This window comes from Haliotis cracherodii, unplaced genomic scaffold (assembly GCF_022045235.1).
Source record: "Haliotis cracherodii isolate W230 unplaced genomic scaffold, xgHalCrac1.p SCAF_26, whole genome shotgun sequence".
NCBI classification, from domain to species: Eukaryota; Metazoa; Mollusca; class Gastropoda; order Lepetellida; family Haliotidae; genus Haliotis; species Haliotis cracherodii.
In genome coordinates, this window is record NW_027266282.1 from 5985429 (window position 1) to 6105592 (window position 120164).

At 40.4% G+C, this 120164-nt stretch overlaps 5 protein-coding genes and 1 long non-coding RNA gene across 6 annotated transcripts in view; 4 read left to right on the forward strand and 2 right to left on the reverse strand.

Moving 5' to 3' along the window:
- The window catches only part of LOC139473036 (uncharacterized), a 12579-nt gene extending 11561 nt beyond the window's left edge, over positions 1-1018 (forward strand). The window contains exon 4 of the mRNA XM_071255551.1: positions 801-1018. Coding sequence (XP_071111652.1) covers positions 801-1018 — 218 coding nt within the window. The remainder of the gene's footprint in view (positions 1-800) is intronic.
- Positions 1019-6341: 5323 nt separating this feature from the next.
- On the reverse strand, positions 6342-16472 carry LOC139472961 (C-type lectin domain family 10 member A-like). Its single transcript, XM_071255442.1, has 4 exons — positions 16170-16472; positions 9013-9094; positions 8678-8851; positions 6342-6683 (listed from the first exon to the last, which is right to left on the reverse strand). Exons 1-4 carry the CDS (start codon positions 16470-16472, stop codon positions 6463-6465), a joined length of 780 nt encoding a protein of 259 aa, XP_071111543.1. The 3' UTR covers positions 6342-6462.
- LOC139473086 (uncharacterized) lies at positions 11481-12455 on the forward strand. Its single transcript, XR_011653919.1, has 3 exons — positions 11481-11581; positions 11882-12205; positions 12369-12455. It is a non-coding gene; the product is annotated as an uncharacterized lncRNA (long non-coding RNA).
- A 4507-nt stretch (positions 16473-20979) lies between the features above and the next one.
- On the reverse strand, positions 20980-64877 carry LOC139473078 (neurogenic locus notch homolog protein 1-like). Its single transcript, XM_071255591.1, has 45 exons — positions 64800-64877; positions 57339-57559; positions 56305-56394; positions 55169-55316; positions 54840-54951; positions 53531-53624; positions 52170-52235; positions 51369-51517; positions 50475-50524; positions 49598-49715; positions 47854-48027; positions 45408-45555; positions 44603-44716; positions 42139-42190; positions 40804-40944; positions 39945-40037; positions 39533-39631; positions 39138-39236; positions 38777-38875; positions 37712-37810; positions 37228-37326; positions 36874-36972; positions 35812-35910; positions 35329-35427; positions 34974-35072; positions 33908-34006; positions 33425-33523; positions 33071-33169; positions 32008-32106; positions 31525-31623; positions 31172-31270; positions 30622-30720; positions 30287-30385; positions 29835-29933; positions 29274-29372; positions 28713-28811; positions 28151-28249; positions 27445-27543; positions 26872-26970; positions 26114-26212; positions 24950-25048; positions 24485-24583; positions 23929-24000; positions 21535-21645; positions 20980-21080 (listed from the first exon to the last, which is right to left on the reverse strand). Exons 1-45 carry the CDS (start codon positions 64870-64872, stop codon positions 21037-21039), a joined length of 4644 nt encoding a protein of 1547 aa, XP_071111692.1. The 5' UTR covers positions 64873-64877; the 3' UTR covers positions 20980-21036.
- A 12336-nt stretch (positions 64878-77213) lies between these two features.
- On the forward strand, positions 77214-78279 carry LOC139472953 (GTP-binding protein Di-Ras1-like). The gene is made up of 2 exons (XM_071255425.1): positions 77214-77834; positions 78142-78279. Exons 1-2 carry the CDS (start codon positions 77214-77216, stop codon positions 78277-78279), a joined length of 759 nt encoding a protein of 252 aa, XP_071111526.1.
- A 244-nt stretch (positions 78280-78523) lies between these two features.
- On the forward strand, positions 78524-79207 carry LOC139472954 (uncharacterized). Its single transcript, XM_071255426.1, has one exon. It carries the CDS (start codon positions 78524-78526, stop codon positions 79205-79207), a length of 684 nt encoding a protein of 227 aa, XP_071111527.1.
- Positions 79208-120164: the final 40957 nt, after the last annotated feature.

Genomic DNA, 120164 nt, shown 5'->3' on the forward strand with positions numbered 1-120164 from the left:
GTGAAATTAGTTCCAACAAGTGGTCGGCAGTTCTCTGCATTTGATGTTTTGTATGTTACTAAAAACATCGTGACCACAGATATAGTGAAACTGTGGTTAAACAATTTGTCAGCATTTATCTGAAAACAATATTTGCTGGACGTTCCCATAGATAACAGCTGTATGAAATGTGGAGATAGGACATTAATGTAGTCAGCCCTAAGGGCACCAGTTAAGGGCTCGGTAACTTGGTTGATTGTATTCCATCGTATCCGACCCGTGAAGATTCCGGGATAGAATAGGTCTTCAGCAACCCATGCTTGTCGTAAAAGGCGACTAACGGGATCGGGTGGTCAGGCTCGCTGACTTGGTTGATGCATGTCCATGTCATCGATCTCAATTGCGTGGATCGATGCTCATGATATCATTCACTGGATTGTCTGGTCCAGACTCCATTATTTACAGACCGCCGTCATATAGCTGGAATATTGCTGAGTGCGGCGTTAAACAACAAACCAAACCAAAACCAACCCTAATTGCGTGGATCGATGCTCATGATGTCAATCACTGGATTGTCTGGTCCAGACTCGATTATCTGCAGACCGTCGTCATATGGCTGGAATATTGCTGAGTGTGGCGTAAAACAAACAAACAAACAAACAAACAAACAAACACTGGTTTGTCTCGTCCAGACCACATTGTTTGCAGGTTGACTTGACATTGATGGTATATTTTTGCAAGCAACAGACAAACACTTACGTTTTCTCCAGAGTATGCGTTTGTTTTATATTGTTACTTTTTTAGTTTCTGTTATTGAGCAGGGCAAAATAAAACGGAAATATTCCTTGGCGGATCGGAGGAGGACTTCACAGGGGATTGGAGATGGGTCGATGGAACGTCGTTCAATTCTTCTTTCTTGCAAGAAGGGCAACCCGAAGATGAGAAGGAGAAAAACTGTCTCTCTGTCTGCTTTTCAACAGGGTGGGGCGGCCCGAGCTGTTTGACAAAGAAGGCATTCATGTGCGAGAGAAAACTGTAAAGCGTATGGGCAAGTAGAACAGTTGAACCTGTTGAGTGACTTTCGGAGGTGTTAAGTCATGTCATCGATCCCAGTTGAGTGGATTGATGCTCATGATATCAATCACTGGATTGTCTGGTCCAGACCCGATTATTTACAGACCGTCGTCATATATCTGGAATATTGCTGAGCGCAGCGTAAAGCAACAAACCAACCAAGCATGTACTCCTACAAAATTGATTATTATATACGAATTTGCAATAGACACATATACGGCAATTCCCATGTTATGTAAATTAAAACTATAAACGTGTACACCCAAGCACGATTTACACGTTGGTTGGTTTGGTTGGAGTCGATGTTAAGACACATACACATGCATAAAAGGGTATTGAAAAAATGGTGGAAACAAATTGAAATAGATTTTTATACCAAACAAAATATTTAAGTGGTTTTACGCCGCTTTTAGCAATATTCAAGCAATATCATGGCGGGGACACCAGAAATGGGCCTCACACATTTTACCCCTGTCGAGAATCGAACCCGGGTCTTCAGCGTGACGAGCGAACGCTTTAACAACAAGGCGACCCGACCGCTCCTTATGTCTTTAGTAACTCTATGCATTACTATAGAATGCAAAGCGATTTTGATGCGTGTGACTATTTTCTTTGGATTAGTAAAGTGTTTTTAAATGCATCTCCCTTTCTTGAGATTCCTTCAGTTCAGACTTGTAGGGTAGTTGCAAAAGTAAATGACGTCTCGTGATTTTTTCGTGAATAAAAAAGTAGTTCCGGTATACTAGAGGTCACGGATATCCAATCAAAACGAATAAAACGACGTCAACCTTGTACGACAAACGTGTGACGTACGGATTAAGTATCTTACCACCTATATTTTCATCACGTGGGTAATAATACAGGTTTTCACGCGAGTGTGTTTGGGGATGGCATATATCCTGTATTAATATATATAACGTTCAGCGGGTAAGTGATGTGTCAGTCGGACAGTGACAGTAGCCAATATAGTTCCAACAGAAACCTGTTTCTTATACAGTGGCGTAACTAAATATATGCAAAACAATTGCCTACACAAATTGTTTTTACTTGCCGTAGTCCATCGGGATGTCCGATAGAGTAACTGCCCTTTATCAAAGGGAAGCTACTTTAACCCTACACTATGAAACGTCACGGTCCTGCTTGGCTAGTGCCCTCGCTAAATTGTTTCCCAAAGGTTGCCCAAACCTGTAAAATACCTTAGCTACGTCACAGTTAGACACTGGTTTTCAGTATATTAGACTGTTTTTTGATAATGATAGCAATTATCCCTGTAGTTTATCCAGATTCCGGATGGTTAATTCTGACTCGATCGCCGAATGACAAGGGCGACGCCAGTGAAAGTAGTCCTACTTGACCTTTGGTATTTGCATCTCTATCCGCATATGACCCCAACAGATATCGTTTTTATCCGTTGGCTTTACCCTGTCGAGAAACACCAACCATTATATGATTAATAAATATATTAACTCACCATCGGTCATTATTGCTGCAGTAGTCGTTGAAATATTTATGATACTGAAGAGGGTGATTATTGCTGCAGTTGGACACCAGTTGTCTGGAGCCGCCGATATATTGCTGAATATTATCGTGCACGGCGTTAAACGAGAAACAAACAGTCGTCTGTTATACATTTAAAACTACATTGTCCCATTATTTCTGCAGTGGGCCATCAGTTGTCTGGAATTGATTTGAAATAAAGTGTCATTACTGCTGCAGTTGGACATCAGTGATTCTGTCGGTGTCGGATCCAAGGAAGGAGCAAGTAAATGAAGACACTCTGACAAATGTGAATATAACTATTCAATATTTACTTAAATAGGAAACCAAATGGCCTAAGAGAGAATGAGATGATGTGGTGATCTTCATGTAAAATAAGCGCCAACACAATGTCATTATTATTTACAAATCTCTACCAAAAGAACATGCGATTGTACAATTGTAGGATTGTAAAACATGCGGTGGTGATCGTCATATAAAACTTGCAGTTGTGGCCAATAACGGAGCATGTTGTAAAAGGCGGCTATGCTTGTCGTAAAAGGCGACTAACGGGATCGGGTGGTCAGGCTCGCTGACTTGGTGGATACAAGTCATCGATCTCAATTGTGTGGATCGATGCTTGTGATATTAATCACTGGATTGTCTGGTCCAGACTCGATTATGTACAGACCGCCGTCATATAGCTGGGATATTGCTGAGTGCATGTGACATTCAAAACCATTTGGGAATATTTTTCATGAAACTTTCCAGGTCTGTCAGATACATTTGACGCATTTGGGCATCAGCTCTCTGAAATAATGTGAAGCTAGATAGTGATATTTTAAAGCTGCAGTTGGTCATCGGTTGTCTGTCATCAATTTTTAAGTAAGGGTCTTATTACTGCCGTACTGGGAAATAAATCACTTATACCGATGAAATTATAAAGGCAGCAAAAAAACTTGAACGGAAAATAACAGCATGTCTAGATAATGTAGAAAACGACTATAAAATTGACAGTGTCGATTTATTATCCCCTTTATATACTGAATTCTTTCATCTGGTATTCGGCTCTGGTATTATCCCTGAAGCATGGTTAACAGGAATAAATAAAACCAATTTACAAACATAAAAGTGATCATACGACTAGTACCTATACACGGAAGTAACAACACACAAATGAAACATAATTAGACACTACAAGTCCAGTACCAAACTGTTCACTTTAGACGATGTTTAGAAAGGTTAGACGTAGAAATTGGACACGGGGAAATAAGGAATGTAGGGGGCAATTTGACGAACAAAAAGTAGCATTTGTTTTAAATATGTGTTTCAAACGGTTCCATCAGTGTCGCCTGACCAGAACAAAACTGAACGTGTCAAAAACTTAATTTTACCGATACCAGTGGAATTGAAACAGAAAGGTGTTCAATAACCTGATCAACTGTGAACAATGAACATGTCTACATGTCCACATGTATCTTGATACGATTATATCTGTTGATATCGGGTATGTGGCATATGTAGGTACATGCACCAGTGGATATTCGTGTAGGTGTACAAATGCACATGTATATATCTATTAAGCAATGCATTTAACAGTTTATGAGTTTATGAGTGAGTGAGTTGGGTTTAACGCCGCTTTTAACAGTATTCCAGTTATATCACGGCGTGTCAGCTTAATGTGGGAGGAAAGCCCAAAGTGATGCAGGTCTCAGACGTTTACCACTTCGGTAAAACCCACGAGCACGGGTATGGTACTAACAAACCTAGAAACATAATCGGGGCGAACCGGGATTCGAACCCACAATCATAGGTTTGTGGCGTGCCCAAGGGACACAACTCTGAACAGCGAATCGCAGCGCCTTATACGACTGGGCCACCGTGCCCCCTATGAGTTTATGAGTCAAATTGATGTTGTGTATGTATGTATCAGTGTATCTATTTGGTGTTGTGTTTATAAGTGTACATGTACAAATGAATGTATCAGTGTATGTGCGTGGTGTGTGCATATATCCTGTTTAATGTATGTCTGTATATGATACAATATGTGTTTTATTATCTTGGTTGTATGTATGTGTTTATCTTGTTCTAGGGTATGCCTAATTTATTAAATATTCTTAACTTTTTGTGACCGTCTCCGTGGTCTAGTGGTGGGGTGTCCGCCCGGAGAGCGGCAGGTCGGGTGTTCGATAACCGGTAAACGTTTTTAAAAACATCCTTAATATTCTAAATTGTCCTAGTTGCAATGACAGACCAATAACAATATTATGTTGTTGTTATTATTATTGCATATTAATATGTTATATCGCTCCCCGCTGCTGTCGTTTTCTGAAAATAAATCCGTTACGGTTTCGGTTTACGGATATCGAGGCTCAAACTTCGCAGCCCTTGGAGAACGTGGTCGCTACTCCATGTATATTTACACCTCTAACGGGTGATATAGTATATAGTATAGTAAGATGATTATGGACAATGGGACATTCAGGATCAGTCACAGTTCTACTTATTGTAACACCAAGTCCATAACATAAAAAAATCTGCATTTTGTATTTTGGCAACGTTTAGAACTGTTACAATGCTAAAACGATAGAGACCCCATAAGGTAAAAAATACAGTTGATGCATTTTATGAACAATGTTGTGAATGTCTTGAAGATGAATATCATATTCTGTCCAAACTATGTCCATTTCAGGTTAAAATATAAACAAAGCCATAATAATGTTTTTTTGCCAAATTAAACTAACATCTGTCAACCGCTGTACCACAAACGAGGAACATATATTGTTCAATTTATCTCTGTATTTTGATAAAGTTTTGAAACTTAAGAACAAATAGCGCTCACTGAAATTGTACGCTTTATTTTAGACCTCATATGTATGTTATACGAACAAGGTCTGACTACCAACGAGGTATGTATATATGTAACACATGCTAAGACGATGTGTCCCAACATATTCCATATAGTAACTTCAACTTGATTAATAAAGAGACTTTCCTCGAATTACGGACAATAAATAGTTTTGGTTTTTTTCAAAAGTTTTTTTTTATTTCCAGCAAGCGCACAGGTACATGGGATATATATATAGGAGTTTAGTAGATTCACAAGCCAAAATTGTCATTAATATATTGGAGCTTCATTTGACTGAGGCAATTAGGTGATTGATTATCATTTTAAAGTTTTATAAGTGTTCGGGCAACTAGGCCCATTTACACCTTGCCAACAATAACGGTTTGGTGGCAATTTGGCAATTAGGACACGAGATAAATTGACAGAGCCACTTCCATTCAAAAGTCTCAGTCTTTTTGTGTCTGTTTGTTTCTCAGCGTGGTAAGTATCAGTTCTTTAATCATCTTCAGAACAGCGTTTAATGACCCTTAATGATAGAAATGTAAATATATATAGCTCGTGTTAAAAGCACTGTGTGGATAAGTATCCCATAGTGTCATGCATATCCAAAATATAATAATTGTGACACCTAAGATATTATTATCTAAGTTATTAATAAAACAGACACTAGTATCGAGAAACCTTTTTAGACTTGACAAACAACTTTTGTACAATCACAGTAGCGACATACATGAAAACGGATTACACTGTCAACATTATAGAAAGAACAATTTTCATTTTTTACCGATTTCATCAGTTTCAATTGTTTCCTAATGTATATATTAATTGTAATGGTTGACATTACGATAACCTGCAAAATGTAAATTGAAATCCTAACAACTTTACATCAGTCGTACAATATCTGCATAAATATTTCTTTCCAATATGGTAGTATCCCTATACTTCAGTGTGTTATCTGTGATAATATAAACATAAAATAATCGAGAACCTTTACTGGGTTTAAGTGTGTGTGTGTGTGTGTGTGTGTGTGTGTGTGTGTGTGTGTGTGTGTGTGTGTGTGTGTGTGTGATATGACCACAAGCGGATTAAGTAAACGAATTAAACTGGCATATGAACAAACGTTCATCAGTGCATAATCTGTCTTTCCACTGAGGGCCATATCTCAAAAGCATACAGCGTCCTTCATTATAATCCGGTTCTCCCGGAGCCCACAAGCTTATGTCGAGAACCTTTGTTCCGTCGACCCACTCATACCAGTCTCCAGTGTTGTTGTAGAAACCACCAAGGTAGTGTTTGAGAGGATGACCTGAAATTAAAATTGCATTCTTCATTATCATCATTTAGACGCACAACTACATGTACAGAATTGTTTATTTGAAAATACTCATTTGTGTTTAAAAATCCATAATTTGAATAACCATTTAGGTATGCATGTATTTTTAGGAGCTGAATGTATCAAGCTTCTCGATCACTACATACAGTAATAATTATATTGAGTGTATCGTTGTGGGAATGGTTTGGGTTTAAATCCAGATATAAATTGTTTGTGATTCACGGTTTGTCGGCACATTCACAATCTCGAGCATTTCACACAAGTGCTAAACGTCTATGAAAAGCACCATGTTTAGCTTTAAATTGACACATTGTGAAATTAAAAATGTTAAGGACAAGTAGTATACAAGAACATTATTTTTATTTCTGATACGTCCCTTTGGAATACCAGAAACCTCCGAATGTGGGTTCGAATCCCGGTTCTCCTCAATTGTTTCTAGGTTTGTTGGTGGTAACCGTCTGAGACCCGTAAGACTTCGAGCTTTTCTCCTACATTTAAGCTGTCACGCAGTGTTCTAACCAGAGTACTGTTGAAAGGGAGGATCTTGCTTCAGTGCAAGCTCATGATAATGCTACATAGGCTGATGATATTCATTATCAACTCCTCAAGCATTTACCCGTATCATGACTAGAAACATAAAAAAATAGTTTTAACAATATTTGAACGTCTGTAAATTTCCCATAGTCAAGGCTTAATGTTGTCGTAACTGTGGAAGGGGGGGGGGGACACCGATACTTCTGATTACAGGCCGATATCACGAGCTCGTTGTGTGTGTATTATGAAAAGTTTATCGTATATCAAGCGAAGGAATAGCTTGGTACTTGGAAACCAATAATCTCATTATGTGGGTTCTGCTTGAATCGAAGAACTATCGATCATTTCATCGACTTTTTATAATATTTCATTATGCCGTGCCTGTCTTACCGCGAGGGCTTAGAAATCTCCGGTTCATAGATTGTATGTCGAGGCGGGTGGGCATTCTCTTAGATAACGCCTAATTAAAGGTTCAGTACAGAATATTAGGACTGGGTCCAAAATTGTATCACAGACAATAGCTCCATTGATTACAGCCTTGAACACATTCAATACTTTCCATCTGATTAAACTGAGGGACAGAAGAAAGTTCAGCGAGTTTTATGTAATTGAAAATGAAAGAAATTTTGTTAAATTTGATTATGCTTTATCACATGTGTATATTGACCATGTTTATCACTATATCATATACTATATTATTTACATTTTGTAAAGAGTAATCTGTGACTGAGAAACATTGTGTAAAAGATAAGTTGGTTCATTAAAGACGGGTAAGAAATGAATGTGCAACCACATGACCCCTCCCATGTTTGAAATTCCCATTTGTGCCCCAAAATTTATGTATTATACCAAAACATTGTTTTTAAGTTTTACAAGTTTAAAACCAATTTATATTTTAAAAAAAGGAGTAAAACCATGTAAAAGTATTCTTTTGAATGCTGTTGAATAATTTGCAGCAGAAGAACAAAGATGACCTTTCATAATTGCATCCTAGTCTGCCTATGACCCCAAGGGATATCGTAACATCCTCCAAAGTATTTTTACGCCTGCCAAATGTTTAATTGTGGAATAGTTTAAATGTCTCTCTGTACACACTCGCCAGCGACTAAAAGGACGGGTCCTGAGGATCTATAGCCCGATGTTTACATTATATCGTTGTTCATCGTCCTGAACATGTTGATTTTACACTAGTTTAAATACAAATCAGTGTTATGTTAAAACAACCTTGTTATTTTAGTATGCTTCCGGTTATTTTAATGTCCTTTGTTGACAACATAATGTAATCAGTTCACTGGTGGATATAATGATCAACGATGCACAGGGTAGGTTGCTGGGATTGATTTGGCCTGACCCGGAATTCCAACGGGTCGTACCACCTGGCACAATCCTAAAATGTGTATCACGTTTCACATAACACATATTTGTTTTCTTACCAAGAACACCAATGATGTCTTGAAGGAAGTTGTTCTGAATGACATTCTTGATTATGGCTAGATGGCCACCCTTCTCTTGGCAGTAGCGCTGAGCGTCTGCCCACTGCTTATGCATGTGTGGAAAAGTATAGCTTGTTCTGATGTCGTGCTCAACATCAATAACCGCGAGAGGGTCTGAAACGGTAAAGTGTTTTAATCTAAATCCATACGTCCCATCAGAGTAATTCGTTTGCAGAAGACAGTTGCTTCGTGAATCTGAAATGTATTTCCCTCAAGTGTATGATATGGCAAAATATTGAAATTGATTAACGGAACAATAGCCACGGAATACTCACGACACGCTGTGCTGCTGTTTCTGTAGGTAGCACAGTGTTCTGACAATCCACAAGATGTCTTTGAGCATAATCCGGATATAGTCTGTGAAGTGTAAATAGGCATATTTGATGTCCAATCTTTGCACCGGGATAAAGGATTGCAACAGGGCCTATAGATACAATTCTGAGCAATAGTTTAGAATAAATGTCATGTCCTATTCTAAGTTATTAATATCACACTACAATGAAAATAAAAAGTGGTTCTGCGCAAGAATTACGGTGCCATATATTTCGCTGGATCACTCAATATATGCCTTATTTATCAACAGCAAAATGCCAATAAATTATACCAATACAATCCGGTAGCGATTGTTTGTTATTTAAACGTGTAAGTATCATCTCAAAACAATACTTGTTAAACATATTGTATTACATAACACACTACGGATATAAAGGGGGGCAGTGGTTGGAGCGTTCACGCCAAACGCCCGGGTTCGACACTATGTAAAGCCCATTTCAGGGTTTCCCCCTTGATATTGCTGGAATAATGCTGAAAGCTAATGCTAAAATGCTAAAAACTATACTCACTCACCAACTCAGCCAGTCACCCACTCTACCACACTATCACCAAGCCACCGACCAACACATTCACTCACCCACTCACTTTATGGTAACTTCAAATGACGAAGTATTATTGACAGAAATAAATACGACGCAACACTGAAGACCTCGTTACGTGAAATGAATATTTCACCTCACACAAAGGGCATTCGTCGGGCCGACATTAACATTGGAAGGAACAACGGGAACTGATTCACATATTGTCAAAATTCGTCGCATCAAAAACATAATTCACTTTTTTTATATATGAGGCATTGTTCTAATCGTGTACATACATACACTGCCGTAGCAAATAATACTGTACATACCTCTTTTTATAAACATCCATATTTATTTTCTTCCGGATGTGTTCAGAAACTAAGACATTTGATTACGTATATACTGATCTATTGATCTTTTAACATTATCGAGAAAGATGGCTTAACAATTTACACATCATTATCAAGGAACACCTGATGACGCCCTGGTGATACCGGGCGAGAATATAGGTCCCCAGCAGGCTATGGTTGTTGCCAATGGCGACCAAATGCACCGAATGGTGGGGCTCGGTGACTTAGTTGATTCCGTGTCATCGGATTCTCGATGAATAGATATAAATGTCACTCTTTGGATTGTCTGTCCCAGACAACATCTTCTTTACCCTTCTTCACATACATCAATATTTATATTCTTCAGGATGTGTTTATTACCCTCATGATCTATTTACATTATCAAGAAAGGTGGCCAGGACCCGGTTGTATCAAACTTTAATGATGCATTAACGTGTCATTAAACCTTCATTAACTAATGTATCATTAAATCCAGTGGTACTAACGTTTTAATGACGTCGTGGTGTCATTAGCGCGTCATTAACTTAATGAAGGTTCTGGGGCATCATTAGTGTGTCATTAACAACAAACATGGCCGCGAACATATTGTTTGAACGCTTAGGACGCACAAGGAAAGACCGTGTTTTCAGAAAACGAACTCAACACCTCGAATCCATGAGCGATGAAGAAGTAAGGGCACGCTACCGTTTTGGGAAGGCAAGCATCAGATATGTCTGCGATCTTGTGAGAGATGAATTACAGCCCAAATCTGCAAGATCGCACGCACTAAGTGTTGAACTACAGGTAAATGTCGTCAATAGAAACTCAGCTAGTTTGAAAAAAACATATTATTATAGCGCCAAATTTATAGCGGCAATCTTTACAATGAATGAAAAGCACTTCTATGTGGGTCAGCTCACTGGTCTGTGTTGGTAAAGTCTTATGTGCAGCCTAATGATACCAACCTTGTAAATATATTTCACAATAGAAAGTAATGTAAATTCATGGATCCCTTTCACTTCACTCCAGAAAGATACGTTTTCAACTTGGCGTTGTCAGCCATGATCAATTTCATAAGGGGGAGTTACTCTAATGACTTAAACTAAATGTGTCGTGCACACTGAAGAGAACAGTTTTGCGTGTTCGATTCCGGCCAAAAGAACCTTTTGATTAATTAAAGCATGCACATCTTATATCAATAATTAACACTTTACTTAGTGAGACATAATGAAAACGCAGCCAAATAAATAACAAAGTGGATATAAGTATTATGGAAATATTTGAAAATTTGTCAAACCTATCATTAGCCTCTGTATAATCATTTTATCAGGTTCTGGTAGCCCTACGTTTCTTTGCAAGTGGAAGTTTCCTACAAATCACTGGCCACACAATAGGGATAGACAAATCAACAGCCTCACGAGTTGTGAGGAAAGTTTCCCTTGCCATTGCGTCTCTTGTGCCCAAGTTTATTACCTGGCCGTCCGAGAGGGATATAGGCGACATTAGAAAGGAATTCTACAATATATCTCGATTTCCTGGAGTAATCGGATGTATCGATGGGACACATGTACGGATACAGGGACCATCAGACAGCGAACCTGCCTTTGTCAATAGGAAAGGCTACCATTCGATCAACGTTCAAGCAGTGTGTGACAGCCAAGGTGTGTTAAATAATTTTTTTATAATAACAAATCAAATGTCACTGTTAAACCTGTGCATGGAGCATAAACGTCCTCCCTTCAAAGTCACAAGGACAATATGTTTACGACCCTGACACCATTCACGTTGTTAAACGAAATAGCTATCAGACAAATCTTTATAGAATGATATGATTTCAGCATTTGTTGTTTAACGCCGCGATCAGCAATGTTTCAGCTATATTGCAGTGGCTGCATTATGAACCAAGTTCGATGGTAATATTGACTTATATTAACATTGACCACATTTGTCTCGTTCTGTAGGTAAATTTACTAACTTAGTGGCGAGATGGCCAGGCAGTACGCATGACAGCCACGTGTTCAAGATGAGTAACGTGCGGCAACACCTGGTAACACACCATACGACTCTACAAGACGGCGTTATTCTCGGTGACAGTGGATACGCATGTCGTCCGTATTTGATGACTCCGTATCTAAAGCCATCTAGCCCCGAGCAAGAGCGATTCAACTCTTCCCATAAAAGAACAAGGTCAACCATAGAAAGAGCATTTGGGTGGCTCAAACGGCGTTTCCATGTTCTGCACGGTGAAATCAGGATGAGCCCAGAGAGAGTTTGCACCATCATTGGTTAGTTTACTAAGATAATAATATACACTGTAACTATGAAATACATTTGAAGATAACCGATTTATAAGTGCTAACACCAGTGGGAAACACTCATTCATATAACATAAAAATCGAATGATAACAATTCTGTAGACCCTTTAAACAATCATACTATATTTCACAGGTGCTTGTGCTGTGTTGCATAATCTGGCGATAATTCTTCGTGAACCCATGCTGGATGTTGATGGAGAGGACGACAGTAACATTGAAGGGCAATATACAGGTTCCGAAGATGGACGGGGCATCCGTGATTATATCACAAGGCACTATTTCACTAACTGAAATGATCAAACTGTCTCTGCTTTAATACAACTATACAGAAGAATGCAAAGATACCATCTGTTGTCACTGAAGAAAATAGTTGACAGTGTTCGCAGTATGTATTTGCCAATGCGTGCAAATATAATTTTTACAAATATTTAACCAAAATCTTTTGCGTGCACTTTTGTCTTTTCGTGTTGAATCAAAGGGATATAGTTTCCGAGCTTTGTTTAACTAAAATTTAGATTCCTGCGTAAATATTGTCCAGTGTACACAGTGCACATTTCCCTTCAGAAAAAATACACCTAAACGCTACACGGATACAATGAGTTTGAATTTGTTGCACAACGCCAAGACTTCACGGTGAGCATGTAAGGTTCTTCTGACCTGACCGAAGAGGTTTCAATCTAAGGGATGGGCGAGTAGAGAAAGGACTTGGCACTACATGTTTGTTAGCATTGCTGCAAGAAGTAAGATTCCAGTATTAATTAATACGACATACTCTTCGATGGACACGATTTGATTTTCCCCCAGTCTGGACCAAAGGCCTGAAAAAATACATTGTTTTTGGATCATGCGAGTCTCCGTGTGTATATACAGTGAATGTTACGCTATATACGCGTGTGTTAAAGGCCAAAATTAGTATGAGTGTTTCAATCTAAGGGATGGGCGAGTAGAGAAAAGGACTTGGCACTACATGTTTGTTAGCATTGCTGCAAGAAGTAAGATTCCAGTATTAATTAACAGGACATACTCTTCGATGGTACTAATGTCGTCATGTAATGCAGATGCGTCGACAGACACTTCTCCTTCTGGGTAGATCTGTGTGCTGGAACAACTGGGCACAGACGCTTCCTGAGTAGGGACATCGCAAACATTTTCTTCTAAAGCCCGTGCTAACAGGTGTAATGTCGAAGGAGAGCCAATTACATCGGCGACTTCCGTACCTGCACACACATACAGTTTTTTGCGCACTTATTGAACATCAGTTAATAATATAATTAATATTTTTACACTGTTAAAACGGGAGAGGTACGGCACCAGGGTTATTATCATTTGTTTTATTACCAAAGGAAATGATATATTAGAATTGTATGATATATTTGTGTGATGACACGGCCTATTTTATGTCTGCAGCCACCTTCAGAAAAATGACTGCTATAATGTGAAATATTTTTTCAACCAATTTTCGTTGTCATAAGAAAATTCTCTCATGAAAAGTATAAATGCTTCACATAAAATTTGCATTTAGAGACGAACAATGTCAAGATTTGAACTTAACATCGAAAGACACAACATGAACTTCTTGGTTTGGAATAGGGGTAATGAGAGTTGCCCCCCCTTCTCTTTCCACAATGGCTGCCTGTCGGAGAACAGATGAGAAATACCATTACAAATGTAAATATGCACTGTGTATTTTATCACACGCTCCAATTTAATTGAAAGTGTTGTCAAAAAGGTTGGTTAAATGTTCTTTTTTCATTTCCTTTTGATTAAGGATCATCAAATCATGTGCAATACCCGATTCCCCATAACCTTGTTCAACGTGTATGAACAGCTGATTAGGCTACTAGTTCGTTGTATCATGTAAAGTACTTTTTTAACACTTACAACAGTTTGTGTATCGATATTTTATTGAATGCACGCGACATACCCATTTGCATCACTAGATCGTCCGATTCGATGCCCGTGAGTCCAGTGAAACTGGGACATTCCTTGTAAATGTCGACTATCTTTTCACTCGTCGTGGAAAGTGGGGCAATACAGGGCCCTCCCCCGGTCTTCCTCATGTCCAGCTGTCTGTTACTGAATTCCCTTTTGGCCGTCTGGTGCATGTTCGTCCATTTTGTTTTTATTTCTTTTGTTGTACGCTGACAAACACCGAGAGCGTTAACTTTGGAAGTAATGTCTGCCCAAATAGCCTTCTTTCTTTCGTGGGTGACGGTGCTACACAACTTACTGTTAAGTATGGAGATGTGTTTCTCCACCAACTCGGCAATAAGCTGAATTTCGGAGCTGTCGAAATTCTTGTTTCTATTCCTAGGTTTAGGTTGATACGATGCCATTTTGACAGACGACCGGAAGTAACGCGTACGTGTTTACATCAAGGAATTGTGGGAAATATTTAGGGGAAACACCGAATTTAATGACAGGTTAATGAAGACACTTACATTAAGGCATCATTAGATAATGATATGCTAATAAACGTTTGATACAACCGATTTTAATGATGCCATTAACTAATGGTGCATTAAGCATTTAATGTATCATTAGGGTTTAATGTAGCCATTAGTTAATGAGGCTTTGATACAACCGGGTCCTGATCATTTTCATAGAACACGTGGCGACCCCATGCTGTCACTGGGTGTCGATATAGATCCCAAACAGCCCATGGAGACCTGATAAAATGGGTGGTTGTGGTCGATGACTCAGTTGATTGCATGTCATCGTGTCCTAAAAGCATGGATCAACGCTTAATATGTCAATCATTTCATTGTCTGGCCCAGACTCGATATATTTTACAGACCACCGTCATCAATGTGGAATATGGCTGAGTGCTGCGTTAACCAACAACCAAACAGAACATAAAGATGTTATGATGAAGATCATGTTCACAGCATTTTACCATACAATTTCACTTTTTCATCTGTTGGGAAAAGGTGCTGGGAAAAGCTGTTGTGAAAAACTCTTGGGGAAAAACTATTGGGAAAAGCCGTTGGGAAAAGTCATTGGGAAACACTTTAGGGAAAAGCTGTTTGGAAATGCCGTTGTGAAAAGCCGTTGTGAAAAACTGTTGGGAAAAGCCGTTAGGAAAGCTGTTGGGAAAAGCCGTTAGGAAAAGCCGTTGTGAAAAGCTGTTGTGAAAAGCTGTTGGGAAACACTGTTGTAAAAAGGGGAAAACACTTTCGGGATAAGCTGTAGGGAAAAGCTGTTGGGAAAAGCTGTTGGGGAAAAGCTGTTGAAAAAAGCCGTTGGGAAAAGTCATTGGGGCAAACTGTAGGGATAAGCTGTAGGGAAAAGCTGTTGGGAAAAGCTGTTCGAAAAAGCCGTTGTGAAAAGCCGTTAGGAAAAGCCGTTGTGAAAAGCTTTTGGGAAAAGCTGTTGGAAAAAGCTGTTAGGAAAAGCCGTTGTGAAAAGCTGTTGTGAAAAGCTGTTGGGGAAAAAACTGTTGGGAAAAGCTGTTGGGAAAAGCCGTTGTGAAAAACTGTTGTGAAAAGCTGTTGGGAAAAGCTGTTGGAAAAAAGCCGTTAGGAAAAGCCGTTGTGAAAAGCTGTTGGGAAAAGCTGTTGGGAAAAGCCGTTGTGAAAAGCTGTTGGGGAAAAAACTGTTGCGAAAAGTTGTGTGAAAAGCTGTTGGGGAAAAAAACTGTTGGGAAAAGCTGTTTGGAAAAGCCGTTGTGAAAAACTGTTGGGAAAAGCTGTTAGGAAAAGCTGTAGGGAAAAGCTGTTGTGAAGAACACCACCGCTCTGAAGAGACTGGTCAGAGAATAACCAGTCTCTATTACCTGCGTCCCATTTGACGTAAAGGCAAAATGGAGATGACAATAAAATGAATGAGCACTGAAACTAAATTATGACACCAGGTGCTCGCGAAGTAATGGACACAGTAAAGGTGCATAGATTCTCAGACTGAAAACAACCAAAATGCCATAGCAATACCGTACCTTCGGCCAGTCACTGATGTCACTGTGCAGAAATCCAGGATCAGGCGCACGGGATGCCAATGACGAGTCATTGAAATTAAGGAAACACGTGTTTCTCCTTTCGTCAAAGTCAAATGAAGCACAAATAGATGTCGCCACACAGGAAGCAGCACAACTGAAGATACTGGATTTAACTGCAAAGTTATAACTGACGTTTTTCAATCTGTAACCTTTCTCTATCAAACTTCTGACATTGCAACTGTCAGGATTTCCGGACACAATTGCCCATCCGGAAACTGCTAGCCAGGCGACGAAAGCGTACATGGCCAATTCCAGACAAGAAACTACCTGCAACAGCCGTATTTCAAAAACACGCTTTCAGATTATATATTACGTCAGATCTCAAGGGTCATATGCAACAATATGAATCGAACATCAGTGCATGCATACATGTACTTAAACATGTCATGATCAATATCTCAAAAACAAATGAATGTCAGCCTATGCGTGAGTATGTAGTTTAACTGGTGGGCGTTAGTTGCTGAGGAGCTGTATGAACACAAGGTTTCTTTCAAATGTGTCTGCTAATGAATAATCACTTTGTTCTTGTCATAAACTCTTTTGGATTCTGACTGGGATAGTGGTGTGTAGTGTGGAAATGTAAAATGTTTTGACATAATTGAACATGGTTCTTGTCTGAGATTGCAAACATTCACGCAAATCCAAATGGTATTCAGTCAATTTGTCGCCAATATTTCTGTGCATAGAAAGACATTTCCAAGCTCAATTATGTCAAAACATTTTACCTGTCAACGCGAACAACGCCACATTAACTATTACTGTAATACTTCACTTAACTGCGTTCCAAACAATCAACCCTTTGTATGAATATCAGAATTCAACCACACATCACTGCAACTAAAATAGATTTAAATATGACATCACCTTACGGACTTCTCTCTTCTCCTCCAAGGCAGGTGGTAAAACCAGAGGTAGACATAACTTGCACCCAGTTAAAGAAATCCGAATCAAATCCTTTGGTATATCAAGAATACAACCAATTACGAACAAAACATAATTTCATAGATCCAATTTTACAGATGAGTCCAAGAATGGTGGCAAAGTTGCAAGTGTCACCATCATTGGATCCAAGACTCTCTTCAAGAATCCTATATAATAGTTCAATCTTTAGAGCGGTAGGCAGAGCTTTCTTGACAGCACTGACCTGTATAACCAACAAAATCAATGTGAAGAGTCTCCTCAAATCATCCTATAATCCTTGACATTTTAGCCACGAAAGGACTGGAATATTGCTCAAAGCGGCGTAACATCATACTCACTCATAATGGAGACCTAGTTATGTGAAATGAATGTTTCAACTCATACAAAGGGCATTCGTCGGACCGACCTTAACAATGAAAGGAACAACCGAACTGCTCCATATATTCACAAAATTCGTCCCATCTAAAACAAAATTCACTTCTTTATATGTGTGGCAGTGTACTTATCGTTTATATACAATACATTCGCGAATAATATGTCGTCTCCTTTGGGATATATCTCTCTCTTTTAAACCATCCATATCTATTTTCGTCAGAATGTGTTCAGAAACTAACACTGATGATTATGTAAATACTGATCTCATGATCTATTCACATAATCGATAAGGTTGGCAAACAATTTACATATCATTATCATGGAACATGTGATATCGGGTGAGAATATAGATCCCCAGCAACCTATGATTGCAACTACTTTTCTAAATTGCAATTAAATTAGTCAAATCCAGTATACAATTGTGTTTTCAATCCTTTGAATGAAATTTGTTAAACCTGGTTTCACCACTTGGAATCAGAATTCACTGCAGCTAAAACAGATATAAATATTCTAACACCTTACCGACTTCTGTCTTCTTCGATTGTTGGTTGTAAATGGTAAAGCCAGAGGTAGACCTTACTCGCACCCAGGTAAAGAAATTCGAAACAAATCCTTCGGTGTATCAAGAATACAACCAATTACGAACAAAACATTATTCTCATAGATCTATTTTTACAGACGAATCCAGGAATGGTGGCAAAGTTGCAAGTGTCACCATCATCGGATCCAAGACAGTCTCTTCAAGAATCCCAGATAATGGTTCAATCTTTACTGCGGAGGTCAAAGCTTTCTTAACAACATTGACCTGTATAAACAACAAAATCAATGTGAAAACTTCTTCATCTTCTGCGATTCATTGTCTTGCCTTCAGGCACTAGACAGAGTCTCCTCAAATCATCCTATAACTAGACATTTTAGAACGTTTCAATGATCTCTTTACTTCCCAATTTTACATCGTCTTTTGTTGGTTACCAAGTCATGTAGGCATAACACGTAACTCAAAAGTGAATGCTCCAGCTAAAGCAGCTCTTGACAAACTGTTATCTCCACTCCTTATCCCGTACAGCAATTTCAAATCAATTATCACAAGTTATACTCGGGATCTAATGTGAAAAAGGTGGGTCACTCAGGTAGGAATCAATAATCTTTATAAATTTAAACAACCAATCGGTCGCACTTACTTGGGTCGTCAGGTCAAGAAATGATGAGGTCGTTTTGCGACTATGTCGTATTGTTCACAGTCGGTTTCTGCTAAAAAGAGATGATCTCATGAAGAGATTGGAGATTGGAGATTGGAGATTATAGTTTGATGATGAGGAATGGTTTGCCAAAGTGTCACGAAGTTTGTTGGCAGTTTCAGATCTCGTCGCGGTAGCGTTGTCCAATGAGATTTCCCTCTACCACTATCCAACGGGTCCTCTGTCTTGCTGTAATCCACCCCATACCGTAACGCTGCCAACCCCGAACCGATCTTCTTCCATGGCACAATGATTGACGTAACGTTCACCTCGACGTCAGTACACTCGAATCCGTCCATCGCTATGGCTGAGACTCGTCAGTGAATAGAACTTGACCCACTGCATGGCCGTCCAGCGTAGACGCTGTCTGCACCACTGTAGACGTGCTTGGTGGTGGTTTCCTGTCAAAATGGGGGTGGGGGGGGGGGGGGGGGTGGGGGGGTGTTTCTGGCGACAATCCCTGTACATCTGAGGCGGCGACGTACGGTTTGTAAAGATATTCGCCGAAGGCCAGGGATGCTTCTTGCAGTCACTGTTGCTGGCTGGAATCGATTTCGCAGGTGTGTTGTTCGAATCCAGTTGTCTTGTCGATTATTGGTTACGCGTGGCCTGTTGCCAACGTTGCCATAAACACCAAATGGTGTTTCTGTTGACGTTAAACTGTCTTGCAATATCACATTGTCTCGATCCTGCTTCAAGCATACCAATGGCACGCAGACGCTCATTTTCGGACAGGCGTGGCATTTCGTAATTTTGTTGTTTTCTGAATGGTTTTTGTCAGCACGATGCTAAACAATGCATATGGAATCCCGTTAACGCACATGTTTTTATACCCATGGGCCTTGCATAAGTCACCTTTTGCATGGAATGCATGCTTTTCTGTAGCAGTTACGTTTTTGTGACTTGATTCCATACATGTACTACAATATTGAAAACCAAACTTTACTTGTTTGAAAAATACTTAAAATATTCGTGTCACGGGAACTTTTGTTGTTGAGTATATATATATATATATATATATATATATATATATATATATATATATACACACGACACAACATCGGCCTGTTTACCATTAGTATAACGGGATCGAGTGGTCAGGCTCGCTGACTTGGTTGCATGTCCCAATTGCGTGGATCGATGTTCATGATGTCAATCACTGGACTGTCTGGTCCAGACTCCATCATTTACAGACAGCCGTCATATAGCTGGAATATTGCTGAGTGCGGCTAAAAACAACAAGCCAAAACCAAAAACCATTAGTACCATTTCGTTGAGACAGTTTTTTGAAAACCATAATTGTAAATTTATAACACTGTCAGCAAACATCACCACGTCGTCAGCAAACAATAGCAAAAAAATAATCAATGTCCGCGTTAGAATTGGTGAGAGCTGGTCTGTGGAGTCAACCTGAAAGTGTCAGCGTACCCCGACGGCGTCCATCGTAGCTCCCATCATCAATCACTGGATTGTCTGGTCCAGACTTGATTATTCACAGGCCGCCGACTTGAACTAGAACATTGGGGTGTTAAAGAAGCGTACACGAATGGATCAGTGTCCCCTGGTGTCTACTTCGGGGTGAGACGTATTGACTTTTATGGGTCATAAGTACATTTTATTTATTTCAACCAAAATTCGATCATTTATACTTGGTTAAATAGACGGGAAATACATGAAAAATATGAAGGACAACAAGAAAACAAGAACATTAATTTCAATTCTCATTCGTCCCTTGGTCAAGCAGAAACTATGTTTGTTGGTTCGAATCCCGGTTCGCTCCGATTAAGTCTCTAGGTTTTTCAGCAACAAAGCCGAGCTCGTGGGTTTCACCAAAGCGGTAAACATCTGAAACCTGCATCGCTTAGGGCTTTCCTCCCACATTAAGCTGGCACATCGTGATATAACTGTACTGTTTAAAAAGAGGCGTTGAACCCAACTCACTCAATCACCTAATTCTGATAATGGTGAGGATCACAATGAAGTCTCCTTCAGTGAAAGCTCATGATAAAGCTATATAGGCTGATAACATTAATTATCTACTCCTAAAAACTGTACCTGTGTCATGAATAGAAACATCAATAAATGTATTTAACGTTAAACCACACTCACTTTTAATATGTACCACTCCACCATGGAGATACACAAGCAACTAATCACTAGGGACGTCTGGCAATATTACAGTTGGATAAAAACTGAAATAATGTGTGTTTGAATAATTTATTTCTGATAAACCGGTTCTCAGAAAGGCGTCTGTTGACCATTAAGTCTTGCTTCTATTCATAACCACTGCTTGTAAGTGGATCCGGGGCTTGTATCTCTGCAGAACAAATATAAATGTGTAGAAACACACATCATGGTGATATAAATGTAGACTTTCACGATTGATCGTGCTAATATCTCATAGTTAAATATGAACAATATGCTGTAAATAATGCGTCACCAAATTAAAGAGAGGGTCGACACAAGGTTTGGAATGCATCCTGAAATTAATGCATTGCCTTTAACCATAAAATCCAGTCCTCCAATGATATATAGTTGTAAATTGAAGGCACCTGGTTTTTTTGGTTACTGAAGGTCACGTGACGTATACCAACAATATTTAATACAGGAATCAGTCAAATGATGACATAAATCTGTCTTTGACAATCACAAAGATATAAAACAACAGTTACTTTTTCTACTTACATATAAACGACATTGTGTTTCAGGACATAACAATGTTAGTATTGACCGACGATTTGTATAGTTTTATGTACAACTGCATCCCTTACCACATGTGCGACAATTTTGAGGGCATTGGCGCATGAACTCAAGTGACTTCACACAATTGCCGGACACCTTCAGAATTGTGCAGAGCCAAGTGTCGGTTCCATCACATTTCACTGAAATAAAACGAAACGTAAACGTTGATCGACTGACTAAAGTATCAAGTATGTTGTAGAACAGTGCCCACGGATGGCCCAGTCGTTTCGAACGCCGTAATACTTGCGTCCATGAGGATCACTGGTCATTGTCTTTAGAAGTGGGGCTCAACGTATATTGTCGTTTTGGACAGATTTCAACTTTTCCTCTCAAAGGCCTATTGTCTCTGTGTTGGTTTTCTCCTTTGAAATTGACAGATTGGGGAAGATGAACTTTGGAAAGTTTCGTCAATCACATTTTTGTCCAATCATCATACTGTTAATGTTTAGTCATCATTTATTAATTATGCTGAAATTATTGAAATAACAATACTGCCAGTAATGTCTTCGTTGATATTTGAAACTGTTTACTACAAATGCAGGTGAGCTGCAGTGTCACCATTTTCCCGAGGCAAGGGAGTTACCCGACTTAAAAGTTCACTTTCCACCTTTGCCGAAATAGGCTGGTATTATGGAGTTACATTTTGGCTGGACTAACGAGTCTATGCATAGTCCTATCAAAATCGCGCAACGAAATCGAAATCCGGTTCGTAAACTGTCGTCGGATTTCGGTCGATTGCAGGATTTCCAAAGCTTGTGCACAGCCAACTCGTTGTCAACAGATATTTTCCAGATCCTTTCATGTTTTTGATCAAGGTGCTCGCGTGACTTGATGCACTTCGCGATGTAAGACCCGTTTTATCCCAATATAGCAGATTATCGATCAGAACGTCTGGACGGGGCGCCACCATTTTGTTTGAAACAAATGCAAGTATTACAAGAGGTGGAATCTGATTGGACCATAGGAGAGGCTCAGAAGGGACATAACTCGTAATAACCACTGGTGACTCTACGATTGAGCCCGGGAATTCCAACCTAGTTCGGCAAGGTAGGAAATCTGACCTTTAAAGTCATTTAACTCTCTTGCCTCGGGAAGATGCAGTGTCACAAGTCTACCATAAAACATGTTCAAAGCTTTAGTAAGGCTTTAATGTTGTAATTCTTTGTCCATCTGAATACCACCAGGGAGCATAGGGTAAATGGCAAAGTAGGCATGTCAGATATTCTTTTTGTCACTGATGCGTCAAATGTGGAAATGTCGTCCACATGCCTATCATACAACTTTTTGAAAACACCACTAAGGCATTGAATGTGGCCACCCCGATCAAACAACGCTGCTGGAATACTGCAGCCTTATGGAAAGTTTTTTATCACCCTGCATCCTTCTGCTTGCAGATAAATAGGAGGCGGTTTCACTCCTCTATTCAGTCCTAGTTTAGTTTGGTAAATCAGTCGAAGGGAATTAGCTATTCGACCATTTCCGAACGTTATCAGATCATCGATATACCGGAATGTGAGTGAGTGAGGTCTCAGACGTTTATCATTTGGTGTAACCGACGAAAATGAATATGGTGTGGACAAAACTGGAAATATAATTGAGGCGAACCGGGATTCGAACCCACGATCATAGGTTTCTGGAGTGCCAAAGGGTCGCAACTCTTCGGTGCCTTAGACGGCTCGCCAACCTGTGCCCCTTCGATATACCTGTACCCTTAAGTTCAATGTTCAAGTATATCAGATACAGCTTGAACGCGACTTGGGGCGCTCGGGTAGCCTAGTAGTTAAAGCATTCGCTCGTCACGCCGAAGACCCGGGTTCGATTCCCGTCAAGGGTGCAAAGTGTGAAGCCCATTTCTGGTGTCCCCCGCCGTGATATTGCTGTAATATTGCTAAAAGCGTCGTAAAACCATACTCACTCATTGAACGCGACTTTAAACCCCATTCCACCTCAACACCTCTTAATCATCATACACTTACGGTAATATGTTGGAAGCATTTAACAAAGCGATAGTCTCTTTTTCTTAAAATATTTCAAATGTTGTGTTTGTATATAAATAAACAAATTCGAATTCTTCCTGGCAACTTGTTAAAGAGTGTAAAGAAAGGCCCGTATATTTTCATTCAATATTACACATATACATGACCCCTATTGCATTGAGAGTGGCTTATGATGTCAACCACTGGATTGTCGCGACTCGATTATTTACAGACCGCCGTCTTGTAGCTTGAATATTGGTGAGAGCGTTGTTAAACAACAACAACAACAACATTTACATGAACCACAGTCTAAAATGGAAAAAGTGGGACTTTCTTTTTTAACATCAATAAACAAGCTGCACAGGTCGGTCTTGACAAGTTGACTGTACACATATACAGGATCCGGATCCTCTGAAACGCCATATAGTCTAATCATCATAATCATACCTCCTGTCGGGATACAAACACAGTTAGCTCCGTGCAGTTCCTGACCTGCAGGACACGAAGTTCCACAGGTTTCTGAAATCAAAAGGAACAAATGTAAACATTTCCATTTCTTAGATTAACTCACTAACGATAAACAACAGTAAGAATATAATCTCAACATGATGTTTAAACTAAGATTTTTATACATCAATACAAACTGAAGAATTTTTTTTTGAAACCACTGTTTGTTTCCCTTAAAATGTCTTTCAAGTTTAGGGGGCACGGGTGGCCCAGTCGTCTGAGGCGCCGCAATTCGCTGTGCAGAGTTGCGTCCCTTGGACACGCCAGAAACCTATGATTGTGGGTTCGAATCCCGGTTCGCCCCGATTATGGTTCTAGGTTTGTCAGCACCATACCCGTGCTCGTGGGTTTCACCGAAGTGGTAAACGTCTGAGATATGCATCACTTTGGGCTTTCCTCCCACATTAAGCTGACACGCCGTGATATAACTGGAATACTGTTAAAAGCGGCGTAAAACCCAACTCACTCACTCACTCACTTTCAAGTTTAATCTTACCACATGAGTTTCCGATATAATTGCCAGTACAGGTACATTTGCAGGCAGCAGTGTCCAGAGTGCCTCCATTTTGACAGGTCCTTGAACAACCACTGGGCGCTGACAAAACACAACCATTATCAGATCGTCGTCGATTTACGATTTAAGGGCGTTTATAAACTTTAACAACATACTACTTCTGTTTGGTGTTAGAATATCTTAGACTATTTTGCTTTGAAGGGGAACTGTGAAATAAAACACATAGCATGTGTTCCTGCAGGAACATACAATGTTTCCGTTTAGATGTAAACGTTGAAGGAATATTCACTTGAATTTGAATTTGGTTTCAGAAGACAAGTAGAGGGTTAAATTTGCTATACTTAACTTAATTAGTAAAAGTCATATTTCCATTTTTTAAACACCATTTTAACCAATAGTAAACATATTTTTATTCCCTGTTGATATTGAACTCAATTCAGTACATACGTGTTCCACAGTAGGTTCCTGTGTAGCCGTCCCTGCAGGAACAAGAACACGTGGCCGACTGTTGTGTTCCACCATTCAAACACCCTCTAGAACATTGTGCTGAAACGAATAACATTGAAACGAAATGATAAATTAGAACGTTGTTTGTTCTGTTTGCAGTTTTCCAACAATTCAGAAACATTCTTGTAATTTTGTCATGTTTTCATAATTTATTTTAGTCAGACATTGCTGTAGTTCTTTATGTGGAATGCTGATAGACGTAAATACTTTATGGATAGTTTTCATATATGTTGTCATTTTGATTGATTGCTTTTGAATAGTTGGTTCATATGTAAATGTTACGTCAATATTGTGGTTATAGTCTTTCGCAACATCTATTTCGAACCGACGACGTTTCCCGGAGGTTCCAAATGTTAAATTTCCGAACAGCATATATCCCAAAACACCCGCAAATGTCGACACACTCAAAGGGGCAGACCATTTAACACACCAACAGAGGGATCGGAGAGTTTTGTTTGAAACAATACATTTTACTCCACAATTGCTTCAAATCACACATTAGTTTTCTGTGTGTTTCCACACACACACACACACACACACACACACACACACACACACACACACGAACACACACACACACGAACACACACACACACGAACACACACACACACACACACGAACACACACACACACTCACTCACGAACACACACACACGAACACACGAACACACACACACACACACACACACACACACACACACACACACACACACACACACACACACACACACTGTTTTTCCGGAGACTCAGCATGTGTTTTTGGTATAACCTGAGGAAAATGATCAATTTTGCTTCATTCAACAAGACCTCCTATGTTTACAGTGAATGCAAATATCTCTTGAAATTTATGGGTGTAAAGTAAATATATAGTGTGGGTGTAAAATAAATCCACAGTGAAATGTCTTGGAACTCTAGGATTCAGTTCCGCTCTACAACGTTTCTCAACCAATCGGATTGCCGCACACACTCCCAATTAGTTTCCAAATTGCATCATGTACGTTTCAAGGTCAATCTGAGAATATCAGTAACTGATTCTAAGCAACTGAATTGGTGGAACGTTCATCAATGAACACTTTGATGATGTAATGTTTAGCTATATTTACCACATGTGCTACCAGTCCACAACGGATCGCAGGAACAGGTACACGTATCTCGGTTCAGAGTACCGCCATTACTGCAGGTTCTAGTGCAGGTATTTGTTTCTGAAAAAAATCAATACATCCAAATACAATACCTCAAAATACATACCTCAAGGGGTGTGATTCAATTGGTTTCTGTAACAGATTCATGCCCAGAAGAATGTTATGTCGGTTCCAAGTAGTTCCCTTTTGATGGCAGTGCATGTGTTTACAGACATAGCAAGGTCTTATCAGAGATTGGCAGATTTCGCTGCAAAATGGCTCAAGTGCCGTTGAGCAATATTCAATCACTCAGTGTGTTAAATATGCTAAACAAAGTCAGGTTTTCGATTATTTTCAGTAAGAGTTTCACACAATAATTATGTGTGGTTATGCATATTTTAGGCAATATGATATCAATTGTGTATGATGGCGTCGATAAGAAACAGGAAAATGGAAATGAACCAGTGTTCCTCCGTTGAGACACGACCGAGTGCACGTGTTCGTTTCTATAGTAGACAACAAGAAAATATCAACAACACTCAGGAAAAGGAAGAAATCACTGGTAAGCCAATTATAAGGTATTTTTACTAGATTTTGTCCCATAGATAAATGTTAAGAAAGGTTTCGAAACGTTTTACTTACAGTAGTGTTTCAATTAATTTATTAATTAATAAATCCATCCAAGAATGTTCGACGCCAGCTGCTTTGTTTTTAAATTAGATTTGCCATTCAGAACTTACGACACGTGGCTCCGGTGTAGAATTCTCTACAGGCACAGGTGCAGGTATCTGTGTTCAGTGTTCCTCCATTAAGACACGACTTAGTGCATGTGTTCGTCTCTGAAATAGAAAGCAACAAAACGTCATTAACATCATGGGGAGAAGAGTAATATTCAGTCTTTATTCAATCAATTAGGTTTGTACATGAACTGTACATGGATACACCTCATTCAGAAGTGTTCTACACCAGGTTAGACGGATCATTATATTTAGAAATTCACAATTGACGTACCTTCCTATGGGCTATAACAGATGAGAATTTCTTGAAATTCATAAATTACGACAGGTGGCTCCAGAGTAGAATTCTCTACAGAAGCACGAGAAGGTAACTGTTGACAGATAGATATTAGCACTTCCTCCCAAAACACTGTGTCTTTGTTTATTTCAAAGTAATAACAGTATCAATACAATTTGAAAAAATATCACCTTTACAGCACAACAATAATATACCGTGCATTCATATGCACACATGTAATAAAAAAGTGTACTATAACAGATTGGCATCTAAAGAATGTTTTGACGTTCAAAACTTACGACACGTGGCTCCAGTGTAGAAATCTCTACAGGCACAGGTGCAGGTATCCCTGTTCAGCGTTCCGCCATTGAGACACGACTTCGTGCATGTGTTTGTTTCTGAAAACAACACAAACTATCAACAACAGCACGAGAAGAAGGGTTTCTATTGATAGATAAAAATAGAAAATATACCCAGTAAACCTAGCATGACAAAAGCACCAATGAACTTTTAGTTCTGTAATTAATGGCATCATAGTCTTTCATAGTCTTAGGTTCTGTAATGCAAAATTAAATGAAAAAACAACCACAAAAAAAATTCAAAGCTTATTATTTTTTTATTTTTTTATCACAGCTATGACTCTGCCAGATTGGTGTTATTTAATAGTGGACCGATAGATTCGTGCCAGGAACAGAACAATTAGAACATAACTCGAATTATTCATCGATACATGCCGTTTTTATCACATCTATCAATCTGTCAGATTTGTGTTATTTTATAGCGGCACGATAGAACAGGAACATAACAATTAGAACATAACTCGAATTATTCATCGATACATGCCGTTTTTATCACATCTATCACTCTGTCAGATTTGTGTTATTTTATAGCGGCACGATAGAACAGGAACATAACAATTAGAACATAACTCGAATTATTCATCGATACATGCCGTCCAGGAATATTTGACACCATCTGGGATTCTAATAAAAATTCATAACTTACGACACGTGGCTCCGGTGTAGAATTCTCTACAGGCACAGGTGCAGGTATCTGTGTTCAGTGTTCCTCCATTGAGACACGTCTTAGTGCATGTGATTGTTTCTGTAAAGCGATTAAGAAAATATACCCAGTAAAGCTAGCATGACAAAAGCACCAATGAAAGCTTGTTATTCTACTTTTAGTTCTGTAATTTATGGCATCATAGTCTTTCAAAGGCATAGTTTCTGTGATGCAAAATGTAATGAAAAAACAACCACACCAAAAATTCAAAGCTTATCATTTTATATTGTTTTTATGACAGCTATCACTCTGCCAGATTGGTGTTATTTAATAGCGGCACGATAGATTCGTGCCAGGAACATAACAATTAGAAAAAAAACTTGATATATTCATCGATACATGCCGTTTTTATCACATCTATCACTCTGTCAGATTTGTGTTATTTTATAGCGGCACGATAGAACAGGAACAGAACAATTAGAACATAACTCGAATTATTCATCGATACATGCCGTCCAGGAATATTTGACACCATCTGGGATTCTAATAAAAATTCATAACTTACGACACGTGGCTCCGGTGTAGAATTCTCTACAGGCACAGGTGCAGGTATCTGTGTTCAGTGTTCCTCCATTGAGACACGTCTTAGTGCATGTGTTTGTTTCTGTAAAGCGATTAAGAAAATATACCCAGTAAAGCTAGCATGACAAAAGCACCAATGAAAGCTTGTTATTCTACTTTTAGTTCTGTAATTTATGGCATCATAGTCTTTCAAAGGCATAGTTTCTGTGATGCAAAATGTAATGAAAAAACAACCACACCAAAATTTCAAAGCTTATCATTTTATAATGTTTTTATGACAGCTATCACTCTGCCAGATTGGTGTTATTTAATAGCGGCACGATAGATTCGTGCCAGGAACATAACAATTAGAACATAACTCGAATTATTCATCGATACATGCCGTTTTTATCACATCTATCACTCTGTCAGATTTGTGTTATTTTATAGCGGCACGATAGAACAGGAACATAACAATTAGAACATAACTCGAATTATTCATCGATACATGCCGTCCAGGAATATTTGACACCATCTGGGATTCTAATAAAAATTCATAACTTACGACACGTGGCTCCGGTGTAGAATTCTCTACAGGCACAGGTGCAGGTATCTGTGTTCAGTGTTCCTCCATTGAGACACGTCTTAGTGCATGTGTTTGTTTCTGTAAAGCGATTAAGAAAATATACCCAGTAAAGCTAGCATGACAAAAGCACCAATGAAAGCTTGTTATTCTACTTTTAGTTCTGTAATTTATGGCATCATAGTCTTTCAAAGGCATAGTTTCTGTGATGCAAAATGTAATGAAAAAACAACCACACCAAAATTTCAAAGCTTATCATTTTATAATGTTTTTATGACAGCTATCACTCTGCCAGATTGGTGTTATTTAATAGCGGCACGATAGATTCGTGCCAGGAACATAACAATTAGAACATAACTCGAATTATTCATCGATACATGCCGTTTTTATCACATCTATCACTCTGTCAGATTTGTGTTATTTTATAGCGGCACGATAGAACAGGAACATAACAATTAGAACATAACTCGAATTATTCATCGATACATGCCGTCCAGGAATATTTGACACCATCTGGGATTCTAATAAAAATTCATAACTTACGACACGTGGCTCCGGTGTAGAATTCTCTACAGGCACAGGTGCAGGTATCTGTGTTCAGTGTTCCTCCATTGAGACACGTCTTAGTGCATGTGTTTGTTTCTGTAAAGCGATTAAGAAAATATACCCAGTAAAGCTAGCATGACAAAAGCACCAATGAAAGCTTGTCATTCTACTTTTAGTTCTGTAATTTATGGCATCATAGTCTTTCAAAGGCATAGTTTCTGTGATGCAAAATGTAATGAAAAAACTACCACACCAAAATTTCAAAGTTTATTATTTTATATTGTTTTTATGACAGCTATCAATCTGCCAGATTCGTGTTATTTGATAGCGGCACGATGGATTCCTGCCAGGAACATAACAATTAGAAAAAAACTTGATATATTCATCGATACATGCCGTCCAGGAATATTTGACATCATCTGGGATTCTAATAAAATTTCATAACTTACGACACGTGGCTCCGGTGTAGAATTCTCTACAGGCACAGGTGCAGGTATCTGTGTTCAGTGTTCCTCCATTGAGACACGACCTCGTGCATGTGTTCGATTCTGAAAAGGTCGGGAATAAATATCACCAAAATCACGGGGAGAAAGGAAAAACTGACAACCAATTTTTTTATCTTTGTTTTGTCAGGTTTAATATCTGGATTTCATTTCCAGTTTTATGATAGTATCGGAAAAAGGTCAAGAGTGAAACTTAATTTCAGCAATGCATGCTTATACATAGTTCAGAAAGTACAGTGCGAGCTAGGATTCTGAAGTATGTTTGGACAATAATAACTTACGACACACGGTTCCCAAAAAGGGAGCGACGCATGCGCAGGTGCAAGTATCTGTATCCAGTGTTCCTCCGTTGAGACACGACCGTGAGCACGTGTTCGTTTCTGAAGTAGATGACAAAAATATGTCATTAAAAGCATGAAAAGAAAGGACAAGTTGTTACACAGTTCTGTTTTATCAGATTTGGCGTGGTTTTAATGTAATAAAAGTTTCGAAAAGTATTGTTCACAATAGTGTTATCATTAAAACATGTCTTTAATTGTGCATGAATATAACACATCCAAGAAGTTGGTCTGCAGCTAGCATGACAAAGGATATTATTGAAATGCTTGTTACTTTATGACATCATAGTCTTTCAAAGTCATATGTTCTGTAATGCAAAATTTTATGAAAAAAAATAATAACCAGAAAAAAAAATCATAGCTTATTATTTCCTCAGTTTTTGTCACATCTACCACTCTGACAGATTGTGTTATTTAATTCTGGATTCTTGCCAGGAACATAATAATTAATGTTTGACATCATCTGGGATTCTACTTGAAATTCAGAACTTACGACACGTGGCTCCAGTGTAGAATTCCCTACAGGCACAGGTGCAGGTATCACTGTTCAGTGTTCCGCCATTGAGACACGTCTTAGTGCATGTGTTCGTCTCTGAAAACAACACAAACTATCAACAACAGCACGAGAAGAAGGGTTTCTATTGATAGATAAATATTAGCATGTTGGCTTCCTAATCAACGTGACTTTGTATATTTCAAACTTATAACAGTATCAATAACAGTTTGAAAAAATATCTAGTTTACAGCACAACATTAATATACCGTGCATTCATATGCACACATATAATAAAGAAATGGGCAATATCACATAGGAATTTAAAGAATGTTTTGAAATTTAGAACTTACGACACGTGGTTCCAGTGTAGAACTCTCTACAGGCACACGTGCAGGTATCAGTGGTCAGTGTTCCTCCGTTTTGACACGACTTTGTGCATGTGTTTGTCTCTGTGATTGGAATGAGATCCAGTTACTATTAGTTTTTGTAATTTATGCTGCCATAGTTATTTTATTTATGACATAGGATACTATTGAAAGCTTATTTGACTTTTAGTTTTCTAATTTATGGCATCATAGTCTTTCAAAGACATAGTTTCTGTAATGCAAAATTTAATGAAAACAATAGCCTGAAAAAAAACACATTTCAAAACTTATTATTTTTTGAGTTTTTGTTACATCTATCACTCTGCCAGATTGGTGTTATTTTATAGTGGAACAATGGATTCGTGCCAGGAACATAACAATTAGAACATAACTCGTATTATGCATCGATACATGCCGTCCAGGAATATTTGACATCATCTGGGATTCTAATTGAAATTCATAACTTACGACACGTGGCTCCGGTGTAGAATTCCCTACAGGCACACGTGCAGGTATCTGTGTTCAGTGTTCCTCCGTTCAGACACGTCTTAGTGCATGTGTTCGTCTCTGAAAAAAGAAAGCAACAAAACATCATCGTGAAAAATGATAATACTGACAGTCAATGTTCAGTAATTGAATTCTGTCAGGTTTTTTTGTGGTTTCTTTATGTAATATAATGACAGCCATGGATTCTTCCACGCCACTGAAACATTTACTGTAACATAACATGAACTATAAATGGATATACCTCAAGTGTTTTCACGAGCTCAGATAAATCATTGTATTTGGAAATTCGGAATTTACGAACGTTCCTATGTACAAGTAACGGATGGGATTCTAAAGAATGTCTTGAAATTCATAAACTTACGACACGTGGTTCCAGTGTAGAACTCTTCACAGACACACACACGTGCAGGTATCACTTTTTCTGTTATTGTTTTACATTTGGGGGTCTGAGGTAATGACTTCAACTGATACTTTCACGGTAGTAAAACAATTCTAACACAACTCGAACTATTCAAGCTATTAGGTCGTCGAGAAATGTTCGACATCAGCTAATATAAGTTGAAGCAGGATCACTCGGGGTACATGGGGTTGTATGCGTCACGCGTTAGGTTTTATGCCACAAGCCGGAGGCGAGTGGTATGAAACCTAACGGGGGACGAATAAAACCTGATGTACCCCGAGTGATCCTGCTACAACGAATGTATCTTACCGACATGTTTTAATATGAAATAGTAAATGAATTAAAACAAACTCTGAATAGATAGAAAACAGCTGTTCTGTTGAGCAGAGGATAGCTTCACGTGACCTTCATTGACGTGGGAAAAGTGTGCAGCTTTTTGTTTGGAAGCAGGGTATAAGGAGTTTATTCTGCCTCTCAGAAATCCACGTGCAGCCTGTATTGCTCATGGAGGGGTATAAGATTCCTTCCCCTCCAAGGCGGAATACACAGTATCTAAGATCACGTGGACCAATCGGATCTCATCATTCTGACATGGAGATAGGATTTTTTAAATTCAGAACTTACGACACGTGGCTCCAGTGTAGAATTCCCTACAGGCACAGGTGCAGGTATCACTGTTCAGTGTTCCGCCATTGAGACACGTCTTAGTGCATGTGTTCGTCTCTGAAAACAACACAAACTATCAACAACAGCACGAGAAGAAGGGTTTCTATTGATAGATAAATATTAGCATGTTGGCTTCCTAAATCAACGTGACTTTGTATATTTCAAACTTATAACAGTATCAATAACATTTTGAAAAAAAATCTAGTTTACAGCACAACATTAATATACCGTGCATTCATATGCACACATATAATAAAGAAATGGGCAATATCACATAGGAATTTAAAGAATGTTTTGAAATTTCGAACTTACGACACGTGGTTCCAGTGTAGAACTCTCTACAGGCACACGTGCAGGTATCAGTGGTCAGTGTTCCTCCGTTTTGACACGACTTTGTGCATGTGTTTGTCTCTGTGATTGGAATGAGATCCAGTTACTATTAGTTTTTGTAATTTATGCTGCCATAGTTATTTTATTTATGACATAGGATACTATTGAAAGCTTATTTGACTTTTAGTTTTCTAATTTATGGCATCATAGTCTTTCAAAGACATAGTTTCTGTAATGCAAAATTTAATGAAAACAATAGCCTGAAAAAAAACACATTTCAAAACTTATTATTTTTTGAGTTTTTGTTACATCTATCACTCTGCCAGATTGGTGTTATTTAATAGCGGAACAATGGATTCGTGCCAGGAACATAACAATTAGAACATAACTCGAATTATTCATCGATACATGCCGTCCAGGAATATTTGACATCATCTGGGATTCTAATTGAAATTCATAACTTACGACACGTGGCTCCGGTGTAGAATTCCCTACAGGCACACGTGCAGGTATCTGTGTTCAGTGTTCCTCCGTTCAGACACGTCTTAGTGCATGTGTTCGTCTCTGAAAAAAGAAAGCAACAAAACATCATCGTGAAAAATGATAATACTGACAGTCAATGTTCAGTAATTGAATTCTGTCAGGTTTTTTTTGTGGTTTCTTTATGTAATATAATGACAGCCATGGATTCTTCCACGCCACTGAAACATTTACTGTAACATAACATGAACTATAAATGGATATACCAAAAGTGTTTTCACGAGCTCAGATAAATCATTGTATTTGGAAATTCGGAATTTACGAACGTTCCTATGTACAGGTAACGGATGGGATTCTAAAGAATGTCTTGAAATTCATAAACTTACGACACGTGGTTCCAGTGTAGAACTCTTCACAGACACACACACGTGCAGGTATCACTTTTTCTGTTATTGTTTTACATTTGGGGGTCTGAGGTAATGACTTCAACTGATACTTTCACGGTAGTAAAACAATTCTAACACAACTCGAACTATTCAAGCTATTAGGTCGTCGAGAAATGTTCGACATCAGCTAATATAAGTTGAAGCAGGATCACTCGGGGTACATGGGGTTGTATGCGTCACGCGTTAGGTTTTATGCCACAAGCCGGAGGCGAGTGGTATGAAACCTAACGGGGGACGAATAAAACCTGATGTACCCCGAGTGATCCTGCTACAACGAATGTATCTTACCGACATGTTTTAATATGAAATAGTAAATGAATTAAAACAAACTCTGAATAGATAGAAAACAGCTGTTCTGTTGAGCAGAGGATAGCTTCACGTGACCTTCATTGACGTGGGAAAAGTGTGCAGCTTTTTGTTTGGAAGCAGGGTATAAGGAGTTTATTCTGCCTCTCAGAAATCCACGTGCAGCCTGTATTGCTCATGGAGGGGTATAAGAGATTCCTTCCCCTCCAAGGCGGAATACACAGTATCTAAGATCACGTGGACCAATCGGATCTCATCATTCTGACATGGAGATAGGATTTTTTAAATTCAGAACTTACGACACGTGGCTCCAGTGTAGAATTCCCTACAGGCACAGGTGCAGGTATCACTGTTCAGTGTTCCGCCATTGAGACACGTCTTAGTGCATGTGTTCGTCTCTGAAAACAACACAAACTATCAACAACAGCACGAGAAGAAGGGTTTCTATTGATAGATAAATATTAGCATGTTGGCTTCCTAAATCAACGTGACTTTGTATATTTCAAACTTATAACAGTATCAATAACATTTTGAAAAAAATATCTAGTTTACAGCACAACATTAATATACCGTGCATTCATATGTACACATATAATACAGAAATGGGCAATATCACATAGGAATTTAAAGAATGTTTTGAAATTTCGAACTTACGACACGTGGTTCCAGTGTAGAACTCTCTACAGGCACACGTGCAGGTATCAGTGGTCAGTGTTCCTCCGTTTTGACACGACTTTGTGCATGTGTTTGTCTCTGTGATTCGAATGAGAGCCAGTTACTATTAGTTTTTGTAATTTATGCTGCCATAGTTATTTTATTTATGACATAGGATACTATTGAAAGCTTATTTGACTTTTAGTTTTCTAATTTATGGCATCATAGTCTTTCAAAGACATAGTTTCTGTAATGCAAAATTTAATGAAAACAATAGCCTGAAAAAAAACACATTTCAAAACTTATTATTTTTTAAGTTTTTGTTAAATCTATCACTCTGCCAGATTGGTGTTATTTTATAGTGGAACGATGGATTCCTGCCAGGAACATAACAATTAGAAAATAACTCGTATTATGCATCGATACATGCCGTCCAGGAATATTTGACATCATCTGGGATTCTAATTGAAATTCATAACTTACGACACGTGGCTCCGGTGTAGAATTCCCTACAGGCACACGTGCAGGTATCTGTGTTCAGTGTTCCTCCGTTCAGACACGTCTTAGTGCATGTGTTCGTCTCTGAAAAAAGAAAGCAACAAAACATCATCGTGAAAAATGATAATACTGACAGTCAATGTTCAGTAATTGAATTTTGTCATTTTTTTGTGGTTTTTCTATGTAATATAATGACAGTCATGGATTCTTCCACGCCACTGAAACATTTACTGTAACATAACATGAACTATAAATGGATATACCTCAAGTGTTTTGCACGAGCTCAGATAAATCATTGTATTTGGAAATTCGGAATTTACGAACGTTCCTATGTACAGGTAACGGATGTGAATCTAAAGAATGTCTTGAAATTCATAAACTTACGACACGTGGTTCCAGTGTAGAACTCTTCACAGACACACACACGAGCAGGTATCACTTTTTCTGTTATTGTTTTACATTTGGGGGTCTGAGGTAATGACTTCAGCTGATACTTTCACGGCAGTAAAACAATTCTAACACAACTCGAACTATTCAAGCTATTAGGTCGTCGAGAAATGTTCGACATCAACTAAGATAAGTTGAAGCAGGATCACGAGAGGTACATGGGGTTGTATGCGTCACGCGTTAGGTTTTATACCACACGCCGGAGGGGAGTGGTATGAAACCTAATGGGAGACGCATTAAACCTGATGTATCCCGAGTGATCATGCTACAACGAATTTATCCTACCGACATGTTTTAATATGAAATAGTAAATGAATTAAAACAAACTCTGAATAGATAGAAAACAGCTGTTCGGTTGAGCAGAGGATAGCTTCACGTGACCTTCATTAGCGTTGGAAAAGTGTGCAGCTTTTTGTTTGGAAGCAGGGTATAAGGAGTTTATTCTGCCTCTCAGAAATCCACGTGCAGCCTGTATTGCTCATGGAGGGGTATAAGATTCCTTCCCCTCCAAGGCGGAATACACAGTATCTAAGATCACGTGGACCAATCGGATCTCATCATTCTGACATGGAGATAGGATTTTTTAAATTCAGAACTTACGACACGTGGCTCCAGTGTAGAATTCCCTACAGGCACAGGTGCAGGTATCACTGTTCAGTGTTCCGCCATTGAGACACGTCTTAGTGCATGTGTTCGTCTCTGAAAACAACACAAACTATCAACAACAGCACGAGAAGAAGGGTTTCTATTGATAGATAAATATTAGCATGTTGGCTTCCTAAATCAACGTGACTTTGAATATTTCAAACTTATAACAGTATCAATAACAGTTTGAAAAAATATCTAGTTTACAGCACAACATTAATATACCGTGCATTCATATGCACACATATAATAAAGAAATGGGCAATATCACATAGGAATTTAAAGAATGTTTTGAAATTTCGAACTTACGACACGTGGTTCCAGTGTAGAACTCTCTACAGGCACACGTGCAGGTATCAGTGGTCAGTGTTCCTCCGTTTTGACACGACTTTGTGCATGTGTTTGTCTCTGTGATTCGAATGAGAGCCAGTTACTATTAGTTTTTGTAATTTATTCTGCCATAGTTATTTTATTTATGACATAGGATACTATTGAAAGCTTATTTGACTTTTAGTTTTCTAATTTATGGCATCATAGTCTTTCAAAGACATAGTTTCTGTAATGCAAAATTTAATGAAAACAATAGCCTGAAAAAAAAACACATTTCAAAACTTATTATTTTTTAAGTTTTTGTTACATCTATCACTCTGCCAGATTGGTGTTATTTTATAGTGGAACAATGGATTCGTGCCAGGAACATAACAATTAGAACATAACTCGTATTATGCATCGATACATGCCGTCCAGGAATATTTGACATCATCTGGGATTCTAATAAAAATTCAGAACTTACGACACGTGGCTCCGGTGTAGAATTCCCTACAGGCACACGTGCAGGTATCTGTGTTCAGTGTTCCTCCGTTCAGACACGTCTTAGTGCATGTGTTCGTCTCTGAAAAAAAGAAAGCAACAAAACATCATCGTGAAAAATGATAATACTGACAGTCAATGTTCAGTAATTGAATTTTGTCATTTTTGTGTGGTTTCTCTATGTAATATAATGACAGCCACGGATTCTTCCACGCCACTGAAACATTTACTGTAACATAACATGAACTATAAATGGATATACCTCAAGTGTTTTGCACGAGCTCAGATAAATCATTGTATTTGGAAATTCGGAATTTACGAACGTTCCTATGTACAGGTAACGGATGGGATTCTAAAGAATGTCTTGAAATTCATAAACTTACGACACGTGGTTCCAGTGTAGAACTCTTCACAGACACACACACGAGCAGGTATCACTTTTTCTGTTATTGTTTTACATTTGGGGGTCTGAGGTAATGACTTCAACTGATACTTTCACGGTAGTAAAACAATTCTAACACAACTCGAACTATTCAAGCTATTAGGTCGTCGAGAAATGTTCGACATCAGCTAAGATAAGTTGAAGCAGGATCACTCGGGGTACATGGGGTTGTATGCGTCACGCGTTAGGTTTTATACCACAAGCCGGAGGGGAGTGGTATGAAACCTAACGGGAGACGCATAAAACCTGATGTACCCCGAGTGATCCTGCTACAACGAATTTATCCTACCGACATGTTTTAATATGAAATAGTAAATGAATTAAAACAAACTCTGAATAGATAGAAAACAGCTGTTCGGTTGAGCAGAGGATAGCTTCACGTGACCTTCATTGGCGTGGGAAAAGTGTGCAGCTTTTTGTTTGGAAGCAGGGTATAAGGAGTTTATTCTGCCTCTCAGAAATCCACGTGCAGCCTGTATTGCTCATGGAGGGGTATAAGAGATTCCTTCCCCTCCAAGGCGGAATACACAGTATCTTAGATCACGTGGACCAATCGGATCTCATCATTCTGACATGGAGATAGGATTTTTTAAATTCAGAACTTACGACACGTGGTTCCAGTGTAGAATTCCCTACAGGCACAGGTGCAGGTATCACTGTTCAGTGTTCCGCCATTGAGACACGTCTTAGTGCATGTGTTCGTCTCTGAAAACAACACAAACTATCAACAACAGCACGAGAAGAAGGGTTTCTATTGATAGATAAAAATTAGTACGATGGCTTCCTAAATCAACGTGACTTTGTATATTTCAAACTTATAACAGTATTAATACCAGTTGGAAAAAATATCTAGTTTACAGCACAACGTTAACATTAATATACCGTGCATTCACGTGCACACATATAATACAGAAATGGGCAATATCACATAGGAATTTAAATAATTTTTTTGAAATTTCGAACTTACGACACGTGGTTCCAGTGTAGAACTCTCTACAGGCACACGTGCAGGTATCAGTGGTCAGTGTTCCTCCGTTTTGACACGACTTTGTGCATGTGTTTGTCTCTGTGATGCGATTGAGAGCCAGTTACTATTAGTTTTTGTAATTTATGCTGCCATAGTTATTTTATTTATGACATAGGATACTATTGAAAGCTTATTTGACTTTTAGTTTTCTAATTTATGGCATCATAGTCTTTCAAATGTAATGAAAACAATAGCCTGAAAAAAAAAAAAATTTCAAAACTTATTATTTCCTAAGTCTTTGTCACATCTATAACTCTGCCAGATTGGCGTTATTTAATAGCGGAACGATGGATTCCTGCCAGGATCTTGGTTTCTATTTGAAATTAAGAACTTACGACACGTGGCTCCAGTGTAGAATTCCCTACAGGCACAGGTGCAGGTATCAGTGTTCAGTGTTCCTCCATTGAGACACGTCTGAGTGCATGTGTTCGTCTCTGAAATGCGAATAGGAATCATTACCCAGATATCGGTTTTGTATGACAAGGCTACCACATTATTAACATGCACTGGGTCAACAGTCCTGACCAAGAGGAAGTATGTCAGTTCTTTATATCCGCACATTGCAGCGAAATACAAGTAAATAGTTTTAACTATTATAACATATATGCATGTGTTGTGTTCAATCTCCCGTGTGCCTTAAATACATCATGCAGCGCTGACTTCAGGGAAGTAACATTGATTGTACGCATATTTCTAGTTTCGATTGTAATTGTGTTTCAATGTCTTTATTAAGGGCAATGTCCATACCACATAAATCTCCAGACGAACCCGTCGGACAAACACAGAGACAAGAGGTGCTGTTCAAAAAACCGTTGTTCAGGCACTCCTTGTTGCAAGTACCTGCAATAGAGAAAAAGGAATATATTCGGAAAACGTAATCATGATTCATGTACATATGTTATAAAGGGCTGGCATTCTAGGGTATCAACCGGTTGCATCATGTGGCATGGTATGCTGTTATTCAATGATCTCAGTTCCTCGTCTCGACATAGGATACACATTTGTAAACACATTTCCACTTAGAGTGAGAGAGTAAGTGAGTATCGTCTTTTAAACCCTGCTTTTAGCAATATTCCAGTATATCACGGCGGGGGACACCGGAAAATTGGCTTCACATATTGTACTCATGTGGGTTATCGAACCCGGGTCGACGGCGTGACGAGCCAGTGTTTAACCCCACCGCGCCTTCCACACTGACATAACTGACAATTTCAAAATTTGCTTGAGGTGAGGTAAAAATTGACGATTCCTTTTTCAAAATCTACGGAGTGCCTTAAAATTGCCCCGACGTTGCATCCCCCCCCCCCCCCCCCCCAAAAAAAAAAAAAAAAAAAAAATTAGCAAGAAAAAAAAAGAAAGAAGTGAAAACATACAGCACATGAATAAATAGATTGTAATGATAAACTGCCGGGCAAAGGAAGGTCTACAGAAACAGAAACAAGAAACGGATATTCGATGGTGACGTATTTGATGTAGGTATCATTGTGATTGAACTACTTTGAAGAATGTTTTCAGCCTGGTACTAAGTGTTCATAAAGTTTGTTGATGATGTGTCAAATCCAATGTGTACACGTTCTTTTGCCCGGCAGTGTATTTTCATACTTACGTTTTGTACACGTTTCACAACAAAGTCGTCTGTTATTTTCAGAATCACACCTGCTGACGAGATTGGCCGGGATGAATTCAGGGCAGGTTTGATTGAGGGGAGAGTAGACGATACCTGGCCTGTCTCCATACAAACAGTCCTCTACAGGGAGGATAACAGAACACAAAGGCATCCTAAATAAAAGTTTCCATGACATTTTCAAATGGACATAACACTGCTATTGACATGAAAATAGAACCTACAACAACCTACAAGAATGACTTGAAAGGAAACATATACATTTATTATACCAGTGGGTTAAAGTTCCTACTTCGAGAATGTATAAAAAGAGGGAGCTGTTTAAAACTACCGATAACCTTTTTTTGTATTACAATGTCGATAAATCATGCAAGGTGTCATGCTTATGGGTGTAACTAAAAACTCCTAAACCTTTTTTTATTGTATGAAACACCCGATTAACGCCGGAGCATGTAATACTTCATGTCCATCTGACAATTATGTATGTATCCCAAGTGGGCATGGGATGAGACATTATTTCACGCTTATACTTAATGTTCACAAAATAGACTTTGGAAGTAGAAATTTTGCCAGGTGAAAATTCAACAAAACATTCACCTGAAATCCAGTCTCAATTTTGAAAGTATATGATCTTAATAGATATACAGCAAGAACAAATTATTGCGATAACATCCTCAACATACGGATTTCTAAAACAAAAATATATTTATAAAGATTTTTATTTCGATAGATATGGACAAAATATATTGATCACGCTTCTAAATGTGTGCATATTTCTGGGTTGGCTGGTTGGTTTGTTGTTGAACGCCGCACTCAGCAATATTCCAGCTATATGACGGCGGTCTGTAAATAATCGAGTCTGGACCAGACAGTCCAGTGATTGATATGATGAGCATCGATCCTCGCAATGGGGATCGATGACCGTGCATCAACCAAGTCAGCGAGCCTGGCCACCTGATCCCGTTAGTCGCCTTTTACGACAAGCATAGTCGCCTTTTACGGCAAGCATGGGTTGCTGAAGACCTATTCTACGCCGGATCTTCACGGGTCGCATATTTCTGGGTAGTGAAACTAACTACACGTATTACCCCATAGAACACAAGTATTGCTTGGCAGAATCTAGACTGGGGGGATTGAATTTGTATTAATTATTATTTCAAAGTATCTTTTAACAAAATGTCTAAGGTGTCCATCCTCAGCTCAAAGAAACATTACAGTTCAAACCTACAAAGAATAACTACATGGTTTCTAAAAACTTATAGAATTATACATAAGAACAAGAACAGTGTTATTTCAGCCATTGAGTATAGAAAGTACCGTTTGCGACAGGAGCGTCTTCCGAGTAGACACACACTCCTTCCTGACACCACTGAAAGGATACGAGAAGGATATATTACAACTAGATTATAGATGTAGATGAAGGGATACGAAAAGGATGTATTACAACTAGATCATAGATGTAGATGAAGGGATACGAGAAGGATGTATTACAACTAGATCATAGATGTAGATGAAGGGATACGATAAGGATGTATTACAACTAGATTATAGATGTAGATGAAGGGATACGAGAAGGATATATTACAACTAGATTATAGATGTAGATGAAGGGATACGAGAAGGATATATTACAACTAGATCATAGATGTAGATGAAGGGATACGAGAAGGATGTATTACATCTAGATTATAGATGTAGATGAAGGGATACGAGAAGGATGTATTACATCTAGATTATAGATGTAGATGAAGGGATACGATAAGGATGTATTACAACTAGATTATAGATGTAGATGAAGGGATACGAGAAGGATATATTACAACTAGATTATAGATGTAGATGAAGGGATACGAAAAGGATATATTACAACTAGATTATAGATGTAGATGAAGGGATACGAGAAGGATATATTACATCTAGATTATAGATGTAGATGAAGGGATACGAGAAGGATGTATTACATCTAGACAGTAGATGTAGATTGGGGGATACGAGAATGATATATTACGTCTAGACAATAGATGTAGATTGGGGGATACGAGAAGGATATATTACATCTAGACAATAGATGTAGATTGAGGGATACGAGAATGATATATATTACATCTAGATATAGATGTAGATGAAGGGATACGAGAATGATATATTACATTAAGACAATAGATGTAGATGGAGGGATACGAGAATGATATATTACGTCCAGACAATAGATGTAGATGAAGGGATACGAGCATGATATATATTACATCCAGGCAATAGATGTAGATTGAGGGATACGAGAATGATATATTACATCTGGACAATAGATGTAGATGGAGGGATACGAGAATGATATATTACATCTGGACAATATATGTAGATGGAGGGATACGAGAAGGATATATTACGTCCAGACAATAGATGTAGATGGAGGGATACGAGAATGATATATATTACATCTAGACAATAGATGTAGATGGAGGGATACGAGAATGATATATTACGTCCAGACAATATATGTAGATGGAGGGATACGAGTATGATATATCACGTCCAGACAATAGATGTAGATTGAGGAATACGAGAATGATATATTACATCTAGACAATAGACGTAGATTGAGGGATACGAGAATGATATATTACATCTAGACAATAGATGTAGATGGAGGGATACGAGAATGATATATTACATCTAGACATTAGATGTAGATTGAGAGATACGACAATGATATATTACGTCTAGACAATAGATGTAGATGAAGGGATACGAGAATGATATATTACGTCCAGACACTAGATGTGACCTAAAGGATACGAGAATGATTTTTATCAATTAACTAAAGCATTTATCCATGACATAAGCTTATGACATAAAAACATGTATGTCATACCCCAATGACATAAGTATGCAAATTAGATATGCAAATAAGATAACCGGAAGTGGGACTTTTTTCGCCGGTGCACGGGATTATTTGGTTGCACATTTCTTTCTTACTCCAGTCTTCTTTGAACCAATTCACTTTTACACAACGTTAACGAGACACATATTACTTGTACAAACTGTTGCTGGACTGAGTGATGGATAAATGCACAAAATCAAATTTAACAAGAGTTTCAAACTCAAATGTATAAAAAGCAAGCCCCGTATGCTTGACCTTGCCCCTCAGTTTATATACATCTCCAAAGAAACATTTGCTCTTATAACATTAGAAACCAACTTCCTGGAAACCTCTGACATTAGCCTTTATGGCGCATTTTGTCACCCGTGCATCTAGTGTTGGCATCGTTCGAAATACGCAAATGTTGAAATGAGGTTTAACATCATTCATATCAACCCTTTCATAATCTTTCATAATGTTTTGTAAATGTTTTCTTCAGTTCTTAATATATGCAAATCCAGTGGAACAAAACGATACATAATCATACATTGCACTTTCAAGATCAACGAACCTTAAGTATAACCCACTGACCAGGTTGGGATGCTGGAGTAACTTTTTTTCTTCTTGTTGTTGTCACACTCAGCAATGTCCAAGCTACATGTTTATGACAGCGATCTGTAAATAATCGAGTCTGGACCAGACAATCCAATGACTGACACTAAGAGCATCGATCAATGGGATACGATGCGATGCAGTGGTGCTGACCACCCTATCCTGTTAGTCACCTTCTACGACAAGTATGGTTTGCTGAAAACCAATTCTAATCCGGATCCTCACATGACTGCTGGGTTTAACTGCATTAATTGTCCAGAATTGTCTAATATAAATTATGAACGGTTTGGTTTCTTGGAATTATCTTACCTTTTTATTGCCACACGTGGTTCCTCTTGCAGCATAATGCCACCAACATTTGCCATTTTCTGGATTAAGGCAGGACATCTTCTGGCACACTGTGATGCCCGTCAAGTCCACACCCTGTGATTGTCAACAGCCAACATTATTATACAATAATAACACATGCACTGACCTCTTACTGTCTCATATACATGTAATTGTCACTATTCTTTTGTTTTGTGAGCCCAAATGAATCTGTTTCTGATAATGGTTATATAGCTTTGACGATTTATACTTTTAGTGCGTTAGTTTCGCGACAGTACCGCGGTAGGATCGCGAATGTACTGTTGTACAATACCACAATTACCGCTATATGTTCGCGAAAATACCGCAAAAACGTTTTACCTACCACAGTTGTAGAATTTCCAAGCCAAAACTGGTTACGGACATGTTTGGGTAACATTCGTGAAATTAAAACTTGAATATCTTTTGTATTCAAATGTTTATCCGTGCCTATCCCAATGCTGCATTTTCAAAACTTACGAAGCCCAATGAGATCTGCATCATAGTATGAGTGAGATAGTGAGTGTGGTGACGTACTCGCTTACCCCACCACCGCACGTCTTAGTGAGTAATACGTTACACCGCTTTTAGCAATATTCCAGCGGCAGGAGACACCAGAAATAGGCCTCACACATCGTACCTATTGAACTCGGTGTGATATTGCCCTAACTTCAGCGTGACGAGCGAACGCCTAAACCACTAGGCTACCCCTTCGCCCCTTCGCCCCGCCCCGCCCCGCCCCGCCCCGACCTACGTCGGAAGAACTCACCGTACACAAACGAGCGCCTGTGCCATATATGAGTTGACACTGCTCATGCACATCATACTGTTGTCCGTAGAATTCCCCTGTTACATCAGGGACTGATACCTGTGGCACAGACTCCAGGAGACACGCCTTGGAGAAATCACTGCTGACACTAGGCGATAAGAAGTGAAATTTAACATGGCAATTACAATTACAAACACAGTGTTATCCCATGTGCCACATCTGTTACATTTGACCACTTTCTAAATTGCATTGTGTGTTCCTAGCTTTCAGCCATGGGAGCCGTGCCAATTTTCTGTCAGAGGGAGTACACAAAGTATGTAGAACCCTCGGTAGCTGAGTGGGTTAGATCGCTGACTTCGTGTACTGGTAATAAGGTGCCTTGGTAGTATGGGTTCGAATCCCGACGGGACTCAAACCAAAAAAGAACAAGAATCTGTTTTTTCACAAAGAAAGTATTATCCCAAATATAACATGTGTTACATTTGACCACTTTCTACATGGTATTGTGTGTTAATATATGTCATGACTACATACGTTCCTTAAAAGCCTCAACAACACTTAGCGGAAGGGTCGTTGTTCGGATTGGTACTACAGGGGAGTACCCCGGGGGCGGTAATCTACAAACAGAATGTACCCAGCAATTACTAGAAGGCCCCTGCGTTTCCAGCCGATTTCTCAGATATGCGTAGCAGTGCGAAATACGAGATTAAGTTTGAGTTAGTGTGAAACTATCAAACACGGGTATCAATCGACTAGGTTCATCATGATCAACTCGAAAAAGGAGTATTACTATTACAGATCTTTATTTTGTAAATATAATTTTAATTTCGATATAGTTGTGATATAGTGATAGTACCGCGATAGTACCGCGAGAGGGCCGCGATAGTGGCGCGATAGGGCCGTGAAAGTGGCGCGATAGTGGCGCAAAAGTAGGTAATAGTGCCACGAAAGTGGCGCCATATTGGTACACTGCATGTACACTTCAGAAATGCTGTCGTGCGTTACTTCCCCATGTATATCTGATGGATGTCGTTGTTTTGCCTGGGAACTGTACCTTTCGCTTGATAAAAGTCACGGACTGATTTCCGTGATTTCGATGGGCTGTCTACACGTACTTTTTCTGTTATCTTTGTTTTTTAATGCTGCAATGAATACCCCTCTGTAATGCCTTACAACGACCCTTTCCTCAAGCGTCAAGTCTTGCACACCTCTGTTTTGCTTATCCTCTTACGTCAGTGTTACCTAGTACAATGTAAGCTTTTAGTCAGGGCCTCGTTATTCCGAGCACCGTTAGACCGGAACCCCGTTATCCCAGACCCCGTTAGACCGGAACCCTTTAGTACGGACGCCGTTAATCTTGATCGAGTTAGTAGTCCCGCTATTCCGACCTACTTATTCCAGACCCCGTTAATCAGAATCCCGTTAGTTCTGAAGCTGAACTGCATTCATCTAAATCCCATAAATACGGACCACTTTAACCCTATTGCTTAGGATTTGGTTAATCTGCGACTCCCTTAATGCGAAATCAATATTTCTTCATTAACACAGATGCAATGACTACAAAGGCACTTGACTAAAGCCATGAAGAATAGTCCAATTCCAGTGTCACCAGAAACACGTAGTTGCTTTATTTTCATTTTTGTATCAAATAAGTCAACCAACGACCCAGTAAAGCTGATCAAACCTAATCAAAATATCACAACGGCAACGAACAATGTTGAAAAAATAATATACGATGGGCTGGTTAGTCAAGCTGGTTAGGCTCATCATCAGCTCAGGGCCCTTGCCCCCTTCTGCACGCCGCCCAGACAGCGAATGGGACTTGTTCAAGCAAGCCTGCCTGGTCGAACCCACCCAGAACCTTTCGGACAATGTGAAGACTCCCTAACACTGTAGCCTTCTGCATTACCCAGATTGTCAGAAAGGCCGTATTCCTAGGTACTCTACCAAGGTCAGTCAACAGATTGGGAGGTACCAAACCTTAGACACCGAGAACAATGGGGAGCTGGACAACTTGGTACTTGGGATGCAAGCGTTGCATTTCGTAAGCGATGTCCGCATATTTTTCATGTCTTTTCTGAATCTTGTCAATCACATTAGTGTCAAAAGGGACAGAGACTTCAATGATCAAAATGATTTAATTGGATTTATCGAAAAAGGACAAGATCATGTTTGTTGGCCCTGATAGGTACGATGATGTATTCGGGGATATTCCAAAGAATGCTTCATAATTATCATTTTTCATGACGCTCTCTACATATACTGGGTCGTACCATGGATGGATCTCTGAGTCAAACCTACATCAGTAGTAGTAGTAATGGTAGTAGCAGCAGCAGCGGCAGCAGTAGTAGTAGTTGTAGTAGACTGACAAGTTCAGTCTAACAAGGGCCTACAGTATTTGTTGCAAATAAGAAATAGAACATACGAAATAACAAAAGGGAATTACCTGCCCGTGAGGTAATTATTAACGTGGTTGTCCAAATAGTCCGCGGAGCAGCTGGAGAAGACGTAGGGGTTGTTGTTGGTGGTGTCGTATGTCCTAGGCGTGCTTGTCATGATGTAGTTGTCAGCGCTGTCACAGTCGTTCCCGAAAGCAGCACCATCGTGTCTAAAGCTGAGACTATACGAGGGAGGGGAAGAGAGTCACAGAGTGATACACTACTTCAATACATACAACACAAACGAGACGAACATTCTCACAGAATAGTGGGAGTCATACAATCATTCACTCTTTATTGTATGAAAGGCCATTGGCCCATATATACATACAGATACACAATATCATTTACAGCTGTACAGCGCATTATATACTTATTGGATAACTAATATGATGCTTGACATGTAATAGAGGTATTGTAATAACAGTGGTATTAACCACAGTGGCAGTAGTAGTATAAAATACAAAAGGAATACAAAAGGAATGGAATGGAAATATGAAGTTTTACGACGTAAAGGCTTTCAGCCATAGCGCGACGTTCAATATAAAAGGATCTATCAGTAATATACTCATCATGTCAAGCCAGTTTGACAATTTAAATGTATATGCATTTCTTGTAGAAACAAACAAACAAAATGAAATGTAGATACTCCTGATCTAGATGCGAAGGTTTCAAAACAACTTATTATTTCTGGACATATCGGATTTACTAAGTAATTTACTACAAACTCGTACACTTTGATAGATGTTTTGTAATATTTTAGTTAATTTTTGACTAGGGATACCATTAAAGGATAATATTTTGTTCATGGAATAGTGGTTCTTAGTGATATCAGGCATATATTTCAATCGTAGGTTGTCGTAAATTGGACATATAAACAAAAAGTGTAATACAAAAATAAGTCATACAATGGACTCGCAGTCTGTCATACCAGAGATCATATACGGTATATACTGTATTCTGGTCATACAGACCCTGAAACACATATAGCCAATATATCCAATGCAGTTCTATCATATTTGGCCAGTCTAAATTACTGCAGTTTCTGAAGATGAAGTCTCTTGTCTCCCTTTTAATAAATTTTATAACTTGTTTTTCTGTAAAATATGTTCATTTCAGAGACTAGATGTCAGTCTATAGTCTTTCGTCGATTTCTTATGAATATGGAAAGGGTTTTGTAGCTTTAATTGTCACAACATATGGCATTTATTATGTTAAATAATTCACTAGTAGATAATTCACTGGTAAACTATTATGAGTGAGTGAGTTTAGCTTTAACAGTATTTCAGCTATACTACGGCATGTAAGCTTGTTGTGACTGACTGAGTATGGTTTTACGCCGCTTTTAGCAATATCCCAGCAATATCACGGCGGGGGACACCAGAAAATGGGCTTCACACATTGTACCCATGTCGGGAATCGAACCCGGGTCTTCGGCGTGACGAGCGAACGCTTTAACCACTAGGCTACCCGACATCCCCGTAAGCTTGTTGTGAGAAGTGATTCAGATCTTTGGCGTTTACTACATGAGGAAATTGCAACACATTGTTGCGTGGTGATATGTTCTGAAACACCATATGGCAAGGTAGTTGTAGACAACGTTGCTGTCGTTTACAACGATGTTACGCAATTTAATACCGATACTTCATCGTACAGACAGGCTCGAAAAGATGCACATAACCATATATACAAATACAAAAAGATTATTGAAGAATTTTATTGGAACACGAATCAGTTGGTGTTGCTGCTTACCTGTGTCCAATCTCATGCGCCGTTGTCCTGACGTCAGCAGTAAAGTGAGACTGGTACTGAACAATGGACACGCTTTTACTGGTCGGAGATATACATGCCTGTGCAACCGACGCGAGACCTGGGAGGAAGATAATCATACATAGTGTTTGATATAATCATAAATTGTACCTTGATATAATCATAATAGTTTCGTGATATACTCATGAATAGTATCTTGATATAATCATAAACAGTTTCTTGATATAATTATAACAGTTTCTTGATATCATCATGAATAGTATCTTAATATTTAATCACAAATAGTATCTTAATATATAATCATAAATAGTAAAAATAATTATATCAGAAATAGGATCTAATATGTAATCATAAATAGTATCTTAATATGTAATCATAAATAGTATCTTAATATATATCATAAATAATGTCTTAATATGTAATCATAAATAGTATCATAATATTATCATAATAATATCTTAATATATAATCATGGATAATATCTAAATATGTAATCATAAATAGTATCTTAATATATAATCATAAATAGCATCATAATATAATCATAAATAGTATCTTAATATGTGATCACAAATAGTATTTTCATATTTAATCATAATGGTATCATAATATGTAATCATAAATAGTATCTTAATATATAATTATAAGTAGTATCATATCAATATCAGAAATAGTATCTTGATACAATCATGAAATATGAAAATCAGGAAAATCCATTTCAAACATTTCAAGAATCGGAGACGGTTTGTAGCAGTAATTTATTTTCCAACTTCATTTCGCAATAGATTAATATCCTATTCATTAGTCACAGGCAGGTATTTGGATACATAACCTAAGCTAATAAGTAACATGTATTTACCGTTTACATCACTTATTGTCCCATCAGTTTTGTTCCAGTAGATGTCCACACTGAAAGTAAATATTCAAGTAATTTAAATAAATGTCTTGATAAGACAAACACAAACGGAGCTTAAAATATGTTCGGTATGTCTGTGATCAAAGATGTACATTTTTACAATATGCTTTTTATTGGTTTTGTCTACATCTTTCTAAAAAAACTGCTTGGTTAATGACTATTTGAAAAATACCGCTTCGAGATCCTCTAAATTCATGTTTTTTTAAAAAGTCTAAAATCAAAGTTCCAAACATACAGTTATTAAAAAAAAAATTCCTTTAGGAAAAGGGTTGATGTGGATGAGTATTCGCTACATCTAATGTCGGTATTGTAGAAACATTTGTAAACGAGACATGAAAACTCCATTTTTTTCAAACAAGATGGAAGAGGAACCTTTAAGTCAAATTTCTTTCACGTTTGTCTCAGGTTACGAATACGTCAATGCACATAATATTCTGATCCTCGAACTTCGAGTTAATGAGATTTCATATAAAGCGATTTTGCAAATATTCACGTACTGACGCCTTTTGCGACAAACATAGGGGGCCAATTCTAACATAATAACATCGCCGGCAACCTAGTAACTCCCAGTAACTGGCAACTACCTGTGGGGATTACAGAACAGAACGAACGAGGTCTATGAACTCCTCCTTTAGTCGATTCCCGACATGGGTACAATGTGTGAAGCCCATTTCTGGTGTCCCCCGCCGTGATATTGCTGGAATATTGCTAAAAGCGGCGTAAAACCATACTCACTCACTCACTTGCTTGAGTCAGAACCCGAATAACAGGCCACCGTGATGTTGCTGGGATATGGCGGACTGCAGCGCCCAACAACATCCACGTGCACGTTCATACCTCGTGAAGGACACCAGGTGGTCATGAGACGGGAAGCCGGGTGTCTTTGCCAGATCCCACATGGTGTCAAGCAGGACCCCCGCTTCAATCTTTGTCTGATCGGCCTCAGTCTGCAGGACACCATCAAACCAATCGCCACTTTCTACGTCCTGTAAAATGATGTCGCGCATATTCATTGTTTTCGAAAGAAAAATATAGGACAAAGGGGATGGTTATAGTTTACTGTTATTAATGTATTAGTCTTTTAATTCGAGACTACAAAAGGTCGGGGTTCGATCCTCGGCCGTGTCATACCAAAAGATGATAACAAATGATGGTATTTATTGTTACCCTGACCATGCGCTCGGCATTAAGGGGCTAAAACTGTGTCCTTGTGGGGTATTCATGTTAAACTGAGGCATGGTATCTCAGCAGGTTAGCACTATAAAATCAGCATTAGTTCGGACTAGTACAAACAGTCTCTCTCTTCTCAGATATTATCTCATTCTTTTTAAACCTATGCGTGAGTGCATATTTCCGCTAAATAATGTTGGGAAGTGTCAGTTTGATAGCAGGGATGCATTGTCTTGCAATATTGCCAAACATCAATCTTAAAGTCCAACGTATAATAGCAAATGGCAAATATGCGTTGTATCGCAGTAGCACCAAGCACCAACCTAGCATCCCATATAAGGTCTGACAAAGAAGAAATGTCTCGCAATAGTGCCAAGCCATCAATCCTATCGTCCAATATAAGGACTGGCAAATATGCTATGTAGGCTGCGAGAGCGCCCTGTCTATAGCTAGTTGTTCACTGCTTACCTCAATAATAAATCCAGCTAGTTTGATGTGTACTTTCGCCGACGCTGTTTTGAACCTCAGATTAACCTACAACAGTATAGTGGATAATGCATACAAGACAAATAGTGACATAATGTCATAGAACGCTTTATAGTGGATAATGCATAAAAGACAAATAGATACATAATGCCTTGGAACGCTTTATAGTGGATAATGCAAACAAGACAAATAGATACATAATGTCATAGAACGCTTTATAGTGGATAATGCATACAAGACAAATAGAGACATAATGTCATGGAACGCTTTATTGTGGATAATGCATACAAGACAAATAGTGACATAATGTCATGAAACGCTTTACAGTGGATAATGCATACAAGACAAATAGAAACATAATGTCATAGAACGCTTTATAGTGGATAATGCATACAAGACAAATAGAAACATAATGGCATAACGCTAACAGACATGACGTTAAACACAGAAGAGTGTAATCAAGGTGACAATTTAGATTTTGTCCATTATCAATACAAATGTACAAAACTACAAAACTACTGACTACTGACAAACCAAGAATAATTATCAGGGCGAACTTGGACTTGAACCAACGATCTTACAATTCTGCCACACCTAAGGGACGCAACTCTGCTCAATGAATTACGACTGCTTAGAAGACAGGGTCACCTTCAGACTGGATGTTTTAACATTTGTGTTCTCCGTTGTGATACGCTTGTATACGTACCAAAATAATTACCATTCTAGCAAAGATAGGCAGGAAATCGATGTACAGTAGTCTGGCTACATTTCCAAAGATAAAAGTCAGATGGTGGAATGTTCGCGTTACTTCAGGTTATATTTCGAGTTTGATTTAGAATTAAACAATAATCGATAATCGGATATGTGAATGAGATGGCAATTCTAACGTTTAAGTTGGGATTTGAGCGGGGTATTCTTGCATTGTCATAAAAGTAGTAGTAGAATAGCTGTCTCTAATTATTAGTAAGCCTCTATGAAGTGAATAAGGGATTTTTCACAGGCCGCCATCTTAGACTGACAGCGTGGCATTGTGCAGTCATTGTCTGGACCTGGTTTTGAGTGAGTGGGTGAATGCGTATGGTTTTACGCCGCTGTTAGCAATATTCCAGCAATATCACATCGGGGAACACAAGAAATGGGCTTCACACATTTTACCCATGTGGGCAAACGAACGGGGCCCTTCAGCGTGATGAGCGAACGACTAAACCGCTAGGCTACCCTACCGCCCTTTAGTGATGACCTAGGGTACCTGGATCAGCATTTTGTGGATAATGCCACAGTCATTGATCTCTTGACACTGTTAGTCTTCTGATATACATTGAAGATGAAACTTGGGTACCTACAGCATTGAAAATATGAGCAAAGTTTCGTCGAATATTGTCCAGGGCCTCTAGACGTTTTTGAGCGGCTGTCCCGTCCGATGAGAGCAGCAGCCATCTACGTAAGGATAAGACATATGGACCAACAATCGAGCAAGTGATGGTTGACAAGAACATCTACGGGTATGAGGCGGTCTTTAAACAGTATACACGTATTAGATCGGAGTGTAATTATACAATGACACTGTATTGGAGAATCATGTTATGGATGATGAAAGGTAAACATATTAACAAGTTAAGCGCGGTGAGGTGAAATGGGGTTTAACATCGCCTCCAAGATTATTGCACTGATATATCGACTTGTTTGGCTGCTTGTACTAGTCCGGACTGATGCCGATTTATAGTGCTAGCTCACTTAGATACTATGCCGCAGTTTAACATGAATATCCCACTAACTAACTCTGAGCCGACCAGCTTTTGTTTTAACCCCTTAATGCTGTGCACAAGACAGGGTAAAAGCAAGTAGCATCTTTTAATGTCTTTTGATATGACGCGGCCGGGGATCGAAGGCCGACCTTTCGCTCACCGGGCTGACGCTCTTCCACTAGACCACAGAGGAAATTAGTATAAACAATAGCCAGTAGTATAAACAATAGCCAGTAGTATAAACAATAGCCAGTCGTATAAACAATAGCCAGTAGTATAAACAATAGCCAGTCGTATAAACAATAGCCAGTAGTGTAAACAATAGCCAGTGGTATAAACAATAGCCAGTGGTATAAACAATAGCCAGTAGTATAAACAATAGCCAGTAGTATATACAATAGCCAGTAGTATAAACAATAGCCAGTAGTATAAACAATAGCCAGTAGTATAAACAATAGGATTATGACTGTTTTGGTCTTTGATGAGTTAATGGTTCAAGGGGGTATGTAATAGCCTTGATCACGCTTGATTAATGGTTGGAACCTTTTGATGCACAGAATATGGTTGTAAAATCAAACATGAAAACATAATAAAACGTTTGACGTGACAAACATGTGACGTCACGTCAAACATGACGTCAGAAAATCCGTACAATTCGGCCAACCGACTTTTATGGCATTTTACATGACGTCTTCTGACGAATCTTTAACAAAGAGTGATAAATGGGCATAATTTTGGACGGAGTAATTATAAAATCTCAAGAAACCTTTTGAACGTTAATCTGGAAAATACTCTTACATTAACATTTGCACATACGATTAGTACGGAATTATAAAATGTATTAAATATTTAGATATTCTACAAATTGTTACATAAATGAGTTGAAATATGTTTTAATCATAGTTACCTTTCATATACAGAGTTCTCAATAAGCGCCATAACATCGATGTACACGTCACTTGTTATGATACGGGCAAGGTCTGAACCAGCTTTTGGTACTGACAATGCTTCACTGTCATCTGAAATACGAATATTGTGATATGAAAGAACTGTGAAGAACATGAAACTAGCACATGTTCAGGAAACAATATTTGTTTGATCAGAACCATTGTTTTGGAAGGCTAACTCCTTCTGTTCTACATGTAGTCACATAAAAATTGAACATGGAAGATGAACCATTTTTTTCATTTTTCTTTTGTTCAATACATTTTTTTTACAAAATAATCCCAGCCCTACCATCAAGATATTGCCCAGCATTAGAACCAGGGGCGCTCCCTCCTTCCTCTGCCAGCGTGTATATGTCTGTGTAGTCCAGCCACGGAAATGTATTCGTTGCTTTCGACATCTGGTACTCCTTGCCATCTGAGAGCACCAAGGATCCGTCCTGTTATAAAAGGCAGTACCCATAAAAAGTTTAGATATACAATTAGCTCGAAATTATGTTTTAAAAACTAACCAAGAGTGCAGAACGCTTTCCTTACTCTTTTTGTCATCACGAAAGAGGACATAATTCATTGGCATCCACTAAAACCATGTGTGTGAGTGAGTTTGGTTCAACAGTTTTCCAATTATATCATGGCGTGTCAGGTTAATGTGGGAGGAAAGCCCCAAGTGATGCAGGTCGCAGACATTTACCACTTTATTGAAATCCACGGGGACGACAATGGCGCTGACAACCCAAGAAACATAATCAGAGAAACCTACGATCATAGGATTCTGTTATGCATAAGGGAGGCAACTTTACACAAATGGGGTATGTCGTAGTGTTTGGACTCGAAGGCGACACATTTTATTTTTTTTATAAATTTGTAAGAATAATGCTCATGAAGATCATTTTGTTCTTATGCAACTATTTGAAAGCAGGACAAAACACAAAGATACATGAATCTCATATTCATTACTGATTATAGTTGAACTTATTGAGGTAGGGAAAATGACTGACATTTTGTAGTTACAGCATCCGTCCGTATTACTCCAAATTAGCAGCTTTAATAGCTGTCTAAGATCAAAATAATGTTCATTAGCACAATCTGTTTTATAATGTCCCCTGCTCTCGGTGGTAATGTTTGTTTGTTTGTTATTTAACGCCGCACTCAGCAATAGTCAAGGTATATGACGGCAATCTGCAATCTGGTCCAGACAATCCAGCGACTGACATCACGAGCATTGATCTATGCAATTTGGATACGATGACATGCATCAACCAAGTCAGCGAGCCTAACCAGCCGATCCCGTTCGTCGCCTCTTTCGACAAGCATAGTGGCCTTTTACGGCAAGCATGGGTTGCTGAAGACCTATTTTAACCACGATCTGCTGTCGATGGTCGGGTGGATAGACGGGTATGTGTTAAGAGCGGAATGGTTTGTACTTACAAGGATATACCGGCGTTCGCTAGAACCCAGGATCTTGCAGGTGACCTCAAATTGAGCCAGATTGGTATCCGCTTGGTACATTGCTGACACCTGAAACGTATAAATCACTTGCATCAAATAGGGTTAACTCGTAAAATTATACAATTAGGGGAGGTGAAATGGGATGTAACGTCGTTATATAGCGACGTGCATGCGTGTGTGTGTGTGTGTGTGTGTGTGTGTGTGTGTGTGTGTGTGTGTGTGTGTCCGCTAGACAACAGTGACAACATTAATTTATTGTGTGTCTTCATCATATGAATGTGTGAAAGTCAGAAGTTGTTTGATCAAGGTTACAATATGCAAGGTCTACGCGAAGCCTTCAAAAAGTTTTATGGTAGACTTGTAAAGGACATTTCCAAATTTTACGCACCAGTTACTGAAATGATGTCCGATGCAACTCCCTATTTTGACTATTTTCATATTCCGGTTTTGTTCAGGTGAACAATTGACTTGCTTTTGCATGTGTTTGTGACGGGTGTCACCGGTGTGACAGGATACGCTCACCTTTTCGCGAACACCTGGTATCATCACTATTTGATAGTGATTCATTAAGACATCCCCATAGTATAGTCGGAATCGTAACATCGAATCTGATTTTGGCTGAGATTTCTTATCAATATGGAAAGGATATTGATATCAAAGTTCCCGCTTGAGATAATCATGAGAACAAAGTTACGCCTCTATATTAAAGATATTTGACGAAACAGTATGGCTGGAAATGAAAGTGACGGTATCGCCTCTTAATGTAAGAGTAAAGTGATGCGGGTCTTTGACGTTTACCACGATAACGGGTGTGGAGCTAACATAATTAGGGATTCGAACCCACGATCATAGGATTCTGACAGCCTAAGGGATGCAAGCTTTCACAGCGAACTTGGACCCCCCCAGCTGAACTTAAATAGTTTCAAGGACACGAGCTTGTTTATTCCTCCTTTATGCGCAGCACAATATAGATCTGATGGACACCGACGCATTTATTTGTAAATATACTGTACCTTTACTCCGGATAGACTGTCCTTGATGAAGATGGGAGTCCCAGATTTGCTTTTTCTCATGAGCAGCACGGGGGTCTTCTCCTGCATATCCGTGTTGAGGGAGAGGGACAGCGTGACGGTTTCCTGGGAGGAGCGGATAGTGACGGGAAGCACAGACGGGAGTACACACGTGTCAGAGGCGGGCAGGTCATCCTGGGATACGGTCACCCGTGCAGTGAGAGCTGGATAACGTACAGAAAGTGTACAATTGTTGGGTTGATGGTCGTGATGATGATGATGATGATGATGACGACGACGACGACGATGATGAGGATGGTGATGATGACGACGACGATGCTGCTGATGCTGCTGAATAAATGATGATGGACATGATGATGATGGTGATGATGTGATGATGTGTATGTGATCATCACGATGATTAAATGATTAAATGATGATGGAGATAATGATGATGATGATGATGATGATGACGACGACGATGAGGATGGTGGTGATGATGACGACGACGATGATGATGCTGCTGATGCTGCTGAATATATGATGATGGAGATGATGATGATGATGACGATTTGATGATGTGTATGTGATCATCATGATGATTAAATGATGGAGGAGATGATGATGATGATGACGACGACGACGACGACGAAGATGATGATGATGATGATGATGATGATGATGATGATGATGATGCTGATAAAATGATGATGAGGTGATGATGATGATAATGATGATGATGGAGGTGATGATGAAGATAATGATGATGATGGTGGTGATGATGATGATGATGATGTGAATGTGATGTGTATGTGATCATCATGATGTTTAAATAATGATTATCATGTGGAGATCAAACAGAGATGATAATGACTTTGCAAGGGTGATGTGATGACACCGATGAGGACAGAATAAAGATGATTTTGAGGTATTGGTGATGCTAGTTATCAAATGATTTTCATAATGTTGATCAGATATCATGACGACATGATGATAATAGGTGTGATGATCATATGGTAGGGTGAGATGAATATGATAATAATAAGGTGGTATTATGATACAATATTGATGCTGACGAAGAACAGATTGCACATCCAACGTTTGACTTGGGCGATAAAAATACAGTAAACTTCTCTACTGGTGTTAATCTGGAGCGGCCTATTTTACTTCACCAACAAACTTCACGTAGTCCGCTGTTTGTTTCGATTCCATATCGAGGACCAATGGATGCTATGTTAAACAGCGTCCTTCGAGAAGTTTGGCCACGACCTATCTACTCGTTGAGCTAGACAGGAGCCCTTAACATTCTAAACTGACTCAGAACCAGTTGTGCAGCACATAAAACTGACGTCAAAAAGAAACTTTACCAACTGAAAATATAAATTTCAGACAAAGTATAAATTTTTTTTCGATGAAGTCTATCTAAAACACATAACCTAAATACAACAATAGTGTATGCAGAAAATGTTAATCGTCTGTTACATGTTTGCGAGATAACAAGCGAAAAAGTGAAAAAACACGTGCACCACGGACAACTGCAAATGCACGTGCAGGTAAAGGTATAAAACGATTGCAACGGCAAGTTAGACATCCACAGTGATAAAAAAAACACACAAAAGAAATGCCACGACTCACAGTCGAACAACGTGAACGAGCCTTGGGTATGGTACAGATGGGAGCCACCCACGCCCATATTGCACGAACCTTCGGTTGCTCCCGTGTTGCCGTTACCAACTTGATGCAACGTTACAGACAGATAGGGCGGGCCGCTGACAGGCCAAGAACAGGCAGACCCAGGGTGACCACGCCACATGATGACCGGTACTTGCGTACCTAGCACCTCCGAAATCACTTCCTGACAGTGACGTCATCGGCGACAAATGCCTTAGGTCACAGGGTTAGTCGACAGACAGTGGCCAGGAGACTCAGGGCTCATGGATTCAGGGCTTTTAGACCATACAGAGGACAGTTACTGACAGCGCAACATCGTCGTCTGCGATTGAGATGGGCCAGGACTGTAGGACGTTGGCAACGACGTTACTGGCAGAGGGTTGTCTTCACTGACGAAAGTCGATTCTGTATGTTTAGGGCTGATGGAAGACAACGTGTTTACCGCCGAAGGGGTGAACGAACGGCGGCGTGTTGCGTGCAGGAGGTCGTACCATATGGTGGAGGGAGTGTCATGGTGTGGGGAGGGATCTGTGGGCAGGAGAGGACACCGCTGGTCATTGTTGACGGAAACTTGACAGCCCAGCGTTACAAGGATAACATTCTTCCTCCAGTTGTCCTACCATTTCTCCAACAGCAGCCACGTGGTGTCATTTATCAGCATGACAACGTTAGAGCCCATACAGCCAGAATTGTCACTAACTTCCTCGCAGCCAACAACGTCAACGCCCTGCCGTGGCCTGTACGCTCACCCGACATGTCCCCCATAGAACACCTCTGGGACTTGATGGATCGTGGGGGTGGGCACGGGTGGCCCAGTCGTCTAAGGAGCCGCGATTCGCTGTGCAGAGTTGCATCCCTTGGGCACGCCAGAAACCTTATGATTGTGGGGTCGAATCCCGGTACGACCCGATTATGTTTCTAGGTTTGTCAGCACCATACCCGTGCTCGTGGGTTTCACCGAAGTGGTAAACGTCTACGACCTGCATCACTTGGGGCTTTCCTCCCACATTAAGCTGACACACCGTGATATAACTGAAATGATGTTAAAAGCGGCGTTAAACCAAACTCACTCACTGTTGAAGAAGACCATAGATGAACTCAGGCTGTCTGGCCCCGAAGTGCGGTTGGTTGATTAAGCTTCATGTACACGATTGGCAGCTGCCCATTATTTATTATTTGTTTTGTAGAAACAAGGACAAAACATGCATATATATGTATATGAAAAAATATAAGGTTCTGCAGAATACTGTTTGGTTGTGTTGTGTTTCCCTTATAATGTGCTATGATGTACTTGCGTGACGTACACTGTAAGAATTGTTTGTTTATTTGTTCGCTTTTAGCAACATTCAAGTTATATGACAGTTGAATTTGAATAATCGAGTCTCGAGCAGACAAACTAATGATTAATGTTATGAGCAACAATCTATGCCGTCGAGGTACATCGACACACTATCAAGTCACCCAGACTGACTACCCCCAAGCAACAGGCACGGGGTGGCTGGTTTGGTTGAGGATGAGGGCGATGCTAGAGACGAGTGCACATGACATAAATATTTGTCACACGGTACATGATTTCCATCTGAATAAAAAGTTCCGTTATTGATTAAACTGTTCTCACTTGTTGACCTTCTTCTGCAGTATATATAAACAAGCCAACAGCGTTATACCTATACTCCCAAGCTGAATATTCATATTGTCGAAACGTCGTCAAGTTTCACATCTAGATATGAATATTTTTTCTGAATCAAAGAACTAGAAAATCTAAGGTAAATACTTCTAACGGTGAGTCGTCGGACTTTCCAAAAAGAAAACAAGTCAGCGTTACATCCGTTTATATCAGAGAGATACATTGACTCTAAAACCAACTATATTGCTATTTAAACTTTTGATAACTGCGACTGTCGGAGAGCTTTAATGAGGAGTATCAACAGACGAGTGATGGATTATCTCTTGTACTTTACTTTCTCTGTGGGGACTCCCTGGGTAAATATACCATTGTCCACTTATATTTCCAGAGATGTTACCTTCTGCTTTACTGTCAATATCAAGGTGACAATGGCAACTGTTCCTTTTTTTTGTTATTGCGTTACCATTACAATGTTGTAATTAGGTGAGTGAGTGAGTGAGTGAGTGAGTGATGTGTGGGTGAGTGAGTGAGTGAGTGGGTGTTGGATAGGTTTGGTTGGATGGGTCAATTTGGGTGAGTGAGTGAGTGAGTGAGTGGGGTAAGGAGAAAAGAGGGATGGAAAGAGAGAAGGGAGAGAAAGAGTGGAAGAAGGATGTTAAGAACTTAACACAACCTAACCACCCAACAGCATTTAAAACAACAAAACACGATTGCCTTGCTGTTGATTCTATGCCTTTGAATCCGTCAACCAAACAATACAAGAATTTTTACATGTAACCAACAGTGGTTCTCAGTAACCTGCCAAAGTTTTGAGGATCAGCCTGGATATCTAAATCACCTAAACCACACTTCATATATTTAATTGTCATGCATATAAGCAATCAGTCAAACAAACAAGTTGATACATGATACAACAATTGCAATTGTGTTGTATGGTCTAATGTCTTTTCGGGGGGAGTTATATTTCAGTGATTAATAGACTAGTTATTATTACTCATTTAACGTTTAATTATTTCACAATAAACAAATGTTCTGAATTTACGTTTGAATAAACACCATTGTAACCTCCAAAATAATTTACTTGCATTTTCAACAAGCTAAATAAGCGCATCGAAAAATATTTGTAATCAGTTATTCGTGCAACACAAAAGAATCATATACCAACAGAGTTGCGAGTTATTATTCCTTGTGATTGGGTCGGAAATAACTTAACGGAAATTATGATATCAAAACTGAGAAAAAACCCCAGATAAGTTGCAGGTAACTAAGAGACCACTAACGGGATCTGGTGGTCAGGCTCGCTGACTTGGTTGATGCATGTCATCGCATTCCAATTGCACAGATCGATGCTCTTGATATCAATCACTAGTATCTTCCAGACCTTCAACAATGCGATGTTTTGGTGATATATTTGGGTACACGTTGTAGTACATTTATCAAACAAGTGATATATTTTGGTACACGTTGTAGTACATTTATCAAACAAGTGATATGTTTGGGTACACGTTGTAGTACATTTATCAAAAAAGTGATATGTTTGGGTACACGTTGTAGTACATTTATCAAACGAGTGATATCTTTGGGTACACGTTGTAGTACATTTATCAAACAAGTGATATATTTGGGTACACGTTGTAGTACATTTATCAAACGAGTGATTTGTTTGGGTACACGTTGTAGTACATTTATCAAACAAATGATATATTTGGGTACACGTTGTAGTACATTTATCAAACAAGTGATATATTTGGGAAGACGTTGTAGTACATTTATCAAACGAGTGATTTGTTTGGGTACACGTTATAGTACATTTATCAAACGAGTGATATGTTTGGGTACACGTTGTAGTACATTTATCAAACAAATGATATATTTGGAAACACGTTGTAGTACATTTATCAAACAAGTGAATTGTTTGGGTACACGTTGTAGTACATTTATCAAACAAGTGATATATTTGGGAACACGTTGTAGTACATTTATCAAACAAGTGATATGTTTGGGAACATGTTGTAGTACATTTATCAAACAAGTGATATATTGTGGTACACGTTGTAGTACATTTATCAAACAAGTAATGTTTGGGTACACGTTGTAGTACATTTATCAAACAAGTGATATATTTTGGTACACGTTGTAGTACATTTATCAAACGAGTGATATGTTTGGGTACACGTTGTAGTACATTTATCAAACAAATGATATATTTGGGTACACGTTGTAGTACATTTATCAAACGAGTGATTTGTTTGGGAACACGTTGTAGTGCATTTATCAAACGAGTGATATATTTGGGTACACGTTATAGTACATTTATCAAACGAGTGATATGTTTGGGTACACGTTGTAGTACATTTATCAAACAAGTGATATATTTGGGTACACGTTGTAGTACATTTATCAAACGAGTGATTTGTTTGGGTACACGTTATAGTACATTTATCAAACGAGTGATATATTTGGGTACACGTTGTAGTACATTTATCAAACGAGTGATTTGTTTGGGTACACGTTGTAGTACATTTATCAAACAAGTGATATATTTGGGTACACGTTGTAGTACATTTATCAAACGAGTGATTTGTTTGGGTACACGTTATAGTACATTTATCAAACGAGTGATATATTTGGGTACACGTTGTAGTACATTTATCAAACGAGTGATTTGTTTGGGTACACGTTGTAGTACATTTATCAAACAAGTGATATATTTGGGTACACGTTGTAGTACATTTATCAAACAAGTGATATATTTGGGTACACGTTGTAGTACATTTATCAAACGAGTGATATGATAGGGTACACGTTGTAGTACATTTATCAAACAAGTGATATATTTGGGTACACGTTGTAGTACATTTATCAAACGAGTGATTTGTTTGGGTACACGTTGTAGTACATTTATCAAACAAGTGATATATTTGGGTACACGTTGTAGTACATTTATCAAACGAGTGATTTGTTTGGGTACACGTTGTAGTACATTTATCAAACAAGTGATATATTTGGAAACACGTTGTAGTACATTTATCAAACAAGTGATATATTTGGGTACACGTTTTAGTACATTTATCAAACGAGTGATATATTTGGGAACACGTTGTAGTACATTTATCAAACGAGTGATATATTTGGGTACACGTTCTAGTAAATGTATGAAACGAGTGATTTGTTTGGGAACACGTTGTAGTACATTTATCAAACAAGTGATATATTTTGGTACACGTTGTAGTACATTTACCAAACAAGTGATATGTTTGGGTACAAGTTCCAGTACATTTATCAAACGAGTGATATGTTTAGGTACACGTTCTAGTAGTAAGGACAAATTAGTTTATCAAATATAAACATGAGATCATCTTTGAACTTTTGTCTTTTTAACCTTCTGCTACATGTTGCTTCTTCCATGACATACTTTTGTGAAGACACACAATTAATGTGACCATAACGCCTTACCAGGGACTCTACCGGATCTAACGTCTATGCACGGCATTACTCTTTTCTGAGTATCGCATGTACACACAGGATATAAGTTCATAAGTGTATGACAAGGGATCAAGCGGGCGAGGGCGGGTGAGGGCGGGCGGGCGAGGGCGGGCGAACTTGTCTGTGTGGGTTTAATTGAAAACAGTAACTGCTGAACGAAATATAATTTATTCAGGTCAACCTGGCGTAATAAAATGGCGGTAACTTAGCTTAATCAGTACTTTGATCAAGGTTCATTACCATATTCCATTTGTACCACCGTCGGCGGTTTTGAGTGAATAAATAAATCTCAATCTGTTATTGTTATCAATGTTCAAATGGTTGTACTAATTTCATCATTGGTATTGGAGAAAAAAAATATAAGTTTGTTAATATATAAGTTTGTATTTATTCTTACATTCAACAAAATTTAATAATTTAGATGCCCTCGCCCTCTTATCTACACCCATATATATATCAAAGTTAGTACAGGTTTATTGGAGGATATATATATATATATATATATATATATATACCCATATATATACCCATAAATATGGGTATATATATGGGTATATATATATATATCCTCCAATCAACCTGTACTAACTTTCGTATCCATCGCAAAGTTGTATTATTTTACTTGTATTTTGCCTTTAAAAAACAAAACGAGAAGGATGAGAAAATAGTAAAACACATACCTGTCTGACCAGGGGCGAGACATACTGCCAGGACGCAAGCCAGATAAAGCCACAGGGAGGAGTCCATCTTCATCTCTGTCACACCTCACACAACTGCACGAGGATGCTGCGTCACATCCACATGTATACCCCAGTCACGTGACGTAGTGCATGAGTTAACACATGGTACAGATCTTATTGAAACAAGGTTAGGCAAATTTGCAATGATGGTGATCTGAGTCATCTTCTGAGATTTGCATTGAATGGTTGTCACGACATGGTGGACGACATATGTACAATGTAACTTCATTTTCCAGATCCGTGTTTGCCAAGTCAACACTTCAAGGATGTAGTCTCTGATATGTAAGTGGGGAGGAAGATATACAGACCTTTGTTTGCTTTCAATGGAAAAATCTGGCAATGATGAAGTTTTGTTATATGTGTGCCAACTGTTGTGTTGTCGTTCTTGACGTGTTTAGGCTGGTGAATTCATAAAGACTATTCAGATGAAACGATATTGAACAAATGTGAGATTTCTGTATTAGTAATATTTTTTATCATGAACATATTTGTACTTGTGTCTGAAGTGAAATTTTAGTAATGTCTGAATTACTGCTTTGTCTGCTGCCAGTTCGCCAAACACTTGGAGTAAGGAGGCGATTCAACTGCAACTAGACACGCTGTATTTCGCTTAAGAAAACTGTGGAATGCCGTGTTTTCATCAGAATTCTTGACATGCGTATCAAGAGGTTCATCAGACAAAAACATGTGTGCAAAAGTACACAATGCAATTCTATCATGACTTTTGTTTATGCATGTCAGACCTGAAGACCTTTGACATAGTATTAGAGCTTGTTATCATTTCATGTGAAACAGATTGTAGAAAATAATTAAGGCGACGTAGAGTGGATCCTATGATTTCATGTTTGTGTAGACTGCGTGCGTGTGTGTAACAGACAATCCAGTGATCGATATTGTGCTTAACAACGTCACCGAGCCTGACTACGCGATCCATTAATTCACCTATAACGATCAGCATGGTTTGTTGGAGACCAGTTCCAACCCTGAATCGCCACCGGGTGCATACTGGTTGTCGTAAGTAGGGAAATATAGGTGCCAAACTACTTAGTCTTGCATATAGATGCGTGCACATGGTCACATTACTAAAGCGTGAATAATTGGTTACACTATTGCTTCATACATATCTCGTCAACAGGCCTATACATTAAAGCCTTCAAAACATCTTGTGGTTGACATGTGACGTATCAATGGCAATTTACTTGTCTTTGCATGTGTTTGTGACGGTTGCCTGGTTTCACTACTATTTGACACGTGTCCATGATGGACTCGGAATCGTACAATGGCCTCTTAGCCCTGATTTCTGATTATGGAAATATTTTTTCCGCTTTTGTTCAAACGATATATCGTTAATGGAATTCAGCACAATGACTTCCATAACGTGTTGCGATTAAAGTGTCGAAAGTGTGTATGCTTGAAGCGATATTGAGGGGAGTCACAGTCGTTTAAGGTGCCGCGATTAGCTGTGTAGAGTTGCGTCCCTTAGGTGCACCAGAAGCCTGTGATCCCCGATTCACCCTGCATCACTTCGGGTTGCTTTCATCCCGCATCAAGTTGACACGTCATGATGTAACAGAATCTATCTTACCTTTCATGAAAAATCTGGGTACAGAGGTGAACTGCTGACAAATATACCCCGCCGTCATCGTCATGTCAACAGACATTTTTCCGATCTGTGTAATGTCTGCAAGTGGATCACTCACTCACTCACTCACTCACTCACTCACTCACCCACTCACTCACTCACTCACTCACTCACTCACCTAACACATTACAACATGTAACAGTTACCATAGTCACCTTGATATTGACATTAAAGCAGAAGGTAACATCTCTGGAAAGATGGTGGACAATGGTATATTTACCCAGGGAGTCCCCACAGAGAAAGTTAAGTACAAGAGATAATCCATCACTCGTTTGTTGATACACCTCATTAAAGCTCTCCGACAGTCGCAATTATCAAAAGTTTAAATAGCAATATAGTTGGTTTTAGAGTCAATGTATCACTCTGATATAAACGGATGTAACGCTGACTTGTTTTCTTTTTGTGAAGACCGACGACTCATCGTTAGAAGTATTTACCTTAGATTTTCTAGTTCTTTGATTCAGAAAAAAATATTCATATCTAGATGTGAAACTTGACGACGTTTCGGCAATACGAATATTCAGCTGGGGCGTATAGGTATAACGCTGTAGGCCTGTTTATATATACTGCAGAAGAAGGTCAACAAGTGAGAACAGTTTAATCAATAACGGAACTTTTTATTCAGATGGAAATCATGTACCGTGTGACAAATATTTATGTCATGTGCAGTCGTCTCTAGCATCGCCCTCATCCTCAAACCAGCCACCCCGTGCCTGTGCTTGTTGCTTGGGGGTATGTCAGTCTGGGTGACTTGATAGTGTGTCGATGTACCTCGACGGCATAGATTGTTGCTCATAACATTAATCTCTCACTCACTCACTCACTCACTCGCGATGGCTGGAACAGTCCACGCTAAACGGAAAAAAACACTGTACAAACAGAGGTATTTTCAAGCACCTGCTCTTCACATAGCCTGCCCTATTTACAACACAACACAAAGCCTTTTCACAGTGTATAGTCAACAGTATAAAGCATATTTGCAGAAAAGGCGGGTGGAATTAGCTGGGTACTTCCTTGTTGGAACGATGTGGAAAACCCCTGATCTGTTGTAATACCTACAAGTAACTGTTACAAACAGTTACATAGGAAATGTCCGACACGCTTCATACATTCATACTTGTGAGCATAACATTGCTTTCTATCTGCTTACACGTATATTAAAACATATGTACATGTCTACAACCGTCTCGTCTACCTAGATTCAAAATCTTTCCCCAAATTGGCATTTCTTCAGTACGTATCAATAAGATACAACATGTTTGCTACATTTTGATACGGGGAATAATTCTCCCGCGATTGTTTCAACTTCACGTTGATCGTATACATTTTTGTTTGTTTAGTTTCTGTTGTTGTTAAGTGCCGCACTCAGCAATTCTCAATTACGTGATGGCGGTCTGTCAATAATCATAACTGGTGATTGATATTATGAGCAACGATACAAGCCTGCCATCCGATACAATTAGTACAAGAACAGGTTTCTGACGACTAATTACAACACTGAATCCTAACAGAGATAAGACTGCTTATCTAATTATCAGTAAGATTTCAACATTCATTGTTTCAAATAGTTGTAGCCAACGTCACATATAGATATAGACAAATCGCTATGTTTTTCCAACAAAAGTCTCTTAACAATGCCAGATCGTCATGTATGATCGCCTTAAAATTGATTTCAGTCACATCAGGGCGAATCAGCTTCATGTGAGAGGAACTTTTGCGTGATGCAGGTGGTACATCGTCCCTCCTTGCTTGATGACCAACATCGAGCGAATCGGGGAGATGCTTACACGTTTAACGATCACACCGCTGAAAATCGTACTATGGCTCCTTAGCTCTCAGGGGAATCGGGCTCCCAATGTAGAAGGAATAGGGATTGACCCTTGAGGCATCCATGTTAAACTGCGGCGTGATATTTCCAGCAATAGTACAAGCAGCTACACACACACTCACACACGCACGCATGCACGCACGCATGCACGCACGCACGCACGCACGCATATATATATATTTATACGAAAATGATAGGCCTATTCAACGACCATACACATACACACACACACACACACACACACACATATATAAATATATATATATCCGAATTCATTTGACATATTATATATGTATAATATACATTATATATATTGTATTTTATATATATATATATATATATATATATATATATATATATATATATATATATATATATATATATATGTGTGTGTGTGTGTGTGTGTGTGTGTGTGTGTGTGTGTGTGTGTGGTCGTTGAATATAAAATATGTCGAACGAATAAGGATTAGAAGAGGTCATTATACCTGTCGGTAAGACGAGGCTGGTCAGACTTGATGACTTGTATAATTGCATGTCCGCGTGATCCCCTTCGACATGGATCGGTGTACCCACTATCAATCACTAGGTTGTCTGGTCCAGACTAGTATTAAATATCGCCTAGAGCATTACTAGTACAGAGCGTGGCGTTACAACAAACAAACAATTCTAAACATGACCTGGCTGATCTGAAACAATTGCTGCTGCAAATGTGCGACTTCGGTCACTGTAATCACCCGAGTTCAATGTTAGAATAGGTCTTTAGCAACCCACGCTTGCCGTGAAAGCGACTATGTTTGTCCTAAGGCAAACGGTATCGGGTGGTCATGCTCGCTGACTTGGTTGATATATGTAAAACTTATCCCAATTGTGTGGATCGATGCTAATGATATCAATCACTGGAATGTCTGGTGCTGGAATATTGCTGAGTGTGGTGTTAACAATAAACAAACAAATACATGTTACCGTTATCAGTGTCAGAATCACGAGACCAGCTGTGGACAACTGTGCCGCTCTGGTCCCCTGAACTAAAGTCCATAACGATGTGATGGTGAGGTTTCAAATGTTGAATGTACCATCGTCAAAACTGCAAGTTGCATACATCTAGCTCACCATTAAAACACAGTAATTCTTACCCTACTACGCCCCAGTTCAACGTTCATTGTTGAGTCCGGCGTTAAACATCAAACAAACCCTACAGAAAATGAAGCGAATCACACAAGGTTTAGTTTTATGGAACCATTGTCTTACTTGACCCTTGAGGAGTGGGTGTTATGTTTGATGTCATCGTCACGAGGTTAGTTTGAGTTGATGATGATGTCTCTGTGTCGGTGGTGTTGCTACAAATGTCGCAACATGCCTCGAAATAGCTTGTATCATTCATACGGAAGCGCAATAGGGCCACGGTGAAACCTATTTTGTCTAAGTATCTCCTACGTAGAACTTACTGTCTCCTACGTAGGAGATAGTAATTCTAGGCAATACTAAGTCCTACGTAGGAGGTAATAAGTCCTTCGTAAGAGATACTTAGACAAAAACAAATTCACCGTGGCCCTACTACGCTTTCGTATCATTCACGTTTTGCAAACGCTTCTGGGCTGAAAAAAGTTTTGATAAGATGCATAAAATATCGCTTGTTATAATAATAAGTACCCATATTAAGTATATCACCATCGAATTACCATTTTTTGTTTTGTCTCGCGGGTGTATACCTTTTTTCCAGGAAGTTCAGTTGCTCAAAAGACAAGGCTGATGTCAGAGGCATAAGAGGTCAGGTTTTAAATATGGATAAAACATAGAGTGCCCGCTGCATTAATACACGCAATCGCACGTCCTCTCATGGATTGCGTCAAACGTCGGAGGACGTGATGTGCTATTCGCTGCCATTCTTCTCTCAGTGCTTGTTCCAGCTCTTGTCTGTTCTGTGGAACGTTAGGACGACAACGAATCGTCTGCCAAGTTGATGCCACAGGTGTTCTATCGGATTAATTAACGGGAAACCTGCAGACCAGGGAAGAACATTGACTTTGTTCTGATTAAGAACGTCTTGTGCCGCCCTGGCAATATGGGGTCTGATGTTATCGTGCTGAAGAATCATCCTCTGTGGCTGGTTCTGTAGGAAAGGGATCAGGACTGGTTGCAAAACTTGATGCCAGTACCCACTGGCATTCCCATTGCCCTGAATTGTCACTAAAACGCGTCTTGTCGTTGCCATAAATGCAGCCCAAGACCATACTTTTGGTCTGGGGTGGCGAGTTCGTTGACCTCGTCACAATCCTAACAAACACCGAGGAAAGCCACGAGGATGGCACTATACCATGGCGTATGATTCCCCAGGTAAGATAATTTTTAACCAATAAAGCGGCAACCTAAGCGCCTGTCCCTGGCAAGTTGGACTTCAGCTTTTCCACATTCATGTACGTATGCTTCGATTCGAGGGTGGATGCCTGGTCGACCTACGACCAACAATTCTGACACAGAATGTCAAGGGACCCCTCACGCCGCAAGGACAATATTGACGGGGAGTTGTGGCTCATAGTCACACAGTCGGTACAACAACCAGAGTCAGGCGGACGGGGCGCAATGACACAGGCCCTGCTTTCGAGGGAATGGGGTCCAACAGACCCCATACAAGCCCAACCAACCTTTCCTCGACAGCAAACCACCCCACAAGAAAGGTAAATTCAATGACCCCTTCCCCCGTGGATCTCAATGAAATGGCCTTCTGGTTACACCAATATGCTAAGGTCAATTACAGAGATGCAAATTACTTATTGGTAGGTTTTAGTTTGGGTTTTTAGCTCGAGTTCCAGGGTAGCCGCACAGGCCGGCTTGCACGGAACTTGCAATCATCCCCGCACCAATACCTTACACCAGTTCCGGTCCACACATCAGCTACAAGAGGTGTGGCCAGTACCGCTGGATCAGGTTGTAAACTTTATTGCTTATCTGTCAGTCACTCATCACTCCCCTAACACAGTCAAGACTTACATTGCAGTGCTGTCTTCACAGCCGCAATCCCACGGGCTCATTGATAGTACAAAACATTTCCTGGTGGGCAAGATTTTAACAGGCTTACACAAATCAGCGGGCCAACCTGACAGCAGAAAACCCATCACTGCAGATCTGCTACGGGTAGTAACCAACAATCTGCCACACGTATGCTCGTCAGCATATGAAGCCAGCCTGTTCAGCCTTCTTCGGTTTCTTTAGGGTTAGCGAACTGGTCCAAACTGGACCCTTAAAACCAGATTGCTCCATCCAGATTTTAAGTTTCTTGGGCATTCAGAGTCTGATCAGTACAGGATGGGGCCAACAGTTACAATGTCATCTATACCAGGTAATCCGCTATGTCCTGTAGTCGCCAACAAGCACTATCTGGAGGCGCGCCCCTCCGCCCCGCAACAGGCATTTGTTCATTTCGACCATTCCCCGTTACAAGGTACCAATTCCAGGTACTCCTAAAAAGGCCTAAGAACACAGCAACATAAACACTGCTTGCTATTCTTCTCACTCCTTCCGCATTGGGGCAGCTACATCAGCAGCCATGAATGGGGTGTCAGAACACATCATACAGCAATACGGCAGGTGGAAGTCAGATTGTTACAATGCTTACATACGCTTACCAACAATTTTAATGCTGCACAATTAACTTTAATATTCTATTCATGGTACTTACTACACTTCTTATTGTTTACAGTTTGGATGGTGGGCTCCAGCTACATGGCCAGGGCATGACAATACTTGCATCGGACCGGCACCAGTCCGGACCAACCGAGGATGCTATGGGTGGCACGAGAGGGGATGAAGGAGCTGGACACCATCCTTGATGCACAGGTCAAGGCGACACGGCGCAGCCCCAGAGCCCTCATCATTCACCTGGGCTCCAACGACCTGTGCTCGGTCAAGGGCAGCCAACTCTACCTTGACATGGTGGACACTTCCTGACACCAAGATCATCATATCCTCGATGCTGCCCAGGTGCTTCTGGCACGATGCCAGGGATCCATCCCAGATTGATGGGATGCGGAAGAATATCAACTGCCGACTAGCCAACCGAGTCGAAGAGCTTTGGCGGTACAATAGTGCTACACCCCCAAGTCCTGGCCTCAGACAAGGCATGGTACGCCTGGGAGGGCGTCCACCTCAGTGACAAGGGACTGTGTGTGTTTACGGACAATATATTGCATGCCCTGGCACTTGTTTTGCGCCCGTAAGGATGTTATCTTCATAGGTTAGTGTTTCATTTCAACACAAAGGCAAGCTGGTCAGCAATGCTATCCCTGCGTATCGCGTGGCCGTGGGTGTGGGGTAGCACTCTGGTGCTTTGTGGCGGGGTTCTGGTGGGCTACACTGCTAGTAACAAATTAACTTGCTTCTAAATTAATACTCCCGATTAAGGCTATCTGCTTTTCAGCGGGAACCTTTCCGGGGTTACCTGCTTCTCAGAGGGAACCTTGTCTTGGGAAGGAATAGCTTACGTTGGGTAACCAATTGCCACGTACATGGGCCCGGCGGCGGAAGTCATCATGTCAAGCGGTAGCTGACAGTTGGGCCCGCGGCGGTAGTCGCAACAATGGTTTTACTAATGGGGCCAGGCAATCGGTGGCTGCTTTGGCCGGCCACCTGGGGCGGGGCAGCGGTAGCTGCTTTTGGCAGCGTGGTAGTTGCCAAGCAATGGTAGCCTTTAAATATGCTACTGTGGGGGGCGGACAGTAGTAGCAGTCTCAGGCCAGCAGCGCTAGCTGCTAATCGCCGTTGGCCACTCTAGTGCCCATGGCAATCGTAGCATTTTGGTATACCCAACTTGCAGTTTAGTAGCCCTCTAGTACCTGCACACCCTCGGTCATTTAATCCAATCTCATCTTGTGTTTTATTATAGGGACGGGCATTCACAGCTTGGTGGCCCGTACCTCTTCTTGGCATATCGCGGGATAAGTAGACCATGTATCAATGATGTACGATGGCTGTTATTGCTCATGTATTGTGCCAATCTAAAGTTGAACAAGATCTTGATGAAATGTTGTGATATACATCTGGATCCGTGATTGAAAGCACATGCAACCACCCACGCCTTTAGTTTATGATGACGCAAAAACTCCATAGCACGTAACACCTTTGTTACACTCCCGGTAAAATCTCTCAAATCAGTGCAGGGTGACTAATGAAATACGTGAGGACGCGGCTATTACAAAAACCTTGAAATTTACCTCTAACCCCAAATATAGTGATTATTATTTTCTTGTTCATGTATTTGGCAATGTCATCATAGTGTATTTTGAAAAGGTTTACGACTGACTTAATCAGATCCCGGGTGACTTCATGAGATGTTTCTTAAACCCATCCTGGCGACCAAAAATGCCGTTTGTCACCAACCACACAAAAACACTGTGAGATTTTGAAGCCTGGCAATTTGGTATAATTGTGCCATTGTTAGGGAAATGGAAAAGAGAAAATCTACCTGTCTTCATATATCTTTTCAAATTCAAAGTTATAAGAAACGAGAATTGTGTTTGTGTGTATGTTGCCTATATCATTTTAGAACTCACCTATCATCAAGATGCACATAAGAATAATACTCACTAACTTGATGCAGGATCTCTCCAACCACGCTAGACTTCCTATATCTCCATATACACTTATTTCCCATGCAAAAGCAGGACGTTGATAAATGTAAATTACACAGGTCAGGAAGAAAGACTGTATTTCAAAAAGTGTCATGAACAAGGAATAAAAGCTCATTCAAACGTTCCATGTACCTAATGTTTCCTAAACACTCACGTAGTTAAATACTATTAGCAGTTCTTTCCATACCATGCAATGAAGGGCTTTCGGACTATAATCGCGAGAGTATTTATTAAAACATTTGATAATGATTTCGATACCTTTAACTTTACTTTTGATGTCTTTTATTCCATCCGTGATGGAAGCCATTCCTCATTGATTTACTGATTACACAGACAGGCCATATTTAGACTTGTACGTCTTCAGACATGATTCACACATTAAATAGCGTTTCCTGTTGACGTGATGTCGAAGGTGTCAATGACATACTTTGTTTCAACTTTCATGTCTACATTCAGAGGTTCAGGACAAATTGCCCACAATGAAAGCCAATGTCCTCTGAAGTTTACAGAGAAAACAATATGTGAAATGCTGGCTTTTCTAGTTGATAAGATCTATGTAAAATGCAGGATAAGGGTTTTAGGCAAGAAGAAGGCATCCCCATGGGCACCAAGTCTGGCTAAGGGGCGGTCGGGAAGCCAAGTGGTTAAAGCGTTCACTTGTCACGCCGAAGACCCGGGTTCGATTCCCGACATGGGTACAATGTGTGAAGCCCATTTCTGGTGTCCCCCTCCGTGATATTGCTGGAATATTGCTAAAAGCGGCGTAAAATCAAACTCACTCAAACTTCTTGCTAAACCGTTGCTTTATGCATATGAATCGGAATTTCAGGTTGGCAAAATCGAAACAAGTGGATTTGGTCAAGAAGATAAACTTACACTTGAGGTATATCGCTGCTCTGATATCATTCAATAATGATAATTTGAATTACCCATCTGAACTAGAAATGAAAGAGGAAAATGAAATCTTCCCAACCCACCTTCCCCTCGGTCTATCTTCCCAACCCACCTTCCCCTCAGGCGATCTTCCCAACCAACCTTCCCCTCGGTCTATCTTCCCAACTAGTCTTCCCCTCAGTCTATATCCCAACCAACCTTCCCCTCTGTCAATCTTCCCAACCCGCATTCCCCTCGGTCTATCTTCCCAACCAACCTTCCCCTCGGTCTATCTTCCCAACCAGTCTTCCCCTCAGTCTATATCCCAACCAACCTTCCCCTCTGTCAATCTTCCCAACCCACATTCCCCTCGGTCTATCTTCCCGACCAGCCTTCTCCTCAGTCAATCTTCCCAACCAGCATTCCCCTCAGTCAATCTTCCCAAACCACATTCCCCTCAGTCAATCTTCCCAACCCACCTACCCCTCAGTCTATCGTCCCAACCAACCTTCCTCTCTGTCAATCTTCCCAACCCACCTTCCCCCAGTCAATCTTCCGAACCTGCCTTCCCCTCTGTCAATCTTCCCAAACCACCTTCCCCTCTGTCAATCTTCCCAACCCACCTTCCCCTCAGTCAATCTTCCCAACCCATCTTCCCCTCTGTCAATCTTCCCAACCCTCTTTCATTAGGACATCTTCTCAACGCACCTTCCCCTCTGTCAATCTTCCCAACCCACCTTCCCCTCTGTCAATCTTCCCAACCCACATTCCCCTCGGTCAATCTTCCCAACCCACCTACCCCTCAGTCTATCGTCCCAACCAACCTTCCTCTCTGTCAATCTTCCCAACCCACCTTCCCCCAGTCAATCTTCCCAACCCACCTTCCCCCAGTCAATCTTCCCAACCAGCCTTCCCCTATGTCAATCTTCCCAACCCACCTTCCCCTCTGTCAGTCTTCCCAACCCACCTACCCCTCAGTCAATCTTACCAACCCTCTTTCATTGGGCCATCTTCTCAACCCACCTTCCCCTCTGTCTATCTTCCAAACCCCCTTCCACTGGGCTATCTTAACAACCCTCCTTTCCCCCCGTCTATCTTCCCGCGCCCCTTCCACTGGGCTGTCTTCCCAACCCTCCTTCCCATCAGTCAATCTTCCCAACCAACCTTCCCCTCAGTCAATCTTCCCAACCCACCTTCTCCTCAGTCAATCTTCCCAACCCACCTTCACCTCGATCTATCTTCCCAGCCAACCTTCCACTCAGTCAATTTTCCCAACCAACCTTCCCCAAGTCAATCTTCCCAACCCACCTTCCCCTCAGTCAATCTTCCCAACCCACATTCCCCTCGGTCTATCTTCCCAACCAGCCTTCCCCTCATTCAATCTTCCCAACTAATCTTCCCCTCAGTCAAACTTCCCAACCTACCTTCCCCTCTGTCAATCTTCCCAAACAACCTTCCCAACCGACAATGGAATCAAATCGCGGTTCGCCGGCAATATTTCTACCTTTGTCAGCACCATACCCGTGGGTTTCACAAAGGTGACCTGCATCACTTCAGGCTTTCCTCCCACCTAAAGCCGACACGACGTGATAGAACCGAAATACTGTTAAAAGCGGTATTAATTCTTTTTCTAACGTAAAGTGAGAAAAAACAAGCTTCTCGCGTATATACAAAGAAATATTCCGTCACATTCGAGGTTTTTCAGATATAGAATGACTCTGACTCCCCTAGCAGCTCTCAAAGACTGGACAATATAGAACATGTCATGTGGGAATTTGTTATTATATTGGGCCCAATATTTTTCTGCTAACCTAATAAGACACTGTATACCGCAACTAAAGACACCCTAACTAATTGTTTGCAGAATATGGAAAAAACAGCTAAATCCAAGTTGTTCCAACAAATTTTGATCTTAAATACCGTATCCTTTTTGCCGATTGTGACGGCATGGGTTTTGTCAATTTTGGAATTTAAACTTTTTCATTCCCAGTGAAAAGCCCGTATGATGTATGTAGGACCCGTGTTATTTAACTTCTTCCAGTCATTTAGTATAGCTCGATGACTATCATAAACAGATTAACAAAAACACGGGAATGTTGCAACTCTGACAAAACATGTTGAGCATAATACGTGTGACGTACTTTGAAATCTTTGAATTAAGACAAGCTTGGTTGTACTTCAAAAGCTCTACACACCTCTTGGCAATCATGATGGTGTTGGAGAGGATTTGGACGTTACACAACATCAACTGGGACAACGTCCGAATCCTCTCCAACAGCCTACATTATTTCACTAAAAGAAATAATACAAACTAACAGTTTGGCCTTACGTGCGTCACGAAAAGACATGTGCTAGCAACAAGAAAATGGATATAAATACAACAAATGATGCAAAGAAGATTAGTCATCAACACAGCCAGTGTGAGAGACGGTGCTGACAGTTTAGTGTTAATGTTCATGAGGACCCCAACCGAAACAACAAGTATGAGCGTGACCGACTTCGCAAAATCAGCGCTGCACGTCATGATTCTAGGAGAAACTGGTGTCGGGAAACGAGCTTTTGCCAAGGATTTGATTCAGCTACAAGAGGTATTGGGCGAAAGACCAACATCATTTGAAGATGGATATAAATGGACCACCAAAGACTGTGAGGTAATGTTTCATATCATTGACGTATCCCACGACAGCGTTTCTGACAAGGCTTTGAAAATTAAGTTAAGGGCATGTGACGCCTTTATTCTGATGCACTTAGTAGAGGACAAGCAGTCTTTTGAGGTGCTGCCCTTGATCAAGGATATTATTATCAAAGAGAAAGGCATGGAAGCAGATTTGCCTATTTTTGTGGTCGGTTATAGAGTGGACTGTAAGGAACTAGTGACAGAGTCCCATATAGCTTCTGTGGTGGTGTGGGACTGGCTGATGAACTACAGGGAATTGTTTGAGGATAACGAGGAACATGTCATGAAACTATTTGGAGACATTATGGCAAGGTGTCTTGGGGACTTCTATGTAACAAGAATTCAAAAAAGAATTCCAAAAAGGAAGGAACCTCTCTTAAAGCGATTGAGACGTTTTTTGGGGATTTGACTGTAATGCTCATGTCGAGTTGACCCTGGGGTGTTTCAAGTAATTGAACAATAGATCCATGGTAAATGTTCCAGCCATGATCGATGGGAATTACTTGGATGACAATACATCGATGGTAAAACATCAATGGCAAGTCAAAATAGAGTAACATTGATATATCTTTATGCTTTTGATAGCATGTATCAATAAAGGAGTGGAGAAACTTTGAGACATTTCCACCTCGTACCAGTGCTGCACAGAAGACCTCAATCTTCGTGACTTTGGGAGGTTTAGAACAGGCGGACCCGCTGAAGTGAAGAGGAAGGACAAGGCCGACACGTTAGGCAGAGCAACATGTCCACCTCAAAGACATGCATATTCCAGCTGAGCTCTTTTCCTCAACATTTGGTATTGAACGTTGTGTTATTACTGTCAGTAGAAGTGATTGTTTGTATTTATCGTTCATACCTTTTCACAGGGTAAATGTTTGTATCATTTGTTCATTTTAACGTTCAACTTATCAACGTATAATGCCTTAATTCCTATGTAAATTACAAATTATGATGACGTGTCCTACGTGTAAGTCATGTTTTCCCTGGAAGATTCGGGGGAAAAGTAAGCTTTAAAACGCTATGACTAACCCCCTCGCTCCATTTCCCGATTTACTCCTCACCAGCCTGTCCCCAACACCACCTGATCACCTATGTCGTTCCCCTCCATGTACTTCTACGCCCGCTGTCCGCTGTCGTTCCCCTCCATGTACTTCCACGCCCGCTGTCCGCTGTCGTTCCCCTCCATGTACTTTCACGCCCTTCAACCGCCCGCTCACCGCTGTCGTTCCCCTCCATGCACTTCCACGCCCCCTGACCGCTGTCGTTCCCCTCTATGTACTTCCACGCCCTTCAACCGCCCGCTCACCGTTGTCGTTCCCCTCTATGTACTTCCACGCCCTTCAACCGCCCGCTGACCGCTGTCGTTCCCCTCCATGTACTTCCACGCCCTTCAACCGCCCGCTCACCGCTGTCGTTCCCCCCATGCATTTTCACGCCCTTCAACCGCCCGCTCACCGCTGTCGTTCCCCTCTATGTACTTCCACTCCCTTCAACCGCCCGCTCACCGTTGTCGTTCCCCTCCATGCATTTTCACGCCCTTCAACCGCCCGCTCACCGCTGTCGTTCCCCTCTATGTACTTCCACGCCCTTCAACCGCCCACTCACCGTTGTCGTTCCCCTCTATGTACTTTCACGCCCTTCAACCGCCCGCTGACCGCTGTCGTTCCCCTCCATGCACTTCCACGCCCTTCAACCGCCCGCTGACCGCTGTCGTTCCCCTCCATGCACTTCCACGCCCCCTGACCGCTGTCGTTCCCCTCCATGTACTTCCACGCCCTTCAACTTCATGTCCCTTTAATGACTTGTTGTCTACAAATGGGTGACCAGAGATATGGTAACATATCTCTCTTCAGAGGTTCAGGACAAATTGTCCAAAATGAAAGCAAATATCATCTGAAGTTCACTGAGAAAATGATAAGTCATTGATAACAATTGTAAACGTATTCAATAAAAGAAGTGATTTGTTTGAGAAGCTATCAAATCACACTTACTTTAAGTGTACAGAATGACATACTGAATAAATCACAAATACCCGCAAAAATGTCGTTGTTAATTCAACGTGATTTCCTCCATGTCGCCGTGGAAGAAGGGTACAATTCTGGAAACCCAATAGTCCAGAAACTCGAGCTCTTTGACCAGTCTCGGTCAAAGGTATTTACAAAATTAAACATGCTGTTTTCGTAGGAACATACAAAGGAAGAAAAAAGGAGCAAAAAAATGTTCAAAAATTCAATATTTATACTGTGTCACCCATAGGCCTGCCAATGTGCGAAGTGTGGCCCATGGGTGAGAATGTTCTCCTTTGCTCAAAACTCATGTTTTTGTTTCGCAAATACATGAATGTGTTCTTACAAAATTCATGACACATAATGTAATTTAATTCAACTATTTTATGTCGATATTGAAATATTTCGCCAAAGGAGTTTGAATTACGTCCGCAACTGGCCACAGAAATCCTCAAAGTATAGTAAGAATCAACCAATCAGGTCAATGCCGTACTAATAACCTAGTGACGCACGTAACAACGGCTGTCAATCTGTCTGCTTCAGCTACCATACCATCATCCCCGTCACAACTGTCGTATTAACGGCTTATTCAAAATATTAATTGTGAGAAAATCGTTAAGAGACTAACGTATGTCGTATCATGTCCTCTTATTTGATAAAAAGGTAAGTACTTTAACTGGAAAATCAACTGGATGTTACATTCCTTACATCAGATAACGGCCCTGTTTGTGAAAATATGCACTAGACATATCATTTAAAGACTAATAAAATCAATTTTAGGACCGCATAGACCATAAAACCGAATAAAATATGTCTTGGTATCATCTCTTGTGTATTAGATGATGGTAATGACCTGAAAAGTTATAACGTTAGATTAGGAAGAAGAAACATTAGAGTGTTGTATACTACTTGGGAACATGACCAATAAGATATAGGAACACAAACATGCATGGAATGGAATAGGGAAAATGGTGAAAACAAATTGAAACAGATTTTGATATAGGCTAGGTATTTGTCCACAGCAACACCTGCATAACTGTTTATTCATTGTATCTGACCGAAAGCAGGTATCGTAGAATCACCTGTAAATAAGGCTGACACTGTAATTAGATACAACGTACTAATGAGAATATGAGAATTAACACAAGAAAGCTGTTTGTTTTCTTAACCGTTCCCATTTTCAAACCAAAAGTGGCAATGCATTTAAAAGTTGCTTATAATATTCACTTAAGTCGCATTTAAACATAATTCCCATTGGTCAGTTCGACACCGCATATAATTAAATAATTATTTCGAGGTTTCGTTAGAATGTGAGATAATCAGCCAGACGTTATGCATTGAAAGACGAATCGGGATTACGAATGTAATAGCCTTGGTCACGGTTGATTGACGGCTGGAAACTTTTGATGTTGATGGCTTCTTGTAGTTTCCTGATCTTGAAGTCTTTGATGTCGGTGGTGAGGGCTGGGACTCTCTCCCACTTAATCAACCGTGACCAAGGCTATAACATACCCCCGACCTACCATCAACTCATCAAAGACCCCAATCAGCCATAATCCCGTTGTTTATATTACTGGCTTCATCCTTTGTTTATGTCACTGACTTCACCGATGATTGTCATCACTTCCCTTGTGTGTACATAACAGGCTTCGCCACTCCAGTATAACAATTTCTACTCTACAGTAAACATTGCCTCCTACTTGTATATATACTTGTCAACCACACTCTGTATATCCACTGCACACACTACCTCACACATCGAACCGCATTACAAACCACCCTCAATCTAAACAAGGCTCTCACTCTAGAAGCAATACTAAACCCACAAAATAAACTAGAAAACTCCAAGGCCTTAGGCGTATTCTTAATCAAAACGGAACTAATAAAACGCATCTAAAAACACTATAATCTACCAAATCAAAATTACATCCACCATACCCAGCTCCCTTAGTTCTCCCCAACCCCATCGGCATCAATTCCAAATCTCAAAATTCCAAAATTCTATATAAGCAACCCCTAAAGCCCCCTCTTGGGTTGCACACACCACTTTCGCCCCTTTCGGAAACACATTAAATGGCCTGGCCGGGCCCGTGTGCGAAATATGCATCAGTCGGAAAGCGCACGTTAAATCTCCAAAGTAAGTAAGTAAGTAAGTACTGTATATCACTTGCTTGATAACAGTGTTAGAACCTACAACGAACGTCGCTCTTAATTGTAAAAAGAAGTTGATCATCCATGAATTCTATTCCTTTCCAAGTCATCCAATGTTCATCAATGGGTCTGAGACTGCTAACATGTCCAGAATCAACAGCGAGTCTCGGAACCCATCTGGACGCAGTACCGGACAACCAGCTTCTCCTCACAAATGACAGATCATTTCAAGGGCTCGTCATAAAATAATAATAAATATTTAATTAATCAAAACTTCTCTCCGTCACGATAAATGGATTTAGACAAGATCTGGGTTCGATTCACAACATGGTTGAGAAGTCTATTTCCATCTCCCAGGCTTAACATTGCTGGAATATTGCGTAATGTAAAAACGTAGGTATTCAGGGTTATAACTGTTCCCTGGTACCTAGTGTGGATCAGATTCAGTGACCTGACTGGAGGGTAAATACAGTGGATCGTTAATCACAATATCAATTAACAAATTGACTCGTCAGGAGTACAATAGTCACCATGACATTGCTGGAACAACGCGGCGTTAAACAGCAAACAAACAAGATGATAAAAAGAAGAGGCCGGCCTTCACACAGCACGAATATTTTCTGACTGCAACCCTACACAGCGAATTGAACGCTTGGCCCACCCATGTTCCCTAGGACATATATAAATACTGAAGTGTGTTCGCGAAGACATATCAAGCAAAACACATTAAAATACATCCAAAGATGTTTATTAAAAAACTCCAGTATCACATTTGCAATATCAACTGTATCAACAAGGATGATAAAACAGATGAAGAAGATATACACAAGGCATGCCAATATTTATTTATACAATCGACTCTCTGAATCAGTAGTTCAAGACTACGGGTATCCCGAATTCTAACCATCGTTATCTCTGGTAATACCAACCCTTTATGTACACACAATATAGAGAGAGACGTAGGTTAATTGACGTTGTAGTGACACTGAACAAGCGTACAAATAAGTCTTAAGCATAAATGAAATCTATTTTAAAATCAGATTTCGGTTGAATCATAATTGACAATATACACCAATGTTTTATGGTGGCTAAAAATGAAACAAACAAACAAGTGAGTGAGTTTGGTTTAACGCCGCTTTGAACAGTATTCCAGTTATATCACGGCGTGTCAGCTTAATGTGGGAGGAAAGCCCGAGTTGATGCAGGTCTCAGACGTTTACCACTTCGTTGAAACCCCCGAGCACGGGTATGGTGCTGACAAACCTAGAAACATGATCGGGGCGAACCGGGATTCGAACCCCCAATCATAGGTTTCTGGCGTGCCCAAGGGACGCAACTCTGCACAGCGAATCGCGGCGCCTAAGACGACTTGGCCACCCGTGCCCCCTGATATTTGAGGAAAGCCTGAAGTGATTCAGGAAAAAAAACGGGCGGATCTGAGATTTGAACTGACGAGAAGCGAATAATGACTCAACTGAGGGACGATACTGCTACAGCGAATTTCGTTGCCTTAAGAAGCACAAAAGTAATACATACACTTAAGCGATATTCCGGAAAGGACCAAAGACGAAGTTGAATTACAAACACTTAAAAAGATGTTTCTTTTGCATTAGGGCCAGTCATCTTGTGACTACCTATTCGGTTACTTTGGTGGCAATACCATGTCAGTGTCCCAAGAATTAAGACTACGACAGAGGTTATCCCAACTCCTAGACCAAGTCCCAGCTTCAAGTTATCTGAAACAAAGCAACTTGGATAAATTTGTATGGTTTGCCTCAGACATGTCCTTATTATAGTGCAGCCGTTTCGTAACAGATATAGGGTTAATTGTGCACTCTATGAGTGAGTGAGTTAATATTTTAAGTCACATCGGCATTGTTTCAGCCATATCATGACTTGCGCACTCTGTGATAAAAGCATGAAGCTTGACACAGTCGAAGGTACTGAGATTCCAAATATTTTCAAACAAATGACATCAGCAATGAGATTGATAGCCCATGATATATATATATTTATCATCCAAAACTGGCTCCCACAGGAGATATCGCTTGGGTGAGATCAAGCGATATCTACACTGTAGATATCGCTTTGCAGACCGTTGTGACGTCATTGTTACCATGACGTCACAATCATATGACATCACTAATGGCTCTGCTTTTGCCTTTGGTGTCTACATTTCCCATCGTGGAGGTACAATCGAGCATGCTCTCTCTACGAATATTTCAAGGAGCAACTCTTGCTCAAACAATGCTTGATAAAGGTTTCAACATGGCCACAGTAAAGCTTTCAAGAAGAGTTTGTTGTAGATGAGGAAGACACAGCGGAATCGTGTTCTGTTGAAAGGATTGCCAAATAAATGAACTGTATTCATTTAAAATACTGCTTAATTGCGTAAACAAATCAAAATAAATTGAAAATAAATCACCACGGCTAATATATTACTCCATTCCACCCCTAACGCATACAAAATTGATACCAAACGAATACAACATATATATAGCGATGATACCATTAACACTCCAACCAGTTGCAACAGCATATACAATGGTCAAACACAATTGATAAACGACATGTCAATGTCCAAACAGTGCTGAATGGTTTTATAACAAAATTTTAAACGACATTTCGCTGGATAATTCTTTCAACTCTTTGTCAATAGGGATTTAACTCGTGCCCCGTGACCAAACGTAACACTATGAGCGGATTGTATGAATCCTTGTTTCAAACAAATACAGACAGGTAAATAGGTCATATGGGCGTAAGTGATGTCCATTCGGGTGTTGAAATAGCAGCAGAATCGGCTCTGCCAGCAAGACAGACCCGATAGACAAACAACCCCACCACGACAAGTCCGACCGCGCCCAGACCGACTCCCAGCCCTAGTGTCAACTTCATCCGGTCTGAAATGCATCGTAAAACAAACAAAATTAATCTGTTTGTTTGTTTGTTGTTTAACGCCCCACTCAGCAATATTCCAGCTATATGGCGGCGGTCTGTAAATAATCTAGTCTGGACCAGACAATCCAGTGATTGACATCATGAGCATCGATCCACGCAGTTGGGATACGATGGCATGCATTAAACAAGTCAACGAGCCTGACTACCCAATCCCGTTAGTCGCCTCTTACGACAAGCATAGTCGCCTTTTATTAATCTGATTTGGAGGGGATTATTTACGTAGTGTACGATTCTGCAGTGGTAAGTGTATAATTTTCAATCCCCAGTGTCTAGCGTTTTTACGGATTTTAAAGAGGGTTCAAGCTCAGCACACACAATACAAATTGCATCATTTTAGGGCGAACCAACACAACAGAAACTGAAGATTTACTTTGCCTATACCTTCTTGAATGAAGTAAAGTATCATCTGGCTTTACAACTATAGACGACATCGTGCAGTTATTCTATTCATTAATTTTCAACTAAAGTATATGACCCCGAAATAATCCAAAAACAACCTGATTAATGAGTTCAAACGTGATAATCATCTCAATCTACGGACCTAAAGCAGTTGGCTTTTTATCTTGTGTCTATTAAAACTGAAATGAGTGAATTAAAACTTTACACATATGCAGTTCAAAACATTACCATATTAAATATTATTCAGGACTGGAACAATGGAACAATACCGGACAAAATTTATCGTCTCGACTGCGTTAATTTGGCATCAAGTCATCTATCAATCCGCACTTGCTTCACTCAAATTTGGGGGGCACGGGTGGCCCAGTAGTCTAAGGCGATGCAATTCGCTGTACAGAGTTGCGTCCCTTGGGTATGCCAGAAACCTATGATTGTGGGTTCGAATCCCGGTTCGCCCCGATTATGTTTCTAGGTTTGTCAGCACCATACCCGTGCTCGTGGGTTTCACCGAAGTGGTTAACGTCTAAGGCCTGTATCACTTCGGGCTTTCCGCCCACATTAAGCTGACACGCCGTGGTATAACTGGAATACTGTTGAAAGCGGCGTTAAACAAAACTCACTCACTCAGAATTCCGGACTGAAATTATGGATCATAGGACTAGTTTGTCATGTAAATCCTACTTCCTTACCCGGAAACAAATTACTTTTCACACATCCCGTAATCTGTTTTCAGAAATAATCTGCTGTCTACACATTTCATACATTTGTCGGTTTCTGCATAAGGGCAGATGCCCCTGTTGACTCTGTATGCTCGCCCACATCAAGCTGACACACCGTGATATAACGAGACAACGGTACAAGCGGCGAAAAATTCACTGTAGTAAGCAATCATACCATACCTGAGGTTGCAGGAAGATTAGAGAACGTCTTCTCAAGAGTTGTCTCCTCAGGACCAGGAGATGATGTTCCAAAAGGCCCTTTCTGGCCATCTTTTGTAGTGGTCGATGGAGACAGGGAAGATATTTCTGTCGCAGCCGACGTTGTCTTATCATCGGAGGTCGTACTTGGGCCATGATGCGAACTGCCTTTCGTTGGTGTAGCTGTGGTCTGTGCCGACGGCGATGTGATGGTAGTTGTAGATAGCGCTGTTGTTGGCGTAGCTGTAACAGATGAAGGTGTTGTTGACGTTGTAGCTTCAATGGACGCTGTTGCAGGCTCGCTTGTTCTACGTCCTGGATTCGTAGTGGTAGAACTTGTACGATCTGTAGATGTTGAAGTTGAAGCAGATGCTGATGACGTTTCCGATGGCGGATGCCGCGATGATGTTGTCGCTTCATCAGATGAAGTTGTTCGCGTGGTTGTTAGTGTAGTGGGTAGTGTCGTCTCTAGAATGATGTCAATTGACGTTGTTGTTGCAGTTGATGTTCTCCGTGTGGCCGTGGTTGTTGTCGTTTCTAGAGAAGATGACGTTGTGGTCCTAGCCAACCATGTTGAGAAAGTCGTGGTTACAGTCGATGTTGATAATGTTGTCGGGATAGGTGTAGTCGAAGTTGTGGTTCTAAGCTCCGTTATAGTCGGCGTTGTAGCTACTGTAATGGTTGTAGATGTCGGTGTCGATGTCGTCGTCATGGTTGTAGCTGCTGAAGTTGTGACCGCCATGGTTGTAGCTATTGCAATCGTTGTAGTCGTGATGGTTGTAGATGTCGGAGTCGATGTAGTCGTCATGGTTGTAGCTGTTGTAGTCGTCATGGTTGTAGATGTCGGAGTCGATGTAGTCGTCATGGTAGTAGCTGCTGAAGTCATTGATGTCATCATGGTTGAAGCTGTTGCAGTCGTCATGGTTGTAGCTGTTGGAGTCGTTGTAGTCGTCATGGTTGTAGCTGCTGGAATCGATGTAGTCGTCATGGTAGTAGCTGCTGAAGTCGTTGTGCTCGTCATGGTTGAAGATGTTGGAGTCGTTGATGTCATCATGTTTGAAGCTGTTGTAGTCATCATGGCTGTAGCTGTTGGAGACGTTGTAGTCGTCATGGTTGTAGATGTCGGAGTCGATGTAGTCGTCATGGCAGTAGCTGCTGAAGTCATTGATGTCATCATGGTTGAAGCTGTTGTAGTCGTCATGATTGTAGCTGTTGGAGTCGTTGTAGTCGTCATGGTTGTAGCTGCTGGAGTCGATGTAGTCGTCATGGTAGTAGCTGCTGAAGTCGTTGTGCTCGTCATGGTTGAAGATGTTGGAGTCGTTGATGTCATCATGTTTGAAGCTGTTGTAGTCGTCATGGTTGTAGCTGTTGGAGTCGTTGTATTCAGCGTGGTTGCAGCTGCTGATGTTGATGCAGTTTCCATGGTTGTGGTAGGCTCTGCTGAAGTCGGCGTCGTTGTGGTCGTTAGCTCTGTGGTCATAGTCACCGTCGTCGTTCGTCGAAAATCTCTACATGTGTTGCAGCAGTTGTCAACGAAGTCGGTATCGCTGGTTGTGTTGCAGTTGCTGTACTGACAATTGGGTTCAACATAGTCGTTGTCTCCAAACGGACAACCTGAAAAAACGGATAAACGCAGAATGGACCCGGAATTAGTCTAATTCGTCCAGCAGTTCCGAAAGTACAATTTTGGTACCATCCTCGATTACGATTTCCTGGATAATCGAAGGTGCATATTTTCATTCTTAAAATTTTCCCAATTTAAGGGACCGACCTTTTGATATTTTTGGGTTGGTGTTGGTGGTGGTGGTGGTGTGTGGGCGCTATCGAGGGTTTATGTATCGAGATTAGACATTTTTCCAGCTGCAGCTACAAAAATATTTTATTTCAAACTATGAGTCGGATTTTTAAAGAAGAACACCTTGCAAAATGTAATATTCGTGTCAGCTAATTTCAATTTTAACTGGCTGAAGCATAATTATTGTTTTCAAAAATTTATTTTTTATATAAAATTCCGGATCATGGTTTGTCAGACATACCCGCGTTCGTAAGGTTTTAACCGAAGTGGTCATTCCTGCCACGCCAACAGGACACGCCGCGATATACATACTGCTAAAAGCAGCGTTAACTCTGCTCACTCTGCTCACCTTTATCCCCTTGGGCATGCCAGAAACCTATGATTGTGGGTTCGAATCCCGGTTCGCCTCGATTATGTTTCTAGGTTTGTCAGCACCATACCCGTGCTCGTGGGTTTCACCGAAGTGGTAAACGTCTGAGACCTGCATCACTTCGGGCTTTCCACCCACATTAAGCTGACACGCCGCGATATAACTGGAATACTGTTAAAAGCGGTGTTTAACCCAACTCACTCACTCACTCACTGTTACCTTTATCGGGACCTCTGACGTCTTTACACGACTGACAGCACACCACCTCGACATTGGAATAATAGCAGTAGTATGGGCGGGTAGCAGCAATGGACGCGCAGTTGATGCTTGACTGGTCGCCATGGATACACTCCTCTGAAAGGAAGAACACACCAGTTAGTGTTGATTTTTTATTCGGTGTACGTCGACCGGAATCATGATAAAAAACATTCACGAGAGAGAAACAGAGACAGACACACAGAGAGAAAGACAGGGAGAGACAGAGAGAGGGAGAGACAATAAGGGATGATAAGACGACTGCGACTTATTGTCGACAAGTAAAGCCAATTAAGTTTGACGGATGACAAGGGAGGCACAATTTTATGGATAACAACTTTAATACTGTAAAAAGCGATGTTTCGGCAGAATCTATACCTTATCAATCAATGATTAATTTCTCACTAGCCTCACAAGACGTTGCTAATAATCGATTTTATGCAGAGGTGTCACATGATTTGAGGCGCTCTGCAGCCTTGTAAGCTTAATCTCTACATCTGGTCATTTGAGTGAAGACCCGTGAAGATCCGGGGTAGAATAGGTTTTCAGCAACCCATGCTTGCCGTAAAAGGCGACTATGCTTGTCGTAAAAGGCGACTAACTGGATCGGGTGGTCAGGCTCGCTGAGTTGGTTGATGCATGTCATCGGTCCCAATTGCGTGGATCGATGCTCATGATGTCAATCACTGGATTGTCTGGCCCAGATTCGATTATTTACAGACCGCCGTCATATAGCTGGAATATTGCTGAGTGCGGCGTAAAACAACAAACAAACAAAACATCATTTTGGTGTACATATACTGGTCCATGTTTAATGAGCTCCAGCTGTACACTCTCTACAATGCACTGCCGTAACTGCTTTCGGGCGTCCAGTGCGACCCTTATACAGTTACTAAATGTACTGCCGTTCCTGGTCATCATGGTCAATTACGCCATGACTTTGCCCCTCGCCTTGTCCGCAGCGGCTCGGCTCCGTCAAGGAGTGATTGGTCTAACGACACTTATTCCAAGTTGTCTCTATCAGCATTCATACTCACATAATAAAGAAACGCAACACCAGCTTTATACTCACATAGTTTTACTTACTCTCAGCCCATCTATCAATACAGGACAGGATCAGACCGGCCAGACTCGTCACTAACTGGGGAAAACTTAGAACGATCGGGATTCGACTCGATCGATTGCAAACCGCCCTCTCCTCTCCTAATGTTGAAGGTATCATTGTATAGTGTTCGGGTCTGGCCTGTCTGTCACATGTCACAACACCTTATTTGGATTCGTTAAAACTTAGATCTGACCATGAACTCATGTGTGTCGTTATCGGTAAAATACAGAAACCTACGTGCCAGATTGCTCATCTCTCTCTGTGACTCGCATCCGGAAGCTCCAAATGAAATATACCTTGAAACTCTCTATTTGTTTCATTAACTAATGGACGATAACCAGGAACCAATCAAATGATAATTATGAAATGTCCAGAATACCTTGTGATAAATGTGAAGTGTCTTTTATCCATTGATTCCTTTCGAACTAAAAGTTTTCTGTCACAAACTGTATCTAATGCAACACCTTATTACAGCTATAACGGTTTTATTTGTTACCATTTTCTAATGTTTATGAGATGCAATTTTAACCATATAACAACACCAATTCGATGACAAACTTTCTGACAGTACTAGTGACAGTCGCATAAGTATGGATATACGAAATTTCAATTTCATTTCGAAGCACACATAAACAGCTCGAACATAATAATTTCAAACATCCGAAAATGAATTGGCGATATCTCCAATTAAATTTGAAATATATGGATCTGAATTTGACGACTATCGAATTGGAGGAATTTGAGATATCTCACTTGAAATCAAGATATCTCGTATATAATTTGAGATGCAGTCAAACATCGCTGTGTCGAACTCGTGGGGACCTGGGGAAAGGTTATCCCGCGTTCGAGACATTCAACAAAGTGACTTTCATTGTAATCTTTGCATTCATTCTTCGTTTCAACATTGATAACGAAATTGTAATGTATCATGTAATGAACTCAGGGACATTAGAATCAACGTCACCTCAAATATATTTTTCAATATATTTTCAACCGATGTCAAAATACCTTTTAATATAGATTAAAACGTGTCGCTTAATTCAGCTTGTTAATTCTTATCACTGACATGCGCAAAATGCACGTACAGGATGTGAAAATGACCTTATTGCTCGGAAAAGGGCATAACCCTCAGATAAATACTCGTATGTATCTGTAGAAAACGGGAGAGAAAATGTTCTTTGGCATTGGTATAATCAGTTGCCAAAAGCGGTCATCCCTCGATTAACACTGGAACAGAAAGAGAGGGCACTGTGAATGTTGGATATGGGGGCAACTCAGGCCCTGGGGTAATGGGCTGTTCGAGAAGGACGACACTGAGGTCAGTCAGCAGACAGGCCTAGGAGCGGTAGACCCTGAGTTACCACCCCTCAAGAAGACAGCCATTTAAGGCTGCTTCACCTTAGGAACAGATACCTCACAGTGATGTCATGGGGACGACGTGCTCTTGGTATTTCCCATCAGCAGAAAGACTTATCCAGATGATTTCGTCACTATGGTCTGAGAGCCTACCGAGCCTAATGAGAGCAGGTTCCAACTCTTCAAAGCAGATGGCAAGGTGCGTATTTATCGGCAGATATGAGAACGGATAGCCGTTGTTGTGTGCAGGACATTGAATCATACGGCGGTGGCATTGTGATGGTCTGGGTGGGATTTGTAGAAATTTGAAGACGGATTCGGTTGTTTCTTATGGCAATCTTACCGCTGCATACACCTGATCTCTGTGCACGCCATTAGACAACTGACTTTCTCTATTCTGTGTCTTGTCAGAACCTGCATCGAAGCTGGGGGCAGGACACATACGATGCTGTCTTGATAGTTTCTATTTCTAACATTTTGAAAGCGGCGGCTTATTTTATTGGTTATCGAATATCGGACAGTTAACCTTCTTCGCAAAAATGTAGATGAAATGATATTTTTCTGCTGGATTTGTCAGTGTTTGTGCAATCACCGTTAAAAAATATAGCTTTGTTAATTTTTGACTTTGTAAATATACGAGGTGACGTTTCTAATGAATTGTTCGTGTCATCAGGGGCATTTTATGCATAATTTGGGTACTTGGGACTCCCAACTGTGTACGAGACAACCGGGTATTTGACACAGCGAAGTTCGACACAGCGAAGTTCGACTTTATCTGCAAAAAGATATTTCAGTTTCAAAAGTCTGGTCCTAATCAAATTGTGTAACCACTTCTATTCAAAACTCCATTTTTCTGAATGAAATAACAAAAAGGCAATCTGAAGTTAGGGTTTGACAAGTCTTAAAGTGTTCCATATGACAAAAAAAACTGTCAGGGGATTGAAAGTTAATGAATATCAACAATAATCTTCTCTGAATAAGGGCAGCATCTTAATCGTAAGAACGAACTCAGTTGAAATGCAGTCACCTTATGATGCTCGATAAGTCTGCTGCTGTACCAACCCCATCGATTTAAATTGCCAAAATAATCTCTTTGAGGAAAGGATCCGGATGTCAACGTTGTCCTAATTAATTTTGTTGGATATTGCATTTTATCATCCAAAACTGGCTCCCACAGGAGATATCGCTTGGATGAGATCAAGCGATATCTACACTGTAGATATCGCTGCAATGAAATTACATCACAATGCTTTGCAGACCATTGTGACGTCACTGGTTACCATGACGTCACAATCAAATGACATCACTAATGGCTCTGCTACTGAAGCTGTTAGCAGTACTTTTTACACTGAAGACACTGCTAATTACTGTCTACAAATTGAAAAAGTTGGAAGAATGATGTTGGATGATAAATAAAATCTCACCCTCGTGTCTTTTGACATCAAATATATCAACACTCGTTGATATATTTGATATCAAAAGACACTCGGGTGAAATTCTCTATTTAATAGGTGGATGGATAGATAGATAGTGAGCAGGGGATAGGAAGCTTACTGTTAAAGCATTTCAACATCACTTCAAAAGTACAGGTTCATTGCATAAAATGGATACACTGTAAGGAGGATGGATAGATAGAGGGTGAGCAGGCGATAGGAAGCTTACTGTTAAAGCATTTCCACGTCACTTCAAAAGTACAGTTTCGTTACATAAAATGGATACAATGTAAGGAGGAAAGTTTTAGTTTCGCCACGACGTGGCTGGAGTTTCGTCTTACACGGCGTTAAATTCATTGGACGTTTCAGAGTGAACCCTCCAATCCTATTTGGAAATATCTTACCATCAGTTGCAGCAGCATTTGAGGCGAAGACGCACTCTCCATCCTGACACCACTATGAATACAAGAACAATATCATCGTAACATCACGGTTAATGCACGACGTTGCCGCAAAGTTGTACCAGCGTTATGACGTTTAACGACGTCCCGTCAACATTATCAAAACCTCATAGGTTAATCGTATTCTGACTTTCAAGATACAGACAGTCCACTACAATGTAGGTGTATGAGAATCCTACGATCGTTGGTTCGAATTCCATATTCGCCTCAAATGATATGTTTGATTTGTTAGAACCATACCCATGTTCAGGGGTTTCAATTTGAACGTCCAAGACCAGGATTATTTCTGGCTTTCCTCCCAAATTTATATATCTTACCACCATTTAAAATTGGGGGAGGGGTGGTTGGCAGGAATATGTGTTAGACACGATGTATTCGCTTACTGCTTCAAGACACGAACTTTCTTTACACAAACTGTGATTTGAGAAAGACAACACTATATTTTTGTTGACCTCCATCATATCTTTCAGTTTTGGGCAAGTTCTGGGGACATTTGTTTATGTTACTTACTATGGAAACTTATTCAGAATGATTAAGTCCATCTCTCAGGTCAAATCGATCCGAGCAGCTGACTGACCTGACCTTATCCAATCTCATTAAAACCAGACCTTAGTTCTCGCTATCGCTGAACAAAGATCTGAGGGCATCCCATTAGGGGTCACGTCAGAACGACCTTTCTTCCGACCAATCAGAGCATCGCTTACCAGACTATGAAAGTGACAGTCTGAACCTCGAAAACTATTTTCCGAACGATAATTACGGGTTTATCGACTGAATCCATACAATCTAGACCATTTTTTCGCTATTCCACAATGTCAACCTTATCAAAAGCATTAAATCAACATTGAAAGACCAACAGAGAGCGTTCCTAGTTCTGTGCTGGGGACGTCTAGGCTTTAACCAATATCCAGGGGGCTCCGGTTAGATATGTATCCTAAGTATGCTGTTCGTAAGAGGCGACTGAGTGGTCATGCTCTGTTGATTCGTGTCACTGTACCCCGACCACTCGACGCTGCGTGTAATGTCAACACTTGGAAAGGTTAGCTGTGTACCTTTTTGTGTCCGCAAGTCGTTCCCTCTGCCGCGTAGTAATAGTAACACTGGCGTTGAGAGGGGTTGTAACACAGCATTCTCTTGCAAATGTCGTTGTGAGACAACCCACCTTGATTCTGTAATAGAAGGTTGAAATGGTTCTGTCAGAGGAGTAAGATTGTAATTGAAGGGGGTTGCTACTGCAGTTGTAGCATGGTTTTGAAATAATCCTGCAAGGAATGCCGATTGAATTGAACAGTCTCTGGCATGAATGTGTTTTTCAGTGTACAGGATGTTTTTTTTAAAAATGAGTAGGTTCAGGAAAATGTGTGTCTTAGCCAGTTTGATAATTCACACTTTCAACCTTTCCGAATAAATTCATTTTCGAACTGTGTTTATGTAGGTGTAAGATGGGTGTCGTCGGGTAGGTATTTTCCTCTCTGTGTGTTTCTGTGTCTGTCTGTGTGTGTTTGTCTGTGTCTGTGTCTGTCTGTTAATGTCTCTATGTGTGTATTTATCAGTATGTATTTAGAGATGTACTATTATATTTGTCTGAAAATATGAAATCGTTATTTCACAAATTATATCTGCCTGATTGACTCGATGATTGTCAGACTGGGACATTTATGAACAGTGAGAAAATACATAATAAACAGAACATTTAGTAAATTTTGTCAAATAACATGTTTGTCTCATCATGTGACCCAGCATTTTGACATTTTAATTCTTGGCCGTGCATTCCTTGAGATAATCATTTTCATATTCAGCCAAATGTCCTCCATGTATGGGGTGGTGGGTAGCCGAGTGGTCAAAGCGTTCGCTCGTCACGCCGAAGATCTGGGTTCGATTCCCCGGATCAGTACAATGCGTGAAGCCCATTGCTGTGTCCCCCGCCGTGATGTTGCTGGAATATTGCTGAAAGCGGCGTTAAATCATACTCTCACACGAATAACATAGAGATGCACAGAGCCTCGGTTTCGCGTGTGGCGCATGACACCATCGAGGCCAAGGTGAGGTGAGGTGAGGTGAGGTGAGGTGAGGTGAAATGGGGTTTAACATCGCGTCAAAGATTATTGCACTTATATAGCGACGTGCATGTACGTGTGTGTGTTTGTGTGGCTGCTTGTCCGGACTGATGCCGATTTATAGTGCTAGCTCACTGAGATACCATGGCGCAGTTTAACATGAATACCCCACTCAAACACAGTAGACTCCGATCCGACCAGTCCTTGTTTTACCCCTTTAATGCCGAGCGCCAGACAGGGTAACAACAAGTACCTTCTTTTAACGTCTTTTGGTATGACGCGGGAATCGAACCCAGAACCTTCCGCTCTCCGGGCGGACGCTCTACCACTAGACCACGGAGGCGGTTTCGATGCCAAGGATAGCCCGGGACACCAGATTGTGGACCATGGTCCCCAGTATAGGTTTCTGGTATCAGTAGATTCATTTACGGTTCTCTCCTCGCCGTGTTCAAATGCAGGCGCCATGAAGCCTTTCTAATGGTGGGGGAGCCAAAACACAATTTTACCCTTACCATCATTCCTGCCTTTAGTTCTACCCTCTCGTCTTACATGAGGAAAAAAAGATGTTCGAACTATGCCGCATTGTCAAACAAACAATTTAGCAAGCCCCATCCCGACTCGTGACACCTTCGTTACTCTCCGGTACTATACAGGCCATGGACGATTTCTCGCGAACATAACTCTTCGGTAAATTTCGGAATATTAAGATGGTTAGTACCGAGAAACACTAGATATGATCGATCGCTCAGAAAAAAAATAAAATCATTTTAATAACTTCATGGAAAGGTATTTTTCAGTTTCCACCATCTATCTTCCCGAGGCAAGGATGTTCACTGAGTTCCCGCCCTTGGCTAGTTCCCGAACTAGGCTGAAATTTCTTGGTACGGTCATTGCGCCATCAGTGGCTATTACGACTTATGTCCCTTCTACTGACCAATCAGATTCCACATATCACTATAAACTTTCATTTACTTCAAACAAAATGGCGGCGCCCAGTCTTGATCGATAATCAAGATCTATATGCTAATAAAAGGTGTCTTACCTCTCTAAGTGCATCAAATTACTTGAGCACATTGATTAAAAACACGAAAAGATCTGGAAAATATCTGTCAAAACTAAGTTGACGGGGCACATGCCTTGCAAATCTTTCAGTCGTCCGAATTATGCACGTCAATTTGCGAACCCGGTGTTGATTCCTTTACTCGATTTTGATTGGTCTATGCATAGACTTGTTAGTCATGCCCAAATATAACTCCATAATTCCAGCCAAGGGTGAAAACTGGACTTTTATAGTCATGTAACTCCCTTGCCCCAGGCAGATGGTCTCCACTGATTGTTTGACGGTACGTACAAAGCAGTAGTATGACTGGGTCCCATAGAGGAGACGGCACTGGACATCAGGGTCATACACCTGCCCAGGCAAGACGTCAGTGACGTTGGGAGCATCTACAGAGGTTAGTGGCTCCAGGAAACAGGATCGGGACCAGTTGGATGCACTGAATCAGAATACATATTATAACTTAACAAAATAAAGGAGAAATCTGCAATTTTGTAGCGGTACTAATAGTAGTAGCAGTAGCAGCCGCAGTAGTTGTTGTAGTGGTAGTAGTGGTGGTAGTAACAGTAAAAGTAGTTGTAGTTGTAATAGTAGTAGTGATGGTGATTAGTAGTACTGGTAGTAGTAATAGTAGTAGCAGTAGAAGTAGTTGTAGTAGCAGAAGTAGTAGTAGTAGTAGTAGTTTGTTGTTTAACGTCGCACTCAGTAATATTCCAGCTATATGACGGCGGTCCGTAAACAGCCGAGTCTGGACCAAACAATCGGGTGACTGACATCAACCAAGTCAGAGAGCCTGACCACCCGATCCCGTCAGTCGCCTCTTACTACAAGCATAGTCGCCTTTTATAATCAAGAATGGGACGCTGAAGACCTATTGTCACACGGATATTCACCTAGTAGTAGTTGTAGTAGTAGTGGTAGTAGTAGTAGTAGTAGTAGTTTTGTTGGTTGGTTTGTTGTTTAACGCCGCACTCAGTAATATTCCAGCTATATGATGGCGGTCTGTACATAATCGAGTCTAGACAAGACAATCCAGTGACTGATATCACGAGCATCGATCCATGTAATTGGGATCGATGACATGCTACAACCGAATCAGCGAGCCTGACCACCCGATCCCGTTAGTCGCCTCTTACGTCAAGCATCGTCGACTTTTACTGCATGAATGGGTTGCTGAAGACCTATTCTACAGTAGTAATAGTAGTAGTAGTAGTAGTAGTAGTAACAGTGGTGAATGTGGCAGTAGTAGTAGTAGTAGTAGTAGTAGTAGTAGTAGTAGTAGTAGTAGTAAATAGAACACCGTAAAGCCAAATTGGATTTCGGGAGAGACATACAATGACCCATGACTCATAGGTTTTGCTTAAGTAGTTCTCCGACAACTCACCCCATGAGGTTGTGTATGTAGTCATCCATAGACTGGCGGGAACAGTTGGAGAAGTAGTACGGGTTGTTGTGGTCAAGCTGGTGGAACTTGGGGTAGTCTCGAGCCATGATGTAGTGATCTTCACTCGAACAGTTGTTTGGTGGCCCATCGTCCTCAGCTCCCAGTCTGCCAGGATATATATAATTATATAATTGTAAAATTTGTGTGAAAGAGAGAGGGGAGAGAACAAAATATAGAGAGAGAGGAGAGAGAAGGGGTGGGGGTGGGGTGGGGGCGGGGGTAGGGAGGGAAAGAGGGAATGAGAGTGACAGAAAGAGTTTTCACATCTGGAGGATATAAATATGCTGTTGACAAGAGATGCCAGTTATAACCATGTGCCGAAAATATGCCGATTCTATTGCTTCAAATAAGTATATTATTTTATCACAAAGTACAAACAACATTTCAAGGTGTTTGCTTGTGTAAATACAACTGAGATCAAACAGCAAAATATAGAGTTCCCGTTTAGTTGTGTTTGTTTGTTGTTTTACGCCGTTCTCATAATTGTTCCATCTTTATCACCATTTCCTGCAAATGATCTAGTATTGACGACAAGATCTAGTGGTTGATATTATGAGCAAGGATCAACGGCGACGGGGTTTCGATGACACGCAATCAACCATGTCACAGAGCCTGGCCAACCGATCCATCATGTCGCCTCGTACGACCAGCATTGCTTGCTGTGGGTCAACTCTTGTTCAAGTAAATTCAAGTCATATCACAACAAGGCAATTAAGTTTATGGACAGACAAAGAGAATAAGTACGCATGTCCTAGTCCGTGCGTCGTGGACAGCATGTCGAAGGCAACGGCGTCATTGACGGAGACGAGTACCACGTGTTTGCCGCGCTCGCTACATATTGTGGAGTTGTAGGAAAAATCTGAAAGAAATATTGACATAATTCTTATACAAATATCGTAAAAATCACAAATCATCAAAAATACCATGAAAAATATGAACATAAATCATGATTCTTATTTTTGCTCAAAGAATGCCAAAGGCACTTTTATTTCATCGGATCAACAGATCGGGTTGCATCCACACTGCAAACTCAGCTCCCTGGGAAGTGTACCGCCGCAGCTGCATGGCTACCTGGTACCCATTCGCTGCTGTATTTACAGGGGTACAATATGATTTACCTTAGGAGACACCTTATTATACAAGCTGTTGTTGTATGTTTCTAATCATCTACAAGTATGTCTACATTAAACGAACCTATTTCTGTATTTCGGATTGTTTGCCACTGTACCAATTTAGACAGTCATATGGGGAATAAAAATTCGTGATTTGCGACTATTATATCACGACAATGAATGCGTGATTTGAGACAGTCATATTAGGGCGGGGAATGCGTGATTTAAGACAATCATATCACGACAAGTAATGTGTGATTTGAGACAGTCATATTAGGGCGGGGAATGCGTGATTTAAGACAAAAATGAATCATATCACGACAAGTAATGTGTGATTTGAGACAGTCATATGACTGCGGGGAATGCGTGATTTAAGACAGCCATATCACGACAAGGAATGCGTGATTAAAGACAATCATATCACGACAATGAATGCGTGATTTGAGACGGTCATATTAGGGCGGGGAATGCGTGATTTAAGACAATCATATCACGACAAGTAATGTGTGATTTGAGACAGTCATATGACTGCGGGGAATGCGTGATTTAAGACAGCCATATCACGACAAGGAATGCGTGATTGAAGACAATCATATCACGACAAGTAATGTGTGATTTGAGACGGTCATATTTGGGCGGGGAATGCGTGATTTAAGACAATCATATCACGACAAGGAATGCGTAATTTGAGACAGTCATATGACTGCGTGGAATGCGTGATTGAAGACAATCATATCAAGACAAGGAATGCGTGATTGAAGACAATCATATCACGACAAGTAATGTGTGATTTGAGACAGTCATATGACTGCGGGTAATGCGTGATTTAAGACAGCCATAACACGACAAGGAATGCGTGATTAAAGACAATCATATCACGACAATGAATGCGTAATTTGAGACAGTCATATGACTGCGGGGAATGCGTGATTGAAGACAATCATATCAAGACAAGTAATGTGTGATTTGAGACAGTCATATGGCTGCGGGTAATGCGTGATTTAAGACAGCCATAACACGACAAGGAATGCGTGATTAAAGACAATCATATCACGACAAGGAATGCGTAATTTAATATAGTCATATAATGGCGGGGGATGTGTGATTTAAGACAATCATATCACGACAAGGAATGCGTGATTTGAGACGGTCATATTAGGGCGGGGAATGCGTGATTAAAGACAATCATATCACGACAAGGAATGCGTGATTTGAGACAGTCATATTAGGGCGGGGAATGCGTGATTTAAGACAATCATATCACGACAAGTAATGTGTGATTTGAGACAGTCATATGACTGCGGGGAATGCGTGATTTAAGACAGCCATATTCAGACGGGGAATGCTTGATTGAAGGCACCCATATCACAGTGGCGTATGCATTATGAATGACAGTCATACGAAACCGGGAAATATGGGAGTGAGAGAATTTCGTTTGATGGACTCAACATTATTACAGCTACATAACAGCGTGCTATAAGTTACAGAGTATGGGTTACAACATGTGGTTAACAACGTGAACACAAATTTCGTCATTGGGATACGATGACAAACGAACGACCGGGAAACCACCCATCCCATTTTACGTAAAACATGCGGTGATGAGTGAGTGAGTGAGTACGATTTTACGCCGCTTTTAGCAATATTCCAGCAATATCACGGCGGGGTACACCAGAAATGGGCTTCACACATTGTACCCATGTCGGGAATCGAACCCGGGTCTTCGGCGTGACGAGCGAACGCTTTAACCTCTAGGCTACCCGACCGCCCTCATGCGGTAATGGGACAATAACATTCAGAAAATACACTTTACATTTTGCTCACGATCGGGTTCCTTGGAACCCCACTTATCCGGCTACTCCAAGGCATTGCCCGGATAAACCAAGTTCCGGATATGCGACTTTATCATACTTTCATGTGAGAATGATGAGATCTGATTGGTCAACGTGATCTTGATAAAATATTATGTATCCCGTCATGGAGGAAAATGAATTTCTCGGCTGGGAAATAAGTCTCTTATACCCCGCCACGAGGAATTCAGGTAGCACGTGTGTTTTTGAGAGACAGAATAAATCTCTTAAACACAGCTTCAAAGCAACAAGCGAACCTCGGGATTTTTCTAATTTTATCGACTCGTGTTGATATATTGATATCAAAAGACACGAGGGTGAGATTCTCTATGTAACCTCTTACCTCGTTGGAAAGCGGACTCTTGGAAGGAATAGAGAGACAGCCTGGAACAGTAGGGCAAAAGTGTAAGAATGTATGGCGGTATATGAGTGAGATGAGAAGAAATGGGGTAACACGTCGTGTCCAAGATTATTGTTCACATGAAGCGACGTTCATGCACGTGTGTGTGTGTGTTTGGCTGCTTGGACTAGTCTGGATTGATGCCGTTTTATGGTGCTAGCCCACTGAGATACGATGCCGCAGTTTAACGTTGAAAAACAGTAAGTACCATTTTTTAGCGTTTATTGGTATGATTCAGCGAAGATATCGAACCAGCGGTCTTCGGGCAGACACTCTATCCGCTACACTACGGAGGCTGTTCAATACATGCTGAAGTTCAGCTCCCTGAGTCTGGCAAGTTCATGGGGCAAAATATGTACTTTGAGAATTTTTTAGAGCATGGTCAAAAATTGGTAAAAATTTAGAATAACGGGAAACACAGCACACACATGTTGAACATGTTGAGTCCCAGTCCTAACTTATGACACACATACCAAATTTCATTGTATTTTGCGTGAGTGAGTGAGTATGGTTTAACGCCGATTTGAACGGTTTCTCAGGTCTATCATGGCGTGTCAGTTTAATGTGGGAGGAAAGCAAACACTGATGCAGACCGTAGATGTTTATTACTTTTGTGAAACCCATGAACACAATTATGGTGCTGACAATCCTAGGTGAGGTGAGGTGAAATGGGGTTAAACGTCGCGTCCAAGATTATTGCACTTATATAGCGACGTGCACGTACGTGTGTGTGTTTGTATGGCTGCTTGTACTAGTCCGGACTGATGCCGATTTATAGTGCTAGCTCACTGAGATACCATGCCGCAGTTAAACATGAATACCCCACTCAGACACAGTATACTGACTCCGAGCAGACCAGTCCTCGTTTTAGCCAGACAGGGTAACAACAAGCACCATATTTTAACGTCTTTTGGTAAGACGCGGCCGGGGATCGAACCCCGGACCTTCCACTCTCCGGGCGGACGCTCTACCATTAGACCACGGAGGCGGTCGACAATCCTAGGAAAATAATCAAGGATTCGAACCCTAGAACACAAAACAAACATCATTATCGCTCAAGCGCTCGAAACTTCGACAACCGCATTATTTGCCGTACAGCAAACAGATGTCAGAACATCAATACTCGCGTAATGTGTTTTCAGGTAGCCAAGTGTCGTTGGTCGTGGTTACTTCCCTTTGTCCGTGCCAGGTTCCACTAGTCTAATTGTTCGAATCCTAAACTCGTTCCGATTATAAACCATGATCTCTCAGGACATTTCCGTGATCGAAGGTTGGTATAGCTTTATCGGATTTAGTCCGTATTCTTGATAAGCATGTCTGTTAAGTAAGTCACATTTCTTGAGGAAAGGATACACTGTCAAATTTTACGTGCGATTCGTAAGCAACGATGACGTCATTCTTGGGGAAGTCGGTGGCGTTTCTTGTCCAGTTCCAGATAGCGTCCAGCATCAGCTGACCATCCAGTCTCGTCTCGTTCCCCTGCATCTCCCGGACACGTGCCACCCACTCACTCTCACGTGCATCCTGTGGGACACAAACTGAGTGAGTGTGTGAGTGGCTGCGCAAGTGTATACAATATACATCATCCCATACATATATATGTCGTCATTTCCAGGCCATATGTGGTCGTTGTCGACGGAGAAGATATTTCTGTCGTAACTAGGTTGTTTTATCGCCGGAGTGAGGAGTTAGTGAGTGAGTATGGTTTGACGCCGCTTTTAGCAATATTCCAGCAATATCACGACGGGGGACACCAGAAATGGGCTTCACACATTGTACCCATGTCGGGAATCGAACCCGGGTCTTCGGCGTGACGAGCGAACGCTTTAATCACTAGGCTACCCGACCGCCCCCCGGAGTGAGGAAGCGTGTTGGGTTTAACGCTGCGTTAACATTATTCCAGTAATATCACGGCGTGTCAGCTTAATGTGGGAGGAAAGTGATGCAGGTCTCAGACGTTTACCACTTTGGTGAAACCCATGAGCACGGATATGGTGCTGACAAACCTAGAAACATAATCGGGGCGAACCGGGATTCGAACCCATTCGCCTTAGACGACTTGGCCACCCGTGCCCCCTTACCGCCGGATGTCGTACTTGGGGTATGATACCAACTGCCTATTGTCGGCGTAGCTGTACACTGGCCAAACATCGCCATCGGCGGCCACCGCAGCTACGCCGACAATAGGCAGTTGGTATCATGTCCAAAGTACGACTTCTGACGACAAAACAACGTCAAGGATGATGAACATTCACCTGATGAAGGAGTACTGGTGATGAACATTCACCTGATGAAGGAGTACTTGTGATGAACATTCACCAGATGAAGGAGTACTGGTGATGAACATTCACCAGATGAAGGAGTAAGGATGATGAATACTCACAAGATGAAGAAGTAAGGATGAACACTCACCAGATGAAGGAGTAAGGATAATGAACACTCACCAGATGAAGGAGTAAGGATGATGAACACTCACCAGATGAAGGGGCAAGGATGATGAACATTCACCAGATGAAGGAGTAAGGATATACTCGGAAACATTGTGTTCCTCATAATAAAGAAGCTGACAGCCATAAAATCACTTCTTAGGGCCATTCAAAGACTTGACTTAAAATGCAGTTTTCATAGTTATAGAAATGCTTTGATTTGAACAACGTAGGCTCCTTTATGGTGAGAAAATGTGTTACGTACTAACTCTTCTTGACAAGGTGGATACACTTGATTACACTACCGGGCAAGAGAAAGTACCAGTAAACGCTTGAAAATTAGATTTGACTGATCAGTCGCCGAAACAATGAACAACTCAAGGTCCAAAAACAACAATGACACCCGAATCAAATGCCTCACTGTCGAATAACCATATCTTGTATGTTTCATTTTAAGCCACGATGAAACATGGGTGTATACTTTCTCGTGCTCGGCAGATTATTTTATTGGAAGGTATTCTTGCTTCGGGTACAATTAAATTTTATAACATATTTCGTTCATCCAGGAACAACATTTAACGTTATATCTCACTCAATTATTGCATGATCACAAGTTAAATTTTAAGAAATAGACCCACTGCAACCTGAATTCTAATCAAGGAGCTACAGTCGAAACTCTAAAGTAGAAACTGTCACTATAAAAAAAAGCAAGTAGGTACTATTGTTAGGTCTCTCGTTAGTTATCATAATTTGAATTCGTGTAACAAGAATCATGCTTTTCGTTGGTCATGTGGGTTAATGTACATAGGCAATTTGATAACCAGAAAAAAAAATGTTCGTGTAAACGTTATATTTAAGTAAATACACTTTTGAACTTTTCGTATAATAAATACAAATACTATCAAATAATTCTTTGTGTTGTAATGCCATACCATTGCTGTGTATTCGTGTGATAAAAGAAGAATAGTGAGGGCGGAATGGGTTTGGAAATAACTTAATGATAAAAAATATTAATTGCCCCAGAAAATGCTTGAAAGAGTAATTTTGTTTCATAGATTGTTGAAGAAAACGGATTTGTCTGCAACAAAAGGTATATATTGTTGCCCATCGAGATACTGTACCGCAGTTTAAATATGATACCCATTTATCAACTTCTCGGGTACACGGGTCCTTGTTGCATCCCCTTAAAACCGGGCGCCAGGCAGGGTAACAACAAGAAACATTTATAACGCCTTTATAACGAGGTTTAAACCGACATGCTTTACCTCAATGACATAGCCGACAAATGTGATGTTATAACGAGGTTTAAGCCGACATACTATATTTCAGTGACACAGCCAACAAGCCTGATGTTTTAACGGGGTAAAATCGGCATGACCTCAGTGTCACTGCCGAAAATACTGATGTTATCATGAGGTAAAAAACAGACATACTGTTACTTAATGAGCTGGCCAGAATGCTGTTATAACGAGGGTAAAGTCGACATACTTTACCTCTATGGCATAGCCGACAATCCTGCTGTTATAATGAGGTTAAAACACACATATTTAATCTCTATGACATGGCCGACAAGCTTGACGTTAAAACAATGTTAAAACCGCCATACCTATATGACCTACAAAAATGTATATGACATAGCGACAAGCTTGATGTTATAACGAGCTTACAATCGACATTCTTACCTCAATGAAAAAGCCTACAAGGTTGATGTTATAACGGGGCGAAGCGCTCGTGAACCTCAGTTTCACCTGAAATAAAATTACAGGTTGAAGATTTTTGTAAATTGTTACGATGAAATCTCGTAAAATCGAAATACCGATTGATCGTTAAACAGGTGTGACGTTCTGGTTTGAGCAGATTCCTGTCGAATTTGCGGCGTTATAATGATCCAGCCCCGATTATTTACAGACCGCAGTCATATAGATGTATTATTGCTGGGTGGGGAGTTAAATAACAAACAAACAAATTTAGAAACTCCGAAAATGACTGAAAAAGAACTATTGTTCTATAAATATAAAGCTTCAGTGGTGATGTGGCCGTCAAGGCTGTTCAAGCAGAGATGGCTTGACACGTCTGTTTGACCTATTAGAATCGATATTTTCCTATAATTATTATGTAAGTCTTTGTAGTAACAGTAAATACGCCTACTCACCGAATTGAACAGCAGAGCGAAATACTGACGGATGCTACCAAGTGCTTCCAGTCGTCTCAGGGTTGTGTTTGTCCCTGCAGTTCTCTCCAACCATCTGCAAATCAGAACAAATTGTCTTATCTGACAATAATAATCCTTTTTGTTGTTTAACGCCGCACTCAGCAATATTCGAGCTATATGACGCCGGTCTGTAAATAATCGAGTCTAAACCAGACAATTCAGTGATTGATATCATGGGCATCGATCCATGCAATTGGGATCGATGACATGCATCAACCAAGTCAGCGAGCCTGACCACCCGATCCCATTTGTTGCCTCTTACGACAAGGCGCCTTTTACGGGAAGCATGGGTTGCTGAAGATCTTCAGGGGTGTAATAATAATGAAAATGTGTGTACTTATATTGTGCTAGCCCCCACACTCATGGTGCATGCTCTAGGTGCTGATATTTATACCCGGTGAATGGATCAGTGTGATCTCGATTTTCATTCTCAGCTCCCCGGGGAGTGTAAGAAGGTTAACAGATACATTGCCATCTCGTTCTACCGGGTACCCATTTTAACTGCTGGGTGAACAAAGGCATATTTCGAACAAAGTCACTTGTCCAAGGAGACGCCACGTGTGTCACATGTGCTTCAGGGGCAGGGACGAAGGTTTCAATCTGCCGAACTTTTTAACCCATCCACCTTCACTGCGCAATCGATGTTGGATCACGTGCTGAGTGGTTGTAACACGAACATCTGATTATAACATCATTTGTCAAGAAATACATCTGACTAGACCAACATTCTCTCTGAATCGACCTCTGAGAAGACAGACCTCAGAATATCTGAAGTAGAAAATGAGGCCTGAAGATCCGGGGTAGAATAGGTCTTCAGCAAGCTATGCTTGTCGTAAGAAGCGACTAATTGGATTGGTGGGTCAGGCTTGCTGACTTGGTTAATACATGTTATCGTATCCCAATTGCGGAGATCGATGCTCATGATGTCAATCACTGGATTGTCTGGTCCAGATTCGATTATTTACAGACAAAAGTCATACAGCTGGAGTATTGCTGAGTGTGTATATATACTCTTCAAAAAAAGAAACCTGACACTGACTTTCAAAATGTAAAATAATGCGATTGTTTCAAAATAGGACACAGAAACCATAATTGAAACACAGTTTGAAGATCAATGTTCACAATGTTCAAAACATTAATCGTGTCACCTAGACAGACACACGTACACGATACAGTTAATGTCACAGGGTTTCAGAAAATGTCAGTATCGGTTGTGCCCACCACGTGCATCAATCACCGCTTGACACCGACGACCCATAGATGCAATCAAGTTGTCAATAACACGCTGTTGGATGTGCTGCCAATCATGCTTAAGTGCATCAAGAAGCGCCCGACGTGTTTGGGGCGGTGGTTCCTTCTGCGAACGCGTCGATCCAACTCGTCCCACAGATGCTCATTCGGGGACAAATATGGTGACCGCGCTGGCCAAGGTAATGTCTGGATGTTGTTGTGCTGTAAGAAGTCCTGACAAACACGTGCAATATGCGGTCGAGCGTTGTCCCGCTGGAACTGTCCGCCATGAACGTTGACGTGAGGAAGAACGTAAGGCTGTAGGATCAAGTCTCTGTAACGCACACCCGTCAATGGGCCTGCCACATGCACGAGGCGTCCTACCACCGTGATGAATTCCGGACCATACCATGACACTCCCGCCGCCAAATGGGACAACCTGCTGCACAGAGTTCGGGGCGTAACGTTCACCCCGACGTCTGTAGACACGTGCGCGCCCATCAGCACGTGTGAGTAGGAAACTGGACTCGTCAGTAAACAGTACATTTCTCCACGTGCCCATCTAACCCTCTGTTGGCACCAAAGCAGACGGTCCGCCAGATGACGTGGGGTCAATACATGACGTCGAAGAGGTCTTCGTGCAAAAAGTCCAGCCTCCCTCAGTCTGTTGCGTACCGTTTGATCTGATATTATGCGTACCCCAGGGATCTGTGTTGTTGTAGACGTGGCTGTGGTAGTGCGCTCTCGGAGGTGTCGCAGCCGGATGTATCGATCTTGTGCTTAGGTTGTCACCCTTGGTCTTCCTGACCTTGGTCTGTCGTCAACTCTGTTGGTGTTGTTGTATGGGGTCCACAGTGCGGAGATTGTCTGTCTGGATACGCCAAAGTGCCTGGCCACTGCTTGCTGAGTTACTCCAGCTTGTAATCCCCCAATGGCGTTGTTCCGTTAAGCTGCATTCAGTCTTGGCATTCTGTCACCGCCTCTACTGCCGTTATAAGGACTGTATGAACAGCCGTTGATGTGGATTTTAATACCTATTCAGCATGGGGGCCTGCATGCCTAAATGCAGGATCCTGTGCCGCACGTTTTTTACAGGCGGTTGCGTTTGGATGGAGCTGTAAAATTGATCCCCAAACGCTACGTTTATGTGCTTTGCATGTGTTTTCGCGAATTAAAGACACATTATCTTTCTGTTTGACTTATTTGGTTCTCATTTAATGTAATTATTTTAGATATTTGGCAAAAAGTGGTTTTATATCTGTCAAGTTTCTTTTTTTGAAGAGTATATATATATAGGTATGGTTTGATATTTGTTAAAAACAGTTTTACAATGGGTGCATGAGACGAAAGAGGTTGGTGTACATATGGACAATACTAAGTCATCATACCAAAAGGTTTTGAAGATTATGTAGGAACTGGCGGAGGGATCAGTGGAATCACATTGAATCGTTAAAGAATATGGGTTGGGGTGTACTGAGGTCGGTATTGTGATGACTGTAGGTGAAGAGGTAGGGTCTGAAACCTCTAATTAAAATGTTGTGCTTGGGGATATGGTGAACGAAATAATCATGGCTGCGTTCTGTCTAATAGCGAATAGCTGATCCTTTTGTATTGAAGTAGAGGGTGTTGAGAGCGTACTTCTTAACTGATACATCAGTAATTTCTGTCATGAGTTGATCAGGCCTGGGGTCAGTCCACCCTCACCACCTCCGGTCTTTCAGTGACCTGTCCAAAGGAGGTTTGAGGGCACGTCAGAGTGATGTCGTTAATGTCGACCTACAGGGTAACAATAAGTACCATCTTTTTAAAGAATGACGCAGCCGGGGATCAACCCCGGACCTTCCGCTTTCCGGGCGGAGGCTCCTACCACTAGACCACGGAGGCGGTTTCGTCAGGATGAACATTTGGATATGGGGGAAGAGCTTTACACAGGATGAGATCTTTGATGTTGGGGTCATAAATTTTGCATCCAGTCTGATAACAAACACAATCTTCTAAGCATGACATATATCGGAACACCGGACATCTTGATCTATTTGTAGACCCATACCGTTCCTTGAGACAAGATACTACCATGTAAGTTACTACTTATATTTCTTCTGTAGGCGTCTGAAAGATACTATATATACGTTTTTTTTCAAACAATGATTGATAATAATCAAAATTAATGAATCAATAAATCATCTAAAGGGATTTTAAAGCTTCTGCATAAAATCAACCCTTAAAATGGCCCTTTATATAAAAAAGATGTGATCCAACATGATCTATCTGTTACTGACTAGATTAATCTAGATATTATTAAAGACAACTTTTTTCAAACATGATCTCATAAGCTCAGGTAATGTTGTTCTCTGTGTGAGGTCTTCTGGTTCGACAGCAGGGTCAACCATCAACACTTGACAAGGGTGTTAACTGATGTGTTAATTCTCAGGCACGGTATTTGTTGTGGTTTCCATGGAAACTTGACTTTCACCTGCTTCAGTGGGACATCATCGTATTTTCAGGGTAATTTAATGTAGGTTACAAGACAATAAGTTTCCACTTTAACATTCCCACATTTAACTGACATGAATCTATAGTTATCTGTCTTCAATCAGCCTCCTCTTGCCAAGACAGTGCACATCCCTTTATCCAGTAAATAGTATGGACCCTAGGTTCGTATGCTGTTGATCATTTATACTTCGTTCTCTGTTTGAACTGCACATAGAGCCCAACTACAAACTTGTGTTCTCTCTTGTTTCGCTCTGCTCTTTGTTTTGATGTTTCCGTTTTTGTTCTGTCTTTTTCAGTCCTTCATCCATCTCTCTCTTTCTGGTTCATTCATTCCGATTTGTTTTCGTAATGTATTTCTCCTAACGGTCTTAAAGCGTTGTCTCGACCCGGGTTCCATTCCCCACATGGGCAAAATGCATGAAGCCAATTTTCCGGGGTCACCCGACATGATATTGCGGTAATATTGCTAAAAGCTCACTCACTCATATGGTCAACACCAGTTGATGGGTTTGCGATGACCAGCATCCTGTCAACATTTAGATATGGCAAAACCTCTGTTGTTACCTTCCATGCGAGAATTTTGTTGTTTTAAGTGGAATCACATGGAATCGTTAAAGAATATGGGTTGTGATGTACAGAGGTCGGTATTGGGATGACCGTAGATGAAGAGGTAGGGTCTGAAACCTGTGATCAAAATGTTGTGCTTGGGGATATGATGAATGAAATACTCATGACTGCGTTCTGTCTAATAGCGAATATCTGATCCTTTTGTATTTAAGAGGAGGGTGTTGAGAGCGTACTTCTTAACTGATACATCAGTAATTGCTGTCATGAGTCGATCAGGCCTGGGGTCAGTCCACCCTCACCATCTCCGGACTTTCAGTGACCTGTCCAAAGGAGGTTTGAGGTGAGGTGAGATGAGGTGAGGCGAAATGGGTTTAAAGTCGCGTCCATGATTGTTGCACTTATTGTGTATATGTGGCTGCTTGTAATAGTCCGGACTGGTTCCAATTGATAGTGCTATCCCAAGGAGATACCACGCCACAGTGTAACACGAATACCCCAATTAGACGACCAGTCCTTGTTTAACCCCGTTAATGTCGCCAGACAGGGTAACAATAAGTACCATCTTTTTATGAATGACGCAGCCGGGGATCGAACCCCGGACCTTTCGCTTTCCGGGCGGACGCTCTACCACTAGACCACGGAGGCGGTTTCTTCAGGATGAACACGTGGATATGGGGGAGAGCTTTACACAGGATAAGATCTTTGATGTTGGGGTCATAAATTTTGCATCCGGTCTGATAACAAACACAATCTTCTAAGCATAACATATATCGGAACACCGGACATCTTGATCTATCTGTAGACCCATACCGTTCCTTGGACAAGATACTACGATGTTAGTTATTTCATCTGTAGTCGTCTGAAAGATACTATATATATGGTTTTTTTCAAACATTGATTGATCATAATCAAAATTAATGAATCAATAAATCAACTAAAGGGATTTTAAAGCTTCTGCTTTTAAACTTAAAATGCATAAAATCAACCCTTTCTCTTAAAATGGCCCTTTATATAAAAGAAAATGTGATCCAACATGATCTATCTGTTACTGACAAGATGAATCTAGATATTATTAAAGACAACGTTTTTCTAACATGATCTCATACCCTCAGGTAATGTGGTTCTCAGTGTGAGGTCTTTTGGTTTGTATGTAGGGTCAACCATCAACACTTGACAAGGGTGTTAACTGATGTGTTAATTCTCAGGCACGGTATTTGTTGTGGTTTCCATGGAAACTTGACTTTCACCTGCTTCAGTAGGACATCATCGTATTTTCAGGGTAATTTAATGTAGGTTACAAGACAATTAGTTTCCACTTTAACATTCCCACATTTAAACTGACATGAATCTATAGTTATCTGTCTTCAATCAGCCTCCTCTTGCCAAGACAGTGCACATCCCTTTATCCAGTAAATAGTATGGACCATAGGTTCGTATGCTGTTGATCATTTATACTTCGTTCTCTGTTTGAACTGCACATAGAGCCCAACTACAAACTTGTGTTCTCTTGTTTCGCTCTGTCTTTTACAGTCCTTCATCCATCTCTCTCTTTCTCGTTCATCCGTTCCGATTTATTTTCGTAATGTATTTCTCCTAGCGATCAGAAAGCATTGTCTCGACACGCCGAAGACCCGGGTTTCATTTCCCACATGGGCACAATGCATGAAGCCAGTTTTCCGGGTCACCCGACATGATATTGTGGTAATATTGCTAAAAGCCGCGTAAAACCATACTCACTTACTTATATGGTCAACACCAGTTGATGGGTTTTGCGATGACCAGTATCCTGGCAACATTTTAGATATGGCAATTCTACTGTTGTTACCTTCCATGCGAGAAATTTGTTGTTTTAAGAATGTTCATGCAACTCTCCACGTCTCCGTTTGCTTCATGTAGTGGTGTCTGAAACCTGTATCTTGTGCAAACAGTTGAAATTGCGAAGAGTTGGTGTTCCATTTCTTTAGTTTTTCATTTGTTGATTTGAATAAAGAGATAAACCTACTGTGTTTATCTCCTCAACCGCTCGGTCCCAAATTACAATAAGAGTTATCGTCTCTACAGTGGGATCACATCAAATTTCAAAATACAGTAGGTTTATCTAAATTCTTCCATGGCGACAACATCACTTTAAAAATGGTGCTCTCTTGCAACACAGTTTCAAATGTCTTCTTGGGCTCTTCCACGATATTTCCTCCAATCAGAATATCGTCTAGTAGATTCAGGCACTTTCGAATGTATCCAAATAATCTGTAAAAGATACCTTGTGATGCTTTGCTGTGATCTAAAAGCAGCTGATGGCACCCTTGTCGCATGTCCAACTTTGAGAATGTTTCTCTAAAAGTGCATGTAAAGTCTTCCACAACTGTTGTGTTCCTGCTTCTATTCATGGAATGGTTTTGGGATTCAGAAATCAATGCTTCATCTTATGTGTGGTTCAAGCTTTCCGTGACCTGTGTTATGAATCAAGGTAGACTACAATGTGACCAGTTCACCTTGGGGTGTTTCTTGAAATATTCCTTCTTTTACGCTCCATAGAACCATGTCTTCAGGGTCCTTGGTGATAATATGGAACATGTCTTGCTTTTTGGACAGTTGGCACAGCTTTCTCTTTCATGTCTCATTTATGTAACTGTCATTTTTCTTATCTCTAATAAGTCTTCATTATTTATTATACTCTTCCAAAAAAGAATCACATCTTGGGGTATGGTAGCCCACTCGGCCTGCAACGCAAAAGCCAACTGCTGCAACGTCTGGGGTTGTGGTTGACGTCAGCCTAGCTGTCTATCGAATTCATCCCACAGGTGCTCTATCGGGTTCAAATCCGGGGATCTGGGGAGAACATCAACGTTGTTCTTGTGTAGGCAGGCTCTTGTGATCCATGCTGTATGCGGTCGAGCGTTGTCCTGCTGGAATACACCGTTGTCGTTGGCTGTAATTGGGTGGATGTGTGGTAGGAGAATTTCATTGATGTATCGTTGAGTCGTAAGACTGTCCTGGATATGGACCAAACCTGTCCTGCCATGATGAGAGATAGCCGCCCACATCAAAACACTACCCCCACCAAACCTGTCCACTTCCTGTACGCAGTTTGCGGCGTAACATTCTCCTCGACGTCTGTAGACCCGTGCTCTTCCATCACCTCGACGGAGGAGAAATCTTGATTCGTCGCTGAACCAGACATCTCTCCATTGCAGTTGAGGCCATACCCTGTGTTGACGACACCAATGCAGTCGGTGTTGACGATGTTATCGACTCAATACTATAACGCATCTTGCTCGTAGACCAGCTGCTCTTAAACGTTTTCGTATGGTCTGGTCGGAGATTCTGGAACTCCGGGTGTTTGGGGTGCGGTTGAGGTGGTCGTGGTGGTGCTGGGCGCTACATTGAAAACCCTGGCTCCCCTGCCTGCAAGCGGCCTATGACGTTGTTTCTTTGCACTTCTGTTAATCTTGGCATATTGTTGAACTGTCACTGTTCGATTGACGCAGGTGCCAGGCAATCAAAAACCCTGCACTTTATTACCGTTCATAGTGCTGCAGCATGTGGAGTACGTGCAGCTCCATGGCCCTTTTGTTAATGCATTGTGGGTGCGTTTTTCCGAATCGTACGTGTTTCCCGACTAACGGTTTGCATGTCCTGGTTGTGGGTCATTCTGATCCGGGAAATTTGTCACCGACACTATAAGACATTAAACCTCTTGATTTTGCACCTCTTGGTCCGCTAATTTTGCTTTTGTGTCCAAACATATCTCTGTGACCTGTCTGTTGTTATCAATAATTATCCTTCGTATGTATGCATCTATGTCTGTTTTCAATAGGTAATTAGGTTCTGTAAGTTCTTCCATCCTTACAGATTTAAGTTATCCCCATCTCTTTAAATGGCAATTTGCTTAACAGTGGTGGAGACAGTGGTACCTAACAGTGGTGCATTTGGTCCTTCAGAACAAGAAACCTTGCCTCTGTTCCACAGGTTCTATTGCGGACAATTATCTTGAATTCTACTTGTAGTTCAGTCTAAATGGTGCTCACTGTTATTTTGCTGGGCTGTAAATGATTTTCCCTCGATTTGTGAACTAAAGCTGTGAACTGATGTTCATCCATGAGATTAATTTCTGCACCACTATCTGACTTTCCTAAACATTCACATCCTTACATAACATACATGTCTCTACAGTCCAGTAATGGCTCAAGCCATCCTTGTTGACCCACCAACAAACGCCTTTCATTCTCCATTGAAACCTTGTATGCAACATGGTCCTAACATATTATAATTAGTATCTTGTCCGAAGAACTGCAAGGGTTTAAAGGAGATTAATATGGATGTTGCAGCGATGAATGTGTTTGTCCTCAGTCAAGATGCAAAATTGGCGATGTTAATGGGATAAAATTTGTTATCATATCGAGGATAAGTACTGGAGATTTGTTATCACATCGAGGGTAAGTTCTGGAGATTTGTTATCACATCGAGGATAAGTACTGGAGATTTGTTATCACATCGAGGATAAGTTCTGGAGATTTGTTATCATATCGAGGATAAGTACTGGAGATTTGTTATCATATCGAGGATAAGTACTGGAGATTTGTTATCATATCGAGGATAAGTTCTGGAGATTTGTTATCACATCGAGGGTAAGTTCTGGAGATTTGTTATCACATCGAGGATAAGTACTGGAGATTTGTTATCACATCGAGGATAAGTTCTGGAGATTTGTTATCATATCGAGGATAAGTACTGGAGATTTGTTATCACATCGAGGATAAGTTCTGGAGTTTTGTTATCATATCGAGGATAAGTACTGGAGATTTGTTATCACATCGAGGATAAGTTCTGGAGATTTGTTATCATATCGAGGATAAGTTCTGGAGATTTGTTATCACATCAAGGATAAGTTCTGGAGATTTGTTATCATATCGAGGATAAGTTCTGGAGATTTGTTATCATATCGAGGATAAGTTCTGGAGTTTTGTTATCATATCGAGGATAAGTTCTGGAGATTTGTTATCATATCGAGGATAAGTACTGGAGATTTGTTATCACATCGAGGATAAGTACTGGAGACTTGTTATCATATCGAGGATAAGTACTGGAGATTTGTTATCACATCGAGGATAAGTACTGGAGTTTTGTTATCATATCGAGGATAAGTACTGGAGATTTGTTATCACATCGAGGATAAGTACTGGAGACTTGTTATCATATCGAGGATAAGTTCTGGAGATTTGTTATCATATCGAGGATAAGTACTGGAGATTTGTTATCATATCGAGGATAAGTTCTGGAGACTTGTTATCATATCGAGGATAAGTACTGGAGACTTGTTATCATATCGAGGATAAGTACTGGAGACTTGTTATCATATCGAGGATAAGTACTGGAGACTTGTTATCACATCGAGGATAAGTACTGGAGACTTGTTATCATATCGAGGATAAGTACTGGAGACTTGTTATCATATCGAGGATAAGTACTGGAGACTTGTTATCATATCGAGGATAAGTACTGGAGATTTGTTATCACATCGAGGATAAGTACTGGAGTTTTGTTATCATATCGAGGATAAGTACTGGAGATTTGTTATCACATCGAGGATAAGTACTGGAGACTTGTTATCATATCGAGGATAAGTTCTGGAGATTTGTTATCATATCGAGGATAAGTACTGGAGATTTGTTATCACATCGAGGATAAGTACTGGAGTTTTGTTATCATATCGAGGATAAGTACTGGAGATTTGTTATCACATCGAGGATAAGTACTGGAGACTTGTTATCATATCGAGGATAAGTTCTGGAGATTTGTTATCATATCGAGGATAAGTACTGGAGACTTGTTATCATATCGAGGATAAGTTCTGGAGACTTGTTATCATATCGAGGATAAGTACTGGAGACTTGTTATCATATCGAGGATAAGTTCTGGAGACTTGTTATCATATCGAGGATAAGTACTGGAGACTTGTTATCATATCGAGGATAAGTACTGGAGACTTGTTATCATATCGAGGATAAGTACTGGAGACTTGTTATCATATCGAGGATAAGTACTGGAGATTTGTTATCACATCGAGGATAAGTACTGGAGTTTTGTTATCATATCGAGGATAAGTACTGGAGATTTGTTATCACATCGAGGATAAGTACTGGAGACTTGTTATCATATCGAGGATAAGTTCTGGAGATTTGTTATCATATCGAGGATAAGTACTGGAGATTTGTTATCACATCGAGGATAAGTACTGGAGTTTTGTTATCATATCGAGGATAAGTACTGGAGATTTGTTATCACATCGAGGATAAGTACTGGAGACTTGTTATCATATCGAGGATAAGTACTGGAGATTTGTTATCATATCGAGGATAAGTACTGGAGACTTGTTATCATATCGAGGATAAGTTCTGGAGACTTGTTATCATATCGAGGATAAGTTCTGGAGACTTGTTATCATATCGAGGATAAGTACTGGAGACTTGTTATCATATCGAGGATAAGTACTGGAGACTTGTTATCATATCGAGGATAAGTACTGGAGACTTGTTATCACATCGAGGATAAGTACTGGAGACTTGTTATCATATCGAGGATAAGTACTGGAGACTTGTTATCATATCGAGGATAAGTACTGGAGACTTGTTATCATATCGAGGATAAGTTCTGGAGATTTGTTATCATATCGAGGATAAGTACTGGAGATTTGTTATCACATCGAGGATAAGTACTGGAGATTTGTTATCACATCGAGGATAAGTACTGGAGACTTGTTATCATATCGAGGATAAGTACTGGAGATTTGTTATCACATCGAGGATAAGTTCTGGAGTTTTGTTATCATATCGAGGATAAGTACTGGAGACTTGTTATCATATCGAAGAATGATTCAGAATTGCACAGGCAGGAGATAGACATCGGACCGTAAAAGCAGGCCATTTACAGATAGCAATAGAGAACGAGGCGCAGCACAGTGTCACAGCTTTGGGCGATAACCAGGAATCTCAAAATCACACAATTTCTACTACCGACAGACCCTATATCAACTGGAAAAGAGTGGCTTGTGAGGATAGAACGGGAAATAGATATTTTTAAAATATCTCGAGATCGCTTTGAGACAACCGGAGTTCCGCATGCAGGAACGAATGCGTGTATACAGGTGTAGTCCCAATGTTAAGATTGCTTCAGTTTTTTGTGTGTTTTTTTGGTTGTTTGGGGGTTGTTTTTTTAGAATGCTTCAGTTGTATGCTGAGACCAGTGATTGTTTAAGGTGTAGTTTGACCCTTGACATCACATCCCACTGAGATAATGAGATTCCAATTGAACAAAGTCCTCTCAACACTGACAGGCATGGTTGAAACTTACCCCTTATTTACGTCGAGCTTGTGAAGACATTTTCAGCTGGACAGTTTTACTTTAAATCGACATTTCCGGCTATTCAAGGTTAAACTGTCACAATGTTAACTGAAGTTAAGAAAAACAATGTGTTTTGTTGTACAGTAAACTACGCTTATAACGAACTGACCGATATAACGAACTTATTTTTAGTACTTGACATTTGTTGCATATATGTTGTTTATATGCTTATAACGAACTACGGTTATTACGAACTACAATTAGTTATCCCTTTGAGTTCGTTATAACCGTAGTTTACTGTAGTTAAACATTCGATCCATGGACTACTCGATGAATGTTGTATGGTCCTGTCGCCTTTGATTTAAGGAGGTTTTCACAGAATACTACGTTATAAACATACCTTTGGTATTCCGAATACCCAATAAGAACAACTGTATCAATGTTAATATCATCTGTGTTTCGCTTGTGTCGGTGGGAGGCCCTTGTAGGTACATTCTGGGCTGCCTGTAGTTCCTTCTCCTGGTCATGTAATTCTGAAAATAGTGAAGGTTTGTGAGTATATGAGAAAAAGGACACGCATCACAAGATTTCAAGGTTAATACCAGGGAGCGTTACTTTATCTAACGCATGTTAGTATCCTCCTGGGTGCTTTACAATGTGAGGTGAGGTGAAATGAGGTTTAACTTCGCGTTCAAGATTATTTCACTTATATAGCGACGTGACGTGCATGCACGTGTTTGCGTGTTTGCGTGCGTGCGCGCGTGCGTGTGTGCGCGCGTGTCTGTCTGTGCGTGTATGTGTGTGCGTGTGTGTGTGCGTGCGTGTGTGTGTGTGCGTGTTTGTGTGTGTGTGTGAGTGTGTGTGTGCGTGTGTGTGTGTGTGTCTGCTTTTTCAAGTCCTGACTAATGCCGATTGTATGCGACCGCGGGTGTCGAGTAGCCTAGTGGTTAAAGCGTTCGCTCGTAACAGCGAAGACCCGGGTTCGATTCCCCACATGGGTACAATGTGTGAAGCCCATTTATGGTGTCCCCCGTCGTGATATTGCTGGAATATTGCTAAAAGCGGCGTTAAACCGTGCTCAAACTGTGCACCTCAATCTACGAAGGTTCACACTCAACGGAACTCGCACAAAGTGAATGTCAATTCTCATAGGGTTTTTTATATTACTATTTTATACCCCGAAGGATGCATAAACATTTAATTCAGTACGTATGACTTCATTTTTACACTGAAAGCCACACAACAGCAACCAGCTGCGAATGGACGCTCCATTGCACTACAGTAAGATCTTATTGTTTGAACACGTTGTTAAATAAAAAAATATTTCATCGCTACAAGAGTCTTTTGAGAATTGTCTGAGAAAGTCAGTTACGTTTACGGCCAGTCGTAATAAATTTACAGGACGTCAAAATGGTTTAATTACAACAAATCCTTCATATTATTTCATCACTTCAAGAGAAGGGTCTTTTGAGAATTGTCTGAGAAAGTCAGTTACGGTTACGGCCAGTCGTAATAAATTTACAGGACGTCAAAATGGTTTAATTACAACAAATCCTTCATATCATTTCATCACTTCAAGAGAAGGGTCTTTTGAGAATTGTCTGAGAAAGTCAGTTACGGTTACGGCCAGTCGTAATAAATTTACAGGACGTCAAAATGGTTTAATTACAACAAATCCTTCATATTATTTCATCACTTCAAGAGAAGGGTCTTTTGAGAATTGTCTGAGAAAGTCAGTTACGGTTACGGCCAGTCGTAATAAATTTACAGGACGTCAAAATGGTTTAATTACAACAAATCCTTCATATTATTTCATCACTTCAAGAGAAGGGTCTTTTGAGAATTGTCTGAGAAAGTCAGTTACGGTTACGGCCAGTCGTAATATATTTACAGGACGTCAAAATGGTTTAATTACAACAAATCCTTCATATTATTTCATCACTTCAAGAGAAGGGTCTTTTGAGAATTGTCCGAGAAAGTCAGTCACAGACACCGCCAGTCGTAATAAATTTACAGGACGTCAAAATGGTTTAATTACAACAAATCCTTCATATTATTTCATCAATTCAAGAGAAGGGTCTTTTGAGAAATGTCTGAGAAAGTCAGTCACAGACACGACCAGTCGTAATAAATTTACAGGACGTCAAAATGACCCGACACGAATCAAATGTGACGGAAGAGATTTCCTAATGTATGCTAACACGCTGAGTTCATTATTAAAGTGTCTAATTGATCAGAAAGAAAGCTTCTGTGAATATTCGTGCAGCGACATTTCTCAAGGGTTCCCCAAAGAATGTGGAAGTCGTACGTCATTATTTGCGCCATTTCAAGTAGACAGCCTCGTAAAAAAACGTATTAACGTCAAACGAGGTAACGATGACCTTCAAAAGGTACTTTTCTTCGCCTATCTGTTAGGGCTGTTATTCACAATTTCAGGCGCTCTAAAACCTTGAAGATGTAGAGTGTGTAAAAGGTTATCACGCGAATGGTCACCATGGATACTGATACACTCCTCTGAATGGTCATACCAGTTGTTGAATTATATATTTTATTATTTTGCGGTTTACGGATTTAAACTTACGGAGAATATGAAATATATACATATATATATATATATATATATATATATATATATATATATATATATAGAGAGAGAGAGAGAGAGAGAGAGAGAGAGAGAGAGAGAGAGAGAGAAAATGAGGTAGAGAGAGTGAGGAAGATAGTGTGTGGGTGTGAGTGAGTGTGTGAGAGTGAGTGATAGAGAGTGAGAGAGTGAGTGTGAGAGAGATAAATAGAGAGTATGAAGAAGAGAGAGTAAGAAAGAGTGATTGAGAGTGAGTGATTGAGAGTGAGTGATATAGACTGCGAGAGAGAGATATAGAGAGAATGAAGAAGAGAGTAAGAGTGAAAGAGGTAGAGAGAGAAAGTGTGAGAAATGAGTGTGAGAGAGTGAGAGAGTGAGTGTGAGAGAGCGATATAGAGTGAAGGAAGAAGAAAGAGTGGGAGAATGAGTGATAGAGTGTGAGATTGAGTGTGGGAGAGATATAGAGAGAATGAAGAAGAGAGTGAAAGTGTGTGTGAGAGAGAGAGAGTGATAGAGAGTGTGAGAGATATATATAAAAGGAATGAAGAAGAGAAAGAGAGTGAGAGAGTGAGTGATAGAGGGTGTGAGAGAGACTGTAGGGGCAATCCATCGGTATGCCCGCTAGAGTAATTGCCCTTTATCAAAGGTAAGCTACTCTAGTCCATGAAACGTCGCGTCTGTT

Coding starts and splice junctions, on each gene's coding strand:
- LOC139472954 (XM_071255426.1), top strand. CDS start 78,524: ATGACTAACCCCCTCGCTCCATTTCCCGATTTACTCCTCACCAGCCTG.
- LOC139472961 (XM_071255442.1), bottom strand. CDS start 16,472: ATGTACGCTTTCGTCGCCTGGCTAGCAGTTTCCGGATGGGCAATTGTG. Junction 9,095..16,169: donor ACATCAGTGACTGGCCGAAG/GTACGGTATTGC, acceptor TACACTTCACAG/ACTATATCCGGATTATGCTC. Junction 6,684..8,677: donor AGACATCATTGGTGTTCTTG/GTAAGAAAACAA, acceptor TTTTAATTTCAG/GTCATCCTCTCAAACACTAC.
- LOC139472953 (XM_071255425.1), top strand. CDS start 77,214: ATGCAAAGAAGATTAGTCATCAACACAGCCAGTGTGAGAGACGGTGCT. Junction 77,835..78,141: donor GGTGTCTTGGGGACTTCTAT/GTAACAAGAATT, acceptor ACCTCGTACCAG/TGCTGCACAGAAGACCTCAA.
- LOC139473078 (XM_071255591.1), bottom strand. CDS start 64,872: ATGAAGATGGACTCCTCCCTGTGGCTTTATCTGGCTTGCGTCCTGGCA. Junction 50,525..51,368: donor CACCTGGTGTCCTTCACGAG/GTATGAACGTGC, acceptor ATTTACTTTCAG/TGTGGACATCTACTGGAACA. Junction 24,584..24,949: donor AGGAACCTACTGTGGAACAC/GTATGTACTGAA, acceptor GTGTTTTGTCAG/CGCCCAGTGGTTGTTCAAGG.